The 144179-nt window shown below is 34.9% G+C and overlaps 3 protein-coding genes across 9 annotated transcripts in view; 1 reads left to right on the top strand and 2 right to left on the bottom strand.

The window, feature by feature from the left end:
• ANKRD66 (ankyrin repeat domain 66) overlaps positions 1 to 17587 on the bottom strand; it is a 17681-nt gene extending 94 nt beyond the window's left edge. The window contains exons 1-5 of one of the 4 annotated variants that reach the window (XM_051997098.1): positions 17456 to 17581; positions 16896 to 16965; positions 10611 to 10770; positions 5853 to 6081; positions 1 to 157 (exon numbers count right to left, since the gene is read on the bottom strand). The exon at positions 1 to 157 is cut by the window's left edge and continues 94 nt beyond it. In XM_051997098.1, coding sequence (XP_051853058.1) covers positions 1 to 157; positions 5853 to 6081; positions 10611 to 10758 — 534 coding nt within the window. In that variant the 5' untranslated portion in view covers positions 10759 to 10770; positions 16896 to 16965; positions 17456 to 17581. Of the gene's footprint in view, positions 158 to 5852; positions 6082 to 10610; positions 10771 to 12484; positions 12578 to 16895; positions 16966 to 17455 lie in introns of those variants that run through there. The other 3 variants (XM_051997101.1, XM_051997100.1, XM_051997099.1) reach the window with 3 other exon arrangements.
• A 15262-nt stretch (positions 17588 to 32849) lies between these two features.
• PLA2G7 (phospholipase A2 group VII) lies at positions 32850 to 106777 on the top strand. 2 transcript variants are annotated; one of them, XM_051997096.1, is made up of 12 exons: positions 32850 to 33082; positions 61022 to 61161; positions 80928 to 81049; positions 82400 to 82553; positions 86251 to 86344; positions 93933 to 94001; positions 95727 to 95853; positions 96586 to 96699; positions 99632 to 99723; positions 102443 to 102613; positions 105964 to 106112; positions 106643 to 106777. In XM_051997096.1, exons 2-12 carry the CDS (start codon positions 61053 to 61055, stop codon positions 106753 to 106755), a joined length of 1314 nt encoding a protein of 437 aa, XP_051853056.1. In that variant the 5' UTR covers positions 32850 to 33082; positions 61022 to 61052; the 3' UTR covers positions 106756 to 106777. The 2 variants fall into 2 exon arrangements, with proteins under 2 accessions (XP_051853056.1, XP_051853057.1); XM_051997097.1 differs by lacking the exons at positions 32850 to 33082; positions 61022 to 61161 and adding an exon at positions 79161 to 80167.
• A 254-nt stretch (positions 106778 to 107031) lies between these two features.
• TDRD6 (tudor domain containing 6) lies at positions 107032 to 123213 on the bottom strand. Of its 3 annotated transcripts, XM_051997091.1 has the most exons (5): positions 117075 to 123213; positions 115797 to 115921; positions 115155 to 115244; positions 114056 to 114119; positions 112983 to 113568 (listed from the first exon to the last, which is right to left on the bottom strand). In XM_051997091.1, exons 1-5 carry the CDS (start codon positions 123115 to 123117, stop codon positions 113504 to 113506), a joined length of 6387 nt encoding a protein of 2128 aa, XP_051853051.1. In that variant the 5' UTR covers positions 123118 to 123213; the 3' UTR covers positions 112983 to 113503. The 3 variants fall into 3 exon arrangements, with proteins under 3 accessions (XP_051853052.1, XP_051853051.1, XP_051853053.1); XM_051997092.1 differs by lacking the exons at positions 112983 to 113568; positions 114056 to 114119 and adding an exon at positions 107032 to 107112; XM_051997093.1 differs by lacking the exon at positions 114056 to 114119 and having other exon boundaries at positions 113488 to 113568.
• Between the last annotated feature and the right edge of the window lie 20966 nt (positions 123214 to 144179).

The following is a 144179-nucleotide window of genomic DNA, read 5'->3' as shown; positions in this document are numbered from 1 at the left end:
AGAGTTTTTCATCTTTTTTCTATTTTTCTTTTGATTTAGATAAGAGAAAGGCTTTTCGAGTTCTTGTTTCTTGAGTTCCCATTCTTCATCTTTCTGGTCTAATGGCAGCCCCTTCTCCTGGCTCATTAATCGATGGGCCTGACACTCAACTTCAGCTCTAGAAAAGAGAAGAGGAAAGCCATTTACTATTTCAAAAACACACCTGAAATTATAGCTCTCTTACCTCTGAAGGGAAAAATGGGGTAATATAGCTGGGCATATGATTTCTGTGATAAGTCAGACTAGATGGAGCAGTGGAAAAAGAAGCCTGGAGTAAGAAAGATTTGAGTTCAAATCTGGCCTCAGACACTGCCTAGTTATGTGATCTTCAGCAAGTCATTTAACCTCTCTTTGCATCAGTTTCCTCAAATATAAAATGGGGATAACAATACCACTTTACCAATAAAGGTTGTTATGAGAATCAAATGAGATAGTATCTGTAAAATGTTTAGCACAGAATCTGGCATTTAGTAGATACTATATGAATACTACTTCTTTTCCCTTCCCTTCCTTTAGTATAATAAAAACCCAGTACCCAAGTACCCAAGTACAAATATAGGCATCCTCAAACAAAACAAAACAGAACATTATAAAAATTTACCCAACTGGAAAGAATGGAATATTGGTAGTTTATTTGTTCAATAGATCCTGAAGTCTTTATTTAACATGATTTTAGACAGATATTCTTAATTTAAGATCTATGAATTTGTTTGATAGGGCTTTTAAATTCATATATTTTAATGTAATTGGATGTATTTTAACATACTTGGTTTTCTTTGTAATTCCATTCATTTTCTTATTCACTTTAAAACTTTATTCGGAAATAAGATCACAGATTAACCAGAATGTCAAAAGGTTCATGATTCAGAGATAGTTAAAGGCTCTTTGCCTAAAGTATCTCATGCTTATTATCTATGTAAAATCATACATGTCACAACTTCCCTGGCTCTCAGTCTTATGTGTAGGTTGGACTAGAAGATTTCCAAGTTCTGCTTCATCACTAAAGTAATGATCCTTTAAGTTAAATGGTTGTAACTCTTGACCATAGGTAGCATGCCACATTTTATATCTAAACTTAGCAATGTTTTCTATTAGCAAATTATGAAGCATATAATTATGTACTTCTTATTTTTGATAGGATAACTTGCAAAAACCAAAGTTTTTGCAAGACATTCAGTGAAAAATATTGATGGACCCAGTGATGTTAGTTCTGGAAGAGATCTTAAAGTTCTTTTAGTTAATCATTGCTCAACTTTTTTTTTCATAGAAATCCAGGTTCTCTCTCTCTTTCTCTCTCTCTCTCTTTCTCTCTCTCTCTCTCACTGTGTGTGTGTGTCTCACATATTTGCTCACACACATACAAACACAATCACACACAATTTTAATAATACAATTGATAGCTATATTTGTCCAACCATTTGCCTCGCTGTCTAAAAGCATAGTGTATGCCTTCATCCTATTCATATAAAATTTGGTCCCTAACTTCAAGGATCTTACATTTCACTGAGGACATACAATATGCATCCAGATAAGTTAATGCAAATTTATGCAAAATATTTTCAACAGGAACAGAGAAAATTTTTGCTCCAATTAAGACATTTATGAAAATAAGTAACAAAATGATATTTTGCATTATTAGGCTATAAATCTTTAAGCACAATGACTAACTTTTTATCTTTAAATGATGACACACACAGTGAGTCAATAAATATTTGTTGAATAAATGATCTTTTGCCTTATTAAGGATTAGCTATAATATCCTTCATATTTAAGTTGGCCCATAACAATCACCTATATCAAAGCAATCAAGTTCTATTAGTTCTTTCTTTGAACTGTTTCTTTACTCTTTCTTTTTCACTGCCATTGACCAAGCTAATCCAGACACCTGTCTCTTCATGCCCAACCTATATTCCATCAAAAGCTTCTAAATAATATCCCTAAAATTGGGTTAAACTGAGTTTGAATCATGTCTCACTAACTGAATCATACTCACTAACTGTGAGACCATCAGAAAGTTATTTAGGCTTTCTGGGAATCGATTTCCTAATCATTACAATGGAGATAACAAGACTCATGCCTCACCAAGTTGTTACAATGCTTACAGAGGTAATTAGAATGTTAGGCACTTTACAAATCTTAAAGTATTGCATGATATTACAAAGAATGTATCTTTGAGTTATAAGGGGCAATGTTATCATTGTATATAATTGATCAAGCTCCTGAGTGGTCCTTTAAAAAAATGCAGTTTGAGATATGGAAGACTTCATTGAAAGGAGAGCTAGCATTCAAAACCTCAAAATAGCACTTCATCTCTTTTAAAAAAAAATAAATTAAAAAAAATTTTAGCATTTCATCTTGTGAGGAAGTGGAAAGTATTTCCTTTGCTCTCCACCCCCTCATTTACCATGGTGTCTGCATGTGGAACTGCCTGCCTGCCTGGAAGAAAATAATTCCATTCAGCTGATGGAAAATCAGTTTGAAAGGGTTTGAAGTACAGTTGAATGTAAGACATACACTACAAACAGACATGGATACAGAAAGGAAATCTAAACAAGTCCAAAGTAGCTTCAAGGAGCATGGCATGAATTCTTATGGCAAAAAAAGCAATTGCAGTTTCACAAGGAATAGATCATGGGAAAATCAAACTCAGGGAAATATTGTTGTGATCATAAGGGAAATTTGTGAAGAATCCACCAGACAGAAAGGACTTTAATGACAGTCAGTTCTAGAAGAGGGGTGCTCAAATGTGTACTTTACCACCATTGTACTCTTTTTGTTCCTATTATGCAGTTTTAGCAAATATCTTTGATTTGAGCTAATTATGTCACTTGGCTGATTGTTAATACAAAATATGCAAATGGTACTCGTGACCTATTTATAATAAGTAGCTACACATAGGAATACCTCAAGAGTAGCAGTTACCCAGTTGGTACTCAAGCAACTTATGTCATTGTGGGCCAAATCAATATCTCTATAAAACTGATTTTTAATGTGTTCACACATTCAAAAATCACTGTTGACTTCCCATTGCTTACAAGATCTCAGCTTCTTTGTTCATAACCTGACCTATTCAATCTTTCATTATTGGCTAAAATGAATCCTTAGCTTCCAGCTGTACTTGTTCCCTCCTGCCACAAGACTATTATACACACTATGAAAACTGGAAGGCAATTTTGCAGAAATCAAATTCAGACCAAATGTCATGCTATATACCACAATAAGCTTAAAATATATGCACAATTTCATTACAAATCACCACACCTAAAAAATCAGTTAGAAAAAGGAATTAGATCAAGTGACTTTCACCATGATGAGTAGGGGGGGAATTCTCTTTTTATTATTTTAATCTATTTTTGTTTATTTTGTCAGACATTTCCCAATTTCATGTAATTTTTTAATAAACCATAGTATGCATCTTATTTATGTATGTATGTATTTATGTATTTATTTATTTGATAGTTTTCCTAAGTTACATTCAAAACAATTTTTTTACATTTGTTTTTAACATTTTTGAGTTCTAGATTATCTCCCTTATCCCCATCCATAATTAGGAAATCACTTGTAAAGCTATGCATAACATTTCAAGTCAAGTTGTGAAAAACAGAAATGTAGGTCTCCTAAATAAAATTAGAAATCCTCAAGAAAAATTAAGTTAAAAGGGAGAGAGATAAAGAAAGAATGATTTAATCTGTATTCAGATACAACCAGTTCCTTCTCTGGGAATGGATAGGATTTTTTATCATTAAGTCCTTCAGAGTAGTTGCAGATGATTGTACTATTTAGAATAGCAAAGTCATTCACAGCTGGTCAACAAAGAACATTGCTGTTACTTTGTATACAGTACATTTCACTTTGTTTAAGTTCATGGAAGACTTTCCAGGTTCTTTTCCCCCACCAAGAACATTGTGTCCATATTTCTCATAGAACAATAATATTCCATAATAAACACACACCATAGTTTGTTGAGCTATTCCCCAATTGGTGGACATTTAGGGGGACAATTCCTTTTTTTAAAATAATAGCTTTTTATTTTGAAAATACATGCAAAGATAGTTTTCAACATTTACTCTTGCAAAACCAAATTTTTCTCCTTTCCTTCTCCCATCTCCATCCCCTAGACAACAAGTAATCCAATATATGGTAAACAATATACATTTCTTCTAAACATATTTCTACATTTATCATGCTGCACAAGTAAAAATCAGATCAAAAAGGAAAAATGAGAAAGAAAACTAAAAAGAAGAAAACAGCAACAAAAAAAGATGGAAAAAAAATCTGTTACAATCCACATTCATTTCCAACAGTTCTCTTTCTGTATGTGGCTCTCTTCATCTCAAGTCTACTGGAATTAGCCTGAATCACCTCACTGTTAAAAAGAGCCACGTTCACCAGAATTGATCATCACATAATCATGATGTTATTGTGTACAATGTTCTCCTGGTCACTTCACTTAGTTATCAGTTCATCTAAGTCTCTCCAGGTCTTTCTGAAATCTGCCTGATGATCGTTTCTTATAGAACAATAATATTCCATTACATCCATATATCATAACTTATTTAGTCATTCCCCAACTGATGGGCATCCACACAGTTCCCAGTTCCTTGCTACTACAAAAAGGGCTGCTACAAACATTTTAGCTCATGTGGGTCCTGTTTAAGGGAACAATTCTTAACCAAATATGGGACAAAGGATAAAGACAAAAAAGATAAAATAATTTCAACTATATGAAAATGGAAAGTTTTTACATGAAAAAATAAATTGTAAAAGTTAAGATAATTAGGTAAAATATTTGCAATAAATATCTCTGATTCCTGCCTGCTAACCAAACTATTGAAAGAATTAACACAAATATATAAGACCCATTCTGGGGAGGAAGACCTCTGTTTTTTTTTTCTTTATATTCTTCTAAGTCCCTAGAAAAGATCCTCAGTTTTGGTGTTCTTTTCTGAAATTTAAACTATGAGTTACCTGTCCCTGACATTAATAGAGTTTTTAATTTTGAGGAGAAAGCTCACATGATTGATTGAATCTGTTAATATAACCTTTGATAAGACAACCAGGGACCTATTCTGGAGCCTTTTTTCCTTTCAAATGATTTTTGGCTAGTGGGTATTGAAATTGCTGGTATTCTAAAGGATTGATGGTTTTAAATGCTTACAGAATATATCTTTCTTTAGACTTTTTCTTCAACCAGTGTAGTGAAAATAAGTGTTAGTACTTTGATAAGCTAGTAGGAACAAGCTTGTTAATTTAATATAACTGGTAATTTAGTGAGAATATGTTTTATTACCTTAAGATAGTTTATCAGTTGAGCATAATTTATTCAATTTTAAGCCTCTATTTTGTAATATTAAGATCTTTTCAGTACGGTATTTTCCTATGAGATTTTGTCAATAATAATAAAAATATCTGTGTGGTATGACATAGTAAACAACATTTGCATAGTTTTGAACAATTGCTAAAATATCTGTAGACCTTCTGATAAAACAGACTATTGAGTCTAGGAAAATATTATATACAACTTTATCAGTAATTTTGAAGCAAATTACCAATCAAGTTATATGGTAAACAACTTTAGCTAAAAGTATAAAAATCCATCTGAGACCCAATTTAAACAGGGTTCCTGCTCTTCTTAAATGATAATTTAAGATTTCATTACTTTTGTTATCTCTTTTGATCCTCATAAGAACACTGTGACATGGGTGATATCATTAGATTCACTTAACTTATGAAGAAACTAGGCCTAAAGGATTTTAAATGATTTGCCCAGAATCACACTGCTAGTAAACATCTGAGAATAAAATGAAACTCACTTCTCTAGGAATGCCGTGCATTCTTCCTGCCCGTAGATCTGTGCAATTCTCTTTGGAGTATCTCCAAAAAAATCTGGGGCATCAATGGCAGCATGCAGCATGTGGAGAATTTTGAGCACTCCTAGTCGACCTGATTCAGCTGCAAAATGTGCCGGGGTCCAACCGACATCAGTCACCAAACAGGGTCTGGCTCCATAGGCTATTAGAAGTTTTGTTATTTCAACATGTCCTTATAAGTATAAAAAGGAAGGAAAAAAATCAGATTGGAGAAAATGTATTTTTCCCCTGAAAACAAGGCAGGCCTAAGCAAAGTTGTTAACTGGATAAAATTATCTTTTAGAACTTCTTTTTTCACCTTCCAGCATGTACTTTTCTTATATTCCATTCCTAGTTCATTTACTTGGAAACCCAAATAAAAGGTCTTCCTTGAATTGCATCTCTATGATGAACATTACACATTACACATATTGTCTTTTTTTGTCTCCAATCCCAGATGTTCCAATTTAGCTATTCAGTACTATGCTGAAAGGCTGAGAATTCTTTCTGAAATTCCCAAAATCAATATGATCTGATTTTTAATAGCTCTTGAACCAATAAGAAATCATTTCAATGTCAATGTTATTTTGCATCACTCTCAGAAATTAAACATTAAAAAGCTTGTCCTTCAAAAGTTGTTCCTTTCTACAGATATTAGAACTGCAATTCAGGTAATCACTACGATGTGTGCCTGAAATCTTGGGATATATCTGTATTAATGCAATAGCTAACTTTCTTACATGTGTGGATATTCAAAATGTAACATAGTACAAGGTACAAATTAAGCTTTTCTATAAAAATATACGTCTTTTATTAAAATAATAAGCACAAACCATTGATTATACTTACTATGAGAAGAAAGAAATGCATAGCTCAGAACAAGATTGAAAGAAAAACAAATACTTGGTACAAATTAAATGTTTCTATGAATTATGAATTTCATCTATTTTTTAAATAATACTTAATCTAACTCTAATTTTTCTTTTTCTACTTTAAGAATAAACTTTATCCCACTCACATTGTTCTAAGCATTATAAAATGCTGAATGTAGGCCTTTTCCAGTTTCCCACTTTATTTATTTAGGGTTAAGTTTAGGGGTAGGATTGAGGAGTTGAAGTTGATACCTAGATAATTGGAAAGATAGAGATGTCCTCAACAGTAAAAGGAAAATTAGGTTAGGGAAGGCTTGGGAGAATAATTCAATTTTATATACACTAACATTAAAATGTCTATAAGACACAAACATGCCAATATGTTTTTGGGAATAAAATACTGAAAGTAAGAAGATTGTTTCTAGTTGGATACATACATACATACACATAAGGATACATACAAAATCCTTAGCACAGAGATAATTGAATCCATAGGAGCTGATAAGATGACCAAATGAAATGACAAAGAAAAACAAAAGATGGCCTAGGATAAAACCTTGAGGGACATTCATGTTTATTGGGTATGACTGAAATGAAGACCCAGCAAATGAGACTGAAAAGGAGCTTTTGTAATATGGAAATATGACTTGCATGGCTACACATGTCATGAAAATATCAAATTGCTTGCCTTTTGGAGGGGGAACGGAGGAAGGAAGAGAGAATTTGAAACTAAATTTTTAAATGAATGTAAAAAGAAAATTTTTACATATAACTGGAAAATAAAAACATTTAAGGAGAAGGAACAATCAGATAGAAGAAGAACCAGGAAAGGGTAATTTCATTAAAACCTAGAGAAAAGAGAAAATCATAAAAAAAATTGATGAACAGTGTACAGTGTTCAAAAGTTGTAACGGTATTATATTTGAGTAATTAGCACTTGATTTTAAAAAAAACACTGGTTATTTCAGAGAAGACATTAACCAACAGTTGGCTATGCAGTGATGAGGGGCTACATTAAAGTGATGGCAATGCTATAGGAGAGAAAGGGAAATGATAAAAGAGATGAGGCAAAGATAAAATTGACTGGTCATGGAAAAAGATTGGCAATGCATTATGGACTGTGGCAGACAGAACCTAGTGGAAGAAGGCAGATAGGATAAGAAGAGGCATAAAAGCCCATCTCCAAAGCAAGAGCCTATGTGAAATTTTCCTTTTCTGATGAATTCCACTTGCTTGCTTTGGACCTTTCCACGTCCATATGACTGCACCTCTTTGATGAAATGTACCATTTAATAGGTCAACTAACCACTTGATCATGTTGAACAGGTCTTGGATTACTATCTTTGATGGCACGGGCAACATTCCAGGACACATGGATCATGAGCATAATGGATTTAACATTCTTAACCTCATTCCATTTATAATCCTCCAAAACCATCTGGTACTGATAGGCTGTGGCAGAAGGTGCTGATGGTCTAGTAGCGCTCATGGACCACAAAACCATTCACAATCTCCAGGACCAATGCTGATGTTGACAGAGTGAAAAGTGGTGTTTTCCTCATGGATTTAAGGGGACAGCAGAGGACAACAATCACCCTGACTCCTGTAAGTTAGGGCAATGATACAATCTCCTTCATCCTTTGCAGGAGCAAGGTTCATTATCTCTATTTCATCTTCAAGGACACTAAGACAAGAAGCCCCAGAATTCTAGAGTTTAGAGTTAGAAGAGAGCTTGAAAAAGCACTTAATCCAGATTCCTTATCACTATACATGATAAGGCTCCATAAATGTTTGCTACATTGAATTTAATTATCCTATAGCTCTGTATTCTGACTATCCCAGCTAACTACAAGTTAGTGAGGCTTTTCTCTATAGCTCGAATGATCAGAAACATTTTAAGAAATTCTTCTGCACAGGCCAAGCCCAATTCCTCCCTATTAATTTCTCGATACCCAAATTCCCACTACAATTTCCTTTGATAATATTTTACTAAAATAAACAAAATATTTTTAGAAGCTATTAAAGTCCTGACTTTTAATAACATTGTCATCTTAGCTTCTTTGTCAGAAACAGGGCCAGTGCACAAGAAAATTATGAAAATTGTAACTCTTCCACCTCTTGGATTTGCAACCCTCTGTCATTTATTTTCAGAAGCCCAGAAGCTGTGCCTTAGATCCACAATGTCTTGATGTTCACTCAGTTTTAGGTATAACAGCTGCTGAGGTAAAAAGTATTATACTTATTATCTAAATTTATATTTTAGTTGGCTACACTTAAGAGATGAAAGAAAAAACTCAACCTTTAAAGATCCAAAGATCTAATGGTAGCTTTTTCAGTAGTGTGGCAGGCAGTAGGAGAGAGATTTTTCTTAAAAGAGTGCCTTCCTAGTCACCAAAATTATATTATGTATATATAGACAATCACTTGTGTGAAATGGAGATATAGATGCCTGTAGAACTCACTTTACAGAGTTGTTTTAAAGTTTAAATGTAATAATGTCAATAAAGTATTTTGCTAACTTCAAAGTATTAAATAAATGTCAGTGCTTGGAAATAAAATAAATGTTCATGTATTGGAGAATAGCTAAATAAATTACCTGAATATAATACAATAGTAGTGTATTATAAGAAACATTAAGCATAACAAGTACAGAGAGGCATTCATATGAAGTGATGTAAAGTCAAGTAAGCAGAGTCAGGAAAAGAATACATATAATGCCCACGGCAATAAAAATGGAAAATACAACAAAACAATTAAATGGAAATGTTGTAAATTCATAATGACCATGCTCCAACCCAAAGAAGAGATAAAAAGAAACATTTTCCCAATTCCTTTTGCAGAATTAAGAATTCATGAGAGCAAAATATTGCCCAAAATGATGTTTATTTTAATGTCAGTCTTTCCACCCTCCTCTACTACTACTTTTTTCTTTCCCTTCTTCCTACTCTTCCCTCTCCTTTCCTCCTTTCATTTCTTCTTCTTTTTCTTTCTCTTCCCTTTCTCTTACTCCTCTTCCTTATCCTTCTTCCTCCTCTCTTCTTCTCTAATTCATTGGGCTGATTGTAAGAAATGAGTGTCATAATGTATAAGAAATAGTTTGCAATACCATAATTTTTGTGTGCATTAAATTTGAAAGTTGAAAGTACAGTTTATTTGGAAATAATCATTAGTTTATTATTTGAATATCTTTCAAGATGTTCTCAGTTTTTGTTGCAAAGTTACAAATGACTGAATTTTTAAATTAAAATTTTGATTTAATTAACAAAAAATTCAGGGGATTTTTTTTCCACTTCCCTTTTTGTTCCCACAATTGAAAAAGAAAGAAAAATGAAGCCCTTGTAACAAATATGACTAGTCAAGCAAAGCAAATTTTCACATTGCCTGATCTGCACTCTGAGTCTATCACTCCTCTGTTAGGATATAGGATAGCATGTTCCACAATTCTTAAGTATTTCAAAGTTATTCATTTTTACGATATTTTTATTATTGTAAAAATTGTTCTGGTTCTGCTTGCTTCATTCTGTATCCATTCATACATGTCTTCTCAAGTTCCTCTAAAATTGTTCCCTTCATTTCTTGCAAGAGCTATTGTAATGTAATGAGTAATCATTGCAGAGGGGAAAGAAGAGCTTGCTCATCTCCTTCCAACAATACAGGTAGAATGTCAAGATTTTCTTGTAATTAGAGATTTATTTCCTTAGATAAAAAAACTTTTTTTTAATCTCCCAAAGTCCTCCACAAATTGTATGAGGAGACTGTATTACTTTATAAAGAGGACCCATCACTATGGTCTATAAGGAAAGGAAAGCCATGTGGTTATTGCACATGGACAATGACAAGACCCATTTACCTTTAATTGCAGCCCAGTGAAGTGGAGTCCGGTCATTCCAGTCTTCATCTTTGTGGTTTGGATTATAAAGCCCCTTATTTAGCATTTTCATTACCAAATTGTAGTCTCCTACAGAAACAGCCTGGTGAAGCTTGGTCATATCAGTCATTCTGGATGTTTCCTGCTCAGAAAACAGTCACACATGTACAGTATTTAAGTGTGTGCCTCTCATACCTTTCACAAGTATATGTGGACACTTAATGACTTTTCTGCACTGACTCTATCACTCCAACCTGCCTTCATACTGCCAGGACTCGGTTCCCAAAGAAAGACTACCTCAACACACACATTCAAATTCTTTCAGGTTAATTTAATTGTGAGGGAATTATTCTCTTTATTTATAACTTTAGCCCTCAAATTCCTACTATTGTGTTTTAATTTACACAACCAATTATTCATAATAATGACACATATGTAAATTAAACATATTCATTTACATATTAGTAAGGCAAAAGAAATAATAATACCACAGGTGTATATATGTATGTATATATTATATATATATTATATATACATATATTTATATTTATATTGCTGAGGCAATTGGGGTTGAGTGATCCCAGGGTCACACAGCTAGAAAGCATTAAGTATCTGAGACCAGATTTAAACTCAGGTCCTCCTAACTTCAGGTCTGGTGCTCTATCCACTGCACCAACTAGCTGCCCCCAAGGGTACTCATATATTAAAAGCAATGCAGCAATAACAACTACCTACTTATAAACTTGGGTTAGGTCACACTTCTCCCATTGTATCTAGTACTTATGACAAAGAATTTGTAAGTGCAGAAATCTTCTAAGGAGGTACTTAAGTGAGGAAAACCCAATTAACTTAAAGGTCTAGGAGTGGAAACTTTGATATACTCTTTCTGTCTCAGTAACTGCATAAAAGTTCCTTGTTGAATGTAGTTTTTGTGTTGAATAGATGCTCCTACTGCTAAACTAAGTTGTTTCAAGATATGCTTCACTGAGAACAATGTCTTAGCCAAACTAGTTGATTAGTTTTTTCCTTGTTTTTATGAATTCAGGTCTAAAATTAGATAAACTATATTTGTTCTGCAAATATAAATAAAATCATCCTGCTGTTCATATCTCCTATTTTCTACATAGCACTTTCCAAACAGTCTCAGAACTCTTAGTCAAAGCAAACCCCCAGAAACTTTCTCAGATAATCAGTTCCTCTTCTTACAGAGTGCACTTAACTAGACAACAAACCATAAAGATATAGTACAATAAAAGTAGAATCATGCTGCTGGGAGAAAAGCACTTTTTTTCCTAAACAGAACCTACCTATGTTTTGGCATCATTCACTTCCTCAAATATCTCCTGGGCACATCAGCATCCTATATTCATGCTCTGCTGAGTTTATATTTGTATGTTATATTTAGTATATTCTGCTATTTATATTTTATGTATATCGCTTCTCTAATCAAAAACTTTTGGATAAAATCAAGTCTAAATCATAAGTCTAAGCAAAAAATTACAGAGAAAATCCTAGAGGTAGGAAAGGATTGATACTAAAGCTTCCATAATCTGGCTGCCAACTGAAAGAGCAACTTGGAAAATAAAAACAAACAACAACAACAACAACAAAAAAAAAACTTTCCATGAGAGCTAAACCTGGATTCAGAATGACTTTGCTTCAGATTGATCTTGATCAGTTCACATAAACTCTCTGCATCTCAATTTTCTCTCACATGTAAAATGGAAACAATAATAGCACCTATTTAAAGGTATTTTCTGATAGTCACTAAAGTGTTATGGGCCAGAATTCTGAATTTGAAACAAAGGATTCTTACAAGGTACTAAGTCAGTGGAATTGATAGAGACAATAGTTACCTAATTTAGCTGGTTCAGTATGATTTAATCCTACAAGGAGATGTTATGGGCCAGAACTTGAAACAAGGTACTAAGGGAATTGAGGAGACAGTGGTTAAATCTAGTTTAGCACTGATTTAATCCTACAACAAATAATGGTTTCCTAGTGACATAATGATTGGTTTATACTCAGTGTGGGGCATATAAAGCAGGAGCCTTAGCCAGAATTGAGTCGGGGAGATTCAAAAGCCAGAGAAGGCAGGCGGGAGCTCAAGCTCTCAGAACCAAGGAGAGAGGAAGGCCTCCAGAAAAACTAGCTAAGCCCCAAGTGAAGGAGACAAGACTTTGAAGGAGACAATAAAGGATTTGGACTTTAACCCCTGGCTACTTGTGTGGTGATTACTGAACTGAAGCGAAGGCTGCCTCCAGAGACCCCAAGAAAACTTCAACAGAGAATATTACATTTTAGAGAGAATATTACCCTAAAGGAGTACTTTTTTTTTTCAAGAGCTTTTCAAACTTTGAAAGTGTCTGTAAATGTAAGTTATTAGTATCATTGCATTCTCTTCCCAGCTTTGGCACTGACTCACTTTCATTAGATGTCATACATAAGCCATTCTATCTCTCTGTTTCATTATTTGTAAAATGAGAGCTTTATATTAATGCAGAAGAAGTATTCATGTATTTGGAGAAAGAGGATCAGAGTTCAAAGGTTGGTTCTGCTACATTGCATCAGAAATGTACTCTTCCTGAGCTTTAGTTTTCTCCTTTGTAATATGAGGTAGTTGGACTAAAGAATATTAGAGGCTCCTTTCATAGCTAAATCTATGATTCTAGGATCTCTAACATTTTAGGAGTCTATGAGTTATTTTGCCTGCAAAGAAGCAAATTTAGATTTAGTGGAAGGAACATCAATTACTGTTAAAAATAAAAGCAGATAATTGAGGGAAGACATGTAGATAGAGGAAATAAAATTATTGCTTTTTGTTAATAATACAATATTCAATTTAGAGAACTCTAGAAATTCAAGTAAAAATTAGGTGAAACAGTAACTTCAGGAAACTAGCAGGAAATAAATAAACCATTATTTTTGCATATAACTAACAAAACACATCAGGGACAGAAAGAGAAATTCAGTTCAAAATAACAATTGAACATATAAAATGTCTGGAAGACCTTTATAGACATATATAGAAGTTAATATGAATGCAACTACAAAATTCTTTGTAGAAAATAAAATGAAGAGTTCATCATCGGTCTGTGTCAGTAAAATAAATAAATTATTCTTTGGAAATATTCCTTCAGCAGCATGATTCTACTTTTATTATACTATCTTTTTATGGTTTGTTGTCTAGTTAAGGGCACTTGGCCTTAGAAAACAAATTGATTATCTGAAAGACTATTTCTGGGGATTTGACTTGACAAAAAATTCTGAGATAAGTAGGTCTGAATTGGAAATTTAATGAATAGAAAATGGGAGAAATGAACAGCAGAACTATTGTATGATTATGATGGGACAAATATAGTTTATCTAATTTTAGACCTGAACTCAGAAGGACAAGAGAAAAAAACCACATCAGCCAAATAGCAAACTTGTCTGAAATGTCTTCGGTGAGTTATTAGTCAAACATAACTTGGAAAATTTAGCTTAGCAGTGGAAGCATCTATTCATCACAAAGCTGCATTCACCAAGGAACTTTAAAAGGCATAGTTCCTGGGACAGAAAGAGAACATCAAACTTTATAGTTTTAGACTTAAGTTAATTGATTTTTCCTCACTCAGATGCCTTCTTAACAGATTTCTGCATGTACCAATTCTTTGTCACTGGCACTGGGTACAAGGAGACAGTATGACCTAACTCAAGTTTATAAGTGAGTAGTTGCTATTGGTGCATTTCTTTTAATATGTTAGTACCTATGATATTACTATTTCTTTTCCCTTACTAATATATAAATGGTTATGTTTAATATATAAATATCATTATTGTGAACAGCTGGTTGTGCAAATTGAAACACAATAGTGGGGGCTTTATTAGCAAGAGATAGAAAGAGAAATTCCATTTAAAATTATTGTAGACAAAATAAAATCCTTGGGGGTCTACCCGCCAAGACAAACCCAAGAATTATATGAACACAATTATAAAACACTTCTCACACAAATAAAATCATATCTAAACAATTTGAAAAATATCAATTGTTCATAAGTAGGCTGAGCTAATATAATAACAATGACAATTCTGCCTAAATTGATCTGTTGCTCAGTGCCATACCAATCAAACTGCCAAAACAACATTTATAGAATGAGAAAAAAAAATAATAACAAAATTCATCTGGAAGAACAAAAGGTCAAGAATATCAAGGAAATCAATGAAAAAATGCAAAGAATGGTGGCTCAGCAGCATCAAATCTAAAATTATATTATAAAGCAGTAGTTATCAAAACCATTAAGTACTGGCTAAGAAATAGAGTGGTAGTTCAGTGGAATTGATTAGATATACAAGACACAATAATCAAGGACAATAGCAATCTAATATTTGATAAATCCTCAAACTCCAGCTTCTGGAATAAGATCTCAATATATGACAAAAATTGCTGTGAAAACTGGAAAATAATATGTCAGAAACTCAGCATAGACCTCCATCTCACAACCCATATGAAAATAAGATCAAAATGGATACATGATTGGGGCATGAAGGATGATATCACAAACAAATTAGGAGAACAAGGGATAATTTACCTATCAGATCTTTGGAGAAGGGAGGATTTTATGACCAAAGAAGAACTAGAGAACATTATGAAAAGCAAAATGGACAACTTTGATTACATTACATTAAAAAGGTTTTGCACACACACACACACACACACACACACACACACACACAAACAATAGAAACAAGATTAAAAGGGAAGTACAAAGCTGAGGGAAAATCTTTACAGACAGTATTTCTGATAAAGGTTTCATTTCTAAAAGATATAAAGAACTGTGTCAAATTTATAAAAATACAAGTCATTCCCAAATTGATAAATTATCAAAGGATATGAACAATTTTCAAATGATGATATTAAAGCCATTTATAGTTATATGAAAAATGCTCTAAATCACTATTGATTAGATAAATGCAAATTAAAACAACTCTGAAGTACCACCTCAACACCTCTCAGATTGGTTAATGATGATGGGAAATAATAATGATAAATATTGGAGAGGATGTGGGAAAACTGGGACACTGAAATGATTGATCCATTCTGAAGAGCAATCGGGAAGTATGCCCAAAGAGCTATAAAACTGTGTATATCCTTTGACCTAATAGTGCCATTATTGAGTCTGTATCCCAAGGAAATCATAAAGGAGGGAAAAAAGACCCACATGTGCAAAAATGTTTGTAGTAGCTCTTTTTGTGGTAGCAAAGAATTGGAAAAGGCATACATGCCCATTAATTGGGGAAGTGCTAAACAAGCTGTGGTACCTGAAGGTAATGGAATATTATTGTTCTATAAAAATGATGAACGGGCTGATTAAAAAAAGGGCCTGGAAGGAGTTAGACAAACTAATGCTGAGTAATACAAGCAGAACCAGGAATACATTGTACACAATAATAACAAGAATGTGCTATGATGAACAACAACAGATTTCTTTATTCTCAAAGGTTCACTGACCTAAAGTGATCCCCATAAACTTTGGACTGAAAATGCCATCTGAATCCAGAAAAACTCTAAGACGACTGAATGTAAATCAACACATGCTATGTTCACTTATTTTTTCTGTGTTTTATTTCTCCTATTTTTTTCCCTTTTGCTCTGATTTTTCCCACTCAACATGATTTATGAAGCAATGTATATTAAAAATAAGTAAACTTACTATAAAAAAACAAGTGGGGGCTTGCGAACTAAAGCTGTGAGTAAAAAGAGTATATTCCCTCACAATTGAATTATCCTGGGAGAATTTGAGTGTATAGGTCCATGCATCGCTAGTAGAGATATGAAATGATATAATTCTGGAATGAAATTTGGAATGGTACTCAGTAGGTCACTAAACTATGAATACTTTTTGTACCTATAAATTGGAAAATGGATGAGCAAAGTGTCTCCCCATGCTCTGATTAAGTTTGCAGCTGCATAGCTAGAAGATAATGGAGGGAAAGTGAAAACATAATGAATCTGAAATCAGAGGCTAGACTCCTGGCTCAGACACATACTATCTGTGGGAGCTTGGGCAAATCATCTCTGGTGTTTGGTTTCTTTATCTGTAATATGAAGAGTTTGTAAAATGAAGGTGGTTTCTTAAATATCTTCCTGATCTAATATTCTATAAGCCTACAATGTTTATTTGTGCAAAGTTTGCATTATAATATCAATATTTCAGACTCTCCCTTGTATATCCCACACAGATGCACTTCACAAAATAAAATTTATGGATTTCTTTTTTATATCACCTATATTTCCTACTGTTGTCCTTTTCTTCTGATGTGATACACAGTATTCTGCATCCGCAGTCATGCAGGTCTGAAAAAAAAACAGGGAAATGTACCTCTTCATCTCTTCTTTGGAGTCAAGTTTAATCCACAATACATTTTCAAAAACACATTTTTATTGTTTTCCTATCATTTTCATTTTCAAACATATCCCTCACCTAACTCAGTGAATCATGCTTCATGACAAAGAATAAAAAAGAAAGGGGTGGAGAAAGCAAATCAGTAAAAATTAATTTATCACCTTAACATGACAGTAAATACAATGTTCCATATATATGTATATATGTATCTATACATATATGTGTATGTGTGGATATATATATATATTTAAATTTTAAAATTACATATATTTATGTAATTTTAAAATTTAAACTAACAGGCACTTGATTTCCCACTTATCTATCAGAATTGTTTCAATTAATATACAAGTAAAATTAAATTAAATCATAAACATAAAATAAGCGCTGGATAAAAGAATACAACCAAAACTAACAATATCCCCTGATGCCTCCTTGACTCACCTGGCATAGAGTATGGTGAGGGATGAAAGAATGTTAGTGAAATTCTCCCAAAGCCTATTTAGCAGTGTTGTTATCTGGCACAGGACCTCAGTCTTCCTGTTTGTTGGTCAGCACCATGGTAACTGTTTCCTCCTTGGGATTGGTTGGCCTGGAGAAAAGTGCCTTTCATGATTGTCTTCTGTCTTTAAGCATTTCTAGATGGGGCCAGCATTGTGAAGTAGGTGAAATTTAATGCCCTCCTACCCTTGCAGTCAGCACTCCCTGTTACAGATGCCCCTGGGATCTTAAGACCATGACTGTCTCTCAGCTTTCCATGCTGCAGAATTTTCCCTCCTTTCTGTCTTTTCTCTTTCTTTAGCAAGCTTTCAGCTTGGAAGATAACTATCTGAAAAAGGAATTTCTAATAAAATATCAATGACAATATGAAGAAGGAAACAAAGAGTTTCTCTCCCCCACCTCAATTAGCCCATTTATCAATAAAGATTTAAATACCTACTATGTGCCAGTTATTGTACAATGGATAAATTCTTGTTCTCCCGTGTGAACTGAAACATGGAGAAGATTGCTTCCCATTTTGTAGGTTTCTTTCAATAAAATTGTAGAACAAAAGAACTTGAATTTATTCAGTAGAGGACTGAGGAATGAAATACTGAACTCTTGACTATACCCAACATTCTATCAGTAGAACTAGGATACTTAGATGAAAAAATAAATGCTTCTGTTCTCAAACTCCATGCTCTCCTTCTCTTGGAGAGTCTACAAGAGAGTCAGCACAGTAGCTATGATAAGAAAATCTAGAGATCCAACCAAACAAAGCTCTATAATGATGGTGCTTGCATCTATCTACTTTGCTGAAGAAAAGGCTGATGACTATGAGGGCAAAGAGAAAGAGAAATAACAGAGCAAAGAACAATTCTATGTATCCCTAATACGAGAAAGTAAAGACTTTTGATAATAGTATTTATTAAAGACTTTCTATGTTCCAGACGAAACATAAGATAGCTAGGTATCCTAGTGAATAGAGCACTGTGCTCAGAATTAGGAAGCCTCATCTTCAAATCCAGCCTCAGATACTTCCTTGGACAAGTTACATAATCCTATTGCTTCAGTTTCCTCATAAAATGAGCTGGAGAAACAAATGGCAAACCACTCTAATACCTTTGCCAAGAGAACCCCAAATGGGTTCTGACAATCAGACATGATTGAAATAATTTAACAACAGAAACACGTTTCAGACTCTGGGCTAAAAGCTAGTTATACAAAGAGGTAAAACAATCTCTGCTTTTGAGGGATTCAGAGGTTGAAGGGGGAGATAATATTTTAAAAACTATGCACAAACAAGCTATATACAGAATAAGTTGGGGAAAATCTAGGGGGAAAGACAATTAAGTTTATGGAGGAATGGAAAGGGCTCCTTGTAGAAGATGGAAGTTTAGCTGAAACTTGAAGGAAGCTAGGAAAACCAGGAGACAGAAATAAAAGAGGAAGAATATAGACAAACCAATGGCAATGCTCTGAGTAGTGAGTTTGAGTACTTTTTCAAGGAACAGTAAGGTCAATGTCACTGGATTGATGACCACATGGAAGTGAGAAAGGTATAAGGAGACTGGAAAGACAGGAAAGATTCAAGTTTTGAAGGGTTCAACTTTAAAACAAGATTTTATTCTTGATCCAGCCTTGTGATTGGGAGTCACCAGAGGGACTAGATGTGACATGATGAGGGCCGCATTTGAGAAAGATCAATTTGTCATCTAAGGAGATGATGGATTGTAGTGGGGAGAAACTTTAGGCAGGGTTGCCAACCAGAAGGGTATTGCAATACTCCAAATATGAAGTGAGGAGGACATCCACCAAGGGGCATGTCTGTGTCAAGGGAGAGAATTGGAGTATATATGAGAGAAGTTAAAGAGGTCGAATTGACTGGGTGTGGTAACAGATTAGATATGATAGTGGGGCATTGAGAGGGGATGAGAAGTTCAACAATATATCTAGGTTGTGATCCTGAGAGACTTGGATGATAGTGATCTCAACAGTAATAGGAAAGTTTGAAAGAGGAGAGGCATTGGGGAGGAAGTTGATGAGTTTAGTTTTAAATATGTTGGGTTTAAAATGTTTCTAGAACATTCATTTTAAGATATTCAATAGATAAGTGAAGATTTGATATTATTGAGAGGTTAGTGCTCAAAAGCAGATTTAAGAATTATCAGCATAGAGATGGTGATTGAATCCATGAAAGTTGTTGAGATTGATGAGATTCTGATTGTTGCCCCCAGCCTATTGAGCCCAAACTTTCCTACCCCAAGCCTCAGAGAAATCATCAATCATGGCTCTCACTAGAATAATGACAGGCCAGCATTTTCTGTATCCAAATCACTAGGTTACTACATTATATTTACCACAAAATATAATACAGACATCTGTGGTGTTCTCTTCTTTTCTAAAATATGATGGTTCTCTGGGTGCAGGTTTCTTGGGGGGCCTCTGGAGGCAGCTTTAGTTTCAGTTCCGATCAATAATCACCTCAGATGCAGCCAAGAGATAAAATCAAGTCCTTTATTTTCTCTTCCAAAATATCCCAGTAAGCTTTCCTTGTTTCCAAGAGCTCTTGTTGCTAGTCCTTTGCCTCTGCCAGCTTCAGCCTCCAGCTCTGTCTGAATCCTGGCTCTGAATCTCCTGACTGAATTCTGGCTTTCAATCTCTTCAAATGAACTCCTCCACTGACTGACTCCTGACTGACGCTCTAAGAAATTCTTATATATGATCTCTTAAAGGTGTGAACCCAAAGGTAGACTCCTCCTCCGAGAAAATGGGATTGTGGGAAGTATAACTTTGTGAATCTCCTGGACTTGTGAACTTTAATGTGTGAGCTAATGTGTGAACTCTCAAAGGTGTAAACTTAAGCATTGTTTCTATCAATTCCAGTTAGTTAACACTTTTGTAAGGATTCTAACAGATATCAGCCAATGAGATGGTAGCGCCAGCAGGATGCCAAAGAGGACACTGGATTATAAACCTCAATAAATCTTCCCCTCCCTTATGGGAGGGAGTGAGGAAAGAAGGAAGAAAACTGAACAACTTTGCTGTTTTAACCTGAAGATATCTCATTGATTCCTTAAAGTTAGCAAGAACTGAGTTGCATTGCAATGGTAGATAGATGATGCAATATGTAGAGTACTATGCCTAGAATTAGGGAGACTCCTTTTTCTGAGCTCTAACTAGCTCTTGTCACCCTGGAAAAGTCACTTAAATCTTGTTGTCTCAGTTTCCTGGACTATAAAATGAACTAGCAAAGGAAACAGCATGCTAGATCATAAGTGCCTTGAGATAAGTGACTTTGTTTTTATACTTTCCCCAGTGTTTAGTTCAGTATATGGTAAAGGCAAGCATTTAGTAAAAGGCTGTTGAAGGAATTACAGTTCCTGAAGTTTATAGGATCATAGAATTTAGAGCTGAAGTTCAACTCCCTTGTTTTACACTTGAGGAAACTGAGGTACAGAGAGGTAATGACTTGCCTGAGGTTATATAGATTGTAAATGGGGGAGGGGGACTAAATTTGAACCTAAAGCCTCTGACTCTGAATCCAACATCCTTTCTACTATATTAAACTTGCTTAGAGGATATCTGAAACCAAAGTGAACAAATTGTTATTGCTGCAGCAGATATATGCCAATAGAAAAGGGCTCACTTCCCCATAATTCTATGGGTTCAAGACTCATGTAATGAAAGGGGAGGTCAGGCTTTTCAATAATTTCATGGACTTAGAGTATATGAAGAGAAGGGCAAGAATTTGTAGTTAGAATAAAGGAAGTCATGCTTGGGAATATGAGGGGTCTTTAAGAATCAAAGCACCAATTGGGAGGATAGAATCAGCCAAAGAAAACCCTAATATGCCAAATATATATATGGATATATTCCCACAAAAAAATCTTCATTCAGTTAATTTCACACATTTTGATAAAAGAGATGATGGATTCAGAGTTCAGGATGAGAACAAAAATAAGCTGAACATGGCAAATGAAGGAATTAGCATTCCCTATCACCTTGCCTTGTCTTTCAATGATTCTGGAACATAGGTAAGAGGGAAAATAAATGTCTGTTAATTAAAAAAAATAAGATTATTGCCTACTGCCTATGTTTCGACATAATTTTAGATGGACACATTTTTCAGAAGTTCTTAAATCTGAAGATTTTTGGACCCTCTTCTCAGAATATTTCTTTTCCTTTCCTTTCTTTTTCTTTGTTTGTTTGTTTGTCTGTTTCTTCTGAGGCAATTGGGGTTAAATGACTTGCCAATGTCACACAGCTAGGAAGTGATAAGTGTCTGAGATCAGATTTAAACTCAGGTCCTCCTGACTTCCTGGCTGGTGCTCTATCCACTGCACCACCTAGCTGCTCCTCTCGAATATTTCTTAATGTATAAAATAAAATATAGCATTAGAATGGAAACCAATTATAGTAAAATGAATTTTATCCGTTTTTAAGTTCATGGATTTAATGTTAAAAACTTTTGTTTTTAAGTCTGTCCAATAGTATGCATATCTAAGAGACAGTACAAATGGACAATGAAAGAAGAGAAGAAAGAGCTTGGATTGCTTTCATAAAACTGTGAAACTTCTTTACTGACTGCAAGTTTTGCATTAAAGTAAAGGCATTCCCTTTTAAAGCACAAACTTTGGACCACTGTTGCTAGATGGTAGTGAGGTGTGAAATATTGATATTTCTGAAGAGCTAATCACACAGAAATGAGTGATATGTAGATAAATATCCAACAGAAAGAACTGGAGAAGTGTGTGGTAATATGAACAGACAGCAATATGTAATTTGTGAGGAGAAGCAACATTTTATGATGGATAGAAATTTGGCCTTAGAATCAGAAAAGCCTGGAACAAGTTTTGTCTCTGACAGATACTGACTATGTGAACTTGGGCTAGTCACTTAGGTTTTCAATGCCGCAGGCAGTTCTCTAAGATTATAAATTGCACAAAATTACTTATCTATATTGTGGACTTTTTTTTTTTTAATTGGGAGCTCTTTACACAGATAAAATCACAGGCCAAGTTATAAAATTATAATAATAATTTAAACTGTTAATGAAGGAGTCAAAGGCAAACAAAAAACTTCAACTGTTAAAAGTAGAGTATATCACAAAGAAATTATATGACAGTAAGAGAAAATAGGCTGTCATATGGCACAAAACAGGGATGACAAGTAGATATTCAGAGTGCATTACTGCTATCTTTACCATGTTTAGGAGGACTCAAGGAATGCCTCCATCAGGTTGATTGGACCTCTGGTAGAACGCAGATAAGAGTGACAAAAGGACAAGTAAAAATGAGTTGTGTATGACTAATGTAGAAAAATGTTTAACATGATTTCATAGGTATAACATATCAGATTGCTTGTGCTCTTGGGGAAAGAAAAAAAGCAGGGAGGGAGGAATAAAAATTTGGAACTTGAAAGTTTATAAAAAGTGAATGTTGAAAGCTAACTTTACATATAATTGGAAAAATAAAATAATATTTATTGAAAAGAAAATAATTTTGGTCACAAATACATTTTAGTATTCTCTACTCCCCATCATTTTTTTTTAGAGAATAAATTATAAAGTCACTTCTCTTCCATAGCAATGTCCTAACACTTTTCTTTCAAATCTGTTGAGTCAGAGAATATAAAAACTTAAATGGCATAACTGCCTTGTTTTAACACCAGAAGTAGCCACACTTTCATTATCCTTGTTAAACCAATATCCATGATTTTGGACTTTTGCCTATACAATTGATATCAGCTGGATAAATTTCAGCTTGACTGTGGGTCTTGGTAACATCCCTTCAGAGTCAAAGAAAATCTACTTTTTCTGAAGACCTGAAGGATTTTTAGCTAAGGTTTGTTCACATGTTTTCCAGGAATCTGTTTAAGAGGAAAGGAGCAAGAAAAAAGGAATAAGGTATCAGATATTTGGTGGTATAAGTTAAAAGTTCAAAGAAGTGGAGGACTTCTCTCTAATAAGAATTAGCAAAACTCATGCATGTCCACCCATTTGGAATATTTGAATTTGGCTTAGTTTTCCATCAGGATTATTTAGCCTTCATTTGCAAATACAAGTTCTAAATCGGCATATTTGTTATTTTATAATATTGTGTTGTGTAATTTTTATTGCTTTTTTATAATGTTCATTGTATAATGTCTATATAAATTGTAATTTGCTAATTAATGCATATTTGATATAAAGCCCATAAACAGAAATGGTTGCATGTGGATCTAATTAGCAAGGAAACTCATCACTTTAGTAGAGGAAATACTAACAGCATGAATGGGATTAGATACTTTTGTGAAAGTACCAACTGAATTTCAGTTTGTAGCCTGTTATTATGGCTTCTTCCCTTTCCTGCTTTGATGTTTTAGTGCTTAGTTAGCATCTTTCTCAGCTCTTCATCTTGTATCAGCTGTTTTTTGCATGACACTCTCAGATTGATTCTAGTCCAGTGCTCTGATTCTGCTTGGTTTAAAACTTCTTCCTTATTCATTTGGCATATTAGGGTTTTCATATATTTTCATATATATATAACTATACCTTAATTGTGACTTGAGACTTTATAATAATAGAGCTGAAACTTAAAAAATTGTAGATATTTGTGCCCTCCAGTTTCCAACCACCTTCTAATTATCATTTAAGTACTTCTTTTAAAAGTGATGATAGCATAGCTTTGGATGATGCATTTGAATTGTCTTATCCAAAGATATCTGCTTATATAGCAGTTCTCTAGGGAAATTTAAATTAAGAGTTTATTATTATTGACTTATATTCTTTTGTTTCTGGGATAGATTTCTGGATTTAGAGTGTAAGCCTGGACTCTCCCAAACAATGGGAGAAAAGGCCAGACTGCAGGGGGGTGAGGAGGAAGAGCTTTAAAGACTCCTGCATTCAGGCTATTTAATCTTGTGTTTTGCAGTTTTTACTTTGCACTCTTCTTTTACTGACAAAACACCTTGTTACATGGAAGGTGTCCTTTCCTGCCAGATAGTAACAAACCCCTTTTTGCTTTTTCTTACTGATTGTTTTTATGGTCCCATACAAGGAGATGGATAGAATACTTCATTATTAGTACTCTGGAATTATGGGTGGTCATTATATTGACTGTAGTCAAACCTTTTATAAAGATACTGGAAAAGTAAATTAGGTCCACCATTAATATAATTTTATTATCTATTTCTTCTTGCAAGTCATTTAATTTTTGTTTCAAGAATTTGGATGGGGAGATAAGTGGAACCAAGATGGCAGAGCAGACACGACTTTCTGTGACTTTCTCCGAAATTCTCTCAAATCAACAGCAGATTAAGGCTCTAAACTGGTTTTGAAGTCAAAGAATCCACAAATATTTGGGGTACAACACAACTTCAGAACAGGTCTGTTTCAGACAGGCAGGGGGACAATCTGATGAGCCCAGACTGCAGCACTGGGAGACCAGGGCCAGAAGCTGGGGCAGGGAATCAGAATGCTGCAGTTTCCACACATCTGAGAATCTTCTGTGAACCTCTTCAGCTACTCTGTCTTGGTTGCAAGTGGGTGGTTTGGTAAATTTGCTATAAAAGGCAAATTGTAAACCACTGAGCCCTGGAAGAACACCAAACCTAGCCACCATTATCCAGCATTGGAAATAAATTAGCAGAACTGGCCCAGGACAAATTAAAGCAGCTGCTGATCATGTGCATTGATCTCAAGCCTTTTTAAAAAATAAAAATAAATAAATAAAAAACCAAAAAAGAATTCGCACCATAGACAACTTTTATAGAGAGAACAGACCTCAAATCCTGAGGTTTCTAAAGGCGAAGCAACTCTAGATGAAGCCCCAAAGGGAGATATGAGCTGATCCCCATTTCACAAGCCTTTTTTGGAAGTTTGCATAAAGGATCTTAAAAGAGAGTTAGAAAAAAAATGCAGAAATGAAATGAAATCATTACAAGAAAGAATGGAAGAAGTATATAATGCCCTATAAAAAGTATATGAAAAAGACACCAATTTACTGAAAAACAACATTTGTGAAGTTGCAATGAACAAAAACAATTCAATTGGCTAATTATAAAAGGAGCAAAAAAAGGTAAGTGAAGAAAATAATACACTAAAAACTAAAATTGGACAAATGGAAGTGAATGACTCAATAAGACTTCAAGAATCAAACAAAAACAAAAGAAAAAAAAGAACAAATAGAAGAAAATATGAAATACCTCCTGCAAAAAACAACTGATTTGGAAAATAGATTTAGGAGAGACAATCTAAGGATTATTTGACTTGCTGAAAGCCATGATGAAAAAAAGAATCTAGGCATTATCTTACAGGAAATCATAGAAGAAAACTTCCCTGATATTTTAGAATCAGAAGGTAAAATAGCCATCAAAAGAATTCACAGATCATCTTTTGAAAGAGACCCCAAAATTCAATCCCCAGGGAATATCATGGCTACATTTCAGAACTATCCCATCAAGGAAGAGATATTGCAAGTAGCTAGAAAGAAACAATTTAAATAACAGGGAGCCACAATTAGGATTACCCAGAACCTAGCAGCTTCCTCCTTAAAGGATTGAAGGGCTTGGAATCTGATATTCCAAAAGGCAAAGGAACTTGGATTACAGCCAAGAATAAGCTATCCAGCTAAAGGAGCATTATCTTTCAGGGAAGACAATGGATATTCAAAGATATAGGTGAATTTTACCTATTTCTAATGAAAACACCAGAACTGAACAAAAAAAAAATTTGATCTCCAAACACAGAACTCAAGAGAAGCGTAAAAAGGAAAGGACTCTTGAGAACTATATTTCTGTTGTGGGTATACTTAGAGAATGTGGATATAATTTGATATTATTATGATAATATGAAAAGAAAACTAGAGGTGGAAAGGGGATTGTACTGGGAAAAGAGGAAGGAGATAAAAGGAGGGAAATTATACCTTGCAAAGAGGTGAAGAAAACCTATACAATAGAGGGAAATAAGGGAAGGGAATGAGCATTGTGTCAATTATACTCTCATCAGATTTGACTCTACAAGAGAATGTCAGACATATTTGGTTTCACAGAGAAACTTGTCTCACTTTATAGGGAAGTGGGACAGAAAGGGGGAAAAGAAAGAGAAAGGCTAATAGGGAAAAAAGAAGTATTAGGGGAAAGGTGTAAAAAAGGGGAGGGCTCTAAAGGGGGAAGACTGAGGGAGGTGGTCATCAAAAGCAAAATACTGGGGAGGAGGGAAGAGGAAAAAAAAAGAGAAAAGCATAACAGGGTAAATAAGAAATACATAATTGGTTATTTTAATTAAAATGAATGTGAATGGGATGAACTCTCCTATAAAACAGATGCAAACAGACTGAATTAAAAGTCAGAATCCTACAAAATGTTGTTTACAAGAAATTTAAAGCATAGTGATACATACAGAGTGAAGGTAAAGGGCTGGAGCCAAATCTATTATGCTTCAGGTTAAGTAAAAAAAAGCAGAAGTAGCAATTCTTATCTCAGATCAAATAAAAGCAAAAATAGATCTAATTAAAAGAAATAAGGAAGGAAACTATATTTTACTAAAGTGTACATAGATAATGAAGCAATATCAATACTAAACATAGATATACTGCAACCCATTCAACATGTAAAGGACTCTTGCCATCTTGGGGAAGGGGTGGAGGGAGGGAGGGAGGGGTAAAATTGGAACAGAAATGAATGCAAGGGATAATGCTGTAAAAATTACCCTGGCATGCGTTCTATCAATAAAAAATTATTTTAAAAAATACTAAACATAATTACCAAGTGGTATAGCATACAAATTTCTAGAGGAAAAGTTAAAGAGAGATGCAAGAAGAAATAGACAGTAAAAGTATACTACTGGGAGATCTCAACCTTGCTCTCTCAGAACTACATAAATCGAACCACAAAATAAATAAAAAAGAAGTTAAGGAGGTAAACAAAATGTTAGAAAAGTTAGGTATGATAGATCTTTAGAGAAAATTGAATGAAGACAGAAATGAGTTTACTTTTTTTTCAGCAGTTCATGGAACTTATACAAAAACTGACCATGTATTAGGGCATAAAAACCTCAAAATCAAATGCAGAGAGGCAGACATAATAAATGCATTTTTCAGATCATGATGCAATAAAAATCACATGCAATATAAGGCCAAGAGAAAATAGACCAAAAGTTAATGGGAAATTAAATAATCTAAACAGCAAATCATAGACACAATCAATAATTTCCTCCAAGAGAATGACAATAATGAGAAAACATACCAAAAGTTGTGTGATATAGCCAAAGTGGTTATAAGGAGAAATTTTATATTTCTAGATGCTTACTTGCATAAAATAAATAAAGAGAAATTAAGTGAATTGGGCTTTTTTAGAAAGCTAGAAAAAGAACAAATTAAAACCCTCAATTAAATACCAAATTTGAAATTCTTAAAATAAAATTGAGCTAGTTTTATGAAAAAAACCAACAAAACTTATAAACCTTTAGTTAATTTGATTAGAAAAAAGAAAGAAAATTAAATTGTTAATCTCAAAAAAGAAAAGGGAGAACTTTACACCAATGAAGAGGAAATTAGAGCAATAATTAGGAGTTATTTTGCTCAACTATATGCCAATAAATTTTATACCAAAGGACTCAAAACCCTTTGTGCTCCCATTATACCACATCCTAGTAAGGTCAGCTAAATAAGCTATCAGGAATAATCTAAATGAAATGGAGGAATATCTACAAAAATATAGATTGCCCAGGTTAACAGAAGAGGAAATAAATTATTTAAAGAATTTGCATCTTGGGCCATTTGTTGCATACATATTCAATACTGATATTAATTCATTGGCAAAGATACCTTGAATATAGCTTCCCCTTTTATCTCTTTTAATCAGGTCTATTTTTACTTTTGCTTTATTTTCCTTGTGACCACTGCTTCCCTTAAATCTACCCTCTTATCATCACCACCCCCTTTCTCTTATCTTCTTTCCCTCCTACTTCCTTATTGGGTAAACTAAATTTCTATGCCCAGCTGTACACACACACACACACACACACACACACACACACACATACACACACACACATGCACATGCACATGTACTTCCCTTCTTGAACCAGTTTAGGTGACAGTGAAGTTCAAATATTGCCCATTCTTCCTTCAATTTCCCCCTCCATATTAAACTTTTCCTTCTGCACCTCTTTTACATGAGATAACTTCCTTCATTCTTCCTCTCCCTTCCCCCTTCTCCCAGGGTATCTCTCTTCCCTTTCCATTCTTCTTTTTTTTAATAATCACATTCATGTCCTCTGATTAAGTAGATTCCTTCTAACTGCCCTAATGATGTTACAATTCAAATGTTATCATTTCAAAGTTTAAAGAGTTGTTTTCTTCACTATTTTTGCATTCCTTTTGCCATTTAGACAATTTTAATTTTTAATGGCTAATTTTCTAGAGTGAAAATGACTCTTTTACTGAACTGTTAATCCTTTTTTCATAATTTCCTTGCATAGATCTCATTTTATCCAATTTTCCTTCAGCCACTTTTACTATTTTTTAAAAAATTTAATTCTTTTTTTTACTTTTTAAAAAAAAAACTCAAAAAAAAATCTCTTCTAGAAATTCTGGTTTAGCCTGAATCCAATCTTAATTTTTCCTTTTCCTTTGAAGCTTTGTTTATAAATATTTTCAAATAATCATCTTCTTCTGAGTTTGTGCCTTGAAATTTTCCTGCATCATAACAGGTTTTTTGGGGGAGGGAAGAGGAGCTTGTTCTTTTTATGTTATTTACTCATTTTCCTAGCCTATTTCTTACCTTTGGATTTTGCACTAAAAGTCTGGCACTGCTCATTTCTAGGACTTGGAATAAGGGAATGTCTGGTCTGAGCTTCTGGTCTTTTATGTCTTTCTGCTGCTATTGTAGCACTGCTTTCTTGATCTGCATTCTAGTCCTTTCCTAGGTAGGGCACTTGCTCCCTTATGACTGTGACTGCTCCTTTTCATCCTAAATTGCCCTGAACTAGGCAATGGGCAATAGAACTGATAGATGAAAGCTGTTACTTCTTCTGTCCTAGTATGGAGTGGGGATGGGATCCCTTGGAATCTCTAACAAAGTGTTAGTACCCTTATTGTCACTGGACTTCTCCCTGCTAGTACTTTAGCACACAGCTACTGCTGCTACCTCCACAGAAAGATAGTGCTCCCAGCATTCTCCCTCCCAGTTGTCCACGGATTTCTATTTTTGCCTTCCAAAGCTGCCTTGAACTGGAAAAATGACTCATTGTGATTTTTTCTTGATTTTCCCATTCAGAATTTGGTTTAGTATCATTTTTAAATAGTTGTAGAAGGGATATGTTGGAAGAACTCAGCAAAAATTCTAGCCTCATTCTGCTATCTTGCCTTTCTTTCTACTATTCATTCTTATGGATGGAGCAGGTCTGAGATCTTTCCCCCCTTGATGGTGCCTGTCTAAAGTACCAACTTAGTCAAGGTGAAACACACTAAGGCACAGAGTACCTATTATCTGATGATGAAATAGAAGTAGATGGAATAATTCATTAATTATTCTTAGGATTTTATCTCTTTTTTCAGTGTCTCATAAAGTATTAAGTTTTTATTATTTAGTCTTTAGATTTAGAATTGTTGTTCTAAAAGAATGAGGGAGAATAAGCGTTTATTAAGTGCTTCATAATTATTTCAAAACAACTCTGTGAGGTAGGTGTCATTATTATCCTCAGTTTACAATAGAAGAAACTGAAGCTTGCCTAAACTGAGATTGGATTTTATCTCAGATCTTCTTATATTGTAATCTGAAATATTCTTAATTTTAGTTGGCTATTGCCAGGGGCCAAAATGCTTTTACAAATCCAATCTAATTAATCAGAGAAATGAAGAAAATCTAATTAAACTAACATATTTTATTCCAAAGAGCATCTAATTCTTAGGAGATTTCCATTTTCATGGACAGGTCATAAAGCTTTTCAATGCTTCAGCTCTTTCATCTATAAAACTTGAATAATAATGCAGCTTTCTACATCACTGAGGGGTTATTGTAAAGTGTATTATGAATCTTAAAATTTAAATTATTATTATTATTGTCACCTCTTATTTATAAGATACTTTTAAAAAGAAAACAAATATTTGATGTCATTTTTCTTAGCCTCTTAGATTTCAGATGATAAAAATCTGCCCCACCTTCAATTAATACCTGAAGTATATGTGAGAATCAATATGTTACAACATATCCTTGTTACTTTGGAAGTATTAATTTTTCTGAGCTTGTTTAACTTTCAGTAAATGTAGCAAGGCCATCCTATGATGAATGTGATCAGTCTTAGATCTACAACTGCCTTTCAGACATCTTGAATTGGATCTCCAATAAATATCTTAAATTCAGTACATCCACCAAATTCCTTTCCTTTTCCCTTAAACTTCCCCGCCCCACACACTCCAATCCCTCCTATTTTACCTATTTCTATAGAAACCAACACTATCCCCCCATTTTTTAGACCAAGCCAACGAGGAAATTCTTCCCTTAATTGCTATCTAGCCTTAATCACTAAATGGGTGCAGCCTCAGTTAAACTGAGATCTATTGAAGACCTTACTTTAAAAAGACCCAGGTCTCTCATTGCATCTAGGACTATCTCCAGTCATCCTGAGCTATATCTGGCCATTGGACCCAGATGGTGCTGGAGGGGAAAGTGAGGCAGGTTACCTTGCACAGCCCTCCCTTACTTAAATCCAATTCACTTGCATGTCATGGCATCATCTCACTGATGTCATGGTCTTCTTTGAGTAAAAAGGACAGACAACAACAATAACCCATCCCTCAGCCTCACAATCTAGTGGTTATTCTAGACTACTCACTCTCAACCCCTTTCCTATATTCAAGCTGTTGCCAAGGTCTGTCAATTTTGTCTTTGCAAAATTTCTTTGCTATGCCCCCTTCTCTCTTCTGACACTACCACCACTCTGGTGCAAATCCTCAATACCTCACATCTAGATTCTTAAAATAGCCTGTTGGTGAGTCTGCTAGCCTCAAGTCTTACCTTGATTCAAATCCATCCTTCGTTCTGCCACTAAAGGGATTTTCCTAAAGCAAAAGTCACCTGCGCATCCAACTTCACACATACCTGCTCAATAAAATCATGTGACTCCCTACTGCCTCCAAGAGCATATATATATATAGGCAATCAAAGCCCTTTTTAACCTAATCCCTTCTTGCTTTGGACATATATGCTTGCATGTTTCTGCCCATTAGATTCCTTGAAAATAGGAATTATATTTTGCTTCTTTTTGTATCCCCAAGATTAACATGGTTCCTGGCATATCGTAGGCAATAAATGTTTCTTGTCCAACTATCACTCTCTTCTTAACTTTCTGCAATTTGGCTTCTGACCTCAGGATCATTTGAGTTTAATCAAGATTAATTAATCCAAATTACTCTGAATTAAACTGAGCCGTGTAATATAACATTAAATGTGGGCTTTCCAAAATTGGTGAGAGAAATTTACCCAGTTAGTGTCCTTATACAACAAACAACAAATTATGAGAATTGAATATGTGTTTATGTCAAAATAACTATTTAAAGCTTTCATTCATAATTTGTAAAGGGCTGAAACTCTTGAGTTAATGCATTGAAGTCGGACAACAGACACTTTTGGACAATACTCGATAAGCATATGCTTGGAAAATGGCCTTTCCCGCTATTCTGTGCTGGCTCGGTAATTGGTGCATATAGAGAATTGTAGAAGGGACTAGCGGGTGGAGTAAGACTAGCCAGGGTTACTTCTGGGCAGCACTGGAAGAGGGGAGGTCCTGGAGCTTCTGCATCCAGCCAATTCACTCCTACTTGAAAGACCAAAAATAAAGACCAAGGACTTTTGCTTATCCCCATTCTGGCTGATTTTAAGGTATCTAGGGTGCTAACTCGGTATTCATAATAATTGAATGCTAAATTTCTTTTAGAGATTAGTGAAAAATATTATATATACATTTATTTATTTATTTGTTTGTTTGTTTATTTATTTCCCACCCAAGTTAATCTACCCACTAAAACTAGTTTAAGAAACTGTGATTTCACATTATTTCCCTCTCACTTTTTCTGTCTTTCTAAGCATTCTACATCTTAGGCAACTGAGTTCACTTGCTGTTCCCAAAGAGGACATTCCATATGTTCCCATTCTAACACATTATACATGGTTATGTCAAGGTTTCTGGGTTCCCTGAAAGGAAAGGTGAGGCACTGGGTTCGGGATTAGTCCCTAGATAGGCTGCAGGGTTAATCCAGCTATTGCTAGGGTGCAAATGTTTGTGAGTGGGCAGATGAAGATCGGCTCCTCCCTCTGCCCCTCCCTTTATTAGGGTGATACTGGGGAGGAAGGGGATGATAAGAGAGCTGAATCCAGTTGGGCAAAGAAGAAAGAAGCTTTCCTATTTCAACATCCCAAAGGAGCTACAAGATCGAGAGACGCTGTAGTGTGAGTGGAGGGAGGAAAAGGAGGCGGGATAGCATCCAGAGGTGGAGGCGGCGGCGCAGAAGAGATTCCGATTGGCTCAGCTCTATTCTCAAATCGCCGAAAAGACCTCAAGGTTTATGGTACGGAGACTTCTGCTACTGGGAGCTGCTGGGCAGACCGGTAAGTAAATTGCGGGGAGGGAGAGAAGGACCTGTGGAAGCTAGAAATGAATGCCGATTCAGAATTAGGGAATGTTGTTACGAGGACTCTTTCTCCCCATTTTGAGGGATTCGTCGCGGGCGAAAGCCAGAGAAATGGAGCCCAGATTAGTCTGAGAGTGCTAAAGAGGAAAATGTGGGAGAATGAGCCTTTGATAGTAGGGTGACTAGGACCCAGGCAGAGCCGGAGGACAAAAAGAGCCCACTACAATGTTCGCTCTCCCCCAAATCTCTTTTTTTGAGGGGAACCTGCCCAGGGAATATGTAAGGCAGGGTGCTGAAGTGAGGAAGCTGGGCTACGCTGGGAAGCTGAATAAACAACTACCTTACATCTCTCGTCCAGTCAAAAGGAGCTTTCAGTTTTATTAACCCCCATAAAACCTGATCCTACGGGTTGACATTTTGAACAAGAGGACCAATCAAAACCATATACCCCCCTATCCCTAATCCCATCCATAGTTCAAAATCCAGATTTTTTTTTTTCTGCCAGCTCAAGCAGGTGATGAAAGATGTTTGAGACAAAACAGGATAAGATCAGCATGCCACAAGGAAAAGTTATTTTTAATAAAATATATCGCAACGCTTGGGAGGAGTAATGCTTCATATTTCACCTGAAGCTCTTGGCACAAATTTCGGGCTTCGGAAAACCACCCTGTACTTTTCACAAGATCCCTTTTTCTCCTTTTATTTTTTTCCCTGTTGCATTGGAAAAGTTGCCGGGTTATCGATGGGCAATTAGTTATATCTAACTCCTCTATTAGACTTTCTGCTTCATTTTTTCTCTAGCTCTGTATGTGTAGGGGCACTTCAGCTGATCACCCAAAGGGCTGTCTAGCCTCTGTATACAAGGTGCCATTACCGATGGTAGTAACAAGGCTTTATTTTTTCTTATAATAATGAAATAGCACAGATCACTTTTTTACATAATACCGTCTGAAACAGCAAAATATGCTAACCTGTTTAGAGATGAAATCTTTGACTCTTAACTTACTGACAATGCTGTAGCCAAAAACTTCCCACTCTCTAAGATATATCCATTGACTTTCCCCTTATTGAAATCCCCTTTCTTGCCACACAGGGAATGGATTTTCTATAGAAGCAAAGGAGGAAAGCAAGTACCCTTTTTCTTGTTCACAGCTTGATTTCTTCCCTTAAGTCAAGTTTCTCTCCATTCAGTAAATACTTATAGGTCTACTATATTCTAAACACAGTAGTAGGCCTTAAGATGCAAAGCAAAATAAGTCCGTTCTTTATAGATTGAAAGCTAGGAAGGGACTGCAAAGAGAGTTTATTTCCAACTCCCTCCTCCTACAGGGAAGAAACCTAAATAAGGCATCCTAGACTGGTGGATAAAGCCCTAGATTTGTATTCAAGATTAGTCTAGTTCAGATCATGCCTTGATCACTCTGGCAGTAACTATGATTCTCTATAAGGCATTACCTTTGTTTCCTCATATGTAAAAAGAGGATAATAAAAGTACCTGCCTGACAGGTTTGTAGATTCTATTGAGTTAATATATATGAAATGCTTTGCCAATCTTAAAGTGCTAAATATATTGGCTATTATTAGTAATAGAAGAGGTAACAGCATATAAACAAGAGAGTCAGATAGGGACCAAAGAAAGATCCAGACAAAGAACAATTTAAAGTAGGAAAGAAGTTCTTGTCAGGGTGCAAAATTTCATGGAGTCACAGCTTCACTTCTAACAGTCCATAGAAACAAACAAGACTATTGATTGACTTTTTAGGATGTAGACAGAATTAAGCCCTAAGGAGGGCATTTGAAAGACATAATAAATGCTGCATACATTTCCATTAGTCCTAATTAGAGCTGAAATTTTGTAAGCTTAAAAAAAAAGTAAGTCTTTTTTGTTGATTTCTTGCTTTTTAAAAAAATTAATATTTCTTTTCAATTAATACCTTCCCACACATACAATGAGAAAGAAAGGAAAGACAAAAACCTCTTGCAAATATATATAGGCCAACAAAACAAATTGGTCTTTTTTGTTTTTATATCATCTTCATATACAAACATCGTATCCCAGATTTGCTTGTCTAATGAGCCAATAAAGATTACAATAAAGGTTGAAAAAGAAAAAGGATGAAAATGTAGAAAGCAGTTAGACAAAGCAAAACAACCCATCAACAGCTGATATGCAATATTCCACACCTATGTTCCTTCACTTTTCCAAAGAAGGAAGTAAAAAATTATGCAGCAAACAAGGGAATTTTAGTTATCTGGAGGACTGAGCAGGAGACATACTATGTTCTGATCCTTCTTTTGCTACCTTTCCAACTGAAACCAGTTACCTAGAGCATCTCAGAGTAACTTTTTACTCTATTTGTAAATGGCCACATATAATATACTTATGGAATCAGGCCAACTGATTGCAAGTTTTTTCATCTGTGATAAATTGACTAGTTAAGAGGAGGAAAAAAAAAACAAAATTCATTATTGTCTCATAAACACTAACTGAACATCATGTACCATTTGAATTCTAGAACCCATCACTGTCTTGTTATATGCTTTTGGGGAAATAACTTCATTTTGCAATTTTCTCATAAGTAAAATGAAGTTACTAATGTAACTTATATCCTACCTATCAGGACGAGCATGAAGATAAAATATGTATGAAAGTCCTTTTTAAAAAAAAGTCTATTATTAATTTGGAAAGAACACCAAATTTAAGGACAAGAGGACCTGGATTCACATCTCTTTTTTAAAAATTGTCATTATTATTTTTATCCTAATAAGATAAGGGCCTAAAGAGCCTAAGATTTGTGATCTTATTACCTTGCCATTACTGCTCATTATTATTATTACCTGTTCAGCAGGTAAATGATACAGTGGAAAGAGCCCTAGACTTTAGGAAGACCTAAGTTTATGTGACCCTTACCAAGTCACTTATCCACTGTTTACCTCAAGTTTTCTCATTTGTAAATTGTGGCTATTAATACTTCCTAGGATTGCTGCAAAGATAAAATGAGATGATTTGTAAACCCCTAATGCATGAAAAAATTTAATTATCTCTTCTTCCTCTTCCTCATTATTTTGACTACTTTGTTGTTTTTACATGGCTTTAATTTATCAATAATTCAGTTTTTCCTATTGTTTAAATGATTGCTAGGTTTTGTTGTAATTGTTGTCATTTCAAATTATGTCTGATTCTCTGTGATCCAATTTGGAGTTCTTTTGGCAAAGATATTGGAATGCTGTGCCATTTCCTTCTCCAGCTCATTTTACAGATGAGGAAACTAAGATAAGCAGACTTAAATGACTTGCCCAGGATCATATAGCTTGTACATGTCTGAGGTCAGATATGAACTTGCCAAGAGGAGTTTGCTTGATTCCAGGTCTGGCACTCTATCTACTGTGCTATCTAGCTGCCTTTTAAATAAAATACAGCAATTAAAAGTAGACTATTTAAATGCAGCTATCAAAATATTTCTTTTTTAAAAGGAGGCTGTGAATGCCAAGTTTAAAAGCCAGTCCCTACTCTATGTTTTCAGAGTAGAATAGCTGAAGAAGGACCTGGGCTAGTTTTGAAAGGGATTTTTTCTTTGGCCCACGTAAATATTTGTAGTAAAGTATCTTCAGATTGATGAATTCACTGAAGAAAAAGTTAGGAATCTTCCCTCTCTCATGTTCTCAAGTCTTAGAATTATAGTTCTAGAGTTGGCAGGGAGCTGAGAAGCTCTCCAGTGAATCCAATCCAGCTATTAGAGCAAAGTGGCATTCCAGTGGTCAAATGCCCAAAGTCACATGGGTAATATTAGAGATTACATTTGAACCCAAATGTAGTGATTTTTTTTCTCACTATCTCACTGCTTCTGTCTTACCTTTAGCTTCAGTGAGTGAGAGATGTAAAAGATGTCATCCAGAGAAAGTCTTCCCCCATTTCTCTAGTGACTGAGGATTTGAATGTAGACTTGATTCTGAGGACTTGGATCCTTATTTGGGGGCATCTTGGCTCCCTCTGCTTTCTGTGTCCTATTGTTCATTTTGCTCTCTATTCCTAATGACTGAATTTCCACACTGAGTGTTAGGACTGATCATACAGTATGTTAGCCCAAGAGGTAGGGAAATCAGAAGGCTCCAGATGGCAAATGCCTGGATATAATGCAGTGATTACTTTTGGCCTTTCCTGCTGTATTTGTTGTGACTTAAGCTGAGAAATCTTCATTTCATCATTAAAAAATGAAAACATTCATATTTTGGGGAAACTATGTGAATTAACTACTTATATAAAGTCTTCTTTGGGGCCTTTCAGTTCCATCTTTTCAAATCAACAAATAATTTTTAGGGCTGTTGTTATGTACAAGACCCTATACTATGCACTGGAGGAATATATGTTAAAAATGATAAAGTCCCAAATCATTATTTGCCTTGAGGCAGCTAGGTGGTACAGTGGATAGGGCACCAGCCCTGCATTCAGGAAGACCTGAGTTCAAATCTGGCCTCAGACATTTAACACATCCTAGTGCTTAGTGTGTAACCCTGGGCAAATCACTTAATTCCAGTTGCCTCAGAAAAAAAAATGAAAAAGAAAAAAAACTGATAAAGTCATAGCTGTGTCATCAGGGAGCATAATGTTTAGTAGGAGGATGAATAAGATTTATGCATTTCTCAATTTGCTAGCTGTGTGATTCTAGGCAAGTCACTTAACCTGTTTGCCTCGGGTTCCTCATCTGTAAAATAAACTGGAGACGGAAATGGCAAATTACTTCAGTGTCTCTACCAATAAATCTTCAGGTGGGATCACAAAGAGTCAGATATGATTGAAAAAATAGCCCAACAGCAACAACCATCTGTCAATTTGGTACCAAATAAAATAATACCTAAATTTATATAGTGTTTTAAAATTTATAAAGCACTTTACAAATATTATTTGATCCTCAAAATAACCCTAGGAAGAAAGTGGTATTATTATCCACACTTGACAGATGAGAGAATTGAAGTGGACATGAAATACTTTGCCTAAGTTTACACATTATGAAGTGTTTTGGATTTGAAGTCAGTCTTTTCTGAGTTCACAGCCAGTACTCTATCCACTTTGCCATCTAGCTGCATGAGAGAGATACAAAAAGGTTTTGAAAAGAGGAAAGAATTATGTTTGGATGGAAGATCAGGGAAAGCCACAGATAACAGGTTAGCATTTGAACTTTGTCTTGAAGAATGGGTGATGCAAAGGTAGAAAGGAATTTAAGTGTGGGTACATACAAACACTGAGGAAGGAAATTGAAGGACCGCTTCAGAAAAGCTGAACCAACTTGTTTGGCTGGTGCTTGAGAAAAAAAGTGAGAAATATATTCAGAATAAAAGGTAAGGGTAAGATTATGGAAGGTCTTCTCTTCCAGACTGAGAAATTGGAACTTTACTTAATAGTACATGGAAAGCCAGGGAAGCTAGGTGGCACAGTAGAGAGAGTGCCAGGCCTTTTGTCAGAAGGACTTATCTTCCTGAGTTCAAACCTGCCTTTAGACACTTCCCAGCTGTGTGACCGTGAGCAAGTCCTTTTTGCCTCAGTTTTCTCATTTGTCAAATGAACTGGAGAAGGAAATGGCAAACCACTCCAGTATCATTTCCAAGAAAACCTCAAATGGGCTCACAAGAGTTGGACACAAATGAAAAATAATGGAGAGGCACTGAAAACTTTTAAGTGGGAGAGTGACATGATTTCAGCTTTACATTAAAAAGTTTGATGATCAAGCTGTATTAAAAGAGAAAGAGGCCAGAAGCAGGGAGAATTGTTAGGATGCTCTTACAGTCTTCCAGGGGAAATGTCCAAGGGACAGGTATAGAGGACCTTGCCCCTCTTGGTAAGTTATGAGTATGTCAATGAGTATGCTTGAATAAACAAATCATTAACATTCAAGAGCTAGTACAGATGCTGCTTGCATGCACAATATGTAAATCAGGAGAGATGCTAAGCAATTCTTAGTCACTGACATCATTTCAGCATCTGCTTGGCATTTATAATTATAATTTTTTTAATACCTGAAGATGTGAGATATGAGTCCCTCCTCCTGACCCTTACCCCAACCCTTAGTCAAAGGGACATGCTTTTTCTTCATTTTTTGGTTGTGGGGATGTGTCTTGTGTTACAATCCTTTCTTCCCTTAGTTTCTCTTGCAAGACTGCTGAGTCACTAAGTCAGTAAACACTATCATTAATCAATTAATTAAACATTAATCAAGCACCCAATTCATGCTGGACATTGTATTGAGAAGTGTAAAGGAGAGAACACTAAAAAACTTGGGGTCTTGTTCTGGTCCTGTCACAAACTTGGGGAAGAACTTAACTTAATTCACTTTCTATTGGACTGCATGAATTCTAAAGTCCCATCTAGCTTTAACATTCTAGTATTCAAAGCTCACACAAGAATTAAACTGATGAGTTTGCCTTTAGCATCATGCTTTATCCTAACATATCACACAATTGTTCACATTATACAGCCCTAGAAAGTTCTCAGCAGCCTAGAAATTCTTTGTGCATTGTTATATATCCTTTTCCCTGGTGTCTTCCCTGTTTCTATTTACTTTATGTAGTTCTTAAGGGTAAGGAAAATTACAGACATCTATTAAGTGCTTATAATGGTCTAAAGGGGCAGCTAACAGATGCAGTAGATGGGCCACTGAGTTTAGAATCAGATAGAAGTCTTCATGAGTTCAAATCCAATCTCAGATACTTAACTATCTTTATGACATTGGGCAAGTCTCTTAACCCTGTTTGCCTCAGTTTCCTAATTTATAAAATGAGCTAGAGAAGGAAATGGCAAACCACCCCATATCTTTACCAAGAAAACTCCAAAACTCAGAGAATTAGATATGACTGAAATAATTAAACAACAAATTACATTCTAAACTCTGAGAATAATAGAAAGATTACACAGGAAATGATCCTTGAGCTCATGAAACATACTTCTAGTATGGTTGATTTTTTTAAAAATTGCCCATCAGGACAGGACATTTGGGATAGAATGGCAAAGCATATATTAAGTGCTCATTTTGTCACAAGTACAGTGCCAAGAATATGAGATACAATTAGAAAATAAAGACAATCCCTGGTCCTAAAGACCTTACAATCCAATTTTAAGAGAAAACATAGAGGAAGAATCTGTGTGAATATTTAAAAAATATTTTTACAGAGGAGGAAACTGAAGCCTAGAGAGGTGATATAACTTATCCAATGTCATAATGAGTGACAGAGATGGATTTTGAACTGAGGTCCTATAACCTTTAGTTTGACGTCCTTTTCACTGGAGCATAGATTATATAGGATCACAGATTTAGAACTGGAAGAAACTTCACAAGTTGTTTAGTTCAACCCCCATATTTTATAGATTAAAAAAAATAAACCAACATCCACATAATTTAACAAAAGGAACATGGGTCAGTAGCAAATGCAGGATTAGAACCCTGATGCCCTAACACCATATCCAGATCTATTTTCTTTGTATCATGGAGGTTTCAAACTCCTCCCCCCATTCCTAGTTTTTATTTCACTGCAATCTAGAAATATCTGAATATTTGATAGCAGTAGAGCTATATATAGATCATAGTAACCTATCTGTGATGTGGTGGTGGTTGCCAAATCAAGTCACTTGAGTCACTTCACCATCAACCAATTGTAAATCTAGGACATAATGGGCTCCATTCTTGAGAAAATCCAATTTAGAAAAAGTTCCAGATTTACAAGAATGATAAATTGGGGATAAAGGGTAGAGGGTAGAGAAAGATCAATCCTAAAAGGAGCCTCCTATTTGTTTTTTTTAAAAAAGATTTATCTCATTATTCCTTTAAATAGCAAGGCTCACTAGCACATTATTTCAACTTGCAAAAGCTGTTTACTACAGGTTTTCTGAAACATAGCTCTTGCCTAAATCAATGTACACCCACACAGTAGTTAAGAAGTACATGGTAATTAAGTTGTCCCTTGCTTATCTTTGGATCTTTGCTACTTTTCTGTGTTTGGTCTATTAAATTCAGACTTTGCAGGTCAATAAAATACCACCATGACTTGTTGGAAAATTTGAGAATTTTAATTGATCCAGATCTTTAGACGGTCTTAACTTTTTCTATATTCTTTTCCCTTTTGACAGTCTGGTAAAGCCTTTATGGACCCCTGCTTGAATAATGTTTTTAAATGTCTTACATAAATATATATAGAGAATTACAAAAGAAGCCAATTATATTAATTATATTGAAACAGTTGTGTGTCTGTGTATATACACACATTATAAAAACAAACTCACAGAACTCCTGCCTAGGATATCATTTAGTAAATTATTATTATTCAACAGAGGCAAATGAAACCCTAAAAGAAACAAACGGCTGACGTAATTCAAGTCACAGTTAGATGACATTATTTTGATCTCTGTAGTTGCAGAGGTCCTTTTCAGCTCTGTCAATAAATTAGAGGTTTGATAGAGCCAGTTCAAAGCAGCTCCTGAGAATTAGATGGTTCAATTTTCAGAACATCACCTAAGAAATCACCTACTGAAAATCGAATCTGGATTTATTGTTTGGCTGATTGTCTACATATAAGAAAATGACAGAAAAATGTTAATAATATAAATTAAAATTTAAACTGTTCCATGGGACATTTCCTTGCCCTTCCCTCAGAGACCCCCTCCTGTGATCCTATGTGAAACTTAGTTCATATATCCTCAAATTATTTCTATAAAAAAAAGTTTAGGACATCTCATCATGATAGAGCAGATAAAGGATATTTACAACCTTAGCAATAACAACAAAGAACCACAAGAGGAAGCAAAAAAGCAAAATGGGAAGTTTTGCTGTTGTAGAAATGATTTGATCAAAATGCAACCAAGAAGGTTCTCTGACTATAGATACAGGGCTTCTGCCTTGATATCACACACACTTTGCTTTTAATTTTCAAATACGGTATCCATTTTTGCCATTCTGCGCAAAGTGTACAGTTATGCCTGCCCTTACCTCTGGGCATGCTGGTAATTGTTTAACAACCAGGTTCTCAACAACAACAAAAAAAAGTGCCCATAATACACTTTAATATTTAATTTGTATTATTAACATTTTCTCTATCCTTTTTTCAAATCTAGACAGTCAATCAAATAATAAATCAAGCCTTGATTTGTAGCACTTTGAGATTTCAGGGATATAACTGCTCAAGCTGAAAATTTAACAATCAGTTCTCAAACTGGTTTGAGCAAACTCTGGCACACCTCTGTCCTCTACCATTACACACCACTCTGCCGCCCCTCCCTACTTTATCTAGGTCTCTAGAACATTAAATTTCTAAGGCAAGAACAACGGACAGTTCAAAGATGTTAAGGTTTTTTGTAAGGCAATGCAAAGATTCCCAATACTACCTAAGCAGCTGAACTTGTCAATCTTCTAGGTTTTGGACTGTTTCCTCACTAAGGGGGTGGAGGGGGAGGAGGGGGATTAGAATTTTTAAATAGGTCTGAAGGCATTTCAGAAGTTGGAGTTTACAGACCTTCAAGCAGCTCTTTGGTGATGACAGCACAGAAAAAATTGTAGGGTGGCTTTTTTTTTTTCTGGTCTTATTTGTTGTTTTGAGGGAGATGGGGAAATCATATATAAACAGGTTCTCTAGCACTGTATTTCCAGATGAGGGGGAAGGAGAAGGGGAGGAGACATCACAGAATAAATATTTGAGAAGCCACTGTCTGGCACATTCATAACAACTAGGAACATTATCAGCAGTTTTTTTTTTTTAACCCATTTCTTCAGCATCAAACAGAAAAGCACCAAGTGGCCAACGAGATGATTCACTCTTTGATACATATATACATGCATAATATACACACACATACAAAATATATAGATATATGCATACATATATAGATGTATACACATACCTATATGTGTGTATATATACACACAACATCCTTTTAGGGTTTCAATTACTGGTTAAAAGTCAAAAGAAAGATTAATGTGGAAAAGATTTATTTAAAAAATAGGAATTTATTATATCATTAACCCATTCTGAAACAATCATATCTGTTGTGGCAGGACTCCAGGTTCTGGCAACATGGATTTTCTTGATAATAGCAGTGAATGAAGAGCATTTACTAAAAAAATGAAGATTTTGTAATCCTTGTTGACAAAACACTGAGGAAATCATGGAACATTTGAAAGTTTGAAGAAGGTTGTTCAAAACAGTATATGCCATAACTGCAACAATGTAAAGAAAAAAGGAAACCATACTCTGAGTAATTGCAACAGCCATAGATAAAACAACCTTCTCCCTCTTGGCTAAGGACAATAGAGGAAGAATATTGCAAGCATTGTTATATACTCATTATATATTATTTCTCCTTAATTATTTTCCTTTGTTACAAGGAAAGTTTGGGGGATTTGAGGGGGAGGAAGAGTATACAGTGTAATATCAGAAAAGACTATTGTGAAAAGATGTCAAATAATTTTTTTAAAAAACTTAATCTATTAGTCATGAAGCAGATCTATTAGCCCTTTGGTTATGTCAAAGTCAGATCTCTACTACTTAGTTGCAAAGTCCAAAGAGTTTGACTCCCCCCAAAAATCCTGGTACCAAACAAGTTGCTGCTGCCAAGACTCCAGAAAGCTGAAGGAGAGAGAAGGAAAAGGGACCTTGACCACAGGGAGAGGTCTGAGCTAGAAGTTTTATTTTCCCTAGAAGCAGTAGTTTTTATTGTTGTTTAGTCCTTTTTCATTGATGTCTAACTCTTTGTGACTCCTTTTGGGGCTTTCTTTGCAAAGATATTTCTCCAGTTCATTATGCAGATGAAAAAATTGAGGCAAACAGGGTTAAGTGACTTGCCCAGGTTCACAGTTAGTAAGTTTCTGAGACTGTATTTGAACTTAAGAAGAGAAGTCTTCCTGACTTCAGGCCTGGTTATCTACTGTACCATCTAACAATACAGTTAAGACTATAAAACATAAAACTACATTAAGACTTTTTGTGACATCCTATATACCAATGTTATAATGGACTGATAACTAAAGTTAGTTATTGGATAATGATGACATATTTTATTTTTCATTTTAATGGTATTTTATTTTTCCAGTTATAGGCAAAAATAGTTTTCAACATTCATTTTTATAAGATTTTGAGTTCCAATTTTTTTTCTCTCTCCATCTCTTCCCCTCTCCCCAAGATAGTAAGCAATCTGATATAAATTATACATATACAGTCTTTTTTGACATATTTCCATACTCATGTTGGGAAAGAAAAATCAGAATAAAGGGGAAAAACAAGACAAAACAAAAAGAAGGTAAAAAATAGTATGCTTCCATCTGCATTGTCTCCATAGTTCTTTCTCTGGAGGCAGATAGCATTTTCCAACTCAATTCTGTTGGAATTGTCTTATATCACTGTATTGATGAGAAGAGCTAAATCTATCAGAGTTGATTATCACATTGCTGGTACTATGTACAGTGTTCTCCTGGGTTTTCTCACTTCACTCAGCATCAGTTCATGTAAGTCTTTCCAGGTTTTTCTGAAATCAGCCTGTTCGTCAAATAATTATGACTTTTTATGTGAAACAAAGCCAAGATTCAGTGATGAGACAGGTAACCATCCTAAGAGATATGACTTCAAAAAAATTTATGAAAAACAAGAACATGGAGTAGGAATAGCATATGCTAAATTATCAGTAATTATCAATGGATTCAAGTTTTTGCCTTGTTCAGTAATTTTTCATTCTTATCTTACTATTTGTGATCCCTTTGAGGTTTTCATGGCAAAGATATTGGAGTGATTTGACAATAATATTTCAGTGTCATAAATCTAGAGCCAAAGGGACCTCAGGACACTTTAAAAAAAATTGTTTTTGGAGGCAAGGGACAAATTTTACTATAATTGTAATGCCAATTAAAGGGGGCTAAATTTCAAAAGAAATTAGTAGAGAATGAGGATTGGGAATGTAAATTTATAGGAAAAAGTTAGAGAGAGCAGGTGCTTCATGTTACTGAGATGTTAATTTTATGGTTTACAGTGGAGTTGAGGAGTGGTCTGATTCTGTGCACAGATGCAGTATCCATTGTTTTCTGGGCAGAGCTCACAGAGAACCTTCTGGAATTATGTTTTTAGTCATAAATGTTACTAGGTCAGGTGGCAGATGCCCAATTTTGTTTTGTGCCTGCAGGAACTTTAAGCATTATTGATGCTTATTAGTCTCAGAAACCCTGTTATCACAGACCAACAGACTGTTAATTGATAGCAATATTTATGGGCTTAGCATCCTGGTCAGATAAGAGTAAATTGCTGCAGGACATCCTAAGGGAAGAAATGCATAATTTCCAACTCAATCACTCCCAAGCCAAGTAGTGTTTGGGTTATCCTCTATAAGAGCTGTATCACATCACTATTATAATTCATATTTTACAGTTAAAGAAATGGAGGTAATCAGAGATTAGCTGATTTGCCTTGGCTCACCCAGCTAATAAGTTTTGAGGTCAAATTTGTGCTTAGGATTTCTCAGCTCCAGATCTGGCATTCTAGCTACTATGTCAGTTAATTTCCTCTAAAGGGAGAGCTTATGGACACAAAGCAGAGATTCAATAAAGACTTGGATCATTTCTCCAGTTCTGCCTTGGGCACACCAACTTTGGTGAGTAGAAACATGCCCAAAGAGACATCATGACATGGAATTATGATCTGGATCCTCTTCTAAGCTGGTTTAAGAATATTGAACAAAGTAGAAGAACTTTGAGGGGAAGGGAAGAAGAAACATTAAGTTTATATCCTAAGTTTAATACATGGATTTAAATGACCATTCCAGGAAAAATATTGTGACCAAAATATTTTAAAAATTCTTTATCATGTGTTTTATTTCCAGTCTTTTTAAACCTATAACATATGACCTTGTTCTTTCGATGAGTCATGAAGTCAAGTGCTAGAGATTTAAAAAAAAGGCAAAGTTAAACTTCTAAAGGTCATTGGGTTTTAATTTCCATCCTTTTTTGTTTGTTTACATTTTTGGCCTATTCTCTCAGGAAAAGGTTTCTAAAATTCCATCTGTGCTCTCAAGCATAGGAACTATCACCAGTATTTCACTGGCAAATGACCAAGTTTCAGAATGAATTCCTCTGGTTAATTGCTTTTATTTCTTCCTCTTTTGAGGATTGTTTTTGGGTTTTTGTTATTTTGCTTTTTGTATCTCTATACTTCACCTCACCTACAATTTTTTGCACTTTTCTTCCTTCCTTATAACAAAATATAATCAAAAAATTCATATTGACAGTGTTTGAAAATGTATTTCTCATCTTCCCCTTTACTAAATCATCTCTCTGCCAAGAGGTAGACGTATACTTCATCATCACTCTTTTAGAGTTGTGATAATTTATTGCTTTTCTTAGTGACTAGTCCAAGAAACATTTCCTTAAAAATGTCTTCATTTAGGCTTGTTGTTTGGCCTCCAATCTTGAAGCATTCCATGACTTGAGGGAGGAATGAAAGTAAATTGAATTTAAGTGAGGGAAGACTGTGCAAAGTCACCAGCCTCATTTTCTCCTCCAGAATTATCAGAGCCCAGTGGCAAGATATAAATTAGGATGACTGGAAATGGTATGGGATGAAGTGGGAGACCTTGGTTTTTTTACGCTAAGGTCCTTCTCAGATCTTAGTTTGTCTGAGGCAAGGCCCATTCAGTGATTAAGGCTAGGTAAAAATGAGTCAAAGAATGGCCTCTTTTGTCTAATCAAAAAAAAAAAAAAAGCCATCTCGGAAGAAAAGATCCTCATGGTTTCTGGCCAAAAGAAAAACTATTGCTATTTATATTATCCTTCCTCAGAATCCAAACAATAATCAAGGGAGTCTGGGACCTGTTATTGGCCAATCAATGATAGTTGGGAGTGGATATACTAGGTACTGTGAATAGAAAGTTAAAATGATAGCTAGCTTATGCCCTTCTGGACTTTCTATTCCTACAGGTGGGACTGAAGGAAAGTTTACATCATCATTTGAGGAGAACAGGGGAATATTAACAATTAAAGGTATCAGGTTGGACTTAGAATTTGAACCTTTGGGAAAAATCCAACAACATAGGGATTTTTTTCCTTCACTTTTATTTATTTTAGTTTATTGAATAAGACAAGCATCCCATAATATAGTATAATAAATAAGATAATTATATTTTAAATATATAATAAATTTATTGTTTTTTTTTCCTTTTTTTTCTTTTCTCACCCTAAAGATGGCTATCATTAGACACAAATAGGTAGGTGTACATAAAATTATCCTATACATATTTCTAGTGATTCTAAGTAGTGGAAATAAAAATGGAAATGTATTATAAGCATAGAAAATAGCCTATACAAAGATATTATACAGAGGTGAGAGAGAGATGACAAGAAATAAGTAGAGTAGAAATGCTACATATCTTTGCTAAATGTTAAACTCTATTGGGGTAGAGATTTTTGTCTTAATTTTATTTAAATCTGCCTTAACTTCTTTTCATTTATCAGACATGTTTTGAATGAATGTGTGATCTGTGGGATTTGCCTCTGTTCTATATGCTTTCTTCTTCTAGCTCTGTGATTCCATTTTTCCATTGGGGAGCTCCTTCTTCCTAGAATCACCATTTTGAGGAATAATTCTGATCAACCCATTTGTCTGTCAAACAGTTATAATAAATAGACAAGCATTTATTGAGTGTAATCAACTGTCCATTAATTATTTTAAGAACTGAGATTCTACTTCCAAGGAGTTCACATTCTAAATGGGAGACAACGTGCAAGCAAATATATAAGACAATATATACACCTCTATATTTGTATATTCATATATGTAGTGTGTGTATGTGTATATGTAAACACACAAGACAAAACAGGTCAGATAAATCACAGAGGGAAAGCTCTAGAAGTGGGAATCAGAAGAGGGTTTGTGTAGAAGGTGGGATTTTAGCTAATATTTGAAAAAAAAAAAAAACAAACAGGAAAGTGAAGAGACCAGGATGAGAGAGGAGAATTTCAGCAACTTTAAAGTGAGCAGTTCCAGTTAAGTTATGAAATAAGAAGCCAGAAAGTTAAGAAGGAAGTGAAAGAAAAAGAAGTAGAAGCACCAGTTATAATTTGCTCCTAAGAGTTAAACCAAAAGAAAGAGAAGAGATACAGGTTGATAGCTAGTAAGGATTGATGGATCAAGTGTATAAGGCTTATTTGAGGATGATGGAGACATGGAAGTGTTTATGGGCAATAGGGGAACAATCACTACTCAGGGAGAGAATGAAGTTAAATAATTGGGATGACAGAAGTGGGGATCTACTATAGAAAATGGGATGGAATATCAGGAAGGTAGTTTGGTAGAGGAGTTTGCTTTGGCAAGTAAAAAGGTCAGCTCTTCAAGTGAAATGAATGAAGGGAGAAAAAGAGGTAAAAAAACTTCTCCTGAGGTGAGATGAGGAGGAGGATGCAAGAGTGCTCTTGCTGAATGCCTTCAGCTTATTATTTTTTTCTTGAAGAAAGATTCTCAACTACAAAGGTGGAAACTGGAGGAACTATGGGAAGTTTAGAGAGTGGTTAAAAGATTTCAAAGAGACACTGGTTAATGGGATAGTGAATCAATTAAGGAGCTATAAAATGATTGTCTTGCCTTCTTGAGTTCAGAAATTTATAGTGGATCCTGTCATAAGGTTTTATACTTTTTCCTCCAATTTTGCTCATCATCTCATGGGTAGAAAGGAAGGCAGCAGGTAGTGGGGATAATCTAGGACTCAAGTTTGGCAGGGTAAGGTCCTCAACCTTATGAGGGGGCAAAGAATTCAAGAGAAGACTATAAATTTGAACTACTTTAGTAAGGAATCAAGGAACTAGTTTTCTAAGGAAGTAAGAAGAAGAGCATAGCTAGTGTAGAAGTCATGGTTTGGGAGAAAAAAAAACAGAAGGGTGAAGGGATTAGAGATAGTAGAGAGGACAAAGAAAAGGGTTTTGGGTTTGCAAAGTAGAGAGTGGTAGAATGTTATCAGATTGTAATTAGATAAAGGAGTTTCTGAGTTTATAAACTCAGAAAATAGTGGATTAGTGGGCCATGATAAGATTAAAAAATATAACCATTTTTGTGTGTAGCTGAAGTTGGGATGGGAAGGAGTTGGTCATAGGAAATCAGTTGAGGAATTAGGAGGTTAGGGTGCTTGAGGTAATATCAATATGTATATTGAAGTCCCTTAGTGTAAGGATGGGAGTTGGGGGATAAGAGAAAGATGGTGAAACAGGTACCAAAGTCATTTTGGAAAGAAGAAAATTGAAGTCTATATATAATAGCTATCAAAATCTTGTTTGAATGATAAATATGGATGGTAGAAGGTATGAAAAAAAGTTATTGAATGGTGTTGATAGAGGGAGATTTTTGAAGTGGTAACAGGCAACAGTGTCTGCCTTGGCGCAGGCAATTTGGGTATCTTAAGAGGTCTCAAGGTAAGGTATCTACAATCATTCTTCATTCTATGGACTCTTGTTATTCTGCCTCCCCTTTCAGTCTCCTTTTATGTGTTGTCCCATTAGAATGTATATTTCTTTAAGACAATGATTGCCTTTTGCTCTTATTTATATTTCTAGAGCCTAGCACAGTATCTGGCAGTTAGTAAGTGCTTACTAAATTCTTATTTACTAGACATAGGATTCTTAAATGTGTTCCTTCAAACGTGAAAACTCCCTGTATAGTACAACTCAACTATGAATTTTCAAGCCACTAGGATTTATTCTAGCAATCATTCTGAAATATTATATGATTGTATGATTATATGATTTATACATATGCAAGGGATAACAAGACACACACTCCACACACACACACACTCAGTTGCTTTAGAAAAATCCATATAAACCTCCTACCAAAGAGTGATTTGAGGGTACTTCTCAATTTTCATTGTGCAAACTCTCCTTTCCTCCTCCTATTCTTTCTTCCTACCTCTTTTCCTTCCTTCCTCCTTTTCTTTTCTTCCTCCTTTTATTCTTTCCTTCTTCCTTCTTTCCTTTTTTCCTTCATTTCTCCTTCTCTTTTCCTCCCTCCCTCACTTCCTCTTCCATTCCTTCTTCCATCCCTTCCTTATTCCCTTCCCTTCCTTCCTTCTTCCTCCTTCCTTTCCTTCTTTCCTTCCTTTTTCCCTCCTTCTCTCCTTCCCTCCCTCCATCCTCCTTTTCTTTCTTCCCCAGAAAATTACAGAATGTTAAGTAATTTTCTATTTGAAATCTGTCTTTAATAGAAGATTTGGCTACAGAGAAATCTGATAAAATCATCAATACATTCCTTTACTTTAGGCTCCAGAATCACAGCAACTTAAAGCCCAAAAGGATCCTAATATTCTCATCATAAATTATAGATTTAGTGCTAGAGAGGACTTTAGGGGTCATTTAATCCTCAGCTTCTTAAACTGAGATTTATGGCCCAATGTGGAGTCTTTTGGTTGAATGTGGGCCCCACATATAAGGCCAGTGAAGAGAGAGCTATTCCAGAATATTTTCCACTTGGCTGGCTGGTGGCAGAAGAGAGTTCAGCTGGATTGGAGAAGAGCACTCTGGTACAGACACAGAGCACTTTGGGAGATTTCAGCGGAATTACGCCAGAAGCCCTCTCTCCGAGGCAAGAGAGATCTATTCCAGAATATTTTCCATTTGATGGCAGAAGAAGAGGTTTCAAAGGATAAAGCTACGAGTGGAGAGTTCAGTGGACAACCAGAGGAATTGATTGAGATAATGATTATGTACCTAGTACTAACTAGAGTTCTACAAGACTCACATCTTTAAGAGAGCATATATAAGCTAGGAGCCTCAACCAGGATGTGGGAGATTCAGAAGCCAGGATTCAGTCCAGGAGATTCACAAGCCAGAGACGGCAGTCGGGCAAGAATGGAGGAAGACAGAGAAGTGGTGCAGGCTGTCCTGTGGAGAACACTGAAACCAAGATCTGGAAGGCCTCCAGAAAACTAGCTGAGCCCCAAGTGAGATAAGATTTTGGAAGAGACAATAAAGGATTTGGACTTTAACTCCTGGCTGCATTTGGGGTGATCATTGAACTGAAAGGAAGGCTGCCTCCAGAAGCCACTCAAGAAACCTGCTCCGAGAGAACTTTATATTTTAGAGAAGAATATTACAATTGCTAATGAAAGAACATTGGTATTCAGTGGCATTTAGAAATATTACATCTCTACTCCATATGACCAATGTCTTTCTCTTTGGTGCCCATCCATATTTCTGCTTTGGCAAGTGAAGTTGACTGCAAGGAGATTTTGGCAAATGCTGTCCATTGAGGGGCATGTTGCCATGTCTCTAGAGGCACAGAAATTAGGATGACCACACTTTTCTACTTAACCAATACATAAAATATGGGACAATGGAAGCACTACACAAGAAGGTGAATAAATTAGGGGGAGACAAGGGTCCTATTGGACCATTCTGAGGCTAAAGCAAAAGCATTTAGAGGGGAAAAGATTGGATTAAGAGTTAGCAGATATGGGTTCAAATTCTGGGTCTACTGGTATAAGTCAATAGATAGCAATAGTCAGATTACTTAGCTTCTCAGTGCCTCAGCTTCCCCACCTGGGAGTAGGGGGTGGGGAGCAGGAATCATAACAAAACTTTCCCAATTGTTCATACATACATAGTTATAATAGTGAAACAATATATCATATTGGAAAAAAGCATAAAAAGCTTCTTTGAGGTAGATAATACTGCCAGTAGAAGGCCAGTAGAGGAAGAATTGAATTCAGATCCTTTCTCTTAATAGTTGTATGACTCTAGGCAAATCATTTAAGCTCTTTTGGCTTATTTCCTTATCTGTAAAAAACAAAAGTAACAGTAATAATAATCATAGCACTTATGTCACAGGTTTTTTGTGAGGAGTCAATGAAATAATATGCATAAAAATTTAAAGCATCATATATATACATATATATTATATATATATATATATATATATATATATATATTTGTATGCATGTGTGTGGGGGGAGGTAGAGGGGTGTATTTATAAATGCTTGGAAACTGGGATATTGTGGCTGAGTTAAGTATTTTTTTTAAAAAATCAACAAACCTTTTTATTTCATGCCTGTTTGCTGAAAAAACATTTCCAAAATACATAATTTTAGTCTTTGGTTCTAGTGATACACACAAATATGAATATGTGTATATGTGTGTGTATATTATACTAATTAGTCTACTATTAGTATACTAATATCAACTAGGATATTTATATATATATATATATATAATTTTGTGTGTGATATTGAAATAGGTATATATAAATATGTGTGTATGCATGTATGCGTATATATTTATTATTTTGTGTGTAATATACTAATTGGGTATATATAAATATATGTGTGTATATGTGTATTTAGCTATATATCCAGTGTATATACTAGATACTCATACTTAGAAATTGTATGCATATATTATTAGCAATTAAAATTACTGATATTAAAATTCCTTTTATATATATTACCCCTCTAATTATTCCCATCATCTGCAGCAATGTCAGAAGTTGAATAGGAATAGTGATAGTGGAGACAGCAACTTAGTCCATACCACCCTAGTTAGAAAAACAGCAGTGTTGTTCTGGGTGAGTCAGCACTGCCTTGTCATCCTTGGGGGCCTGGACCCTGTGATCTGGGGCCCCTTATTTAGCCTCTTCACACTAGAGAAGTCACATAGGAGCAGTGTGACCACAAGAAAGTTGCTTAACATCTCAAGAGTTGCTCCCACACAACTCTCTAGTTATGTAAGAGTTGTTGATAGTCCCTGGAGAGGAAATTTCAACACCAGGGAGTTCTTTAAGCCAACAAATTTTAGGAGGGTGACTAGACACAGCACAGTTGTAATATCTTATGGGGTGAATTGAAGTAGCTATGCAAAAATATAATTTTTTGTCTTTGACTTGTTTTACTCAAAAATTACCTCTTAAGTCTTGTTACATGTTTTTATTGGTCTTTTCTCTTTAATTGTCCTCCATCTTTCTCTTCTCTATGCCCAGAGGAACTTGTCCCTCCTGAACTACAACAGCAGGGGTAAAACTTCCTAATAATCTATTACATGGACCTCTATAAGCTGCTTATGGGGCAGAGGTCACCAAGAAGAGTGACTATATATCAAAATGGATTAGTTTTAACCAATTATTTCACTGTGAAAAACTCTTACACACTCATATCCAAATAATTCCATCAAGTTAATTCCCATTCCTCTACATTGTTGCACAGTATTTTCATTTCCACTTACTCTATTGCTTTTCCTCTTAGGTACTCTCCAGTTCATCCTGTCTATATCTTGTTTGTACATAGTGATTTGCTTGTTGTCTCCCTCATTAATCTGTGAGCTCCTGAGTTGGGACTGCTTCTTAATCATTTTTGTACCCTTGAGGATCTGTGAATGCGTGTGGTCATTTTTCAGTCATATCTGACATTTCTTGACTTCATTTGAGATTTTCTTGGCAAAGATACTAGGGTGGTTTGTCATTTTTCTCTAGCTCTTTTGACAAATAAGGAAACAGGGTTAAGTAATTCACACAGGGTCACACAGCTAAATAAGTGTCTGAAGCTGGATTTGAACGCAGGAAGATGAGTCTTCTGGACCCCAAGCCTGGCTCTCTATCTTAACTTAATAATGCTTTATGACTTGACTTCCCATGCAATTGCAGTGTGTTTTTCTTTTCTTTTTCTTTTGCTAAGGCAGTTGGGGTTAAACAACTTGTCCAGGGTCACAAAGTTAGGAAGTGTTAGGTGTTTGCGGTCAGATTTGAATTCAGGTCCTCCTGATTTCAGGGCTGGTGCTCCATCCACTGCGCCACCTAGCTGTCCCTTTCTTTTCTTTCTTTCTTTTTTTAATTGCAGTGTATTTTTTTAGGATGAACAGAGGGCAAGAATAAAAAGCCCCTTGTTTTTTCTTTTAAACAACACTACTCCTCTTAGTTAATTTATATTGGTCCAGGATCAGATTCTATGAATAGCTTTTGAGTTTTGAAATTTTTATTCTGCAGTTATTTAATTTGGGCTGATGCAGTTTATAGAGAACAGGGCATGGTATTATTGGTAAACTGATCAGCTTGTGTTTTGTGATTTTAGGGAAAAGTTCAGATTCCCTCTTATAAATGATGCTCTCGGACTCAATTAAAGTGAAAGTAAAATTTAATTATACAATACACGGAATAGATTGCTTGCAGTAACAACCAATACAGCAAATAATACATAAAAGACAAAGAATAATGAGGATTATGATTAGGATAGAGGAAAGAGATAGAGAATACATCACCGATTCGAGGGAGCACTAGAGTGGCTGGGGGCCCCATTCTGCAGCCTTCAATTCGATCTGGAAAAGTGGGTCCCAGGCAGATGAATATCTCCATGGGTGAGGCTCCATAGAGGATACTTTACCGCCTTTTATAGGAATCAGGACAAAGAAGGCTTTGAGCCAAATAAAGACATCATATAAGACAGGGAAGTACTGACAAGGGCTCCAGGTAGTTATAGTCAAGTGTTGCATCAACAAGGGGGGCAGTCCTTATCGACAGCAACTGTTCCAAGGAGTGGCGAGTTCCTGGAATCATGTAGTTGGAGCTAAAACACATGTGGTATGTTCCAGCTTATAGGTCAAGTTCTCACGGGAGAAGGAGATAAAACACCTGCTCTTATGGGTTAGGGAATGGTCAAGTCCTCACAGGGGGAATTATGTCCTACCTTGGTTAGGTTCACAGGTTCACATGGGGATTAGATTCACATGGAGATTGGGTTCACATGGTTTGGATGGAGATTAGGTTCACATGGGGAAAGCCATGTTCTTACAATGATTTGAAATGAACTTACTAATAATATGGAGATTTCCTATTCAGCTTGGTATGAAAATGTTCCATAAATTTGATTTCCCTTTAATTTCATTTTATGTGCATTCTTTGTTTCCTGTGATCTTTCTCCTCCATATTTTTTAATACAGCTTCTTTTAAGTGACAAAGTTTCTTGGTTCAGCTATAAGTCAGAACTATTCCTTTCTTCAGCTCCAAATTCTTTTTAAATGAAATGATTTAGAAATGGGGAATGTAGCTAATTCAATTAATTGGATATTGACCAAAAAAATCAAAGCACTTTTTTTTTCTACTTCATGCCTATTTGCTGGGGAAAAATGGTTTCAAAAAATGTGAATTCACTTTCCTGTTCTAAGTTGATCAAAGTAAATATAATTGCAGATTTAAAGATTGAAGATCATTCCTTAGAACTTCAATTCTCACTACTTAATGTTGCAGGTAGAGAATTAGGAAATTGAGCTGAATTGCTAAAATGGTCAGGATGTTTGCTATTATATTTTAAACTAAATTCCTGGTGTGAGTGTGTTTGTGTGTGATCTCTTTCTCCTAAAAGTGAGCACCACAGAATCTACACTTTTGAATTATGTTAAAGGAGATTAATTCTAATCAGTCCATGTTTAAATAAATTAATTCATGCTATTTAATGAAAAGTCAAAATGAAGCTTAAATATTTTGGTCACAAGATGAGAAGATGGGATTCAATGGAAAAGTCCCTAATATTTGGAAAGACTGAAGGAAAAAGGAAAAAGGGATGGCAGAGGATGAAATAGATAATACAATGGGAAAATGAATATGAATTTGCAATGACTTCAAGAGATAATAGAAGATAGAAGGACCTAGCATGCTCTGGTTTATGGAGGTCATGAAGATTTGGACACAACTGAACTAATGAAAAGTGAAGAATCTAAAAGTGAAGTGTGAGGACAAAGAAATCTGGTTAAGTCAAGAGATATAATCAAAATTTCATTGTAAGCTAGGTGGTTAGAGTGCTGAACCTGAGAGAAGGAAGACCTCAGTTCAGTTTAGGACACTTAGTAGCTGCGTAACCCTGAAAAAAATCACATAATCACTGTCTGCCTCAATTTCCTCATTTGCAAAACAGGGATAATAAATAGGATTGTTGTGAAGATCAAATGAGATAATATTTGTAAAGCACTTTGCAAATCTTAAAGCATCATATAAATGATAATTGCAATTGTTTTCTTTGCCATTATTGTTATGGATTAGCTGGTGAGGGTCTAGTCTTTAGAGCACTGAGATTCTTGAATAGAGCATGGAAAGTTAAAGTCTACTATTAAAAATAATACAACAATGGTAAACCTGGCCTCAAACACTTACTCTTTGTGTTAGTCACTACTCCTGATTTCCTGGATGGAAAAAAAAAACTGTCACAAGTTTAATACTTCCAAATCCTCCCATCATTATTTTCAAAGGTGAGAGCATTTTAGAGGTAGAAGAAATATTAAGAAATGATCAATGTTCATATTTCACAAAGATGAAGAAGTTGAACAAATTAAGACCCTTCTTGGATACCTCATTGTATCCTAAATAATAGGCACCTAAAGGTGTTGCTTGTTATGCTAACCACATTCAAGTTCTGGCAATGTGGTAAAGGTTCCAAGAAAAGGGATCAATGAGTTGAGCCAAGATGTTAGAGTGAAGGTATGGACTCTTGTTGAGCTCTCCCCCAAACTCCTCCAAACACCTTTGAATAATGACTCAAAACAAATTCTAGAGCTACAGAACTCACAGAAAGATGGAGTGAAATGGCATGAATATTCTCTACATTTCTGTATTGACTTTTGTGATAATATTATCTCTGAGATAATTTCAAATAACTAGCTTTGACATGGCCCCAGAGAATACTGAATGTAAAGAAAAAGATTTATGGAAGATTGTAGCAATCATTCCTCTTTTTTTCTGATGCCAATGTATGTCACTCCTTTGGATGCTTTAGTGTTCCTAAATAATTGATTTTTTAAATTTATTAAAATAAATCGATTTTAAAAATTGATTTAAGTTGACAAATAAGGTTGGCCATGTCCTTTGGTGCCAAGAAGAAAAGTCATTGAACACTACATAAGCAGTCCTTTATTTGTAATAGCAAACATTTGGAAATAACCAATAAACAATGTTTTCTTTAATTGCTTGTTTTAACCTGTCAAATTTCATGGATGTAATGTAGTGTTTGCTCCTTATTCTATAAGTTAATTTTCATTCTGTATTCTTTTTTATTACAAAAATTTTATTCCTTATTCTTGATGTTTGGTTGGTTTCATGATTTTAAATTTTATAATGATTTGTAATAGCATTTTTCAAATCAAAAAGCCTTTATTAAATGTCTACTTTGTGCCAGGTACTGTGCTAAGTGCTTTAAGCATTGAGGATATCCTTGATGAAAGCAAGAGAACATAATTATGCTTTGCCTTTAATGATTATACAGTCAAGTCAAAGGTATTAGAGTCTATTAATGATTTTTTTAAAAAAATGTTCATCTGATAAATCAAAATGCAACTGTAGACTCCTGAAAAAAATCCTTCTACTTATTCCTGCTCCTCAAAAGACATTTCCCATATCTACATTAAAGCTGTAACAGATTCAATAATAAATGTAGCCATGAAAATAAATTTTGCTAAGTTTTGCTATCAATTGCAGTGTAAAATGGGAAGGCACAAGTCACCTGTGACTAGGAAAATGTCAGCCACATTGCCCATATAAAAGGATCTACTTAGCATGATACAATAAACTGAGTGTTGGACTTAGCATAAAGAACACCTGGTTTCTGATAACACCTCAGATCCTTATTAGCAATAGGATCCTGGGCAAGTGTATGTAAAATAAAGAGGTTGAACTAGAGAGGTTCTAATATCTTCCCTAACTCTAAATCTATGATTCTATAATCCTTACTGGTAACAAGGTTCTCCAAATGCTCCGAATTTGTATATGTCCTTGAACTAATGATACTACCAAATGCCTCCTCAGGGATGTAAACGCACAGTGGCACAACAGTGCCTCTTTAAATATCTAAATCCTAATATAAGCTAAATAGGCCACTGCCTACGTGGAGCAACATGAATGTTGTTGAAATTCACAGAATCAGTCAAATACACTGCATCTCTTTGGTCTGACCATCCACAATAGAAAAAATAAAATAGATAAAAAATATATTACCAAAGTATGATGTAGCTAAATAGGTATTCTATCAAATTATTTTAAAATATATTTATAAGGCAGTCAAGCTGAGTCACATTTGCAAAATTTCATAGTGCTTTCATTATCCTTAAATTGCTTAATGCTATAGAAGTCTACTTTTTAATTTTAATTTGACACCAAAACACCTCAGGATCGCCATTAAGACTGACTCATGGAATAATCATTTTCTTAAAAGATTCAAAATTACAAGTAACCCAAGGAAGAAGATGTATAGTAGCCAGCTTTTGCATAGGAAGGATTATGAAATAAGAAGAATGTATGCAAAGTATTTTACAAAGTCTTACATAAAATCAATAAAGATTTTATACTAATACTAATGTTTTAGTATTAGAAAAGATGTCATTGAAAAAAAGATATGAGCTGGTCAAGTACTAAGATTGAAAATATATAGATAGTCCATACCTTCAAAGTAAAATCAAGAAAAAGACCTCTGTACAAAATTAGATAAATCTTCTAAATGGCTTTATGGGAAATATAGACAAAAATTCTATACAAGAAAACTTTCAGGGGCTGACATCTGTATTGCTAATAAAAGGATAATGATGCCAGTTTTTAATATAAAATTCAATTTTAATTTCTAAGCACTCAAATTTAAGAACAATATTTTTAAATAGATGATACTATACTGAACAGTCATATCTGTACAATATCAATTATCAACAAGAAACTAACTCCCAGAAAAATCAAGTGGCTTATCTAAAATTACACATACTGTTAAAGGGAAGGGAACAAGCATTTATTAAGTGCCTACTATATACTAGGCAATGTGCTAAGCATTTTAGAAATGCTATGTCTTTTGATTTCCACAAAAACCCTGGGAGGTAAGTGCTATTATTATCCCCATTTTAGTTGATGAAATGGAGTCAAGGGAAATAAAGTGATTTACCCAGACTCACAGTTAATAAGTGTGTGGGGCCAGATTTCAACTCAGATCTTCCTAACTCTAGGAACAAATTATGAAGTAGTGAACAATTTTGATTTTAAAAGTACAGAGAATGTAATATATCTGCATTCTCAAAGTTGAATAGACTGACATGTGGTAGATTGCTTGGTTTTGCAAAAATGTTCTTCTTTGTTCAAAAGGGGATGGGGTTATATGGGGAAATGACTCCACTGTAAAAAAAAAAAAAACAAAACAACAACAACAAACTACATCAATGAAGCTTTTTTTAAAGATAGGATTGTAAAAATCATTATAAAATTCATAAGAAAGAGGAAATTTCCTCCCTGCATCAACAGGACGGTTTATTTTGAGAATGAATATTATTCTTTGAAATGTTCTTAGCGATAGAACCAACAGAACAATAAGGAATATCGTATTAGATCTCCTTTTTTAGTAGTTTTTGTCTGTTGGAAGTCAGAAATGTGGTCATTTAAATTCTTGTGATATTGATTCTGAGCATCATCATCATCACTCTTCCTTCCTATCGCCCAGTGCCATTTTGATGCTCCAAGAGTATGCTAGAGCCAGCTTGATAGCAAATGCTTCAAGTCAGGATTTGATTTATTGTTTGGTAGATTGTCTAGAGCAGGGGTGGGAAACCTTTTTTCTGCAAGAGCCATGTGGGTATTTATAACATCATTCATGTGACATACAGAATTATCAACTTATGGAATTCGTTGTCATGTTTTTGTGCCTAGCTTTCAACTCATCATCTCCTGCAATTGTCTCAAATGGCCCACTGGCTGGATATTCCTCCCCAGGGGTCCTCAAACTTTTTAAATAGGGGGCCAGTTCACTGTCCCTCAGACTGTTGGAGGGCCAGATTATAGTAAAAACAAAAACTTTGTTTTATGGGTCTTTAAAAAAAGAAATTTCATAGCCCTGGGTGAGGGGGATAAATGTCCTCAGCTACTGCATCTGGCCCGCAGGCTATAGTTTGAGGATCCCTGGTAGAGAAACAGTTAAATGAATAGAATGCTGGCCTTGCAGATCTGGAGGACCTGACTTCAAATTTGGCCTCACACCCTAACTAACTGTGTGCCCCTGAGCAAATCACTTAACCATGTTTGCCTCAGATGGTCATTTGTAAAATCATCTAAAGAAGGAAATGACAAACTTTTCTAATATTCTTGCCAGGAAAACTTCAAATGGAGTCATGAAGAATTGGAAGTAACTAAGTGATAATACAATAAGATTGTCTGGATTAAATGTAGTGATGGATAAAATGTTATTAATGCTGATTAAAATTATTTTAATAGTCTTTCCCAAATACATGCAAAGATAGTTTTCAACACTCACCTCTGCAAAACCTTGTGTTCCAAATTTTTCTCCTTTCCTCTTCCCTTCCCACTTCCCTACACACAGCAAGTAATCCAGTGTAGGTTAAAAATGTATTCTTCCAAACATATTCATTATACTGATCAATATGGCCATATTTGTCATGTTGAGCAAGAAAAAGCTGATTAAAATTAAAAGTGCATCTCTTATGTACAATTTTCCCCACACAATGGTAGTTGTTAAACATTTAGCAGCAACCACTAAATAGATCTCAGGGAGCAGGGGACAGCTTTTGTGGCAGAAATGATCCCAGATTAAAAAAGAAAAAAAAAAGCAATGCATGCACATTATAATAGTTTCATTACAATATAGTTCATAGTGCCCCAGTTTGAATATTCCACAAATTATAAACAGATACAAAATCCTATATAAACTTAATTGTCTAAAAAGACAAGAAGTATTCCTGATCCCACGATGAGCATTAGATATTGTTTCCACCTTATTTTATTGTCTTATATTTTTTAAAATAAATTTACTAAAAGAAAAGCCAAATAATTGATTTTTTGGTATAGTTTAACACCTAAAGTCTTTATTACCTTTAATAAGTAAAACTAAGTCATTAGTAGCTCTTTTTATCTATTACGTGTTCTTTTGCACATATGTATTTTTAAATTTTCGTTATTATTTTTAACAAAGGTTAAGCTGAAACATTTGCTGAGCCTCCAAGATGACACCATACAAACTGACTGTGATTATCTGTCTCTGCGGATGTTTGGTGCAGGTCCATCCTTTTGACTGGCCAGACCTAGATCCAATTAACCATATAAAATCAACAGGTAAGAAGCGGCTGACAAGGACTCAAGTATGAGTCTCAATTTGGAAGACATTACTTAACTGTGTTCATAATCTTGGGCAGTTCACTGGAGCTCTGAAGGTCCCAGCTTCCTCTGACTCTTTAAAATGAAGGGTTTGTCCAAAGACCCCAGCTTTTGGAATAAGAATTCACTATTTGACAAAAAACTGCTGAGAAAATTGGAAATTGGTATGGCAGAAACTAGGCATTGACCCACACATAATACCATATATCAAGATAAAGTCAAAATGGGCTCATGATCTAGGCAAAAAGAATGATGTTATAAACAAATTAAAAGAACATAGGATAGTTTACCTCTCAGACCTGTGGAGGAGGAAGGAATTTGTGACCAAATAAGAACTAGAGATCATTATTGATCACAAATTAGATAATTTTGATCATATTAAGTTAAAAAGTTTTTGTACAAACAAAACTAATGTAGACAAGACTAGAAGGGAAGCAATAAACTGGGAAAACATTTTTACATTCAAAGATTCTAATAAAGGCCTCATTTCTAAAATATATAGAGAATTCTGAAATTTATAAGAATTCAAGCCATTCTCCAATTGATAAATGGTCAAAGGAAATGAATAGACAATTTTCAGATGAAGAAATTGAAACTATTTGTAGTCATATGAAAATCACTATTGATCAGAGAAATGCAAATTAAGACAACGCTGAGATCCCACAACATACCTCTCAGATGGCTAAGATGACAGGAAAATATAATGATGAATGTTGGAGGGGGTGTGGGAAAACTGGGACACTGATACATTGTTGGTGGAACTGTGAATGAATCCAACCATTCCAGAGAACAATTTGGAACTATGCTCAAAAAATTGCCAAACTGTGCATACCCTTTGACCCAGCAGTATTTCTATTGGGCTTATTTCCCAAAGAGATCTTAAAGGAGGGAAAGGGACCCACATGTACAAAAATGTTTGTGGCAGCCCTTTATGTAGTGACCAGAAACTGGAAATTGAACAGATGCCCATCAGTTAGGGCATGGCTGAACAAGTTATGGTATATGAATGTTATGGAATATTATTATTCTATAAGAAACAATCAGCAGGATGATTTCAGAAAAGCCTGGAGAGACTTACATGAGCTGATGCTGAGTGAAATGAGCAGAACCAAGAGATCTTTATACATGGCAATAAAAAGATTATATGATGATCAATTCTGATGGATGTGGCTTTCTTCAACAATGAGATGATTCAATTTCTGTTGTTTAGGGCTGAAGACAGCCATATATACGTAGAGAGAACTGTGGGAGCTGGATGTGGACTAACAGCATTTTCACTCTCTCTGTTGTTGTTTGCTTGCATTTTATTTTCTTTCTTGTTTTTTTTTTCCTTCTTGATCCAATTTTTCTTGTGCAGAAAGATAAAGCTAATACATGTATACATATTTATACAGTTAACATATATTTTAACATATTTAACATGTATTGGATTACCTTCCAGCTAGGGGAGGGAATGGGGGGAAGAAGGGAATAATTTGGAACAGAAAGCTTTGCAAAAGCCAATGTTGACAAATGACCCATGCTTATGTTTTGTAAATAAAAAGCTTTAATTTTTTAAAATGAAGGGATTGTTTGGAGGAAGAATTGAGAAACATACATCTCCTTCTTTCTTTGCAGAGGTGGGGAACTAGGAATGCAAAATGTTATATGGATGTTGTATATATGGATATACTCTCTGACTTAATTGATTATAATCTCTAAATCTATGGATCTAAATAGATCATTGGCACCTGACTTTCTAGTGTATGTTAATGACCCCTGGCCCTTGTCCTTTGATCAGCTACTATCTCCCTTCTCACTTCTAAGCTTTTCTATCCATCTGCTACTGAAATCTTCTGTATGCATGGGCTGTCCCCATTATAGTGTCATTTCTGAGAGAAGAAACCATTTCATTTTTCTTTTCTTTCTATTAGTATTGTCAATGCATCGGACAATTCTTGGCACATGGGATGTGCTTACTAAATTTTCATTTACTGGAGGTTTTGAAGTCCAATGCCCTCATTTTTTAAGATGAGAAAACTGAAGCCCAGAAGAGTTAATGACATAAGAAGCAGGATATAAAGCCCAGGTCCTTTGACCAGGGGCTTTTCTACTGCCAAATAGTTTGCTGAACTACTTTTAAAATATCTTTCTCAATATTCTTTACATGGCAGGTCATTAAAAATAGAATTTTTAAGGGCAGCTAGGTGGTGCAGTGGGTAGAGCACCAGCCCTAAAGTCAGGAGGACCTGAGTTCAAATCTGGTCTCAGACACTTAACACTTCCTAGCTGTGTGACCCTGGGCAAGTCACTTATCCCCAACTGCCTCAGCAAAAAAAAAAAAAAAAAAAAAAAAAAAAAAAAAGATAGAACTTAGAGAGATTATATTGAATCAGTTTTAGATTATAGATTCTCTTGGTAGTCTGGTAAAATGTATGGACCCCTGTGCAGAATGTGTTTAAATGTATAAAATAAACTACAGGATGTCAATAAAAATAATAATAAAATACAAAGTATTAAAATTTCATTAAGACTTCTGGGATATCTTATATATCTTGTTCTAAGCTTAAAATTGCTTAAGACTGCACTTTTGGGGCACCTAGTATTATAAACTTAACATTAAAATAAAGTTGCAATTTCTCAATGCAACTTCATGGAAACCTGAAATATTTTATTGGTTGAATCTGTTAACTTCAGATTAAGAATCTTTAAACTAGAGATGGTCTCTTAATGCCCTTTCATCTCTGAATCCTCTGATTCAATAAATTCCTGGAGTGAAAGCTCCCTCCTCCAAAGATGCTGGAACATCAATCCTAAAAGAAATCACAGAGAAATACAACCAAGCTACCATCCACTGAGGTAGCTTCAATTTTGTACTGTATCAAGGAGTAACCAACCTCTAAAGAGGCAGTCTAGTGGTAGGATAGGACAAAGGATAAAGGTATATAGAAAAGAAGTCATTTGGGATTGCATATCCTAAAAGGCTTTTCCTCTCCATTTTTCTCCTACTGTATTCTCTGGCCTTCTATTGCATTGTACCCAAATTTTTTTTTATGTTATGTGGAGGAGGACCAATTAGTGATCTTATTGTCTTTTCCAGCTAGAAGGTAATCTTCATGTGAGAAAGGATTGTTTCATTTATTGCATTTATACTGTCAGCATCTAGCATGGTATCTGGTACATTTTAGATACTTAATGATTATTTATTAATTGGTCTTGTTGTATATAGAAGGATTTTAAAAGACTGTTCTCATTTGGAAGATTAGAGGAATTAGGGTTTAGAATAGTGACATTTTTTTTACTTAAGTAACTAAATGGGTGAATCACAGGGTCACAGATTTAAAGTTGTCAGTAAGGTCAATCCTTTTCATTTTATAGGTAATGAAACTAAAGTCTAGAAAAGTTGTGATTTGCCTCAAGTCATATATAGATAGAAAAGATGAGATTTGATTATGGATCCTCTGATGCCAAATCCAGTATACTTTACATATGAGATAGTTTTGCTTTTCAAGGGGAACTTTGACACCAAAGATAGGAATCAATTTGGCTTATTTTTACTTTGCTATATTAAATAGAATATTTTTCTATTTGAAAATATAGATTTGAACTCAGTTCCTTCTGACTTCAGGGCCAGTCTAGATGTTCTTTCTTGAACTTAACTGCCAAGCATTTAAACTATTTCAGAGAGTGCGACTCTGTTGGACTGGCCACATTGTTCAAATGCTAAATGTACATTTGCCAAAAAGACTATTTTTGAAGAATCACACATGGAAAACACTAACAAGGTGGTCAGAAAAAGCAGTACAAGAATACTCTCAAGGTCTCTATTAAGAAGTTTAGAATTGATTCCATGACATGGGAGACATTGACACATGGTGTGCCCTCACCAGAGAAAGGGCTGTGCTCTATGAGCAAAACAGAATTTAATTAGCTCAGAAGAAACATGAAATGTGCAAAGGTAGAGAAGTCTCTCCAAATGTCCATAAGGACTATTTGTGTCCAACCCATGGCAGAGAATTCTGAGCTTGTATTGGTCTGATTGCTCAGAATCAGACATGCTAACTTGATTCTAAAATAGTGGTGTCATTTTGGTCTTCTTCAAGAATGAAGGACACCAACCAACCAACTTTGCTATGGAGATGGGAAAGAGATGTGTTGGGGAGCAAGGATGAGGAAGTAGGCAGGGGAGTGTCTGGAGAGACAGTTTTAGGAATGGTCAGACCAAACATCCATAGGCAGAAAGGCTCCTGGTTTCACAACAGAAGGTTCTGTGTTGTTAAAGAAAGTTGCCTGAGGCCGATAGGATAAGAACTTATCTCTGTGGGCCCATCCAACCCTGATTCATAAATTTCAACACATTGTCTCCTAATACACCTGATTCAGGTGCCAGAGTTATTGGAATGCTGCCTTCAACCAAGGTTCCAAGAAATACTATGGAGTGTTTGGAGCTGCCCACTTGTGCTTCTGAATGATTACAGCTTTATGGTAATTCACATGCTTTATAAACAAGAACAGACTTGCTGGGCTCCCCAGTCTGGGAAATTAATGCATCAAAAGATTAGCAATGGTCTATGTCCATCTAGTGTCCATAGGTCAAAGGTAAAGAATTTTTTGTCATTTTCTTCATATAAGATTCCAACATCATTCATCTTCTCCTGAAAACAAGCAGAAACTGGAACCTCATTATTCCTTTGTGCTGGGTTTTATGCCTTCTTTTTAAAGAAAGAACAGAGGAATACAGTGAAGCAATAAACATTAAGCAATAAAACATTAAGACAGAAAATTTAAGATGATGAGCAAGTCCTATAATTTGGAAACATTGCTAGCAAATAGTTTATAAAGTAAAATAAATGGGAAATGGTTGCAAGTCAGAGAGAACTCATTAAAGAGCTTGGGGAAAAAAAGAACTTAAATCATATAAGAAAGGTAGAAGAAAATTGGGAAAATAAATGAGAACAATGCAAGAGAATTATGAAAAAGAGCCAATAGTTTAGAAAAAAGAATACAATTAATTAAAAACATAGAACTGGGCAAGTGGAAAAGGAAGTTCAAATGCTAACTGAATGGGAAAAACAACTCTTTAAAAGTCAGAATTGGGCAAAGGGATTCTATGAGATATCAAGAAGTCAATCAAACAAATTCAAAAGAATGAAAAAAATGGAAGAAAATGTAACATCCTTCATGAGCAAAACAACTGACCAGGAAAACAGATCCAGGAGAAACAATGTCATAATTATTGGACTATTGGAAGAGATAATCAAAATGACAAACTGGACGGCATCTTTCAAGAAATTATCAAGGAAAACTGCCCTCATATCACCTCAGGAAAGGTATTCCAAAATAAACATTCTAAAAAACATTATAGCCAAGTTTTAGAATTATCATGTCAAGGAAACAGTATAGCAAGTGGTTGGAAACAAACAATTCAAATATCAGGGAAACTCAATTAGGATTAAACAGTTCTTAGCAGCTGCAATTTATAGGATCAGAGATAATAGAACACAATATTCTAGAAACTGAAGGAGCTAGGACTACAACCAAGTATCACCTACTCAGCAAAATTGAGGATTATACTTCAAAGGAAAAAACATGGTCATTCAATGAAATAAAAATATTTTAGGCTTTATTTATAAGGAGAATACTAGAATTGAACAAAAAAAGTTGATCTTCAATATCAAAACCCAAAAGAAGAATAAACAGTTGTAAAAAGAACAAAAAGCATAAGGGAGTCAATGAAGTTAAACTGTTTATATTCCTACATAAAAAGATGATACTTGTAATGATTAACAATTGTACTACTGGGGCAGCTAGGTGGCACAGTGGATAGAGCACCAGCCCAGAAGTCAGGAGGACCCAAGTTCAAATCTGGTTTCAGACACTTAACATCTCCTAACTCTGTAACCCTGAGCAAGTCACTTAACCTCAATTGCCTCAGCAAAATAAAAATAATAAAAAAAGTACTACTATAAAAATAAAAGGAATACACATAGCTGGAGGGTACAGGTATAAGGTAAATTGAGGGGGGAATAAGTAAAGGATAAAAAAGAGAAGTACAGTGAAGCAGAAGGAAGATATAAGTAAGATGGAATAAATTAATTCCCACAAGGAGGCACAAATAACCTCTTACAGTGGAAATATGGGAGGATAGGTAATGGGCATTGTTTGAATCTTTCTTTCATCAATATTGACCCAAAGATAGATATATATGTATGTATATACGTGTGTATACACACACACACACACACACACACACACACACACAATCAATTGACTGTAGAAAAATATCTTTCTTGACAAGAAAGTAAGAAGGGTAGAGATTAAGTTAAAGTGTAGGTGACAGAAGAGAGGGCAGAGCAGTAGAGATGGTAGATGGAAGCAAAACATTGTTGAGGAGAGAAAAGGTGAAAGGAAAAAGAGGACAAAAGGAGGAAAAATAGCATGGAGGGAAATACACAGTCAATCTAACTGTGAAAGTGAATTGGCTGAATTGTCCCATAAAACAGAAGTGCATAACAGAGTGGATCAAAAACCAGAATTTTAAGTATGTTGTTTATAAGAAACACACTTGAATCAGAGAGATACACACGCAATAAAGATAAAGGGCTAGAACAGAATCTGTTATGTTAAGGTAAAGAAAAAAGCAATTCTATTCCCAAAGTAAAAACAAAACCAATTAGAAGGTACCATAGAAAATGAAATAATATCAGTACTAAATATATATGTACCAAGTGGTATAGCATCCAGATTTTAAAAAAAGTTAAGTGAATTAGGAAGAAATAAAACCAAAAAAAAAAAAAAAGCTCTATTAGTGGGAGACTTCAACAGTTCCCTCTAGAACTTGATAAACCTACCAAATAACTGACGTTAGACATGATAAAACTTTAGAGAAAAGAAAATACAAATTTATACATTATTTAAATATCAATTTATCTCAAACTATATTATAAAGCAATAATCATCAGAACTATTTGGTGGTAAAACTCAAAATAAATACTACAGAATTAGTAAATGCATCTTTTTCAGATCATGATGCAATAAGAATTATATGTAATAAAGGGCCAGGGAAAAATAGACCAAAAATTAATTGGAAACTAAATAATCTGATCCTAAAGAATGAGTGAGTGAAACAACAAATCATAGACACAATCAGTAATTTTATCCAAGAGAATGGCAATAATGAGACAATATACCAAAATTTATAGGATGCAGCCAAAGTAGTTCTTAGGGGAATTTTATGTCTCTAGATGCTTACTTGTATAAAATAGGGAAAGAGAAGATTTAGACATGCAACTAAAAAAGCTAGAAAAAGAATTTAAAACCCCCTAAGTAAATACCAAATTTGAAATTCTGAAAATAAAAAGGGAGACTAATAAAATTGAAAGTAAAAAATTATTGAACTAATAAACAAAACTAAAAGCTGGTTTTATTTTTTAAAAAAATAGATAAACCTGTAGTTAATTTGATTAGAAAAGGAAAGAAGAAAATTAAATTGTTAGTATCAAAAATGAAAAGGGCAAACTTTCCATTAATGAAGAGGAAATTAGAACAATAATTAGGAGCTATTTTGTATGCCAAATAAATATGCCAATAAATATGATAAATGTGAAATGGATAAATATTTACAAAAATATAGATTGTCCAGATTAATAGAGGAGGAAATAAATTACTTGAATAGTCCCATTTTAGAAAAAGAAATTGAACCAGCTATTAATCAACTCCATAAGAAAAAAATCTCTAGTGCCAGATGGATTTACATGTGAATTCTACCAAACATTTAAAGGACAATTAATTCCAATATTATGCAAAATATATGGGAAAAAAGGGAAAGAAGGAATCCTACTAAATTTTTTTATTATGTGGATATGGGGCTGATAACTAAACCACGTAGGGTCAAAAGAGAGAAAGAAAATTATAGGTGATTTTCTCTAATGAATATTGATGCAAAAATCTTAAATAAAATATTAGCAAAGAAATTGCAGCAAGTTATCCCCAAGATAATATACCACAATAAAGTATAAATATACCAGGAATGCAGGGCTGGTTCAATAATAGGAAAACTATTAGCATAATTGACTATATCAGTAACTAATAATAGATTAAGAAAAAGCATTTGACAAAAGCCAACACCCATTCCTATTAAAAACACTAGAGAGTATAGGATAATGATCAATAGCATCTATTTAAAGCCATCAGCAAGCATCCTATGTAATGGAGATAACCTAGAATCATTCCCAATAACATCAGGGGTGAAACAAGGTTTCCCACTATTACCATTACTATTCAATATTGTATTAGAGATGTTGGCTCTGGCAATAAGAGAAGAAAAAGGGATTAGAGGAATTAGAGTAAATAATGAGGAACCCAAATTATCACTCTTTGCAGATGATATGATGGTATACTTAGAGAACCCTAGAGAATCAACTAAAAAACTACTAGAAACAATTCAAAACTTTAGCAAAGTTGCAGGATACAAAATAAATCCACATAAATCATTAGTATTTTTATATATTACCAACAAAGTCCAGAAGCAAAAGATACAAAGAGAAATTCCACTTAAGATAACTATAGAAAATATAAAATAATTGGGAGTCTATCTGCCAAGGCAAAGGAGCTATATGAACACAATTACAAAATACTTTCCACAAAATAAAGTCAGACATAATATCTTGGGAAAATATTAAGTGTTCATGGGTAGGATGAGCTAATAGAATAAAAAAGGTATTTAAATTTTTAAATTAATTTTTAGCTAATTATATTTTATATAATTTATTTATATATAAAATATATAATATTTATAATATATTATATATTATATATAATTAATTGATAATTAAAATCAAAATTTGATTAATAAAAATATTAATTTGAAATACATTAATCTACTTTTTCAGTGCTATAGCAATCAAACTCCCAAGAAATTTTACAGAGCTAGAAAAAATAATAACAAAATTCATCTGGAAGAATAAAAGGTCAAGAATTTCAAGGGAATTAATGGGGTAAAAAGCACACTATACTAAACCTAAAACTATATTATAAAGCATCAGTCATCAAAACCATTTGATATTGGTTAAGAAATAGAGTAGTTGATCAGTGAAATAAGTTAGGTTTACAGGACAAAATAGTCAATGACTATAGTAATCTAGTGTTTGACAGACCCAAAGACGCCCAACTTTTGGGATAAGAACTCATTATTTGACAAAAACTGGTAGGAAAATTGGAAACTAACATGGCAGAAACTAAGCATTGACCTACAACTAACACCATATACCAAGATAAGATCAAAATGGATTCATGATTTAGATAAAGAGTCATATTATAAGCAAAATAGAAGAACAAAGGATACCTCCTAGATCTGTGGAGAAAGAAGGAATTTTTGACCAAAGAAGAATTGGAGTTATTGAATTTTGATTGAATTATTGAATACAAAATAGATAATTTTGACTATATTAAGTTAAAAAATTCTTTGGAAATAAAGCCAATGCAGACAAGATTAGAATGGAACTAATAAATTAGGGAAAAAATTTATATTCAAGGATTCTGATAAAGATCTCATTTCTAAAATATATTAAGAATTGACTCAAATTTATAAGAATTCAAGGCATTCTCTAATTTTTAAATAGTCAAAAGATATGAACAGATGATTTTCAAGTGAACAAATTGAAACTATTTCTAATCATATGAAAAGGTGCTCTAAATGACTATTGATCAGAGAAATACAAATTAAGACAACTCTGACGTACTACTATATACTTCACAGATTAGCTAAGATGACAAGAAAAGATAATGATGAATATTGGAGGGGATGCAGGAAAACTGAGACACATATGTTGTTGGTGGAATTATAAATTGGTTAACCATTCTGGAGAGCAATTTGGAACTATGCCCAAAAGGCTACTAAACTGTGCATACCCTTTGATCCAGCAGTGTTTCTACTGGGTTTGTATCCCAAAGAGATCATAAAGGAGAAAAAGGGACCTACATGTGCAAAAATGTTTGTAGCAGCCCTCTTTATAGTGACAAGAAACTGGAAACTTGAGTGGATGTCCATCAGTTGGAGATAGACTGAATAAGTTATGGTATATTAATGTAATAGAATATTATTGTTCTATAAGATATAATCAGCAAGATGATTTCAGAGAAGCATGGAGAGACTTACATGAACTGATGATAAGTGAAGTGAGCAGAACTAGGAGATCATTGCACATGGCAACAAAATTAAATGATGATAAATTCTGATGGACATGGTTCTTTTCAACAATGAGATGATTCAGGCCAGTTCCAATGATCTTATGATGAAAAGAACCATTTCCACCCAAAGAGAGGACTATATGGACTGAGTTTAGACCACAACATGGTATTTTCACTTTTTTGTTACTCTTTGCTTGCATTTTGTTTTCTTTCTCATTCTTTCCCTTTTTGATCTGATATTTCTTGTGCAGCACAATAATTGTGGAAAGATATATATATACATATATATATATATATATACATATATATATATATATATATATATATATATATATACATGTGAGAAGAGCTGAGTCATTCATTTATGATCATTGAATAATGTTGCTGAAACTGTGCACAATTTTTTTTCTTTTTCTGCTCATTTCATTTTCCATCAGTTTGTACAAGGCTTTTTTGAAACTTGTCTATTCAACATATTATTAGATATTAGTATGCCATTATGCTTATATACAACAGTCTGTCTTGCTCTTCCCCAATTGATGAATATCTGTCAAATTTCCACTACTTTGCCACCATGAAAAGGCCTACTATAAATATTTTTTTACATGTAGGTCCTTTCTCCCTTTTTATGATCCTGTTGGGATACAGACTTAATAGTGGTATTGCTAGATCAAAGGGTATGTACAATTTTACAGCCCTTTGGAAATAATTCCAAATTACTCTCAAGAATGATTAAATTAGTTCAGAAGTCCAACAACAATTCCTCAATGACCTAATTTTCCCACATCCTCTCCAACATTTATCATTTGTCATATTATCCATTCCAACAGATGCAAGGTATTACCTCAAAGTTGCTTTAATTTGTGTTTCTCTAATCAAATGTGAGTTAGAGCATTCTTTCATGTGCCGATATTTCTTTGCTTTGATTTCTTCATCTGAAAACTTCCAGTTCATATATTTTAACCATTTATCAATTGGGGAATAGCTTGTATTCTTATAAATTTGACTCAGTTCTCTGCTATGTATTTGAGAAAAAAGGCCTTTATCTGAAACATTTGCTGTGTGTGTGTGTGTGTGTGTGTGTGTGTATGTGTAGTTTTAACACATATTGAATTGCTTGCTATATTGGGGAGAGAGTGGGAGAGAAGAAGAAAGAAAAGAGAGTTTGGAACACAAAGTTATGCACGGGTGAATATTGAAAATTATCTATACATATGTTTTGAAAACCAAAAGATTTAATTAAAAAAAAACTATTTGGTGCTGGCTAAGAAATAGAGTGGTGCATCACTGGACTAGATTAGATTGGACTAATGATCACATATCCTAGTGTTTGATAAACCCAAAGATCCTAGCCTTTGGAATTAAAAATCACTATTTGACAAAACTGCTGGGAAAATGAAAACAATAAGATACTAACGGGTATAGACCAAAATTTCATAGCATATACAAAATAAAGTCTAAATGAGTACATGATTTAGACATAAAGGGGATCCCCCAAGCAAATTAGAAGAATAAGGAATAGTCTATTTTTCAGATCTATGGAGAATGAAATAATTCATTGTCTATAGCAAGAGACAGAGAGAACATTACAAAATGTAAACTAGAAACTTTTACTATATGAAATTAAAAATGTTTTGCACAAATAAAACTGATACAATAAAGATTAGAAGGAAATCAGAAAACTAGGGGAGAAATCTCTACAGCAAATGTTTCAGATAAAGGCCTTTTTTCTCAAATACATAGCAGAGAACTGAGTCAAATTTATAAGAATACAAGCTATTCCCCAATTGATAAATGGTTAAAATATATGAACTGGAAGTTTTCAAATGAAGAAATCAAAGCAAAGAAATATCGGCACATGAAAGAATGCTCTAACTCACATTTGATTAGAGAAACACAAATTAAAGCAACTTTGAGGTAATACCTTACATCTGTTGGAATGGATAATATGACAAATGATAAATGTTGGAGAGGATGTGGGAAAATTAGGTCATTGAGGAATTGTTGTTGGACTTCTGAACTAATTTAATCATTCTTGAGAGTAATTTGGAATTATTTCCAAAGGGCTGTAAAATTGTACATACCCTTTGATCTAGCAATACCACTATTAAGTCTGTATCCCAACGGGATCATAAAAAGGGAGAAAGGACCTACATGTAAAAAATATTTATAGTAGGCCTTTTCATGGTGGCAAAGTAGTGGAAATTTGACAGATATTCATCAATTGGGGAAGAGCAAGACAGACTGTTGTATATAAGCATAATGGCATACTAATATCTAATAATATGTTGAATAGACAAGTTTCAAAAAAGCCTTGTACAAACTGATGGAAAATGAAATGAGCAGAAAAAGAAAAAAAATTGTGCACAGTTTCAGCAACATTATTCAATGATCATAAATGAATGACTCAGCTCTTCTCACCAACACATTGATCCAGAATAAATACAAAGGACTTAGGAACAAAAGTGCTATCCACATCTAGAAAAAGAACACATGTACCTTGAATGCAGATAGAAGCATACTTTTTTCTTTTTTGTTTTTTTCCTTTTGATCTGTTTCTTCTTTTAAAACAATTAGCAATGATAGCACAAGTATAACTTGTCAAATTACCTATCATTTTCAGAATAAGGGAGAGGAAAGATGGAGGGATAAAATTGCAACTTAAAATCTTGTAAAAATGTGCTAAAATATCTTCACATGTAATCAGGAAAATTATTTTTAAAACATCTTAAAGAAAAAGTGAAAAGGCAAAATGACTGTGAGATGAGGAAGTAAGGAAAGGTAAAAGGAAAGGTATAGCCAATTGAAGTCAGAATTCCAGAGAATAATAGACATTTTCCTAAATGGCAATACAACTAAAAGAAAAAAAAGCAGAAAATGAGAAATATGAGGGACCTCTTCAAGAATATTAGAGATGTTAAGGGAATCTTTCATGCAAAAATGGGAATGATAAATGGCAAAAATGATTTGGACTTAACATAAGTGGAAGAGATTAAGGAGTGCCAAGAATACACAAAAGAACGATACAAGAAACATCTTAACATCACTGATAACCATAGTAGTGATCTAGAGCCAGACATCCTGGAGAATAAAGTCAAGTAAACCTTAGGAAACAACGTAACAATAAGACTAGTGGAATTCCAACCTTAAAAATCCTAAAAGATGTTGCTGTTAAAGCGTTACATTCTATCCCAGCAAATGTGGAAAGTCAGTAGGGACCACTGGATTGGAATAATCAGTTTATGTCCCAATTCTAAAAAAGAGCAGTTATAAAAAATGTTCAAATTACTGAACAGTTGCACTCATTTTGCACATCAGCAAGATTGTTCTTAAGACTTTTCAAGTTAGATTTCAACAATATGTGAACTGAAAATTACCAAGAGAGCAGGGTACTTTTCTACAAAGTAAAAGAGCTAGAGATCAAATTGCCAACATTTGCTGAATTATGAAAAAGGCAAGGTAGTTCCAGAAAATATCTACTTCTATTTCACTGACTACACTAAAACTTTGACTGTGTGGATCACAACAAAATATGGGAAGTTCTCAAAGAGATAGGAATATCAGATCATCTTACTTGTCTCTGGAGGAATGTAAGTCAAAAAGCCACAGCTAGAACAGAATATGGAACAATTTATTGGTTTAAGATTGGAAAAGAAGCATGATAAGACTGTATGTTGTCATCTAATTTTACTTATATGCAGTGTACATCATGCAAAATACTAGCCTGGATGAATCAAAAGCTGGAATTAAGGTTGCTGGGAAAAATGTTAACAATCTTAACAATATAACAAATATACAATATACAAATGATAACAGTCTGTTGGCAGAAAATGAAGAGAAATTAAGAAGTTTCTTGATGACAGTTAAAGAGGAGAGTATAAAAGCTGACTTGAAGCTTAACATCAAAAACAAAAACTAAGAACTTGGCAATTGGTTGATTCAATTCCTGCAAAAAGAGGAAGAAGAAATGTAAGTAATGTCAGATTTTATATTCTTGGCCTTAAAGTCACTGCAAATGGTGACCATACTCATAAAGTTAGAAAGTACTTGTTTGTTTTTTTTTTTAAGAAAATCTATGGCAGATTTGGACACTAAAAATCAGAGGTGTCACCTTGCTGACAAAGGTCTGCATAGAAAAAAGCTGTGTTTTTTTTTTCCATAGGAAAGTATAGCATGGATGGACTATAAGGAAAGCTGAGTGATACAGAATTAATGTTCCAAATTGTGATCCTGCAAAGACTTTTGAGAGATAAAGAATTTGGAGATAAAATCAATCACTAAAAGAAATTAATTCAGACCCCTCATTGAAAGAACAAATACCAAAGCTGAAGCTTAAATATTTTCACCATATAACGAGAATATATATGATTCATTGAAAGGGAAGAAGGGACTCATTTGAAAAGACCCTGGGAAAGATTGAAGACAAAAGAAGAAAATGGTAGTGAATGAGATGGATACATAGTGTTATAGAAATAATAAACATGAAGTTGAACAGACTTTGGAAGATAATAGAGGATAGAAGGACCTAGAATGCTATGGTCCATGGGGTCAGAAGAGTTGAACTTGACTGAAAAATAAGTGGTGCATTAACCTATTTGTTGATAGGGGACATACAAACACAAAATAAGAAAGTGATTTTTCATAATAAATAATAGAATATGTAGCCCAAGGAATTATTAAATATGTAGAATAAATAAGAATCTCATAAATTTCTATGAATATATCTTTATTATGTGTGAGACAGTCTGATAAATTGGATAGATGGCTGAATTTAGTGTCTGGGAAACCTTAGATTCTAATCGTGCTTCTCACATATATTATCCATTTTATCCTGAATAAATCATATAACCATTCAATGTCCCAGGGAACTTTAAGATTGTAAGTTACATCCTCCTTCTCCATGACAAATTAATATAGGACTCAAATAGGAGAATATAGTACAATGAAATGAATGATAAATTTGGAGTCAGGAACTTTGGGTTCAAATTCAGCTGCTACTTAATTCCTTTGTGACCTGATGTATTAGTTTCCTCATCTATAAAATGAAGGGGTTAAGACTACTTGGTCTCTGAGGCCTTTTCTACCTCTAAAACTCTGATTCCATAAATGGAAGCAACAATTAAACATAAAGTTTTTAAAATGGAAAATAATAAGCAAGCTCTGAAGTTTGGGAAAGGTTTACTAGTGTTATTTTCCACATTAAGAGTTATCTATATGGATAAGATTTGGAAAAAAACAAAATTGGGAAAAATCATACTACACATAATTGCATTTTTTAAAAATCCAAACTCACTAAATAACATGGAAAATAGAAAATTACTTTTATAAATTCATCTTCTGGACTGAAAATCTCACAAAGATCCCTCTTTTTTGGGTTGTTTTCTCTTCGTGAAATGCTTCAGATTTTGATGTGTTCTTATATATGCCTTTTTTGTTATATAAGTCCCAATAAGCTTTACCATAAGGAAGAGGCAGCATTTATCTTTGTCATAAGTAAAATACAAGCAAGGGCTTAGAGATGCGCAGGATTCTTGGCTCAGTAAGAAGATGGATGAAATTTAGTTTTTTACTGATAGTAAAAATCCAAAGATCTTTTATCATGCTCTGAAAGATATTTATGAGTCCAAAACCTGTGGCACAGCTCAACTACTCAGTGCTGATGGGGCTGCTTTAATTAATGATAAAGACATAATGGCTAAAATACTTCCATAATGTTCTCAACAGACTTATCAATCAATGCTGAAGCCATTGATTATTTACCTCAGGTTGAAATCTCTGTGAGCAAATTTCCAACTGAAAAAAAGTTTTAAAATATCATTACTCTCCCTTCTTGTGACAAAGCACCTATTGTTGATTCTATTACAACTCAGATTTACAAGGTGCAGGATCTGTTGCTCATACAAAAGCTAATTGAAAATTTTGGGGTTATATGTCAAGAGGAAATTATCTCTCAGGTGTTCAAGGATGCTTCTATGGTCCATGTCTATAAAAATAAAGGAAATAGATTTCCCTGTAACACTTGCAGGGGGCAGGAGTGAAAGATCACTCTTTCTGGCAAGATTCTTGCAGAGTTCTCCTTAATGGAGCTGATTCTTCACCTGGAAGATAATCTGAGAATCAGTATGGCTTCAGAACGGGCTAAGAAAGAGTTGTGTTGTCCAACAATTCCAGGAAATGCCAGGAACAGAATGGATGTCTGTATACAACATTTGCCAATCTAATCAAGGTTTTTGATACTGTCAAGGTTTATAGAAAATTATATCAAAATTTGGTTGTTTGGAGCAGTTCATCAGTGTTGCAGTTCATTATCATGGTAATGTCTTTTCTTGTGTTCTGAATAATGGATGATGCTCTCACATTTTTCAGTCTCTGTACTTGCTCCTATGCTTTTTAGCATGACATTTTCAACTGTGCTGTCAGACACATTAAATGAGGACAAAGATGGAAGGTCAATTACCGTATTGATGGTAGAATATTTAACTTGAAAAGAGTTACAAGTCAAGACTAAAGTAGAAGGAGATTTGGGTCATGATTTTTTATTTGCAGATGATTATGCATTCAACGCAGCCTCTGAAACTGAGATACAACAAAGTATGGGTCGATTCTCTCCTGCTTGTGCTAATTTTGGCCTAATAATTAACACCAAGAAAATCTAGGGACTCCATCAGTCAGCATCACACCATCCATACATAGAACCATTGGTTATAGCAAATAGAGAATTTTTGAATATTATGGATAAGTTCACTTACCTTAGCATTATACTTTTCAGGGGTATACTCATTGACAATGGGATTGACACACACATTGCCAAGCTAATTCAGTGTTTGGGAGGCTCCAGGGGAAAGTGTGGAAAAGAAGAGGAATAGTATTAGACTGACTATAAAACTAAAGGTGTTAGGCCAACCTCATTATTGTATGCCTGTGAAGCTTGGGAAGTATATTAATGCCATTCCAGGAAATTGAATTGCTTCCATTTGAATTATCTTAGGAATATTCTGAAGCTCATCTGGCAGGATAAGGTACCAGACAATGAGGTTCATTCTTGAATTAAATTGCCAAACATTCAAACTCTTCTGCAAAGAACACAATTCCAATGAACTAGTCACATTGGTTGAATGCCAAACATATGCTTGCCATAAAACTCTTTTATGGAGAACTCACCTTAGGCAAGAGCTCATGTGGTGGTCAGAAGAAGCAATAAATGGACTTTTTCAAGATATCTCTGAAAAACTTTAGAACTGATTACATGATATGGAAGATACTGGCATTATACTGCCCAGCATTGCATATCCTCATCAAAGAAGGTACTATGCTCTATGAGCATTGAATTGAAGTACTTTAAAAGAAATGTGAGTTGTACAAATTTAAAGAATTTGCTCATATGTTCACATGGACTATTTGTGCCCAACCTATGGTAGAGCATTCTAAACTTGTCTTGGCTGATCAGTCACAACAGGACACTCTTAACTTGACTCCTACATAGTAATGTCATTTTGGTCCTCCTTTACAATAAAAGTCAATAACCAACCAGTAAACCAAATCCCAAGTGATTGCTAATGAATAATCAACCAAACATCAAAGTTAACAACTATTTGGCATGTGCTAAAATTTGTTTAAAAAAAAAACATTGCTAGCAAAGTGTTTATGAAATAAAAAGATTGAAGTGATTTGAAAGTTATCCTCAACAGTATTTTCAGCACTGTAACAGTTGGGCATTATTATGTCAGTGGATATCCTGTGCCCCAGCCCATTGGGGCAAACAAAATTATAGGCTGCTGAGACGCTCCTGCAGCCAAATGGGCACTGGTTAGCCAAGGTGCCCTTTTGGCCTACATGCCTCTTCACTCTGGGCCTAAAGCCCCAAGGAGGGATCTCCTTTTCCAAATTGGCCTACCAGTGGAGGACGTGGGGACCTGTGGACTAACAGGGAAGGTCCAGGTGGTCTCCCTTGAAAACCTCTTCCAAATCACTCAGGACAGGATCAGAAGGTCTGACTAGAACTGGAATTTCTGAAGGCCATTGCCAGAGATATTTGGAATCCTCACAATTTACTCACTTAGTGAGAAGAGGCCCGTGAAGAAAGAGAACTCCTTGGTAACCATAGGTTCCCTAAGATTTTCCTGGACCAAGATGTGTGAGCTGGAAGTTTTCTAAAGTATGGTGTCACCATGGCCATTCATAATTTGGGTTGAGAGTTGTGTAGGCATAGCCACCAGGCCCTTTTGGACCCCAAACTACAGGGAGAAGCAGTAGGCAGATAGACATCTAACAGTCAACTGGCCATGAAGGCAATTTGAAGTTATGAAGACATTTCACCTTTTGAATTTTCTCTGGAAGGAAGCTATTTTGATTGTAAATAACCTGAGTGTGTAGCAACGATACTCTTACAAAAGAAAGTGAAAATTTCCAAGTGTTCTAAGGAAAAATCCTGGTAGAGAATATTCTTTAAGCTCATCTGCAGGGGTAGTTATGTGTCCAGGTTGAACACCTAGCTCCAGTAAGAGCTTCACCAAAAGTTCAGGAACTTGAGACAACTGAATTTGAGGACATTCCTTGGTGCTGGTATCACTCATCTGGCTCACTGTTGTTGAATGATCAGACCAAATGATTTCTTGCTTTATAGAAGAGAAATTGAAAGGCATGAATCCTTGAAGGATGAATCACAAACTAGTAACCTGTGTGGAGGAAGTTGATGGACATTTTTCCACTGAAAAGAACTGGAGTAACTACCAATGATCACATCTCTGTCATATCCCGCGTAGTTCTCCACAATTAACCACAACGTGCTGACAAAGCAGTGAGTTCAATGTCTTGCACATGATCATTACTTAAGGAATTACTTAAGGAGAGGGTTTTTTAATTGAATTTGCTGTTGAATTGATTGTAGAGGATGGATTAAATGGTCTCTGAATTCCCTTTTAATAGATCTATGATCCTGTAACCTGTGAGGTACTACTGAGCTAATTAGTTCTCTATAAGAGATTGGATAAAATAATGGGATTCACTTTGATAAATATTTTTTGATCCCTTGATTCATAGATAGATAGATAGATCAATATACACTGGTCCCATGTTATGGAGGGGGATAGTATATTTATATATGTATATATACATTTTTAAGGGAGAGATTAAATTTTATTTGCGTTTTAATCAAATGTAATAGGAGAAGTTTTAGGATTTGGGTGGAGTGAAGCCTCTGAGCACACAAAGGAAGGAATACCCATTGGTGGAAATGAAAGGAAATATTAAAGGAAGTTAATGAAAAGGTTGACCTGGTGGGGACATTAAAGGGGTAGTTCAAGGTAGTAGTAGTCAGAGATGTAAGAAATTATGATCTTGAAGTGTCAGGAAATCGTGTCTTTATATAAATTTTGTTCTGCCTCTCTGAACCTGGTGAGTTTTTGTTGTTGTAGGATATTGGCCCCATGGTGGAAAAAGCTTCATGATTGGGGATGGGGAAACATAAAGGGTTCAAAACTATGGCTTAGATGTCTTATATATAGAGGACCTGCTGTATATAACAGGTGACAAGTGAAATCAGCTTGTGTGTTTTTCAGAGTGGTATCATAAAATAAAGAACCTAATGAGTACTTCGTTCAACGACAAGCATCAGATCCCTAGAGGAAAAGGGAATTACTCCGTGGGATGCATAGACTTGATGTTCGACTTCAGTGTTAAGGTAAGGTCTTGGAATTGAAAAATTATTCATGTTTTACTTGGCAACTCTTCTATCAAGTAACCTTTTTACTAGTTCATTGATCCTCCAGGACTGATAAACTCCAAGGAAAAGCCCATTGTTGTTTGTCCTTCATTCTTGAAGAAGATCAGGACATCAGGGAGGTGACACCATATCATGCAAGTGAATTGGATTTAAGTGAGGGAGGGCTATGCAAAGTCATCTACCTCAAGTTTCCCTCTGGAGACATCTGGCTCCAGTGGCAAGATATGGATGAAGATTGGAGATGCAATGGGAGACTTTGGCTTTTTTTAAACTATGATCTTCAACAGGTCTCAATTTGACTCAGTAATAGGTAGCAATTCTTCCTCTTTCACTTAGTCATGTAGTCCAAATTGGGGCCAGGGGGATATATGTAAATAAATAAATCTCTGAGGGGAAAATTCTCAGGGTTTTTGGCCCAAACAGAAATGATTGCTATTTACATTTCAATCTGAGTCAATCAGGACAATCCAAACAATGACCAAATGGGCCTTGATCTGAAACCTATTGGTGGCCATTGATTTTGGTTTAAGGCAGAGGTCATTGAAACTATAGTCAAAGAAACAAGTTCAAATTCTGGTCTTGCTAATGACTACCTGTGTGATTTTGGCAAAAATGCTTTCACCGTGCTGAAGCCTCAGTTTTCTCATCTGTAAAATGATCTAGATGGCCTTCAATATCCCTTTTCAACTTGAATATTGATTGTTTCCTTTAGGCACCTGATATTTTTATTAAAAAGTTAATATTAAACATTAATACAAATTAGTAATTATTTATCTATACTTACAGACATTAAATTTAATGCTTAAAGTAGGGGCAGCTAGATGGTACAGTGTAGATAGACAAGTGCAAAGACCTGGAATCAGAAAGATCCTTCCTCAAAGATTAGTAGTTGTATGGGCAAGTCACAACTCTTATTTGCCTCAATTTCATCACTGTAAAATGGAGAAAAGACTACATCCTGAGGTGGTTGTAAGTATCAAATGAGATAATATTTATAAAGCAGTTAGCACAATGCCTGGCACACAGCTACACTGATAGCTTACATACATACTAGCTATTATTATGAAGTATTCTGGCACCATTTTAGCCGCTCTAAGTCCCCAGCACATTGATTAGTGGTTCTATACTTTTCCATATGCATTCCAATGTATTTCCAAGGCATACTCCATTCTTTCAGTTTGCTTTTTCACTTTGAATTATTTTTTGGTGGGCTTTCAAAATTTGTTTATAATTCTCATACTTTGTCAGTCTTAATATTCTTATATTCTTCTGTTCCAGTAGCTTTATTCCTTTTTCCTTCCCTTACAGGGCAGTTTACTGCGTCTCTATTATCCTTCCCGTGATTCCCAAGATGATGAATATCGCAGCACTTTATGGATCCCCAGTAAAGAATATTTTCTAGGTCTTAGTAAATTTCTTGGACTGCACAAGCTCGTGGGCAAATTCATCACCCACTACTATAGTAAGATTTGTTGGTTTTACATTCTTTTTATGCCCTTTCTCCTTTTCTTTTCCTTCTCCACTCCCATCCTATTCCCAATAGATATAGGAAAGCCTGAAAAACTGGCTTATCTGTCTTGTTATTACCTATCAGGTCAACAAAAGTTTCTATCAGTCAAAAAGCAAGCAAGTTTCCAGATCTGAAAATGTCATATCTAAATATTTCATATGATCATTTCTTTATAATTAGGAAAGATCTCACCCTCCCCACTTTTTCTTCATACTCCTTCATTATACAGCAGAGAAAAGTGAGGTTCATAAACATTCCCTTTTCTAAAGTTCTAAGATTTGAGGACATCCCAAAATATCTGGATGTTAAAGGAGTTCTTTTTTCATAATAGCTTCTTATTTTTTCAAAATAATGCAAAAGATAGTTTTCAATATTCGCCCTTGTAAAATCTTGTGTTCCAAATTTTTCTCCCTCCCTTTCCTCTTCCCTAGACAATGAGTAATATAGATTAAACAATTCTTCTAAACATATTTCCACATTTATCCTGCTGCATAAGAAAATTCAGATGAAAAAGGGAAAAAATGAGAGAAAAAACAAACAAACAAACAAGAAAACACTAAACAACAAAAAGGTGAAAATACTATGTTGTGATCCACATTCAGTCCCCATAGTTATTTCTCTGGATGCAGATGGCTCTCTCCATCACAAGTCATCTGGAATTAACTTGAATCACCTCATTAAATGAATTCCAGTATTGCCAAAAAAAAATTAGTTTTTCTTTCTTTCTCTATCAAAGCTACATTTGTCCTACCATTAGAGAGGCAGCATGAGAAAAGAGGGTAAAGTGTAGTGATAGACAAAGGAAGATGACTTAGGATCTTGGATATTTTGTATCTAATTCTGTAAGCTACCTTTGTAGTAGAGATATAAAAGATATTGCCAGGGTGATCTACTGCAAAGTCTTTTTCAATTTCCCTCCAGCCTCATTTACTAAATTTATGGAAAATGAATATGTTGCATTAAATGCTCTCTGTGCTCTCTCCCAGCTCTAAGACCTAGGAAACTTTTATTCATTTTCACCATAAAGTTAAAAGGGAGGTTAATGAGATAATGTTTGTAAAACACTACTTGCAAATGTCAGTTATTAGTATTATCCAGTCTTTTTATATTGTCCAATTTTACTATGACAATCTTTTTTTTTTAACCTAACTTTATCATCTATTTTGGGGGTTGGAGGCAACAGGAAGTATGACTTCAGTGGTATAAGAAATTCACAGTGAAGAAAGTTGTTTTTATCAATGCTGATTGATATGCCTATAAGCAGGTTTTATAGATGTGTATAATTTAGAGCATTATCTGGGCATTAAAGGATTAAGTAACTTGTACAAGACCATACAGGGACAAATGTATATGAGGCATGATTTGAACATGGCCTTCTTAACTCCAAAATTTATTAAGTATCCATTTGATACATTTCCTTCTAATCTAGTCAAAACATTTCTTGTTGAGTTGATATTAATCACGTTCTCAGATCTTCACACTCTTGATTGCCACCTCCAGCACTTTAAAAATACTTTTCAAATTAAATTTTATTTTGGAGTTCTTTAGAAATTAAAAAATCACAAAAAATAAACATATAACTTATTTGGAAGTATAACAGAATGGCTTATTTCTTCAAACTATCACTCCAAAACTTCATAAAAGTAAATGATGTGCTAGATTTAGTTACAGCTGAGTACATGAGATAAAAAGACCCCAACCAAGGTTTTAAAAAAGAAACAACTCATAAAAAGTATCAGAGATGTATTCTAATACTAAAAATTTCCATCCACTCTATGCCCAGGTATGGTGAGCACATGAAAACTGTGACTTTAGGATTCAACTATAAAAATCTCCCATGACTAACTCATCTGATTTCGCACCTCCCACCTGACAAAAAACAACAGGCACTGATTTTGCCCAATCAGGCAAAGGAATAGGAACATTTGTGGAAGGAGGGTATAAAAGACTAGAGCTGTGCCCTGAGCTATGAGAAAAAATAATGCTCTAGAGAAAAGGGATCCTAAGCCTAGTTGAGACCACTCTATTCCCTCTGTAGTTTGTTTGCTGTGGTCAAGACCCAAGCCTACCAAAACAAGGAAGTATCTTGACCAGAAAGTCTGTGTATTCACTGAAGGCTGAAGTGCCAAAGAGTGAAGATAGAACCCAGAGGGGATTGTTAAGGAATCCATTCAAGAAAGAGATCAAAAGGTCAAAAGTTTGAGAGAGAAAGCCTAAATAAAAACCTCACAAGCAGATAAAATTAAGGACGATCATAAAAATGGAAGAGTGAAACCTCAAAGAGAAACCAAAGCACATTAAGAATTATAACACAAGGAATCTTAAAGTTTAATAAAGTACCTGGCACATAGTAGGTGCTTATTGAGTCACTGATCCCAAAATCAGTTAATAAAGATCAAATCTTCTGGAGAGCATGAGACAAAATAATGTTTTAAAAAGCAACAATACAGATTTTTAAATCTCATATTCTTTTTCTGCACTTGAGACTTTGCAAAATCACTTTCACAATGATGACTTAAAATACTCATATAGTTCTGAAATCTCAGTGGGTTTTCCTTCCAACGATGCATATTTCAACCATTACATGCCTGTCTGTTCATATTCAATATAATTCTAATCTATAGACTCCCACAAATTTATCATAGAGTGTCCAACCAGCGTGCTATCAACCTTTCTCCGTTTTTCTTGACATTGTGAAACAGAGCCACAAAAATCACTGGTGCCACCTGGGATATCTGTCATTTATCCCTTGCTCTCACTAAGCCATTTTAAAAATTCACTTGTAGACCTTTTTGACACCATCTTTTTGCATTACTTTTCCTATAATTCCTTATCTATACTGTATTCTACACATATCATATCATTAAATCTCTATTATGACAATCCTGAGTAGTATTTCAACTAAATATTAGTTCTATTTTATAATTGAGAAAACTGAAAACATTTTAACTAGTATTATGGAGCATAGGCTATGTGTTTCTAGTGACAAGCATGGTGTCTTACTATGGTGAAGAATCTTTTATTTTCAAGGATGTTAGAGTTAAAAAGTGACACAACATGAATACAATGAGTCATATTGAAATACAAACAAGCACAATAGAAGTAGACTATTGATATGAACCAAAAAAAAAAAATACTAGGATGAATTATTGCAGGAATATTTGTGAATGGTAAACATACATATAGGGGACCTCTGTTTTATGGTTTTCCCTCTATGGTTTGGTCAAAACTTATAAATAATAACTGTAGCACATACATAGTTTCTAGAGCAACTCTCCCAATCCACACTGCTAAATCTGGTGAGCAAAGCAGTCTTGCTTTGGGAAAATTTTGCCTTCTCTTTCTCCCACTCTCATCCTCATTGAAAAAGAAAAATAATGGTCAGTCTTCCATAGAAAACTTACCTTTGAATCTAGTAAAAAAAACATTTTAATGATTAATAATGTGACTTCTGCAAAGAATACAAGATTTAGTTCTTTTGCATGTCTATGAAAAGTCCCTTATTTCTGGGTTTATATTAATCATAGAGAAAAAAGCATCAACAGACATAATTTTGCTAAAGAAAGAAAAATTAAATCAGTGATCACTTTTTTATAGTAAAATTGAAGTAACTATTATACTTTATGGTCTTACTTTATTATGTTTTTAGGTTCAGTGACAGCTCCTGCAAATTGGGATGCTCCTTTGAAGAATGGAGAAAAATATCCACTGATTATTTTTTCTCATGGACTCGGAGCATTCAGGTAATATTTGGGGATATAATCTGGCATCTTTTAAGAGCAACCATTTTCTTCTTTCTCCTCATAAAAGAGAGTAGCAAGGTCTTAAGCTCAGTGCTTAAGTAATCACTTACCACTGGATTATGAAGTCTTCTCTATTAAATTTAGTAAAACATTTATTAAATATGTGTTATGTTCAAAGGCTCCAAGTTAAATAATATCAAGACAAAAAATAATAGTCTTCTTATTCACGGAGTACATATTCTATAATTATGATGTAGGATGTAAACAAATGAGTATAAAAGAGGTATTTTGAAGAGAGAGTGAAATCTGGTATCTATTATATTTTTTACTCTATTCCAGGCACTTGTGTTATGTGCTTGGAATTCAAATTGATAGAGAAAGAAAGACAGTTCCTGACCTTAAGAAACTTAACATTCTATGCATGTGTGGCTATTTTTTCAGTTATGTTCAACTCTCCATTACCCCAGTTGGGGTTTTTTTGGCAGTGGTTTGCTATTTCCTACTTTAGCTCAATTTATAAATGAGGAAAGTGAAGAAAACAGGGTTTAGTGACTTACTAAGATCACATACTTAATAAGTGTTTGAGATTAGATTTGAATTCAGGAAGATGAGTTTTCCTGATTTGAGGCCCAGTGCTCTATCCATTGGGCCATCTAGAGAATTATTCTACATAGAAGGGAGCTACAAAGGATGAAGATATGGGGGAGGGAAGGGAGAAATGCACCTACACAGGGGAATAATTGTCACAGTTCTGAGAGTCAGTAGAGGAATCTGGGAAGGAGTAAAGGATGGCTGGCTTGAGAACTTCCTCTAACTGGAGGTTCGAGGAGGAACTCACACAGAGGGAAGGATGTCATGAAAGTGGAGGGTATTTTTCTATAAGAAAGCATAGTGTCATTAGTCTGGAGAGTCAAAAGGAGAGAGAGTTCCAGGGAAAACAAAACAGTGAGTTTTGAGGGTGTTTAGGAAGATATTCAGGGAAAGCTGTACCTTACCTGCATCTTGAAGGAATATAAGGACTCTAGAAAGTAGAATTGAGAAGACAATATATTCTGTGCATTGAGGAAGACTTCTTGGGGCAGGTGCTTAGCAAGGTGGGAAGAGGAATCTTGAGTTCAGAACAGTTGTACAGTTTAGCTAAAATGTGCAGGGAGGGAGTAGAATATTAGGAAGAAGAGTAATAGTATAAAATAAAGTTGGAAAGGCAGGTAGGAATCATTTTATGGTATTTGGAGAAAGGCTTTAAATGGCAGGCTGACTTTGTATTTTATCCAAAATTGAATGCGGACTTAATGATTTTTGAGTTTTTGAGTTGGGGTCCAAGCTAGTTCTATTTTCTGGGAATCATAAGATTTCAGGCAAATCAAAAGCAGCTCCAATGGACATCAGAATTTTTTTTAAATCAACAACAAATCTTGATTCTAGAGAACTATAAGCTTACAATAAGATAATGGATGTGCTCTTTATAAACCTAAAGAAACCATTTGTTAGTTTTTTTAAAATATATATTTTTGGAGAAAGGTGATAATCATATATTGATGAAGGGAATTCCTCTTATGGACAATTCCTCCTCCACTTCCTGTTTTGCTTGGTTACCAAGAGATTAAATGACTTGCATACAATCATGTAACATACTTATATCCTCTGTGTATCAGGGACAGGACTTGAACACCCTGACTCTTAATCATTACACCATGCTCAGCCACTCCAGCTTTAGCTATAGTTATTTTTATGTTTTGTTTTCTCTGTTGTTGTTCAGTCATGTCCAATTCTTTATGATCACATGGACTATGTCATCATACCAACCTTGTCCATGGGGTTTTCTTGGCAAAAACACTATTATGACTTGCCATTTCTTTCTCCAATATTATTTTCTTTCTGTAGGATATTTAATGCTCTTGGATGTTTCCTCTTAATAGTCATTTGTTATATATTTTAAAGAAGTGATATAGCTAGTTAATATCAGAACTTGAATTGCTAACTTGAGAATGGAAAACATTTGGAATGGCTGTTATGGAAATTGTAGGTAGGGGATAAATAAGAGAATATTTCTTAATTTTTAAATTTAATTTAATATTTTCCCCACTTATATTTAAAACAAAATTTTTCCATTTTTTAAAAATAAATTATCGCTTATCTCCACCCACAATTAAGAAACCACATGTGAACTTATGCAAAACATTTCCAAAAAAGTCAAGTGTGAAAGAAAACATGGATTTCGTTCCCTGATGAAAATAAAAATCCCTCAAAAAAAAAAAAGTAGAGAGAGTGCTTCAATCTGGATTCAGAGATAATCAGTTTTTTCTTTGAGTATATAGATAGGATTTTTCATCTTAAGTCTTTCAGAGCAATAGTGAATGATGATTGTACTACTGAAAACAGCAAAGTCATTTACATCTGGTCATCCCAGAACATTGCCATTACTTTGTATACAATACATTTCACTTTGCTTGAGTTCATAGAGGACTTTCCAGTGTTATTTTTTTCCTGAGAGCATCTTGCTCATCATTTCCCATAAAACAATAATATTCCATCATGAACATATATCATAGTTTATTGACATATATCATACTTTATTGAATGCCCAATTTATGGGCTTTCCTTCAATTTCCAATTTTCTTTCCCCCCCAAATCTCTTTTGGTATTCATGCCTAATAGTGATGATAGTGTTAGGTCAAAGGATATGCATGAATTAATAATCCTTTGTACACAAATCATACCTTTTAAGCACTTATCAATTGCGGTATGGCTCTTTTTATAAATTTGACCCAGTTTCTTCTGTGTTTGAGAAAAATGAGGCCTTATTAGAGAAACTTGGTTTGATTTTTTTTTACAATTCCTATTGCAAACTGCATATTTCCCATTTATTCTCTTTCTCCTTTCATCCTGTCTCTTCTCAAAAGTGTTTTGATACTGACTACTCCCTTCCCCAACATGTCCTCTTTTATCACCCTTCCCCTTCCCATATCTTATTCCGTACCTATTTTCTTGCAGGGTAAGATAGATTTCTATGGTCCTATTGAGTATATATGTTATTTATTCTTTGAGTCAAACTCTGATAAGAATAAGGTTCATTTACTCCCTTTCTCCTCCCCTCCTTCCCCTCCACTATAAAAACTTTTTCTTGTTTCTTTTTTATGGTATATACTTTTTTACTTCTCCCTTTCCCTTTCTCTTTCTCCCAGTACATTTCTCTCACCCTTTAATTTCATCATTTAAAACAATATCTCTTCATATTCAACCCACACCTGTACCTTCTGCCTATAAATACAAATTACAACTCCTAACTGCCATAATAATGAGAAAGTTTTAATGAGTTACAAATATTATTCTCTCATTCAGGAATATAAAGAAATAGATAAAGCTTATTAAGTCTCTTAAGATATCACTTTCCTGATTACCTCCTTATGCTTCTCCAGTATCCTATATTTGAAAATCACATTTTCCATTCGACTCTAGAATCTTCATTATGAATGCTTGAAAATCCTCTATTTCATTGAATTGACCACCTTTTCCTCTAAAGGATTATCCTTAGTTTTGCTGGATGGGTGATTCGTGATTGTAATCCTAGCTCCATTACTATCTGGAATATCATATTCTAAGCCCTCCAGTCCTTTGATGTGTAGAAGCTGCTAAATTTTGTGTTATCCTTTGGTTTCATTATGTTTGAATTGTTTCTTTATGGATGTTTGTAATATTTTCTCCTTGACCTGGGAGTTCCAAAATTTGGCTATAATATTCCTGGAAGTTTTCATTTCAAAATTTCTTTCAGGAGGTGATAGTGGATTCTTTCAATTTCTATTTTACTCTCTGGTTCTAGAATATCAGGGCAGTTTTCCTTGATAATTTCTTGAAAGATGATGTCTAGGCTCTTTTTTCTTTTTGATCATGACTTTCAGGTAGGCCAGTATTTTTTTTTAATTCTCTCTCCTGAATCTATTTTCCAGGTCAGTTGTTTTTCCAATGAGATAGTTCATATTTTTTTCCTATTTTTTGGTTTGCTTTATTGTCCTTATCTTCAGTTTGCACAATTCTATTTTTTAAGGAATTATTTTCCTCAGTGAGCTTTTGTACCTCCTTTCCCATTTGGCCAATTTTGCTTTTTTAAGGCATTCTTCTCCTCATTGGCTTTTTGTATTTCTCAATTTTCCTAATTTTTCCTTTATCTCTCTTGATTTTCAAAATCCCCTTTGAGCTCTTCCATGGATTAAGCCCAAATCTTATATTTCTTGGAGACCATGGATGTATGTGTAGGAGCTTAATGTGTGTTTTGATCTTCCTTGTCACCATGTGAGAGACAACTTAAAGTTAAATTTCCACAGAATGTTTAAGCTTCGATTCCTCTAAAACCTTGAACAGATAACTTTCTTTTTCTTTTTTAATTTATTTAAAGTTTTTTATTTACAAAATACATGCATGGGTAATTTTTCAACACTGATCTTGCAAAGCCTTCTGTTCCAGATTATCCCCTCCTCCCCCATCCCCTTTCCTAAATGGCAGGTAGTCCAATACATGTTAAATATGTTAAAATATATGTTAAATCCAATATATATATATATATATATATATATATATATATATATATATATATATATATATATATAGATTACTCTCTGGAATATCATATTCTAAGCCCTCCATTCCTTTGATGTGTGGAAGCTATGTGACCATGTCTCCATATATATATATACATACATATTAATAAAGTTATCTTGCTGCACAAGAAAAATCGGATCAAGAAGGGGAAAAAATTAAGAAAACAAAATGCAAGCAAACAATAACAGAAAGAGTGAGAACGCTATGTTATGGTCCATACTCAGTTCCCACATGGTGTATATGATTCTCTTCATCACTGAACCATTAGAACTGTTTTGAATCATCTCATTGTTGAAGAGAGCCACGTCCATCAGAATTAATCATTGTATAGTCTTGTTGTTGCCGTGTATAATGATCTCCTGGTTCTGCTCATTTCACTTAGCATCAATTCATGTGAGTCTCTCCAGGCCTCTCTGAAGTCCTCCATCTGGTCATTTCTTCCAGAACAATAATATTCCATAACATTCATATACCACAATTTATTCAGCCATTCTCCAATTGATGGGCATCCATTCATTTTCCAGTTTCTGGCCACTACAATCAGGGCTGCCACAAACATTTTTGCACATACAGATCCCTTTCCCTTCTTTAAGATCTCTTTGGGATATAAGCCCAAACACAGCAGATAAGTTTCTACAGAATGTTGCAAGCCTCAAGATGTAATATAAGATAATAAGTATCACTGATAGTGAGCTTTCAGAAGAGACTCACTTGGTTCCAAATTTTTGAAAAAAATGTCTAGGCTAGAAGGTATTTTAAACTGACAAGAGTCAAAGACCTGGAAAAGACTTTTTTTTTTTAATGGAATTTGCCTTAATAAGCCTCATGGATATAAGCTGACATGCCCTGCATAGAATTAATAATACATTAACAGAGCATGGGAAGTATGGTGTGGGGGGAAGGGAGGGAGGTAGGGAACAAAATATTTAGGAGTAGAATGTAAGAAATGATGTAGCCCTAAAGGAAACTGATCAATCCATTCTTTGAAGGGAGGGAACTGCCACAAACTAACAACATAAAGCTTGTCTGTTTCTGTACCTAGGACTCTTTCCATTAGAAGGGTAGAGCCTGTTTCTGGCCAGAAATGTACAATTCTTCTGCACTTTCATAAAATGTCCTTGTTATCTGACTTTCAAAGTCAGCTTGTTTCTAACAATAATAACTTTCAATTGTTGGAGCTTTTTGTCATCTACTCATTTTCCCTACCTATTACTTGGCTTTTAACTCTTTTGTTAAAGTAGGGCTGTTTCCAGGGTGGAGGGAGCACTGTCCCAAGTTTCAGGGGTTTTGTGCATCTGTTTTCAGAACTCCTTCCAGGAATGTGACCACAAACACTCTTTTCTACCGTGGAGCTTGTAGGAGTGTTCCAGCTCCACTGTAGCTGTAAGATCTAGTGTGCTAAAGCAACAGAATTTTGCTTTGCTGATACTGGAGCCATGGTTGTGCTGCCATGGCTGGCCCTGGAACTGCATAGTGGACTCCCACCCCATTGTCACAGACCTTCTGACCTTTTAAGTTGGCTTCAGCTGGAAAATGTTCTCTCCATCTTCTTGAGTATTCTGATGCTCTAAAATTTCTTTAGGGTCATTAGTTAAAGGAATTAACAGTTTGAGGGCGAGCTCCTGCTCCACCTCCAATAAGATATTGATGTTAAAAATATTTAGCAATAGAAGGGAGTCCAATTGAGATTTAAAAGCATATATTTTTAGTGAAGAAGATTGTCTCATCTTTTTTTTTAATTTTACATTTGCTGACAATATCAGAAATCATTAATTATGGCAAAGAAATCATATGATATGAATAAGAATTTATCAAATTGAGTAACATGGAAACTTCAGAAAGCAAAATGATATAAAGTATTGGTGATGGAATAGGAAATCCTACTAGGTGAAGAAACAATGCTCTACAATGAATATCATCACTTTCTTTGCAGTTTATAGTCTTGAAGAGTTACCTAGAGCTCTTGAAAGATTAAGGGCTTTGAGCAGGGTCACATAGCTACTATGTATTGAACCAAGTGTTTTTGTCTAGTTCCCTATCTACTGTGCCTTGCTGTCTCTTTAAGACACCATTGAGAACACTGCTAAAATGGCAATGAAATGCACAATGTACCCAGGCTAAGTTGGGCTACAAAAGAATTCTGAAAGTTATTGATTCAATGTGAGAATAAAAAGAAACCAAAGGGTTGGAGCTACAAATGAAGAAAGCCAGATTAAGTAAGGATGCTAGGTTGTGTTCTACAGATAAATGGGAAGTTTTTTCCAAGGAGGGGTAATTTCAGAGTTCAAGACTTCAATGTAAAATTTTTTTTCCAGTGATGACATAATTGAAGATGTAGCTGTGGTGGCAACTGCTTAAACTGAGGTAGAAATAAAACAGAACTTAAGAGACTAAGGAACTTTTAGGCCAGGTTGTAGTAAGGGATGGGAATGATATCAAGGATAATGGCTATGGACAGAGAAGGGGGAGTGAGTCAGATGATGATGATGTTGATGGAAGGTACTTTTGAATATCCTGGCTATCAGTAGACCAAGATCAGGTTGGGGAGAAGTATAAACTGAAGATGTGGATTTGCAAAAAGTTACTCAACAGGGTAGTAGTTTGAAAGAAGCAATAAATAGCAAGGAATATATCAACTCTTCTTCTCCCTGTAAATTTAGTCAAGCTGTTGTCTCCATTGGAAAGGATTGCAAATGGTATTATCCTTTGATGGGGGAAAAAATGAACAATTATATACACATATATGTATGTATATATATACATAAAAACACACACACACATATATGTGTGTTATATATTGTATTGTATATATTGTATTATATTATCACAGAATAATTGTCTAATACTTAACCCTAAGTCAAATATTTAATTAAATGAGACCTCAAAGTATGTCTATAGTATATTCCTCAGGGCTAAGTGCCTTGATATTTTCAAGTAATTCTTATACTTATGCCAAGTGTAATTGTTTCTTTGTCAACTTTCTGTTTTTAAGGACAGTTTATTCTGCTCTTGGAATTGATCTGGCATCTCATGGGTTTATAGTTGCTGCTGTAGAACACAGGTATGTGTGTGAATGTCATTTGTTGTAGGGGATTTCTTTTAAAGCCAACTCAAAAAGGCATTTTTGATGTATGTTTTTCTCACTAGTTGCATTGATTTTTGTGTGTGTACAACTTTATAATCACAAGTATGCAAAAAAACTCCAACATATTTGGTGATTATAACCATACCACTGACTTTCAATGAACCTTAGACAAAAATTTTCAACTCTGGTTTAAGATGTATGTAGAGTGCTAGACCTTGGAGTCAGGAGTACTTGAATTCAAATTCAGCTTTAGATATTTAATAGTTTTGTGGTCCTAGGCAAGTCATTAACCTCTGTTTGCCTCAGTTTCCTCCTCTGTAAAATGATAACAACATGGCAGTACCACTCAGGATTATTCAGAGGATCAAATGAATGGTGGCATAACTACCTTTACTAGTCAGATACAAAAATAATTTATTAGGTTATCTTTGAAGATCACTGATTTAGAGTAGAGAAGAAAATGATATTTATAAAGTGCTTTGCAAGTGTTGGAGCATTATATAAATTATATTGTTATGTTGTTTATAATTATAAATATATCATATTATAAATTTATTTATAAATAATTAATAAATCATTGTGTTTAATATATTAATATTATGTTAATAATAAATTATAAATAAACAAATATAACCATGCCCAGATATATTATATATGAATTATGTTGCTTATATTGTTATTGTTGTTCAGTTGTTTTCAGTTGTATCTAACTCATGGTGATCCTATTTAGGATTTTCATGGCAAAGATACTGGAATGCTATGCCATTTCCTCCTTCAGCTTATTTTACAGATGAGGAAACTAGGGCAAACAATGTGAAATGACCTGCCCAGGGTCACACAGCTGTTAAGTATCTGAGGCCAGATTTGAGTCTTCCTGACTTCAGTCCTGGCCAGTTTATCATCCGCTATGTCACCTAGTTGCCCCCCCCCACACACACACTTATTAGATATATATAAAGTATAATCAGATTGTACTAGAAAGTAATACATTTAGGCCTTGAAAGGGACCTTAGAGGTAGTCTAATTCAACCTTCCACACTTTACAAATGAGGAAACTGAGGACAAGGTGATTAAACTGCCTAAAGTCACTCAGAGAGTGATTAGAGCTAGAATTTGAACCCATTTACTATGACCCAGAAATCAATGTTGTTACTTTCCTCTAAAACTATTAAATCTGAAAGGACTTAGGTTTTCACTATCTAATTTAGAAGTACATGTTCTACATAATATTGCCACACATAAAGATGTTCTCAATAATGTCACTAACCATACCTCAGCTTCATGATTACTACCTTATTATGCCATGGTTAGGCACAACACAAGTGAGATGAGCTTGGTTCAGCATAGAATCATATGGTGTATTCTGTACTATGACTACTATTGGTAGCTCTTGCTTTCCCTGATCTGTGCTTCCATAGCCATGAGGTCACTATGCTGTTATTGAATCCTGCCCCCCCCCCAATCATTGTTTTGCCTAACATATTTGCATAGAAGAAGTACTAGTCATCAGATTGGTGTTGTAGGTTCTTTTAGAAGGAATTTTTTTGTTTAATTTAAGTCTTCTTTATAGAGTGTTACAGAGTAGAATGAAAGGGCTAGAATAAAAAAAGCAAGAGAATGTTGGGAGGGAAGGAAGTAAGGAAAGTTCACGTGAGGGAAAGAGAATAATAAGCAAATGTAATGATATATTTCCCCATATAGAGATGAATCAGCATCAGCAACTTTTTACTTTGAAGATGAACTTGCTCTACAAAGAAATAATAAGACCTGGCTTCCCTATAAGCAACTCAGTTCAGAGATGACGGAATATGCCCAACGTCACCAACAGGTATGAAAAAACTGAATGTAGTCATACAAAAAAGCATGCAATTTAATAGCCCACATCCAAGCTCCATTCCTATTTTCTGTTCTTCATGGCCAAATTCACAGAACTGTTCCTTATAAATTTCCACTTAATAATATAAATAAAAATAACCAAAATTCTGACAGATGGTATCATACTTGTTGGGAGTTTTCTGGTTGAGGTCCAGACCTGTGACATCATCCATGTGTGGAAACTCTCTCCCTTGATACAGATCAGCAATGAATCTGTATCTTAGCTTTAAAAAAGTTTCCTGGGACACTAAGAAGTGAAGTGACTTGTCATTGGCCACACTGTCTCTCTAATAAGCCATGATGTCTCTTATTTATTGCATCAGGCACTTTAATTGTATTTTTCTAATTAACATGTGAAAATAATTCTATAATTTTTTTATATTTGAGTTCCAAATTTTTCTCCCTTCTTTTTTCCTCTTCCTGCTCATTTGATGATAAGCAATTTTATATAGGTTGTATATGAGGCACTCTTAATTTGAGAAGTGTAATTGTTAGACAATAATTTTCTAGGCTCCACAAAGCATTAGTAATGTATTCTGTACCATTAAACTAAACATGTTGTTTAGAAAAGATCATTTTGGTGGCTTCATTATTTTTTTCTGCATCTCAAGCAAAGAATTAAAGCTTTTATATTGTTCTGTTTATGTGAAATTGTACTGTTTATACTTCTTATAATCATACCCAGGTACTTCAAAGAGCAGAAGAATGCTCTAAAGCTCTTAATTTGATCCTTGATATTAATGAGGGGAAAACAGTGGAGAATGTTTTGAATTCCTCCTTTAATTTGCAGCAACTAGAGGTGAGTCAATAAAGCCAACTTTCCTTTAAAAAAAAAGAAATCAATCAGTCTCTAAACATTTATTAAGTATCTGCTATATAACAACCACTGCACTAAGCACTGGAAAAGCAAAAGGAGGCAAAAAGACTTTGAATTATTGAGGTCTTGTCCTAAAGAAGTCTACGATCTGATAAGGGAGACCAAAAGGGAAATAAATATGTACTGAGAAGCTATATACAGGATAAGTAAAAAATAATTAAAAGAGGGAAGGTATTATAATTTAGAGGGTTTGGGAAAGGTTTCCTATAGAGGATGGGGTTTTATTTGGGACTTGAAAGAAGCAAACAAAGTCATTTGGCCGAGGTGAGGGAGTCAGAACATTCCATGCATGGGGGACAGAAAGAGAAAATGCCCAGAGAGAAGAGATGGGGTGCATGTCTTGTTTATGGAACCTCGGGGGGGGAGTCCATTGTCATCACATACATATAAATGAATTATCATCATATTAACTATACACTGGACCTGTGATTTCAATGGTTTAGTGAGTGAGTCAGTAAGTTTACAGGCATTTATAGTATGTCAGGTACTATGCTTAAGTACTGGGGATACAAAGAAAGACAAATGATAACCCTTTGTTTTCAAGGAGATTCACAGCATACAAAACTCCTCCTACTAACCTACTTTAGTAAACTTTTTTGCAATTTATAATCTTAGAGAACTACCCACAAGCACTAAGAAGTTAAATGACCAGCTCAGGATCAGGGTCAACCATTCAGCATTAAACTTGGATCTGACTCTTCATGCTTCTGAGAGGGGACACCTAAGTGTCACAATGGACAGAATATCAAGGCTAAAGTTGGGAAGGCTCATCTTCTTGAGTTCAAATCTGGTCTCAGACACTTATTAGCATTGTAATATGTAGCATTGTAATAAAAAAGAGATTAGCAAATCTCTTTAATAACGCTATTTACCTCAATTTTCCTCATCTGTAAAATGAGCTTGAGAAGGATATGGCAAACCACTACTCTGTATATTTGCTAAGAAAACTTCAAAAAGGATCACAAAGAGTCAGAGATGATTAAAATGACTGAAAAGCAACAACAAATATTTTTGAGACAGACTTTCTATATACTACTTCACATTGCCTTTCATAATGGGTATTTTAAATAGTGCTTATACATTAGGTGTTGAACTAGATTGAATTAGGAATGTGTGTTCTAACAGGCATGGAGAAAGAAGGCTTATGAAAATGCAGAGTTAGGAAATGGAATTCTGGAAATAGCTTGCAATTCAGTTTGGCTGTACTGTAAACTGTTTGGGGGGGGGAGATAAATGTGAAAGTTGGAAGATATCTTGTAACTGATTGGCCATGGATTCCAGGCTGAAGATTTTATAGGTTTTCTTTTCTAAAGTCAGTAGTAAATAAATGAAGATTTCTGAAGTGACATGATCAGATTCGTGACTTAGGAACAGGGTTTCAACACTGCGTGAAGGAACAGAGTAGAGTGGTGGGACTTCAAAATTGGGAAGCTGATTAAGAATAAGACAGAGTGAGAATTGATGACATCCTGAACCAAGGTTCAGATGTGAATCTTTGCATATAGACAAATGGAGAGAATGTAATAGATCTTAATAGATATTTAAGGTTTTGGCAACTAATTAAATGGGAAAGGGGGGTGGGTTAGAAGGGAGAAATTTAAGGAAAAATTCAAGGATGACTCCAAGGTCGCAAACCTTGGTGATGGCCAAAACTCTAGTGTCCCCTCCTTTAACAGAAAATAGGAAAATTAGGAAGAAGTTTGAGTTTAGGGTAGTAGAAGATAATTTCAGTTTATAGTTAGATAATTTTCATTTTCAAAATGCAGATAGCTTCAATTTTAATAAATTCAGATTACTTCAATTAAATAAAGCTTTAAAATTGAAATAATTTTGAAGTTGCCAAATTCATTTTTTAGTAAGTTCAGATAATTTTGGCAATATTGGAGACACCATTATCAATGAAATACTTTGATGGAAATAGCCAATAAGCAATTGAAGGTATTGGACTTGAACTCATGGAAAAGAGGCTGAGGTATATATTTGAATTCAAATGGTTTTCAGTCATGTCTGACTCTTTGTGACTCCATTTGGGGCTTTCTTGGAAAGAGATTAGAATGGTTCACCATTTCCTTCCTAAAATGATGTTTTTATAGATTTTTCTTTTCTAGATGTTTTTATAGAACTCTGTAGGGTTAAGTAATTTGCCCAGAGTCACATAGCTCTTAACAGGCCAGATTTCAATTCATCAAGTCTTCCTGATACCAGATGTGATGTATTGCAAGCCCTGAGTTACTTAACTAACTGGTGAGAGAAGAAAATCAGAGCACATAGTTTGAATTAATATGGTAAAGAACAAGGGTTGGAAGTGAGAGATGTGGAGACAGAATCGATAAACTTTGGATAGGGTGATGAGGGAATAAAGTTTTATGTTTGTTGAGTACCACCTTCCATCTAGTGCCCTAAACTCTGGGCAACTTGATATATGGATGGTGGTAACCAACAAAAATAAAATGTGAAAAGGAAAAAGAATATGTGTGTCTGTGTGTGTGTGTTTTTTTTTTTTTTTTGAGGAGAGGAGGAATAGGTAGGACCAATGTGTAATAATGAGTTATGTTGAGTTTCAAGCTAGATATAAGATGGGAGCCTAGGAGAGAGATTAAGGCTGATTTACATAAACATTTAGAGATGATTATTTAACTCATGAGAACTGATGAGATCACTAAATATATTGAGGCAAGTAACAAATCAGACATCCTCACAAATTTTCAATGTATTTTTTTCTAAGAAATCAGGTTAATTAAATGTTTTTTGAATGGATGACTGCGTGAATATGAATAATTAAACCACTTCATATTTTTTTCTATACTTCAAATGACATCTTATAAAAACTGAGTTTATCATGCTTTCTACACAGGATACTATTGATGAAAATCAAATAGCAATAATGGGACATTCCTTTGGTGGAGCCACAGCTATTCAGTCTCTTAGTGATGACAACAGATTCCGGTAAGGAAAATAAAGCAAGAAGACAATGTAATTTTTTTAATGGTGAATTTTTTAAATGGTTTAATTATGAAATACATGGGATTTCCTTAAGTTTATACTTTATCTTCAGTCTTTATTGAGTGCTCTATGGAAAGCATTCTGTCCTATTTACCCTATTCTTATGCATACTAAAAAACACTTATTCAGGATTCTTTCTTAATTTGTTCAGCTGTTTAATACGTGAAATAGTTCATCCTTATGTTATTTCTTCTACAAAGTTAAGTTTCTATGATGGGTGAGAAATAGTAATATATTTACCTTTTTCACAAATATAAATATTTAAACTTTGAATTTATAACACTTTAGGTTTTAAAGTTGAAGGGGGGGGATATAGGTATAAAACACTTGAGAATTAGGTTACAATCCTGCTTCAGATACTTCCTAGTTAAGTAATCCTGGGGAAGTAATTTATCCTACCTCTGCCTGAGTTTTCTCATTTATAAAATGAGGGAGTTGGACTGCCTAGCCTCTAAGGGGGGGACCTCTTCAAAACTCTATAATTTATGATGGTGGACAGGATTTTTGTTTGTAGCATCCATGGAGCCCCCTCATTCTTTCATCCAGGTAGCTTTCTCCAGGTTCCAGGTCAAAATTCTTTCTAAACGATAATTGATGAGCCCTCATCCCCCCAATGTGATTTTTAAAAAATCTGTCAGCTAAATGACACTCAGTTCATAATAATGGGATTTACATAGCAATGCAAATAAAGCAATTCATTCCCTCTTTCCATTGCATACTTTGACTCCATCTCCCACAAGTACACACACTGAGTAAATAGTGTACCTTTACAGGCATCATAGATGAGACATTCATGCATAATTAGTGCACTTGCATTGAAGGGGACAATTTATACTTCTAAAACTGCAAAGCTATGGATATCTTTCACTGATATTATTGGCACTTCTATGTGCTTGAAATTGCTGTACTCACTGATTTCCACCAAGTGTTGAGCTCTGCTTTTAATGAAGCATTGCTTTTCTCTTTTTTCTTCCAAATGTTGCTTTCCCTGGCCTTCTTCCAGCTTCTATGGCCATCAATTCTTTTTTGGGGGGTCCCCTAACCTTCTACAACACATGTAGGGGTTCTGTGGTTACAGCTCTTTTATCAGCTTTTAAAGAAAACTTCAACATCCACTTGTGAACAGGGAGTGCTTTGGCTGTTAAGCCTCTCCCCCAGATGAGAGAGGCTATTTCTCTGATTTTTTTTTCTGCCTCATTGGTGCTTTACCTCTAGTCCCTACGAAAATACTTGAGACACCTGCAACTCAATTCAGTTCCTTCAGTATATTGGAGGTGCTGTGATTGGTAAGCCTCATCCCTGCAGGGAAGTCAGCAATTATCCTCAATTAGCATTCTCAATAACTGTAGCTTTCTTCAGTAAATTTTTCAACTAGATTTCTCTGTCATTGGATAATGAAAATTTCTTCTATTTAGCCTGACTGTGCCAAAAAGGATAGGTTCAAATCTGCTTTTTGACCTTTTCTTAGATAGATTTTTCTGTTAACAGCTTTTCATCTTCAGAAGTCTTTTTAGACCTGTTTCATCACCTTAAACTATTACTTTTCTCTGGGGGTTTCTCAGTTAAACTGTCATCTAATATGTGATCTAAAACACAGTGTAGATTTTATCATACTCCTTAGCTAAAGTAAATCTCCCCAGTGTTCGATTTCTTTTATAGGGAAGGAAGTGAGAAATAGCCAGTTAAGAAAACTATCTTAATTTCAGTCCAACTTCCCCTTTCTTCTCCAGCAACTGTCATGCTGTCTAGAAAATTCTAGAGTTGTCAGTACAGGCTTGACTGTAGAATTCCAAGAGAAGCTATGACTTTGGTCTCTCTTCTCCCAAAAATACATCACAGCTTTTCTGTCTGATCTCCTTCCATGTTAGCATTATTTTGCAAATAAGAAAACTAATATTCAGGTCTCAGTCAAAGCTAGGATCATAGCTCCAATTTTAATTTCATGATCTTTTCTGCTATACTATTCAGAGAGTCAACTGCACACTTTGTGTATGTGGCCTGAATAACATACTCCCATTCCTTCAATATCATCTCAACATCCATGAATTCTCATTCTGGATAACTTTAATAATTTTCATTTTTTCAATTCTATAATGGTTGACAAACCATTGAGAAATGAATTGCCTATTTTACACTGAAAAGGCCTTTTCTTAAATTGCATTTGAAGATGGTTGTGAACTAGGAATCAAGATACTTGGGTTTTTGCTCCCCCAGCTCTGCTACTCTGGATCCTTGGACAAATCACTAAAATGTTCTATATGCTTCAGTGTGTCCTTTGTAAAGTAAGGAGGATGAGAAGATTTCTAAGGTTCCTTCTAATACTTCAACTTCTATGAATGTTAATTATAAATAATTATACATGATTATGAATTCTTTGAATGTTAATGATTCATAATTCTGTAACTTCCAGCAACACTTCATTATAAAGCACATAAATTATGGCATGATTTGAACTATTCTGAGGGGGGAGGTAAGCTCCTGTCTCACATTTACACAATAAATAATAATGTATTTTGCTAAATGTAACACCAGAGTTGTTCATTAAAATGACTACTATCAACCTTGTCTCCAAATACTAGGATTATAATGGAATTCTCAGCTGACTTTCTTGTCAATTAAGGGATAACATGTTGATCTTTTATTGTCAATGAAATGTTCCCAGATGTGCTATTGCCCTGGATGCATGGATGAACCCTTTGAGTGAGGAATTATACAGTAAAGTTGTCCAACCAATCTTCTTTATCAACTCTGAAAGATTCCAGACTGCAGAAAATGTCATGAAAATGAGACAATTCTACTTAAATGATAAAGAAACAAAAATGATCACAATAAAGTAAGTATAACTAGAGTTCTGTTTGATCCTATAACAAGAAACTAAGCATGGGAGAACCAAAAAAAAAAAAAAGAAAAAACAACAAAAATTTTGAGATACATTGGTGATGTAACCATAGACTTCATCTTTTATTGATTATGGGAAAAGACATTGGAAAAAAAGTCAATGTCTAGATAGACTTAGAAGTAAATATAAATCATATGATATGTGCAAATTAGATTTTGCATATTATACATGCTATTTCTGTTTTTCTATATGATATCCAAATTAGGGAATTAGATATTGTCCTTTAGCCATTTTTCAGTCACATCTAACTCTTCATGACCCCATTTGAACCCCATTTGGTATTTTCTTGGCAAAGAAACTGGGTTGTTTTGCCATTTCCTTTGCTAGTTCATTTTACACTAGCTTTTTTCATTTTGCTAGTTTTGACTGAGACCTGAATCTTTTTCTAATTTGCAAAATACTGCTAACATGGAAGGAGGTGTGACAGAAAAGTTGCTCTGGGTCACACAACTAGGAAGTATCCAAGATCAGATTTGAATTTAGGTCCTTCTGACTTCAGGGCTGGTACTCTATTCACTGCGCTACCTAGCTGCCCCTATCACCTTATATTTTCAAGGTAAAATGGATGTGGGATTTAAAAAACCTATTTTCCCCAATGAAATAGTTACAAATGTGTATTAAAATGTTAAATAAGCCCACAAAAATAAAACCTATTTAATGCATCAGAATCATAAAATGAAAGGTCATATGGTAGAGAGGGGGGAGGGAAGGAGAGAGGGAAGAAGGGAGGAAAAATGCACAAAATAATTCAGAAATAAGAAGGTGCTTAGAAATCAAGTATTCTTCCCTCCTCTCCCCCACCATCCCTATTTTGCTGATAAACTGAAACCTAGAGAGATTAATTGATCTCTCTAGATAAAATAGATCTATGTGATCTGTCCAAGATCACATAGTAATTATTGCCAGAATTAGAACTAGACACCAGGTCTCCTGATTTCAAATTCAGTTCTTTCCTGCTTTCCCACAGTGTCACACTATCCCGACAGAAGTAGAAATATCAGAGAATATCCATTGTTGTCTTTGTATAAGAGGCGTGTACTCTCACTAAGCTCTATTTCTCCTAGTGTACTAGTATTACCATTTCCCTTTAAAGATTCCTGTAATAGGAAATGTCTTATAATCCAAAGAAATATAGACCTTTTTAAGTTGAACAGTTTATTTAAAGGAAGGATGGCAGGATGTGATCCTAAGTATTGAGTAACACTTAAGGGCCAATTTGACTTTAATCTTTATTTCTTGGTGACTCTATGGCATGCTGAGAAGGTAAGGTTGAGATCAACAAAGAAATAAATGGTTGACACAAGGCTAGGATTCTTGGTGAAATGCCAATACACAATAACTGGTAAAAGTATAAATATCCATGTGACAGCTTAGCCGATTTTCAAAGTAAGATTCTTATTCCAGAATGGGATGAAGTGTAGAGGTCTCTAACTTAGATTCTTGGATGCTCATTGTTGCTAGGAAACGGAGACAAACCAACACCTAACTGAGCAGACCAAGGTGGGGGGGACTATACAAGCTGCATTATGGTAACAAAGCATATATAAACCATGGAGAAAATACATGAAATGATCAGACCCAAGGCATCACATTTTGAGATATCAAATACACAACCAGAGGCTGAAGATATCCTATATTTAAATACAGTTCACATCCTATAGCTTAAATATAGTTCTTTAATTTAATTAGCATATTTCCTTTTGGTATAAAATTATCTTTCATGGGTCCAAATGAGGATCTGAGGCAGGAAATTATTTTTTCCTTCTTAATTTATATGGTAAGGTAATCTTTGAAATAAATTTTGGAGAAACTTAAAAGCTATTTAGGATGAAGGCAATTCTATATTTAAAAACTATATTTAAATACAGTTCACATCCTATTTCCTTTTGTAAATCCATATTTTATTTTGAATATTACATTGTCTTTCATGGGTCCAAGTGAGGCTTTGAGATAGGAAATGTTTTCCTTTCTTAATTTATTATGGTAAGGTGATCTTTGAAATAAATTTTGGAGAAACTTAAAAGATACTTATTTTCACATCCTCTTAAAAGGTGACCAAATTGTAGGTCATTAGAAATGACTTACCTTTTTTCAGTATCTTTCTAGTTATCTTTTGAGTTTCTTCAAAACCCCATAAATCCTCATGTGGACTCATGGGATACAATTTTATATCAAAAGGAAAGAACAATTTATTTGCCTTCTTTCCAGGACTATCCAGGCTAGAACTTATATTTCCCAAATTCCAGTCTCTATCAATACTTTGCTACCCACACTTTTTGATCATTATATTTAGCTTGTAAAGATGCCACTGAATAGATTTACAGTACAGTTTGAATTCCAGTTCTTTTAGAGGGCAGCATTTTCCTGCATAAAATATCTTCAGGGCAGGGCATTGTGAGTTTTCTCAGAGGGGAGATAAGACTTACATCCAACTACCCTGATTTTCTCATCCCTTTTGATCAAAAGCATCTATTATTTACCTACATTATTTTTTTTTGTTTGCATGTATGTATCTGTGTCTCTATAGCTATCATACCGATCAAATCTATCATTTATCTATTTCTACTTCACTCTGGCTGCCTGGTCTCCCATCAGCAGTTAGATGGCACAGTGAATAAAGCACTGGGCCTGCAGTCAGTAATACCTATGTTAAATTTTGCCTCAGACACTTTCTAGCAATGTGTTCCTGAGTAAGTCTTCTGTCTGCTGCCTCAGTTTCCTCAGTTTCAATTGGGGATGATAATAGCACCTCTCTCTCATGGTTTTTGTGAGAATCATATGAAGTAAATCACTTATCAATGTCTGGTATAATGTTTATTCCTTTCCCCCACCCCAGCCTCCATTATATCAGGACTGAATTTTCCTTATCTTGCCTTGGCTAGATGTGTAGTCTCTTCTCATTAACCCATTACTGGATGACATAGGAACTTTGCTTCTGCCTCCATTTCTTTGGAGTGCCTCCAAATCAGATGTTTGATAAGTGTTAAGCCTTTTAGAGCTCAGAGATTTCAAAGCTGAAGAGATCTGCCACCCTCAGCAGATTTCAGGCAGATACCACTACACATATACACACCCAACCAAGGGCATTTATTTATGAGACAACTATGGCTATGAAGTGCATTTGAAGAGAACAGAGATATAATTTGAGTTTCATTAGTACCATGCTGTAAATTATGGAGTAAATCATGCTAACCCATGATTTAGGTAACATCTTTTATATTACCTTAACATGCACTTAGTCTACCAGTAAGTTATTATTTCTGTGTCATTTTTTCCTTGCACAGGGGCTCAGTCCATCAGAATTTTCCTGACTTTACTTTTGTGACTGGTAAAATACTTGGATACATATTCTCATTAAAAGGAGATATCGATTCAGATGTAGCCATTGGTCTAACAAGCAAAGCTTCATTAGCTTTCATGCAAAAGCATTTAGGTAAGAAACTATTATGGGTTCGTTCTTAGTCATTAACACCAAGCTGGTGTGACTTATTTTCAAGTTTTAGTAAAGTGGCCTGTAGCACACACATGCATATTAAACTGTTATGTCATATAATTGGCATAGTGTATGCAATACCTTATTGTGTGTATCCAAATCAAAGAGTTCCCTATGCAGATAAAATCATAGGATTTGGAATCACAGGATTTTGGATAAGCACAGATAAATGTACTAGTTTAGTAGCATATGTTTTATATCTCATAACATATATTAATCTGCTAAGGCTAAATTTTATATTGGGATTGGTTTTATGCTGAATCTACTGAAACCTGAGTTACTTAAATTTTATCTGCCTGCAGAGCAACAAAGCAGTTGATATAATTTCCTAACATTACTTCCTTCAATGAAGCTTTTTGAAATCGTTTTTAAATTTTTAAGAGTATTTCTACTTAAAATTGTTAGGCATTAATTAATGCCTTCAGTTCGGTAATCAAAGAATTTGTGTACATTTGTATTTTTTTTTCCAGGTCTTCAGAGAAACTTTGATCAATGGGACCCTTTAATTGAAGGTGAAGATGTAAATCTCATGCGAGATAGCAATGCTGGCTCAGTTACGTATCTTTCTGAGTACCTGGAATAAAGAAATGTGCAGTGTTGACCAACCTATTTTTTAAAAAAACTAAATTGTTTCACCGAGACCATAGTTTCTTTTTTAACTATTATCCACATGCTTTTAAAAAATATATATATAGACTATGCTATGATCATTAAGATTCATCTTGATTAAAGTGGTTTAAGTTTATTATGCTTAAATTCAAAGGAGTTCAGTGTACAAAATTCATAGCAGCCTGTAGTTTTGTTACTCTCATCTTTTGCAGTGTTGATTTAAAACATTATCATTCATTTCTACAGTGTCAGCATTTTCTTTTCTGAAGGGCTAGTTCAAGTGGCAATTGGGTCCTTCTCATAGTTCGGCAAAGTGTAAGCAAAGATCCATCTGAAAAAATAATTGGGCTTATAACATCTTGATTATTAGGAGAGAAAAAGGAATAAGACATGAGAATGGAGTTGGTATTAAAAATTAATTTTTATGTTTTATATCTATTTCCTTTGATCCAAGAAAGAAAGGATTAAGGAGAAAATACCATCCTAATATACTGATTGAATGGTCTTCCCAGATATCCCAGGGTGGTACCATTGCTCTCAAAATAATGACCATCTATCTAGCATTTAACAGTACAGAGGAAAAAGAAAGCTAGATGGGTAAAGGAAGCAACCAAATATTGCTAACTACCCCTTTGATCTATAATCCCCTTTGTGTAACAAGGAAAAGAACAAAACACATTCCATTTCCTGAGCAGAGTTCCATAATGGAAAAAGACTTATACTCAAGAATTATATAAGAACATTTTTCCTAGTTTTCAATTTTAAGACTATATCTATAATTATGTGATGAGGTAAAAACACAAATATACCATATACGGGAATCCAGATCTTTGGCAGAAAACTCCTCTTTCTGAGATCTTAATCATTTTTACATCAGTATTAATGATATTCTGATTTCAGATAGGAAGGGCCTAAGAAAATTGAGGGTGATGAGGACTGTGGGAATATAGAAAAATACATGTATAGGATCATCAATATAGAAAGAAACATGGACATTCTATAGTCCAACCTGCTGTGCTTTTAAAATAAGAACCAGAAAACATACCTATTGATTGGGAATAGCTTAAACAACTAATAGTATAACATGAATAAAATGAAATATTGATACTACACAAAACAATGAATAATGAATAAAGAGAATCATGAGAAGATGGAAAACATAACACAATAATGCTCTGACTACAATGGAAAATAACTGAGACAGAATCTCATGAAATTTTTAATATTCAAGATTGGACCCCCAAGAGACATGAACTTTTCCCCTCTATCAATTTTTAAGAAGTGGGAAGCTGAAGGTTTGGAACACCACAGAAGTCACAAACAAAAGTGTATTGACTGTTTTTTCTTTTTTTATGATGAGAGATGGTTTCTGGGAGACACAGGGAAATAGGGAAAGGTAAATGAAAACCCTCTTCTTTTTTTCTTCTCAAAATGAGGTACAGGAAGCATACATTTGTCAAAGTATTATATAATCCAGCTTGGCTTTTCTGTCAACTCTATTGTTCTTTGACGACCAAGAGTCATGAAGCTAATCAACCTGGACTTTTCCATTTGTTTTCATAGATATACTTATTGACACTTCTTATTCAACTGTTGAATAAATCTCAATTTTGGTACTTTCAACATTAGTACAGATGGCAACACCTACTTATTCAATACTGCTATTGTCTTTGTTCTTTCATAGAACCCAATTTGCTGGACATCCTTTGGGTATCTGTTCTTTCCTTTATGATATGTGCACTACCCATCTCCTTTTCTGTTTATCTACTGTTCAAGTAACCCTTAATACATTTCTTGAACCAAGATTATTGGAAATAATAATAACTTATTCATTTTTTTCTCCATTACTATTTTGCTCTCCTATTGTTATCAATTAAATCCATTGATATAAACGATTGCCACTAAAAATTCTCTTTTGAAAAGTGGTTTAAGTTTGTTATATTTTCCTTAAGAACTTGTATTTCACAAATGAAACAATGAGAAAGGCTAGTCTGTCCTGATTTACACAAGTAGAAAGTATGTCAAATCAAGACTTAAATGTAAGTCTAATGTCCTTTCTTCTTTCTAAAAGCCTTCCTAGGCTTTTACAAATGTTATTCAACAAGAAGATATATTTCCATAGTACTGCAAATTGATTGAAAGGGGAAGAGAAAATAAGATATTGATGTGGGTATTTATTGACTGTAAGAAATTATTTGATTTGGTGTAAAGGAAAATGCAATCTTAATGGTTCTCCTTCCAACAAAGTATCTCCTGAGGACAATATGAAAAATTATACAAACCCCTTAAATAAATTTAAGGATAGGTGGAAGAACCACTTTTAAAGTGCCTACTATATGCCAGGCAATAATCCTAAGTGCTTTACTATAAATACTATCTCATTTGATCCTCCTCACAACAAACCTGGGAGGTAGATGCTAGTGTTAATCTCCTTTTTTGAGAAAAGAGAGAATTTAAGTAATGTGCCTGGGACCAGGACCACTCAGCTAGGAAATGTGTATATATATTGTGTAACCCAATGTCTCAACATTATCTTAATCTTCATAACAACCCTAGAAAGTAGATGGTTATTATGCTTCTCATTCAGATGAGAAAACAGATAGATGGAAGATAAATGACTTACCCAGAGTCATATAGCTAGTTGGTATCTGAGACAGGATTTGAACTCAGATCTAATAATTTCTTCTATCTTCTAGATTCTTTATCTACTGTACCACCTAGTAGACATAGTGGGGTATTGAAGACTAGTCTTCAGGACTTATTTAGTGAGCTTGGGAGCCCCTTCCTATTCCTTTTTCCTAATCCATTCCATTTCTTTTTTTTAATTTTTTAAGCATTCTTTGCTTTTAAATTTTGAGTTTGACTATCTCTCCTCAATTCTCCCCCATCCTCTTGAGAAGACAAAGAGTATGATATCAATTATAGATGTAAGGTTATGCAAACTATATTATCATCCCCTCCAAAAAAAGGAAAAATATAGCTTCAATTTGAGATAAAGTTCTCTTTCTGGAAATAGTAATTTTTTAAAAAATTGATAGAAATTCTACCTTTGGAATTCTCTTGGATCACTGTACTATTCACATTTACTCATCATTACAACAACATTAATTTTATTGTGCATAATGATGATCTGGATCTTCTCACTTAGCATTAATGTATTTAGGTCTTGCCACAGTTTTTTTCTGAAACTACCTTCATCCTTTCTTATGGCACAGTAGTACTCCAACTCCATCACAATCATGTCACAATTTATTCAGTCATTCCCCAAGTGATGACCAGCTCCTTAATTTCCAATCTTTTGCCAACATAAAAAGAGCTATTATATTTTTGTACAAATCTATCCTTTTCCTTTTTCTTTAATCTTTTTGTGATACAAACCTAATAATGATATTGCTAGATCAAAGGTCATCATTCCAAATTGTTTTCCAAAATGATTGGACAAGTTCACCAACAATATATTATAGTCAACTCATTTTTCCCAATTTATTATTTTTTTATGTTATTGTCTGTATCACCTTTTAGCAAAATATAGTTATCATGATCTTTCATTTAGGTCTATTTTTGCTTTGTCTGAGATCATGCTTAGCAATCTCTATAACCTTTTCACTTCAGTTGAAACATAATAGACTCTGCTCCTGTCCCTTCATTTTAACTCTGTATGTGTTTGGTAATCCTCTGTTTCATTATTCATTTTTCCCCTGAAAGATTATCAGTTTTTCTGGGTGGATTATTCTTGGTTATAATCTTAGCTCTTACCTCTGAAATATCATATTCCAAACCTTGTGCTTCTTTAACATGAAAGTTGCTCAGTCTTGTTTGATCTTGACTATGGCTATGGCCCATAATATTTGAAAAAAAATTTTTTTTGCAATATTTTCTTCTTGATCTGGGAGCTCTGGAATTTGGCTCCAATATTTCCAGGAGTTTTCATTTGGGGATCTCTTTCAGGTGGTGACTGAGTTCTTTCAATTTGCATTTTACTCTTTATCCCCTTTTCCATTTGGTATATTCAACTGGTCTATTCTGCTTTTAAAGGAGTTCTTTGGTGAATTTTTGTGCCTCTTTTACTATTAGTCCAGTTTGGCTTTTTAAGATTTTTTCTTCAGTATTTTTTGTGCCTCTTTACCAGGTTGTTCTTTCATATTTTTCTTTTATCATTTTCATTTCTTCTCCCAAGTTTTTCCTCTGTTACTCTTTATCTCATTCCCCTCTAGGAATTCTCACTGGGCTTGGGTCCCACTCAAAGTGTTTTCCTTTGCAGCTTTCCTTTAGCTATTTTCACATGGTTGTTTTCTTTTGCATTTATTTGTTAGTTGTCCCTGCCATGGGACCATGCCACAGTATCTCTTTATGCTCAGATTCTTTTGTTATTTGTTCATTTTCACAGCTTATTTCTTGACATCTTTCCTGGTCTATGCTCTAGTTTTTACCCTCCTGTCCTACAGCCACATATTCTAATGGTCCTCTTATACCTGGAACTCTGATCAGAATTCTTGCTTCCTTCCAAACACATAAGCACTTCTCTCTCTGCCCTGGAACTATGACTCAGAATTGCTTGTAGGTACTAAAGTTGTCAAGCAGTGCCAGCTATACCCAGTATCAGCAAAGGGTCCCCTGAAATCTTTTCCTGACTAGTCTGACCCCCTTTGCCATTTCTGGACTGAGATTTCCTTCCACATCTGGGCTTGTGTCTACCTCAGGTGTTAGACTGCTCTAAAAGACCTCCTAAACTGTCGTAGGCTAGAAGAACGTCTCCCTCTGATCATTTGTTGACTGTGTGACTCTAAAATTTAATCTGAAGCATTACTTTAAAATTACTTGGAGGGGAATATTGGCAGGATTCAAATGGATCCTGGCCTGTACTCTGCCATATTGACTTCTTAAAAGTCATTCATACTATACTATCCTAGCAAGATCATTTACTTTTGAAGACACCTTTTCAACCTATTTAAAATACCCATTAATTCATTTACATTAATTCTAAGGCTAACCAACAAATTATCTCCAAGAAATGAACTTAGTGCTCAGCTGGGCAATGGGATTTTTTTTTTTACTTACTCTTAGGGAGAAGAGTTTATAGAAAGCTTGTTTTGTTTTTAAATCAATTGCCAATTTCTATTAGGAAGAATTTTGCAGTGATACACAAAATGCAAATTTGGTTTTTGTGGGGGGTTTTTTGGCCTTGAGTAAGAATCTCTTTAAACCTTTCTGTTATAGTAGATCTAATATACTTTTCTAGAAGTACTTGAGAATCATGGGGCATAAGAAGATTCTAAATTGCCATTTAAATCAAAGGAAAATCACATGCTAATTATCATATCAAGTTTTAAAGGGTAATATAGGCATATACCATCATCTATTAAACAAAATGTAATTTTAATTTCTATAGCACTATTGTACTATAGAAAATCCAATGAATATTTCTTAATTCCAGAATTAAGAATTCCAGAATTCTTAATTTATCCTGATTAAAGTATATGTATGACTAAAATGAATTTGGTGAGTAATCAGAGAGAAGCATTGGCATTAAAGGAGACCAAAGATTTCTTGCAGATTGAATTTTAGATCAAGGCTTAAAGGAAACCAGGGCATAGAGATGAACAAGAACATTCCTGGTACAGAGGAGAGGCAAGCAGCAAAAGTAGGTGGGAAAGCATAAGGTTTAAAAAGACTGTACTACTTTCTTTTCCATATATTCATGCCTGAGTTCTAATGATCTTGCTGTACCCTCCAGTCTCTCTAAACTTCACTACAAAATTGGCTCTTGATCTCTATCACTGAATCCTCACACAAAACTTTGCAACTTAGTATGGCACCCAACTTGATGACTAAATTTCAAAGCATTAGAGAACTAGAAGTTTGAATGTCTTCAAAAACTATGTTTGTATGTCTTCAAAAACTCAAGTGTTCTTTAAACTACAAAGCTTAGAGCTTCTCAAGACTAGCATGCCTAGAAAGCAAAATTAGTTGTACTTAGGCTAGATGTAAAGAAAAACTTTATAACAATCTGAATTACCCAAAGATGAAATAAGATGCCTCCTAAATGAGCACTGTAGTAGAAATTGTCACACTATGCTTTTGGTGTAGAAAGATAGGATAGTTTTGGAACAAGGGAAATATCAAATGACCAAACCCACTTATTTCTCTAAATATATCCTTAATTAAGGATTTTTTTAAAAAAAGCACAACCTACACAACCACCATCTTTAAAGGGTAAATTTTATTCAGTTTTGTCATGTTATACATACTCAAATTCAAACAAGTGGTCAATTATTTATTCACCAGAAAGGAAAGACAAAACTTTCAAACAAAGTAGAGCTATTACTAACAAATGAGATCCTTCTGAAGTAGTGGCATCACATAATATACACAGGTCATGTATAGCATTTCTGTCAAAGATTTTTTCCCCTAATTTATATACTATATTTACATATATTCACTTTCTGAATTTTGACTAATATGGAAGACATAAATATTCCATGTCAAAGGTAAGACTATTATTCAGATTTAAAGAGAGATGTTGCAAATTCTTTATTTACATAGATAGCACCACAAAATACCATAGATATATTCAACCTGAGATTTGTTAAGTTTTTTTTAAATCATTTTCCAAAATGACAAGTTCTTCTTGAGAATATGAACCCACAATTTTTCTGCCGATCTGAATCTTGTAAACAAGATGTCACACATTCAGGAACTATTTCATGATTTCTGGGCAACATCTAAGGCTCCACATTTAAATCACCTCCAGATCGTTTTTCTAAAACCAGAGGGGTAAAGCCTAAAGCTGAGAAAGCAGAAACAGAGAAAATATTATTTGTACAGAAGCTGTTTCATTCCTAGATCAAAATTAGGGACAAATTATTTTAATTGCAGGAATTAAAAAGAACTAGCATATGTTCCATTTGCTTTTAATCTTTCTGGCAATTTTGAGGATGTGAGATAGATAAAAATCATTAAGATTTATATGAATCTATCATAACTGTGTCTTTTGAGAATAAGCCAGTACACACAAAAATTTCCCAAAGTCAACTATTCAATTACCTATCCATCATTCTCAATCAGCTTAATGTACTTTCTCATTTGTGACTAACAATCACCAAGAGCAGGTAGCCTAAACATACCTGGTTACTATTAAAGCATTTTGACTAATATAATTAATCTGTAGTATTAAAACCAAGAAAACTAACCATTTTAAGCTTTTCCTTGAAGGCAAGAGTTTATGAGCTGTGTTTAAGATTACCACTCAAAATCTGTGTCTCAAAGTTAATTACCTTTAATAGCAGTGTCATCTGTTGAGTTTAAGTAAAAATCTTTTTCCAATGCTTGATATACACCCTACCAAAAGAAAGCCCAGGATTACTACCCACACTGATACAAAGTGACTAAAGTAAGATGAGGGGTAGAAGTAGGGTAAAGGAAAGAAACAAGAAAAGAAAAAGGATACAAAACACCTGACAAGACTAAAATGAAGTTTGAAGAATAGTTTTCAACTCCTCCATTTTTTAAAATTAACTCACAAATCCAATTTAGCAGAATTGAACTGCTTTTTTCAGGGTCTAGTTTTAAAGAATTATGATGAGATTAGGCAGAGAGAACTACATATAAAGGTATAACAGATTTCAAGAGGGCAGAGAAATACAAGTACTGTCTCTTCCTAAAAAGGTAAACTTTAAATTAATGAGTCAATGGAGGTTGGAGTATACACATCAGATAAACTTCTTAAAAACACACTTTTAGCCCAAATGTGAAATATTACAAAACTCTCCCATGAGATGACATGCCAAAAATAGTTAATATACAGTGCCTTTGATTAATACTGAAGATTTTAAAAAATAAAACTTGGAAAATTTTAATGTGATGAAGTGTCAAGACAACTCATTTTGAATGGGTTAATATACCTCTTAAACTATGTATTATACAGACAGAAATTGAGAAACCCATCTATTTGCTGATAGATTTTTTTTTCTTCAGAGTGAGGTTGGAGAGATTAATCAACCTAAGCCATATCTCCAGGTGTTGTATCTCACCAAATTTTATCCTTGGTTATATGTTTCCTTCAAGCTTTGTTTCCAAATGTATTAAGCACTCATTTGGTTTAAGGTGTTAGACAACAAACTTGTTTAGTAAAACCAAGAGTTACTACTTTAGACATTCAGAACATCAGTTTTCTAAAGTCAATTTTGCTTTCAAGATTTACTTTTATAATGATCTATATAGTGTAACAGTTTTAGATTATACTCAATTTAATAACCCAAGCCTCTGAGGACTAAAATATGACGCTTAAGAAATAGAGGTAACATGAAATACTTTAATGTATTGTTAGAGCACTTCCAGATAACCTTACAACAATAGAATCTTATAATTCCATACCTCAGATGGACTGTTATTCAATTTAGGTATTCCATTCCAGACATTTTCTGGGTTCACTATTTCTTCCATACCATTTGAAAGGTTCAGAACCTTAGAAAAATAACAATATTTTTTTTAAGAGAAAAAAAAAACTATCACTGAAATGAAAATTTCAACTATATTAAAACACTCATGATCAGATTCAAACTTTAAAATGTTTAGTATGGCTGATTTACAAAGAGGAATTGATTTAAGATTCTAATTTCTTATTAATGCAAAATATGCTATTTTGGTGAGATTAACAGGCCATATTCCGAGTAAAAGAAATGAAATGCTAAGGGAAATTTTTTTGGTTGTATTTTTTTACCACTGTATGAATATAGTAGTCAATATAAAGACCCTGAAAATGATTTTTTTCCCCCTTAGTATCAGGAAAGCAAAAATAAAATAAAAACTTTATTATTAGAGAAACTTCTTAAAGCCATTTTAGGGTAGCTGTGATAGCACAATCAGCCTGAAAAAATAGGTGCTGATCTTATTTCATGTACTATATATACAGATATTTTCTACTGAAAGAAGTCCTCTCTGAAATTCTTTAATAGCATTTAATTTTTCTTAACATCATGATAATTACTTAATCTGAAATACTCAAATACAATTTACCTTGGTACCTTCATCAGCTATTTCCAAAATCTGACACTCAGACCATGTATTCCTTAGGCTTGACCAGACAACACATTTCGAACCAATGGTGAATCCTTCTAGAGTATAGGTATTCTCAATTTGAGCTATAAAATTAAAAAATAGTTAATCTTTCTTGTCCATAACTTCCTTCCTGAATTCTTTACATCCCATCTTTCCAAAGCATTTTTCCAAAACTTCCTTTACTCTATCCCTGGTGTCTACTATTTGCTAATTTAAAATGGGTTTTGTTTTTTAGTTAGAATCAGTGACTTTTTTTCCTTCCCCTCCCATTTCTATTTTTACTCTCATCAGTCATTGATATCTTTTCCTCACCTTTTGGTCACAATGAGAGAATTGTCACCAAAGAGCCAATCAGAGGAAAGGAGTATACTCAAGAGTGTGATCTCAGACACATCTTAGCACTTTAAAAATCCAAATGAAAATGATAGTTAGAATGCTTGCCATTTTCTATAAACATGCCACCAGCCTAACCAGAGCAGAAAATGGCAGATTATCTTATAGGATAGGATGAAATGTTTTTAATTTTATAGTGTTTATATTTCTGTCTTTAAAAATTTTTATTTTTTAAAAATTATTTACTTTTATTCAGGAGAAGTTCTCTAAAACAAAATGGGACTTTCTAAGTTCATAGGACATCTAAAAATATCAGAGTTTGGCCTAAACAATTTGAAAGTCAATAAAATTACACCGAATGAGGAAATATGTTAAAGATTATTGTTAGATATAAAATGAGACTATTATTGACATGTCAAATATTTAGGACACCGTAACACTTGAGAAATTTAAAAATCACTGATTCAGAAAATTGAATCTTTGCCCATTAATGTATAAAGGAAATAATTTAAGCACTTTTAAAATATCTTTATAACTAAACAAATAAATATACATTCTGATATAATGGATCAAGCTATTGGAGGGGGTTAATAACCCATCTTCAGAAATTAAGATAAAATTAATTTTATTTTATTAGGAATAAGTTAGCTTATATAAGATAGTTCAAACAAATCCTGTCCATCCTCCTGCCCCCATATTTATGAATCTGTCATTTTTTTGTGTCTTCTACACACATTTAAGAGGGAAAAAATAATAAACCCTTTGAGATATTCAGCACTTTCTACTCTAAGAAATTCAGTCCCTGAAAGAATAAATTATATATGTACATATATATATATGTATGCCCATATATATCACTAATTTCAATAAAAAAGTAATGAGTAAGGGAAAAAAATATCATACCTGTAGCATGGTCTGTTAAAGCATTCCCATGGTTTTCTTCTGTCTTTATTTCTTCTTCAGGAAGCAAATGAGTCAAAGACTCAACAGCAAGTCTGTTTTTGTACTCAGTAAACACTTCTTTGTACAAGTTATGTGCAGTCTCTGTTTTGGAATGCATTTTGCATCTGCCAAAGGGTTTTAGATGATTTGGTTCTCCAGAGTCCTCTGAACACAGAGTTTCCTGAGACTTTTGACTTGTCTTTGAAAAGGGATGAGTCTCTTTATCTAGAGACAGAGGTACTATTGGAGGTTCTAGTTCTAGCTGTTCCGATTTAGAATCATTTGAGAGTTGTGCGGTAAATTGTTCCAGGGTCATTTTTGAGTCACATCCTTGGGAAATCTGGGCCATGGGAGGTTCCAGGTCCATCTCTTTGGCCTCCTCACCAGTTATGGAAAGCTGTAATTCAATGGACTCCAATTCCAAGAATTCTTTTGATTCTTCCAGCGAGAAGGGTACTTCAAGGGAATTCAATTCTAATATTTCCTTTGTCTCAATCCGTGGCAGCAGAGTTTCCAATCCCTTAATCAGGTTTTTGTTACTATCAAACTTGAGAGTTTCAGCCAAACAGCACTTTTCCCTAATATCTCCAGTGTTGCCTTTGCTAGGTTGCCCCACTGCAGGTACAAAAGCAGTGATGGCTTCACTTTCAAATACAGGACTTGGCTTGGTTTCAACATGGTTTAATCCACTGCTTACACGGAAAATATCTCCTGGTGGTTCCACATACAGCAAGCCATCTTGTGCAACTTTGTTAGGTTTACTTCCAACATCAATACTGAGAGGCATGGGAGTGTCTGCTTCCCTCAGTTTGTTTTCACATGAAGTCTTTGGGAATTCCTTATCAGCTTTACAGAATTGACTAGAAAATTTCATCATTTTCTCATTAAGGTTTTCACCTTCATACTTTAATTGAACTACTGCCAGTGGGATATCACAGACATCCTTTTTGATCTCTAAAATAGTAAGCTCTAAAACTCCTTCTGTAGCTATTTCATAAAAATAGTCATTTTCTTCAAAAGAACATACACCTTCTAAAACATTATACCCTGATAGACAACAGGGGAAGCACTGCATATTAACATTCAGGAGGTTGCCAGGGATATTCCAAAGGACATTTCTGCCAAAATTTACAGCATTCCCGAAGTCCACAAGCCTGACTGATATGAGGTCTCCATCTAGCACATCAGTAACAAGTCCCCTATAAAAACGTCCATCTTCACTGTATTTAACAATACAGGCCACACCTGACTGAATAACTGAAATGCAGTCTGCACAGACTGCTGCATGTTCTCCTGCAGCCTGTACCTGGGGATCCAAGCAGTCAAGGACTTTTGTGTCAGCAAACTGACACCAAAAATACTCTGGTCCATCAATCACAGTAGCATAGACTTTTATCTTATTTACTTCTGGAAGATACCAGTTGAGCAATTTAACATTTGTTTTGCCAGGATCTCCTGATTCCTCAGGGGGAAGAGGAAGGGGAATAAGAGGAAGAGGAGGGAGACGAAGGAGGGGGGGAGGAGGTGGAGGAGGAGGAGGTGGAGGCGGAGGAGGTGGAGGAGGGGGAGGAGGAGGAGGGTCTGATAGAGTCTCTGGATTGGTAGCTGTATTTAACTGGGTAGAAGTTGATTTCGAACTAGATATAAATTTGCTTATCATATCTTCTGATATTACACCCTGTTCATCTGTAAGCAAAACATCCCACTTATCTTCAGATTTCATGACAAATTCACAATTTATCTGAGCCTCACCTGTTCTCTCTGAAAAGTAAAGCTCTTGACATTGGTTTTTGGTCGGCAGGATATGAAGCCCACCCAGGGTACAGTGAATGCTCATCCCTGGAACTAAGGCATTAACTTTCTGAAGCCTGCTTAGTTTGCTAACATTGACCACTGAAGTGTTCCCATAGTCTATAAATTGTACAGTGACAAGGTCACCAGACTGCTCTTTGACTACAGCCCGATACCTTAAATCATCCTCTGGAAAAACTGCACATATCAAGTCTCCTTTTTTCAGAGGTTGTCCAGCAAAACATTCACCTCTTATTTTATCATCATTTAACTTCTCTGAAATACTTGCAAGTTCATCCTCATCATCAGCTAGTTGAATATAAAAGTCTGTTAGATCATTAATATGGGAAACATATACCTTAGTTTTAAAACCAGGCACAATACTTTTTTGAGGCAGATCACAAAATTTAAGCAGTAAGTCCTTATTCCTCTCTGAGACATGTGCAGAAGGCTGAACAGGATTCTCTATTTTATCAGATAGGTGGGATACTTGATTATGTTGATTTCCCACAGATTCCTGATAATGAGTTAACAAGCCTACCTTGGTTGAACTTTGTAAGTTTTTTAATTCCTTACATGCTAAACTGATTTTAGGTTTGCATGATTCTCCCTGGATCTCGGATGTGCATAATTTGTTTGCTGTTTTGCTGGAATGTCCAGCAAGTAATTTCCTGTTTTCATTTTTTACTTCTTTAAGGGTTTCAGCTGAAGAGAGCAACTCTTCATTTTCTAATTTCTTTGGCCCTCTGTAACCTAGTAAACCCAACTTCTCATTTATTTTAGCATTAATCTGAACACTACCATCATACAATTCAATAATCAACCTTCCATCTGGATCTTTTGCTACAACTAAAGCCTTCAGCGATTTGTCTAGTACAGCCTCTTCAAACCAACCTGAAATTTCTTTAGGAGTATTATCATAGACATCAGACAAAGAACATTTCACAGCTTGCATAGGCAAAAGTAATAGATCATAGGCATCACCTGGGATGGGAAGCAAGTCTTCATTTGTAACCACATGAACATTCCCAAAGTCAACAAAAAAAACTTTGTTTGGTTCTTTGCCTGTAACTATTCCTCTATACCAATTCTGGTCACTATATTTTGCAAGGCACAAGATCCCAGGACTTGAGGAAGATGTTTTTGAATGCTGTAAGACTTTGCTTAATCGACAAATATCACTTGACAACTGCTCTAGCACACCTGAACTCCTTGCAAGCTGGCAATAAAAGGTCCAAGGTCCATCAACATGTGTTACAAAAACAGCTTCTTCACTTCCAATTTTGATGTCATGTGTGGAATAATAGTAGGAATGGAGTTGCATGGAGGACGCTAGAGGTTTCTGAAGTCTAACTTGTCTTGCAAACCCAATTTCTGTTAGGTAGCGGCAAGCACTTTGAAAAGGAGTTAGTAAGTCTACCACATTAAAGAGTTCTTTATTATTTATTGCTGCAAGGGCAAAAATTGTGCATTTCAACTCCAGATTATCTTCCCAGGCATTATCTACAAATTCTTTAAAAGCTCGGATTGCTCTTTCATCCCAAACAAAGGGATTCTGACCAGCTGGTTGAATTAAATTGTAAAGGCTGCATCTAAAAGCTTGAGCCTTTAACTTTATAAATTCATCATTGATTGAACAGATATTCTTCATAGGGACTACCTCTTTATTTCCATAGTCAACAAATATTACTTTGGCATTGTCAGCAGAAGGAGTTCCATTAATAATCAAAGCTCTGGACCATTTCCCATTAATAGTACGCTTCGCCAAGCAAGCTGGACTGATTCCCTGGTATGGAGTTGCAGAATTCTTGCAAAAATCCTGAATTTTACACATTAGGGTTCTGAGACCTTGGAGGTTTCTGGTCAGCTGACACCAGAAATATCCAGGGCTTTCAACATATGACACTTTGACTTCTACTGTGCTCCCAACTTCTAACTGACCTTTACAGGAAGAGGCCGGCTTAATTTCCAAATAATTTTGTACTAGCGGAGAATAGATGGGCATATTTCTAGTTTTCTCTGTTGCCTGCACAACCGGTTCATTGAAAGAGCTTTTTGTAACAATTGTTCTGTCAGTCACAACCTCTGAAACTAGAGGCTTGTCATCTTTCTTTCCCCACTGTCCTATTCCAACTTTCTTGGCAGAAGACACTCTGTTACAGTCAGCACTTAGTTGATGTGGAATTTGCCCTGGGGAATGGGCCGGTGGCCTGATGTCAGTCATCTCAAATTCTTGATATTTGGCATATCCAGCCTGGGCAATCAATTTGCTTACATTTTCTTCCCCCATCCTTGATTCATCAAGAATTTCAATGACATACTGGCTATCCTGCTTATCAAGAACATGAATGACCAACTCCTTGTGCAGCACTGTTTTTTTGAAATAGGAAATTGCTTCTCGGCTCCAACTTTCCCCTAGGGGCCAGATATCAGCTAGACAGCACTTCAGTGCCACTGCTGGGAGCTGCCTGAACTGGGGAAGCAGCATTTTTACATCATAGAAACCCACTGTCTCTGTATTGCCACGATCTACCAAGTGCACCTCCACACTTTTGTCCCCCACCAATCTAGTGACCACAGCCCTATAATACCCATGCTCTTTCCACTTGGCACAGCAGAGATGGTCAGGCACAGGCTGCAAGGCTAACCCATCCACCTTTCTCGATGAGTAGAAGTTACACATACTCCTCACTAACTTGCCAAAGGGGCCAATGTGTTTTCTCAATCTGATCCAAAACTCTGAGGGATCTTTAACAAATTCCACCTGGGCATCATAGAAAGAATTAGCCTTCAGGCGCACAGTTTTCAGGGCTGGGGAGGACAGGTCATCTTCCATCCCCTCCTCAGTTTCAGATTCCTCCTTCCCATCCTCTTCTTCCAGGCCTGGGCTCTGGAGAAGTCTGTCCGCCAGACAGCAGGCCTGGACCCCGAAAGCACAGTTGAGATTAATCCCGTCCTCTCCATATAAGGTAACATAATACACGTGTTCAAAGGAACTATAAAATTCAATTTTGGCATTCACTGCCTGACCTAGGATCAGGGCCTTGAGGTCTCCTACTTGGGAACGAGACCAGCCTCGTCCACCATCCCAGAGTCCATACAAAGCACAGGGATAGGTAACTACTGGCATTCGAAAATATTCAGGAAGCAAATATCTCAGACTACCACAGCTCACTAGCTCTTTCCTCCCATAGTCTACATGTAGCACTTGGGCACAGCGCTGAGGTCGAAAATTCTCCAGCAGCTGCGCACGGTACCATTGTCCGTCCAGGCCACAAGCAGCGCAAGGGGAGCCGGGCTTGTCAGGGTTCTCCTCCCTCTCCTCCCAGCTGCTGCTTCTCCCACTTTCATCCCCGGTACCTGTGGCCCGATAGGCATGGGCCATGCTGTCAGACAGCCGGCGGATCTCCTGAGAAAGGCTGCGGAGCTGGCAGTGGATACGGTGAGGGTGGCACACCTGGGTCACCACCACGGGCTCCGTGACGCCCAGCTGCAGCTGGGGGTAGAAGTAATCCAACAGCTGCGGCGGTTCCTGCTTGGGCAGGGCCCGAGGGAGAAGCACCGAGGCCCCTGCTGCGTTGATGTACCGCTTCAGCAGGGATCGAAAGAGACTGTCAGGCACCTGTCGGGCTAGGCCCAGGTCCTGCATTTGCTGAAACACGGTGGGCACCTCCAGCAACACCAGGCGCTGGGGAAGCAGCACATCCTGCACTCGGCCCTGTATCTCCTTGCCCTGGAGATGGCCAAGGAAATCCACCGCGCCGCGGGACCATTGCTGGGGCTCCCCGCCTCCACCTCCTCCCAGCGGCACCAGGCCGGTCAGCACGCAGCCCAGCACTTCTGACGGCAGGTGGAAGAACTCGTTGCGGCCGGGGGCAAGGGCTGCCGAGTTGGCCGTGACTGTGCGACCTTCGTCCAGGAGGAAGACCCTGCATTCCTGTGCTTGACGGCTGACCACGCGGCAGCGATGCCAGCGGGGCCCCAGCTGCACGAGGCACAGCTCACCAGGACTGGCAGCCGACATCGCCCGGGTCCGGGCCGCCACCGCTGCCGCGGCCATCTGAATGTCGTGGCCCAGGCGCACGTATTCCTCCCGCCGGTCGCCCACCAGCCCCCACAGCTGCACGGGGATCACCTCCGGGTGCACGTCCACGAAGGAGACACGCAGCGTAATGGGGGCGCCAGGGCTGGGCAGGCCGGGTGTGGAGCACATGGTAAAGGCGGGAAGCAAAATGAGACGAGGCGAAGGAGAAGCCCGAGAAGGAAGGTGAAGGAGCCGAGAACGGAGAGGGAGGGCCGGAGGCGAGGGTGGTCGGCAATCGGAGTCTCAGAACTGGGAACCCGGCTTCTCCCCCTGTAGGCTTCCCCCAATACCCGCAGTCCTTGGACACTGGGTAGAACACGCGCTGAGTTGGGTCCTCAGACGACCAAGTCCCCGGGAAGAACGCGCCGCGAACCTCGACGGCCAGTGGGCGACCTAAAACCAAAAGCAGAGAAAGTAAAACTTGTTTAAAAACCGACGGGGAACCGCTTCCCTCGCGCCTCTCCTCACCTACCCCCCGCGCCTGCCCCAGGTAGCCTTCTCGCGAGTTGCCCTCCCGCGCCCCCGAACCCCCGCGCCCGTCCCCCACCCCCAGCCCACGCAGTTGCACACCTGCTGTGAACTGAACTGCTAGAACGCAGACTAACCGCTCTGGCCCCTGCAGCCTTTTATATAGTGCGGGAGTCCGGGCGTGAATGAGTACCTGGCTTCCGGCAGGCGCGTGTGCGGGGACGTGATTGGCCCGTGCGCCCTGCGGAGGGGGGAGGGGAGGGTTGAAGACTGGCGAGTAGGGGGAAGGGGAGTGGAGAACTGAGTTCTGTGGAAGGCGGGCTTGAGCTGGGGGGTGAGGGTATATAGGCCTCGCAACTAGGGGGCGCTGACAAGCTTCTGGGGAGTGGGATGGGTTCGTGCGATTTAGGAGTAACCCACCAAAATATGCACTACCAGCCTAGAGAATTTTAGGACTGAAGATCAGAATACTTGGGTTCTGGTTAGGCTCCTGCCACTTACAAGTCTGGTAACCTAGGGCAACCTTTCACCTTTCTTGAGCATCAGTTTTATTATTGGGGATAAATGGGGATCAATAATCAGTGCATGTCTGTTCAGAAAGGTTAGAACAGAAGCTGTGGCAGGACTTATCAACATTTTACTATCAAGGGTCTGTTATGTATCAGGCACTAACATATGTGCTAGATCCTAGAGATACAAAGAATAAAAACAAAAACAAAAACAAAAACTTAAATAGTCCCTGTCCTCAAGGAGCTTAGATTCAACTTGATCAAATACCATTTGGCCTCCACAGATTCAGACTATTTCAAGAACTTCTCCAGAAGTGGGGGAAATTTCAAGTCCAGGAAAAAAAAAATCATTAAGGACCAGACTTATAGGATTTAGAATTAGAATTGGAAATGCTTTACAAGCCATTTAGTCCAAATATTTCATTTTTTAATTACAGAAATCCATGTAATCAGAGGAGGAAATTCATTTAATCCACAAGGTTAAATCAAGGTTACACAGGTAGCACTTAGGAAAAACCTAGATATGAAGGTGGAAACCTGGGACCTCAAAAATCATTGATTTTTACAATTCTCTCATTTTGTAGGTGAGGAAACTGAACCGCTTAGGTGGCACCATTGTGCACAGAGTACCAGGCCTGGCATCAGGAAAACTCATTTTCCTAAATTCAAATTCAATCTAAAACATTTCCCAGTTGTATGACCCTAGACAAGTCACTTAACCCTGTTTGCCTCAGTTTCCTTTTCTGTAAAATGAGTTGGATAAGGAAATGGCAAACTGCACCAGTATCTTTGCTAAGAAAATCTTAAGTGGGGTGGAGAATAATCAGACATAAGTGAACAACAATTCAACACTTTTACTCCAGCATTCAGCAGAAGACTTTGTATATACTTCTGAATGAGGTCACAAAGAGGCTGACATAACTGAATAACAACAAAAACCTCTTTATATCTCTATGAATGAACTGCTTTGGTCAAAATGATCTGCAACCAGGTGGCCAGCCTTTGGAAAGAGCACTGAATTTGGAGACAGAAGACTAGGAACGGAATCCATACTATTTATTCATGTGACAAGCCAGTAATCTACTCTGAGCCTCAGTTTAGTCTTCTTTTTGTTCAATTCTGTCTGACTTTTTGTGACTCCATTTGGGGTTTTCTTGGCAGAGATACTGAAGTGGTTGCCATTTCCTTCTCCAGCTTATTTTACAGATGAGGAAACTGAAGCAAACCAGGGTTAAGTGACTTGCCTGGAGTCAAACAGGTAGAAAATGTATGATGCTATTTTTGAACTCAGGAAAATTGAGTTTTTCTGATTCCGAGCCTGGTATATTATGCCACTTAGTTGTCCACTTCTCAGGAAAATTCCTATAAAAATATATTAATATCCATGAATTTTATACCTAATGATATAGTAACAGACTGTGAAATTATCCATGTGAACATTTATACCTCAGAAATTGGTAAATGCTACAAAGTAGGGCTTGATTTATTATGTTGTTCCTTATTTCATTTAAGAATTTGATGGAGAAAAATGTTACACAGATTCATCCTAAAGGTATATCATGAATATATTTTTTCAGATTATTAAATATTTACCAGCAAGGAACTAGTTACATATCATTTAATTGGTAAATTCCTATTCAGTTTTGTATAAAATTGGGGAAATTATGGGACAGTACAGCTTGACTTCATAATTTAGTTTTTAACACATTGATGAAAATTGTAACACTACATCGCTTGGTAGACAATAAAATTTGCTAAATTCCTATAGTAGGCCTTTCAGAAAAGGTGAAAAGGAAGCATGTAGGTATCACAGTGGATAGAGCACCAGCAGGAGCATCTGAGTTCAAAGTCAGCATTAGATGCTTGACATTTACCCTGGGCAAGTCACTTGACTTGCCTCCAAAAAATTTTTTTAAGTGTGAAAACTATATTTCCCACCTCTCCTTTCAGCTAAAATTTGATTGTCTTTAATTTATTATTATTAATTTATTCAAAAAGTATTTACTAATTGCCAGGTGCAAACTATTCTTCTAGGAGCAAAGCTTAATTAGGTATTGTTGCAATCCTCAAGCAACTTACTGTCTAACTGCAAATGTTAAAAAAAATTAATAATATATGTAATATGATAAACATAATAATGTAATAAAATGTGTAATCTGAAAATCAAACAATGACTGTGTTTTTGACCTTAGCTTTCAGTTAGGGGATTAGATTTTGGTACCTACACACATTCACATACTCAAGCACACACAGATTTTAAAGTATTATTAGGGAAGAATTTTTACTGGATAATGTAAATTGTTAGAGAGAGAGAGGAGTGGAGAGAGAGGGAGAGGGAGAGACGGAAAAAATAGAGAAAGAGGGAGGGAGAGAGAGAAAAGGAGAGAAAGAAAGAGAGAGAGAGAGAGAGAGAGAGAGAGAGAGAGAGAGAGAGAGAGACTCTTGAGTGATGAGCCTAGAACTCTAATCTGAAGTGGCACTGGGGATGACAAATATTTTGAACCCTCAGCCTCCCAACTTAAAAGTTGGTAGAAATGGGATTTGCACTAGAGGGGTTTTCAAAAGTAGTCAGACAATTTTCATATGAAGAAGTAGAAACTATTTCTAGTCATATGAAAAGAAACTATTGATCAGAGAAATGCAAATTAAGATACTTCTGAGATACTACTACATACCTCTCAGATTGGCTAAAATAACAGGAAAAGATAATGATGAATGTTGGAGGGGATGTGGGAGAACTGGGACACATACATTGTTGGTGGAATTGTGAATGGATCCAACCATTCTGGAGAGCAGTTTGGAACTATGCTCAAAAAGTTATCAAACTGTGCATACCCTTTGACTCAGCAGTGCTGCTACTGGGTTTATATCCCAAAGAGATCTTAAAGGAGGGAAAGAGACCCATGTATACAAAAATGTTTGTGGTAGCCCTTTTGTAGTGGTTCGAAATTGGAAACTGAATTGATGCCCATCAATTGAAGAATGACTGAATAAATTATAATATGTGAATATTATGGAATATTATTGTTCTGTAAGAAATGACCAACAGGATGATTTCAGAGAGGCCTGGAGAGACCTACAGGAACTGATGCTGAGTGAAATGAGCAGAAACAGGAGATCATTGAACATGGCAACAAGAAGACTATAAGACAATCAATTCTGATGGACATGGCTCATTTCAACAATGAACTGATTCAGACCAGTTCCAATTGTTCAGTAATGAAGAGAGCCATCTACAAACAGGAAGAGGACTGTGGGAACTGTGTGTGGACCATAACATAATATTTTCACTCCTTCTGTTGTTTGCTTGCATTTTTGTTTTCCTTCTCAGGTTTTTTTTTTCTTTCTAAATATGATTTTTCTTGTGCAGCAAGATAACTGTATGGATATGTATATAGAGATTGTATTTAACATATATTTTAACATGTATTGGAATACCTGCCATCTAGAGGAGGGGGTGGGGGAAGGAAGGGAAAATTTGGGAAAAAAAGGTTTTACAAGGATCAGTGTTAAAAAATTACCCATGCATATGTTTTGTAAATAAAAAGCTACATTAATAATAACAATAAAAGTAGTCTTAGAGATTGAGGAGTAAAGGCAAGCAGAAACAAGAAGCCCTTGTGAGAAAGGTGAAGGATATATGAGACTTTATTCATAATGAAAAGTAGAGGAGTGAGGGGAATGAGTCTAGAGAGGGTTAGGATTGATCTGGACAGAGATGAAGTAAAAGCACTTATGGACATCTAGTGAATGAGAAATTTGTCTTGAGATGACTCTGAATAATGTTTGAAGGATGGATGGATGAATGAATGAATTGAACTAGTGAGAAGAGGCAAAATATTGAGAAGTAAGCTTGAGGAAAATGGGTGGGTAAGGGAGAGGTGGGATGAGATGAAACAAAATAAAAGATTTGTTGAATAGGCTTAATTTTATTACTAGAAGAATTTGCAGAATTAACAAATCTTACAGTTTCAACTGGAATGTTAGTTTAAGTCCTTAAAACCTTGCCTCTAGGCTTTGTACTAAAAGCAAAGAGAGAAATTTATGTGTATGTATACAAATATATTTATATGTATGAGTATATATATAAAATATGCTCCTAAAATATAATGATGATGTTAATAATAGAATGAACTAGTACTTTCTGATTAAGTTTGATAGTAGATAGTACATTGGATTGAATGCGGGACTTCAGGACTTGGCACAATGCTTAATATATAGTACGTGCTCAATAAATGTTTATTAAGTTGAATCAAGAAGATCTGAATTCAAATCCTCACTCAGACTGGTTGTTAGCTTTCCAGCTCAGAGGACCAAAATGATATCACTATGTTGGGTCAAGGTACATTGTATCCGACTGTGGCTGATCGGACTAATACAAACTCAGAAGGCTCTACCATAGGTTGGGCACAAATAGTCCATATGAACATTTGGAATGGAGAGGTCTCTAAATTTGTGCATGTCACATTTCTTTTGAGTTACTGCAAATCTACTTTGATCATAGATTATAGTGCTTTCTTTGATGTGGGCATGCCATGCTGCGTGGTCTTGTGTCAGTACCTCCCATGTCTCATAATCAGTTCCAAATATCTTCAGTGAAATCTTGAGAATATTCTGGTATTGCCCTCTGACCTCCATTGAATGTTTGCCTTGTGTCAGTCCGTTAGGCAAATGTGTTTTAGGCATTTAGACAAAGTGGGTACCCCATTAGAGTTGATCTCCTTGCAATAGAATTTGAATGCTTGGCAGTTTAGCTCAAGAAAGGACCTCAATGATTAGTACCTTATTCTGCTAGGTGATTTTCAAAATATTTCAAGACAATACAAATGGAAACAATTAAATTTCCTGGCATCCACTGATACTGTGGAGATTTGACATGCATACAACAATGAGGTCAGCACAATGGCTTTGCAGACCTTCAATTTGTTAGGCAGACCTCTTCTTTCCCACACTGGTGCCTCCCAAACACTGAGTTAGCGCTGGATAAATGTGCAGTCAATTTCATCATCTTAAGTATCCATCTCTGGAAAGTAAATGGCAAGGTAATTTAACTTATATTATTCAGAATTTCTCCATATTCTGTAACCTGTGATTCCATGTATGGATAGTACAGTGCTGGCTGATGGAAAACTTCTATTTTCTTGGTGTTAATTGTCAGGCCAAAATTAACACAGAAGATGATTGAAAACCAGAAGAGACAGAGTTTCATATATTAAGTAGGCTGGCCAGCGATCAATAAATTGATGGTCAGTGACTTCTCTTGGTAACCAAAGATGTTAAGGGAAACCGTGAAAAGTCTATATTCCTTCTCAAAGGGAACTCCTCTGACAAATGAAACTCAACATTGATTGGTGAATATTTAATGAGGAAGGCTAAAAGTCTTCAGCTCTTCCTATTGAAACTCAGCAGCCTCAAAGCATCAGGGCAGGATGAAACTATCTCTATCCTGACCTCTCTAGCTAGTTTTCTTAGTTCAACTAAACTCTAATAGAGGGTATCAAGGACAAGAAGTTCTTTCTCTAGACAAAGGCTCATCTAGCCTGAATTCTAATTATACTTTAAAAAGAAATTATGTTTCCCAGTTGAATGAGATCTCACTCAATTAACAAGCTTGTGCCTGGAAGGACAGCAACAAATCTCCTCACTTAGCCATGCCCATCAGAGACTGACTAACCTTTTCAGGAGTTGTATTTTAAAGTGTGTATGATAAATTAATAATCAATTATAAATGATAGTATACTATTAATTTCTATTGCATAAGCAACAGAAAATTGATTCATACTCTGTTGCATCTCAGCCTCAGAGATTTCATTGAGTACACAATCATCTGGGAAGAAAAAATTGCATAACAATTCCTCCTATTTTAATCTTGGCTTGTAGACATTTTTAAGTTAATTTACCATTGATGTGAGCTGACCTTGATGCCATTTTTGTACTTCTTGAAGGCATCTGTCAACATTTCTAAAAGCATCATGCTAAAAAGCATGGGAGCAAGCAAACAATCTTACTTCACTCCACTCGTTACTGAGAAAATTTGAGAGCACTATCCATTATCCAGAACCAGTGCAAGCATACTGTCCTGGAACCTGCCTCAGATATTTAGCAGTTGTTTGACCCCAGGAAAGCTTTCTGCCTCATTTCCTTCACCTGTTAAATGGGAATAACAATACTACTTGCTTTCTAGAGTTATGAGGCAAGCATAATTAGATATTTGTAGAGTACTTAGTACTGAGCCTGCTACATATAGGCACTTAACAAATATGTGCTTACTTCCTTGGTCAAAGAGTATCATCTTAGTATCAAAATAATAGTTAATATTTATATAGTACTTTAAGGTTTACAAAGCACTTTATATACATTATTACATTTGTTCCTTAAGACAGATGCTATTATTCTCATTTTGTTGTTGTTGTTGTCCATCTTTTACAGAAGAAAGAGTATCAGAGGTACTGCCTGCTTGGTGAGTTATAACTTCTATATATATACATTGGTTCTTCGATAATGAATTAGATACATAGATTTGGATGTAGAAGTAAGACATTGGGATAGATGGGATGATGATTATAGTGAGAAGGCTCAATTCTTTACCAAGGAGAATGGGACAAAAAAATGACTCACAGGATTGATATTCAAGATTGGTAAGGAGATGACTAAGTTGGTAAAGAAGTCCCTAGTTGCCCTTGATGAATTCAAGTCACTTGGCCCAGATGAGCTTCATACATTTTTAGGTAGTAAAAGACCTGAGTCTTTTTCAGTGATAGTTGAAAAATCATGGAAAAAGAGAAGTGCCACAAGATTGCAGAAGGAAGGGCAAATGCTCAGAGTTTACAAAAAGGAAGTGCACACTAGATCATTTTTGATTAGAGAAATGCAAATTAAGATAACTTTGATAAGATATACACCTCGCAGATTGCTTAAGATGACAGGAAAAGATAATGGTAAATGTTGCAGGGGATGTGGGAAAACTAGGATACCAATACATTGTTGGTAGAGTTGTGAACTGATCCAACCATTCTGGAGAGCAATATGGAACTATGCCCAAAGGGTTATCATAGTCTTTGATCCAGCAGTTTCTTTACTGGGCCTGTATCCCAAAGAGAACATAAAAAAGAGGAAAGGATCCATATGTGCAAAGATGGGTGTAGCAGGCCTTTTATAATGGCAAGGAGCTGGAACTGAGTGGATGCCCATCAGTTAGAGAATGGCTAAATAAGTTATGGTATATGAATGTAACGGGATATTATTTTTTCATAAGAAATGATCAGGAGGAGATTTCAGAGAGGCCTGGAGAGACTTACAGGAAGTGTGGTTAAATGGAGTAGAAACAAGAGAATATTGTACACAACAATAAGATTATATGATGATCAATTCTGATGGATATGGATTTTTTCAATAGTGAGGTGGTTCAGATGAGTTCCAATAGTCTTGTGATGAAGAGAGCCATCTATATCCAGAGAGAGGACTGTGGAGACTGAGAGTGGATCACAACTTTTTTTGTTGTTTGCTTGATTTTTGTTTTCTTTCTCATTTTTTTCCCTTTTTGATCTGATTTTTCTTGTGCAACATGATAATTGTGGAAATATGTATAGAAAAATTGCACATGTATGCTTAATATATATTGAATTACTCACTAAGGGAGGTGGGGGGGAAGGGAGGGGAAAAAATTGGAACACATGGCTTCACAAAGGTGAATGTTGAAAACTATGCAAACATATTGAAAATAACAAGCTTTATTTAAAAAGTACACACTCTGGTTCAGTGAGCTTGATTTTAATTTTGGGGAAAAGTTAAAAACTATTAAGATGCCTAACAGCTAGAAAAGGAAGCAATGAGTACAAAGTAGACAAATTGTCTTCAGAAGCTACCTATTGCTATGTTTCTCCCTATTTCTCCATGTTTCTTTTATGGTTGGATGGTTATTGAATTCCCAGATTCTGTGATTCCCAAGTTCTGTAAAATTTTGAATATTTTAAGTAAGAATATACACTGGGGATTAAGGGTCCCAGATGAGATATAATCAAAGATATGCTAGATTTAAGTTGAGCACTTGTCAGATTTTCTGTTTGAGCATTTAGACCTCAGAAATCAACAAGTTCTACAAATCAGGCTCAATTTATTGTTTTGTTGATTGTCTTAAGTGATACAGAAAATGTTAAAAATGTAGATTAAATTGAAAGTACAGATCTTTCTTTTTCTCCCCCTCAAAGAGCTAGTTGTGAAACATTCACCAGCAAACCACTGGATATAATTCTAGTCCTGAGGGCTGAGATCAAGAAGTATAACTGTGATTAAGATAGGGATAATTCATATAAATCAATGAGAATAAATGACTATGGAAATATTCCCAGGAAATAATGTTATTAAGGAATTATTCATAAATATGTTATTGATAAGAATAAGGTATTTTCTAATTCTCATCAGACCTACCTAAAATGTCAGATTTACTTACATTCTTTTGTGGATTTAATCTCTTCTGTGTGGTTACTCTCTCCATCAATGCTGGCAACTTGTTGCTGTAGTCTCACCCTATATGGCTCTTATCAATGTCCTTTCATAAATATTTCTGAGAGGATTTACTCCAAGTGCCATAGGACTTCCTTTGGGTTTTTATGTAACAATGTAACAATAATGAAACACTAGAACTCTTTGCTGTTATTCTTCACTGGCTCACCTTCCTTTTGAGTCATACTGTATTTTGGGGGTGGTCTTATATTTCTTCTTGGGCAAAAGTCATTTTTTCAATCCATTCAATCCATTCAAATCCACTTAATTTATATTTCTACATAGCTGGTCGCAAAGAGTGAGAATATTTAAAAACAAAAGGGGGGAAAGTGGAACTGAAAGAAAAAATTCCATCTGTAAAGCTTTACAGATCCATCAGTCCAACCCCATAATTTAATGAATAAGGATACCAGAGTGATAGTGGTTAAGGGGCTTGTTCCATTCACTTAATGGGGAATGGTAAGGATGGTTTCATCTGATTCAAGCAATGCAGTTTTAGGAGATATGATAGGTATCATGATGGGATGAAAAAGCAAGCTGCCATATAGTCTTATTTTATTTAATACATAGTGTTAGTCTAAAAAAAAAATTGAAGAGCACTGAATAATAACACTGAACAGCAAAAAACTTGAATTTTATTTAAGTAGAATAGAAAGAACCAGAATGGTATAAGGGTAGAGGAAAGGGACAGAAAAGATAGGAAAGAAGAATAGGTTACAGGTAAACATTGAAGTCTAAATCTTGGCCCTACAGGTCAATTTGGATGACTTTGAATAACATCATCTTTTATTCCACTCTTGGAAAGAGGTTACTGATTACACCATATGGATTGAAAAAAGACTGAGACATCTTTAATCTAATGAGGTTCTTACTCTTGGACCTCCTTTCTTCTACAAAGTCCTCTGTACCTTTTCCCAAAGGGATTTTAAAGAAAGCCTTGATTGATAGTTGAACCTATATTTCAATTTTATCTTTTTTTGTCTGTAATTCAACAATGTATTGTAAAACCAAGACTTCAGAGTGACTCTTACTGATACTGATCACATCTGATGTGCAGCAAGAGAGAAAGAGAGAGGGGTGGGAAGGGGCTCATTGTTTAAAACTTCAGGAAGAAAAGAAAAAACAGAAAACAGACAATAAGTACTGAATTTATTATAACCACAAAGTATAAAGATATTTCATACAAAATCTGAAGACAAAACTTCTCAAGCAGATTATGTATAATTACTAATTTTGTTAAATATAGCAGATATTATGCATTTATTTAAAACAAATTGAAAAATAAGTCAAAAATTTCACAGCACAGGTAGATTAATTGCTAAACTTCATGCCCATTAAAATGATATGCTGGGATAATAACATGATTAGCATCATAAAAAAACCATTATATTTAATGAGAGAAAATGAACCTTGAACACAAGAAAAAAACATTTAGCATTCTAATTGTACACAAAAGGCATCTTAACCAATTAAAATATTTGACTAGCAAGACATATATATGTATATATACATATGTGCACATATATATTTATACACACACATATGTATATATATACATAAAGGCACATACACACAAATATATATGTGTGTAAAATGTCTATCTACTGATCATTTCCTATCATTAAGTGAATCAGAATAAATTAATCTTAAGTCCCAGGAAAGGAAAAAGAAATCCCTCAAATTCTAATTATTATATCATTATGAAGTGCCTTTCAATTGTAACAAATTAAGGTTCCTAAGAGAGCATAAAAGATCAAAAATTCAGTTTTCTTGTATCTACCTAAGACCTTAAAGATTTAGACCAAATCATGGCAAGAACTTCCTGAACTTATGAAATATTTCAAATATGCCAAACTTAATTTTTTTTCGATCTCAGATCCATGAAATAACTAAGCACTTGTTCCAGAAGGCTTCCTATGAGATGAATACATGTTAATAGTTAGTGAATGAAGTGAATTGTGAAAGCTGTCTCACAACATGGATACAGTGTTCTAAAGATTGAGTGAAGGTTGGCTGTGTCCCAAGGCCAGGTTTCTTTCTCCAGAAATCACATGGTTTACAAAGAGTGGGACCTTTTCTTTGTGAGACTAAGTTGGGATCACCTTGGCACTGAAACTGCTATATAAAGTAATTTAGTCATTCTAAAGATGTGATTATGTTGAAAGTTTTTCCTCATTTATAACTTAGAATGTGAGGTCATTTGTCCTGGCTAATCGGAGCAAAGATCCAGCCTATAGGGGGTGTTAGCTCAGGCCCCAATATAATTCTTGTCTGTTAACTGGGCCTTGCCAAACTGCTTGTTCTCACGAGATCATAATAAAATTTCCTTCTGCTTTTGCCTTGAGAAATCTCCTTAATTTATTTGATTTATTTGAGCCAGTGGTCTTGTCCCATACATTGGTAATTTGCTTCTCAGCTATAAATGGATACATCTTGAAGGTATTTGAAAATTTTAATTTTTTCAGTAGTTTAAACATTTCCTTTACATCTTATTTTGAATTTACTCAGCTATCTTTATTCTTTACAAATTCTACACAATGATTTACATTTCAATCTATCCTAACAGAATTATCACAGTTCTTGAATCATTGAATTATCTTGAAAATTGCCCATTCTACAATTGAGGAACTAAACTAGTGAAAAAAGTATCTTTAACAGAATACTTTTAGAAAATCCCACAAGGCATAAATTTGGAGACTACAGACAATAGGAAGGACTTTTTTTTAAAAAAAGCACTGATTGCATATTAAAAATATTACAACATTACTAATGTTTTTAGTGTTTAACTGATCCTATGATCCTAAACATAGTCCCATACAAGGCTTATCATTATTTTGGCTAGTTAGTTCAGATATTTACAATGCCATCCTAATAAGGCAAGTATTATGACTTGGATGCAATTTTAGGTTTTGTTTTGTTCCATGGTTATGTAAAGAGTAATCACACATCACCACCAGTCAGCACAAATCCACTGAAAAAGAGAATGTGCCATTATGGGCTATTAGGTATCTATAAAAGCCAGTTTATACACTATTATATATACATACTTTACTATTTTATAAAACTAAAAGACCTAGCCAAATTATGAGACTTCAGCTAGAATGATAGGTAACTTTCATTTATGTATTTTGAGTATGCTATAATTATTTGAGAAGAAGTTGAGATAAAGAAGGAAAGTACACCTCTTATTTCCAATTGTAGCCTGAGTTAGTAAATATCTTTGAAAGGCTGATCAGAAAAATGGACCTATAGAGAAAAGTTTTAGTTAATATGTAAAAATTCAACAATTATCCATAAAAAATAAAATGTCAGCATTATAGAACAGTTAAAATTTTAAACAGGACATGTATCAGGGTGGCACTTGATTTGTTTTTTCCCCAAATGATCTTCTGTGTTTGTTGTTACTTCAGGTACTACAGTATATCAATCTTTGTCATGGAGATCTGGTTAATCAAGGCATGTCTGTTTGTTGTTGAAGTAATAGACTAAGTTTTCAATTTTATCTTTCTTTTGAAAGAGATTCATCAATTCCATCCAAAATTTAATAAATTTGATATCGCTATTTATCACCTTTATCATTTTCATATTTTCATTGCTAAGAAGACTGATTTCCTTGGCTATGAATATCTCAAGTCAGGCATTATCTTCCTAGCACGAATTTTAGGCATGAGTAGCTATTTCATTAATGCTATTCCTGGAAGTTGTTTTATAGAATCCAAAACCAACTATTTCAGGGACCAGATCCCAGGTTGCAGAGTGGTGGAGATCCAGGATCAGATTCCTCGTTAGAAAATAGTATGTTGTATCTCATTAGGTAACCTTGGATAAATAGACAGTCTTTCTAATAGTAAAAGGAAGACAAAGGAAACTTGGACCTTGATGATGAAAACAGTGTCTTCCTGAAGAGTTAGATATAGTAGGAGGTATACTCTGTGATTGCCCATATCTTAATAATATTGAATATTTTTAAATGTATTACAATAGATTGATTCCACTCATACATCTGATTTTTTTCATAAATAATCCAGAGTATCAATGACCAAGAAATCTGAAAAATTAACCCCCAAAATTAGTACATATTGAAAAAAGTTTTTTTTTTTTTTATACACACACACACACTCACATACACACACATTTGAAAAGTGTTAAGATTTTCCAACATCATCTTACTTTCTAGTAATAAGATGCAAAAAATCTCAAGGATAATCCTATGGTGCAATACAAATTACCAATAACATTGTTTTCAAATATGACAACACATTTGCAGTCACACATATTATCTAATATGGCTAGTACTTTTATGCCTGATTACTAAATTATTCCTTATTTTCTATTTCCACAATTCAGCCATTTCTATTAACTCACCATCATTAATTACTTCCAGTCTCTTTTAAAAAGAATTATAATTCTTTTCCAATTGTTTCCTGAATTTTAATTCAGGAAACAAGGAAACACAATGGAGGAAGGAATGAGGATGTTCTGGGATAAGAAGTTACTACAGGAAAAAAGAATGAATGAAAAATCATTTATTAAACATTTACTGTGTGCCAGGCACTGTGATGAGCACTGGGGATCCAATACAAAAAGACAGTCACTGTCCTTATAACACATTTAAGGAAATGGTGACCAGAGAAGTAACTAAGATGAAAACTGAGATAGGAAAAATTGGGAATGAGAGAATCAATCCTCTTCCCCAATGCAAAGAGAGTGCCTTATTTCCCTTCTTTTAGTGCAGTCAGTATAAAATTGGTAACTGATAATGGCAGATAGATTAAAGAAATTATATTTTTAAAAATAACTAGATAAGTTGGAGAAAAGGCAGATTTTTTTTTTTTGAAGGAGGCAGTTAGGAAATGTAGGTTGGGAGACCAGAATTTCTGAACTCTTTTGGGACTTTGTTTCACTACATAAACTCTTTAAGAACAGATAACATTCAATTTTTGTCTGGGTATTTCCAAAGCCTACACACAGTACTAATTATCACACTTAGTAATCGAATAAATGCTTCCTTGATTGACTGATGAGATTGTAACTTTTATTTCTGGTTCTAGGAATAAATTGAAGGGAAAGTAGCCTCCTTCTAGGTTGCCATTCCAATTATTCAGAATAGATAAGGCAATAACAATTCAAATTGTTCTTTTCCTGGAGATAAAGATTGTGGCTAGAGTTTTCTTTGCTCCCTGGCCCAGGAAGATAAACATTTTTAAGTGCTTCTCTGAGAATAGGAAGAGAAGAAAAAAAAAGAGACAGTCCTTGCCCTCAAGAAGTTTACATTCTCTTAGAGAAAGACCACAAAAAAAGAGGCAGGTTTGGGGTAAGGGCTACTCTGGTGAAAACATATGATAGCAAAGTCTTTCTGGGTATAATAAATTTTAAATACAAGGAAGAAATTATAGCTCAGATGGAATGAAAGGGAATTTTAAAAGATCTAGAAGGCAAAAATTAGAATTTATACATAAGATAATTCAAATATGAGAAGTATGAAATTATTGCCATTCACAGTTATGATGGTAAAAATTTATATTACATAAAATAAATTTATATTTTATATAATATATATGTATTATATATAACGAAACATATTTATATTATTATTTAATATATTAATAATATAATTCTATTATTCTGAGTCCTTTATATAGGACTCAGAAATACTTTACCTTGTACAGTCTGAATCAAGCAGTCAGTTGAGGATTTATGTAGCAGTTCTCTAAAAAGAAAATAAGACAGTTGTGCTGACTTTCCTTTCTATAAATAGTCACATAAGATGTAAATATTCATTATGCAGCATGATAGAGCCCAAGAAAAGTAAATTAGAGAAGCAACAACTCATAGATGAATGTACAGTTTTTGTTTTTCTGCTCAATTCAAACAAATAATCTTTAATAAAATGCCATTCTAGAGCAATAATGGGACCTAGCAGAGTAAGCAGTGATTTTGACTCTGATGACTTGGATTCATAGTTTCATCTTTGCAGTTTATAATTTCTTTTTATATTAATATAAACAATGTGACCCTGAGTATATAATAAACTCTCTAGATCTCAGTTTTGTTGTGTGTAAAATGAAAGTTAGTCCTTGAAGGTCACTTCTAGCACTAAGTAACCTGCTCCTAGATGACATTTCTCCTAGATCAAAGTCATACCCAAAGTTGTCTCCTCTGATTCTTCTCCATTCAAATTTTCACTTAGAAAGCTCATTCACAACCTGGTTCATATAGTATCGTAGGCATATAAAACCTACATTACTACTACTTTTTTACTTCTAAGGAGTAGGAATAATAGGTAAAATCAAATTCTATATTTTAGAAAATAATGAACATAATATTCTGTAAATTACTAGGACAGAATGCTTAAAAAAATAAACAAAAATCTCACAATCCTTTTGAAACAGAGAAGGATTAGTTTTTAGATAACATAAATTGTCATGTTTTCTCCAAGTTACACTACCACCAGTTAAAAAAAAAAAAAAAGATTATGTAGTTTCATGTTTAAAAAACTTCTGAATTTAATGCAATTATTTCCTCCTTCAAAATAACTGGACATTGAAAAGAAGATTAAAAATAATTATTTCTGTAGACATTGGTATAATCATACCATAATGACTTTCTACTTACTTTCCTTTTTTTATCTGTTGGTGGATTCATCAATTGATTTTTGATGATATCAATGGGTGATCTCTAAAGAGAAGCTACTACTTCAGAATATGTAATCTAAGAATAAACAATCAAAGTTAAATGAAATATAATTACAAAGAAATCAGAAAACTGATATTCAGGAGAAAAAACTACAATATAATTATCTCCATTTTGAATGTTCTCTTTCAACCTTTAATTTATCACTTGATTTCTTTTTCTAGATAAGTAATAGCTTACACTAAATGAATGCAAAAGCATAACAACAACAATATTTTGAAAATTTGGGTTTTTCTCATTGGGGAGAGTATAGAGATAAAAATGGTAGACAAATAACTTTGTTGTGTTTTATTTGAAAATTACAAAAATATATATATATGCTTTCATTTGATAAGTCCATTCAAGTAGCCTTCAAGACTGAGAACTACACTAGCAGATAGTTACTACTTTTTCTTTTTCCCTTTTAAATAAGCTGCATTCGTGCTTTTTATTTTTGTGTCAAATTGATTTCTGAATATGTCATTGATTTTAAAATTGGTTTTGCTCTATTGAGTTCAATCATATAATGCAGTAAAAAAAAAAACTGTAAAAGTTGGAAGAAATGTGCTAAGAAGTCACATTACCAGATTGATAGAGTACATTATAAGCTCACATTATCAAAATTCAATTGGGCACTCATTGGAGCAAGACAATCTTGTTATCCTTCCCCAATTGATTTTATATGTAACTCTCCACAAAAGGTTTTCTGAACCTTCTTTCTTCAAATTTTTTATAACCCCTTCCCCAATCACTCTCAGCTAAGGAATTCATCTTGTACTTTACTAAAAAAAAATTGAGATTTGAAATGAGCTCTTCATTTTAAAATCATACTCCTTCCTCCCATTCTTTTGTCCCTTCCCCCAGTCTCTGAGACTGAGATGATCCCTCTTGCCAGGGCCAATCCCTCTACATGCACCTTGATATCTCTTCCTTGTCTTTTCCAGTTCATTAAAACCTTAATCATCTCTTTTCTTTGAAACGTCAATCTCTGCCTGTTCTAAAGTCTTCTCCATTACTTTCAAACAAGTCCAAGTCTCTCCATTCTTTAGGATGAGAGATGGGAAAAAAAGAGAAGATAGGACAGAAACTTTCAGAAAATCTTCAAGTTAGAATCCTATCTTTCCTCCCTTTCTCAACAAAATTCCTGGTAAAAAATTTTTCTGCCTTAAGTAATTCCTCTCCTCTTAGTCATTCCCCAACACCTCTACAATCTTTCTCTGTCTCTCTGTTTCTCTCTTTCTTTCTCTCTCTCTCTCTCACTCTCTCTTGCCTTCTTTCCCTTTCTCTTTAGACCCTTCCTGTTCTCCCTCCATCCTCCCCTTTCCCCTTTCTCTACATATATCCCTCTCTCCCAACTTCCCTTATTCTCTCTTTTCCCTTCCCTCTCTTTTTTCCTTCTCTCTCTCTTTTCTCTCATTACTTCTCTCCATACTCTTTTCTTCTATTTCTCTTCTCCATCCCTCTCATCCTTCTCTCTTTCTCTTCTCTTTTCTCTCCTCTCTTTACTTCTTTCTTATTCTCCTCTTTTTACTTTTTTCCCTTCCTTCTTCCTTTTCTCTCTCCCTATATTCCTCTCTTGCATTCCAACTCCTTCTATTTTCTTTCTTTTCTCCTTACCACATTCTTTCTCCTATGTCATTATCATCTTCTCCTCTTCCTTTTCCTCCTCCTTCTACTTCTCTTCTCCTTCTTCTTCTTCCTCTATGAAGATGACTCTCAGGACCAGCCCTAGTCTCTCTAAACTTCAATCTTGAATAACCAGTTGCATATTGGCCATTTCAAATTGGATGTCCCAGGGACACTTTAGGTTCAAACATGTCCCAAACAGAACTCATTATCTTTGCTCATAATCCCCTCTTTTTCAAAACTTCCCTGTAGAAATAGGGAAATCATCACTTTTCCAGTCTCTCATCAGTAACCAGATCTTTCCCTTTCTACCCCACAGCATCTTTCACCTTTTACTACTCTCTACGTACATAATATTTTAGTTCCAGGCCTTAGCACCTCTCATCTATATTGACTGATCTCTCCAAATCCTCATGTACAGTCTTCATTTGAGATTCAGGTAAAGTGACTTTATTGTAAGGGGCAATGCGAGGATCTGTTCTGACGCAGATTCACAGTTTTTCCAACTTCTGTATTTCTAGTCATTCGTCCTGACCCTTTCAATCCCACTAATGCTGATGAAATGAAGAGAAGTAATCAACCACTGAATTAGATTAATTTGTGCAAAAACCAAAAAGCTGATAATATGCCTAGAAGGGTTGGGAGATAAAAGAGTGAGAAGTGATGAAGTAAAGAACTAGAATAGTAGTTATATGATTGAAGAGGGGACACTGTAGAAAAAAAAAAAAAACATATAACTGGAGTTAAGATCTACGATTTTCTTTCATCACACTGGAAAACAGATTGGAACTACATTATGAAAGACCCTGAATGCCACAGTAGGGAGAAAGTAGTGGTCATCCCATAAAAATGAAACTCTTAAATAGCCTTATTTACAATTGGGCAAAAGATGAGTTTTTTCCCCAGAAGTGACTTAAAAAGAGAGAGATATCAAGTAGAAATGAAAAAAAAAAATGGTAGCATGGCACAATATTTTGTCTGGGCTATAAACTGTTCGAAGATTAGACACAAAGTTTTTATAAATAGAACACAAATCCAGTTGGATTGTCTTTATTTGTTGCATTGAAATTACAGTGAAATAAGTTAAATGATACATGTAATCTAAGGTTGAAACTCTCATCACTTCAACTACATTTCTAATCTCTGAAAGCTGAAAAACAGTACCATACACAAACTTGATAAAAATAAGAAGTAACTATATTTTGTGTAGACAATATATAATTATGTTTCTGACATATATGTTAACTATTCTTAAAATGCAGATAAATGCTGTTGTGACTAACAAAAGTCATATAGCAAAAAAGAGTAAATGAATAGATACTACCGTGTTTCCCCGATAATAAGACACTGTCTTATTAAATTTTTTTGGACAGAAAAACACCAGGGGGCTTATTTTCAGGGGAGGGCTTATTTTAATCAACATTGACAGCTACTAGACATCCAATTAATCTAGCTAATTAGTACATATCTTATACAGAGATAACAGATAGACAATGAAGTGGGCCTTGAAACCAAAGAGTAAAAAGTTGGGCTGGATTTCCTTTGGAAAACTGTGAAGTAGTATTGATAGTTCCAAGCTTCTTAATCAAATAAGAATCCATTTTGTTAACATAAGTGCTTCTTTGGTGATTCTATAAAGCCAAGAATAGTGGGCTACAATATTAATCTGAAGAATTGAAAAACTATTAAGTTACTCAAAGGACAATGGGGAGACATTTGGTGGGTAAAAACAGATTGTAAGAAATTACTGATGATGTGCAAGAAGTGGCCTCTTCTTACCAAAGCATATCTCTCTTCTCCTTTTGACAGTATTCTCTCTATAAGACTGTCGTTATAATTATCCTTCTCATCTCATTTTTAATCTCTTGCCAATCATTGATTAATTCTCTGGTGCCATAAAAATATTCAGTATTTCCCCCATCTCCTACCTTTGTCAATTAATTTTTTTTTTAATTTTCCAATTAATAAGCATTTATTTTCTATTTCTCCCACTCAGCTCCCACTAGCCCATGACGGTGGGAATGGCTGAAACAAAATCGTTTTAACAAATAAAAAATACTCATATATTAGTAATGTCTAAAAATATATAGCTCATTCTTCATCTTCAGCTCATCATCACCTCTCAGTGAAAAGGTGAGTAGCATGCTTCATCATCTGCTCCCTGGAATTGTGGTTGGACAGTACTCAGATAAGAATTCTAAAGTCTTTTCAAAGTCATTTCTCATTACAATGTTGTTATATAACTTCTTTGCCTGTTTACCTCACTTTATTCCCTAATTAGTTCTTAGAAGTGGTTGCAAGTTTCTCTGAAATTTTTTTTAGTCATTTCTTATGACACAATGGCATTCCATTATGTTCATGTGCCATGATTTGTTCAGATATTCTGCAATTGATGAACATCCCTTAAGTTTCTACACTATACTACAAAAGGGCTATTATACATATTTTTGGACATATGGGTTTTTTATCTTTGGGGGCTTTAGGCTTAGTAGTGATATTGTTGAATCAGAGGATACATATAGTTTAGTAACTGTGGCAATAATTCCAAATAATTTACGAGAATAGTTAGAGCAGTTCACAGCTTTACCATCTGTGCATTAATTTACTATTTCCAATAGTCTCTTCAACATTTGTTCTTTGCCTTTTTTGTTAATTTTGTCAATTTTGTGGGTATATGGCACAACTTCAGAGATGGTTTAATTTGTATTCTTCAAATGAGAAGAATACTGATCCTGTATCATTTTCTTGTTAATTCTATTTACAGATAATTGATTTTGTCTTACAACTGCTTTTGTCCTGTAACTGCTTAGGTCAGTGTTCTTTGTCTCTGAATTTAGTTCAATGTTTATCTAGTTTGTAATGGATTCTGTTGAAAAATCCAGCTCTTCTGCCTTAAGTAATTTAAGTGATTTTGGTGAATGTGTATGAATAAAAAGGGATTTGGGGCCTAAAATCTTTATTTGACCAACCTTCCTTCAAGAATGTCTGAGTCTAAAAATCTGGACCAAATATCTAAAAGTCTGGGTTACTATCTTGCACTGGGGCTCTCTTAGTATTTAAGAGAAAAAGCCAGCCCCCACTGCAAAACTCTCAACTCTGCACTTCAGCTCTGTAATCAATCATGCTGTCCTTAATTCTACAATGTCATCCACTGAGCTCTGTTCTTTCCTCTGTGCTTCTCAAAACCCCATATAAAAGGAACTATTTTCTTGCTTGGGGTCTTTGGTAATTAATGGAGGAAAACCGTGGACCTTGTTATTGATAGGTAGCATGCCCTTACTAGTAAATGTTATCTTGCTCAGAGATATGCCCTACTCTTCTGACCACCAAACTTAACTTTTTTTTGTTCTTAGCTTTTCATCCCCTATCTCTGTGTGGATGTACAAGTTATACTTCATGACAATAACACACTCC

This window comes from Antechinus flavipes, chromosome 4, assembly GCF_016432865.1.
Source record: "Antechinus flavipes isolate AdamAnt ecotype Samford, QLD, Australia chromosome 4, AdamAnt_v2, whole genome shotgun sequence".
NCBI lineage: Eukaryota > Metazoa > Chordata > Mammalia > Dasyuromorphia > Dasyuridae > Antechinus > Antechinus flavipes.
This window is presented reverse-complemented; position numbering and strand designations above follow the sequence as displayed.

Excerpts from the sequence above, each read along its gene's own strand:
- PLA2G7 (XM_051997096.1), top strand. The coding sequence starts at position 61,053 with ATGACACCATACAAACTGACTGTGATTATCTGTCTCTGCGGATGTTTG. Across the intron at positions 95,854-96,585 it reads ATGCCCAACGTCACCAACAG|GTACTTCAAAGAGCAGAAGA; the intron begins GTATGAAAAAAC and ends AATCATACCCAG. Across the intron at positions 99,724-102,442 it reads AGTGATGACAACAGATTCCG|ATGTGCTATTGCCCTGGATG; the intron begins GTAAGGAAAATA and ends AAATGTTCCCAG.
- TDRD6 (XM_051997091.1), bottom strand. The coding sequence starts at position 123,117 with ATGTGCTCCACACCCGGCCTGCCCAGCCCTGGCGCCCCCATTACGCTG. Across the intron at positions 115,245-115,796 it reads TAGCTGATGAAGGTACCAAG|GTTCTGAACCTTTCAAATGG; the intron begins GTAAATTGTATT and ends TATTTTTCTAAG. Across the intron at positions 113,569-114,055 it reads AGATGACACTGCTATTAAAG|CTTTAGGCTTTACCCCTCTG; the intron begins GTAATTAACTTT and ends CTGCTTTCTCAG.